General features: G+C 40.8%; 12 protein-coding genes and 2 long non-coding RNA genes across 16 annotated transcripts in view; 7 read left to right on the forward strand and 7 right to left on the reverse strand.

Moving 5' to 3' along the window:
• The window catches only part of LOC120441215, an 11,276-nt gene extending 10,272 nt beyond the window's left edge, over nt 1–1,004 (reverse strand). The window contains exons 1-2 of the long non-coding RNA XR_005613888.1: nt 936–1,004; nt 725–857 (exon numbers count right to left, since the gene is read on the reverse strand). This is a non-coding gene — a long non-coding RNA (uncharacterized LOC120441215). The remainder of the gene's footprint in view (nt 1–724; nt 858–935) is intronic.
• otud7a (OTU deubiquitinase 7A) overlaps nt 1–12,274 on the forward strand; it is a 22,556-nt gene extending 10,282 nt beyond the window's left edge. Inside the window, exons 9-12 of the mRNA XM_031747439.2 lie at nt 1–27; nt 7,379–7,493; nt 8,087–8,171; nt 8,944–12,274. The exon at nt 1–27 is cut by the window's left edge and continues 123 nt beyond it. Coding sequence (XP_031603299.1) covers nt 1–27; nt 7,379–7,493; nt 8,087–8,171; nt 8,944–10,509 — 1,793 coding nt within the window. The 3' untranslated portion in view covers nt 10,510–12,274. The remainder of the gene's footprint in view (nt 28–7,378; nt 7,494–8,086; nt 8,172–8,943) is intronic.
• A 7,000-nt stretch (nt 12,275–19,274) lies between these two features.
• On the reverse strand, nt 19,275–37,640 carry klf13 (Kruppel-like factor 13). Its single transcript, XM_031747400.2, has 2 exons — nt 36,797–37,640; nt 19,275–25,786 (listed from the first exon to the last, which is right to left on the reverse strand). The coding sequence occupies exons 1-2, from the start codon at nt 37,272–37,274 to the stop codon at nt 25,491–25,493; spliced, it is 774 nt and encodes a 257-aa protein (XP_031603260.1). The 5' UTR covers nt 37,275–37,640; the 3' UTR covers nt 19,275–25,490.
• Nucleotides 37,641–61,097: 23,457 nt separating this feature from the next.
• Nucleotides 61,098–63,519, forward strand: LOC120441200. Its single transcript, XR_005613875.1, has 3 exons — nt 61,098–61,422; nt 62,686–62,762; nt 63,455–63,519. It is a non-coding gene; the product is annotated as an uncharacterized LOC120441200 (long non-coding RNA).
• On the forward strand, nt 63,515–65,586 carry trpm1b (transient receptor potential cation channel, subfamily M, member 1b). The gene is made up of 5 exons (XM_039615385.1): nt 63,515–63,650; nt 63,952–64,165; nt 64,474–64,598; nt 64,682–64,853; nt 65,119–65,586. Exons 1-5 carry the CDS (start codon nt 63,648–63,650, stop codon nt 65,355–65,357), a joined length of 753 nt encoding a protein of 250 aa, XP_039471319.1. The 5' UTR covers nt 63,515–63,647; the 3' UTR covers nt 65,358–65,586.
• A 1,440-nt stretch (nt 65,587–67,026) lies between these two features.
• On the forward strand, nt 67,027–74,157 carry LOC116326262 (transient receptor potential cation channel subfamily M member 1). The gene is made up of 19 exons (XM_031747460.2): nt 67,027–67,157; nt 67,289–67,389; nt 67,892–68,068; nt 68,165–68,299; nt 68,419–68,469; nt 68,587–68,727; nt 68,823–68,852; nt 68,956–69,248; nt 69,367–69,595; nt 69,682–69,813; nt 69,901–70,032; nt 70,123–70,251; nt 70,346–70,597; nt 70,692–70,866; nt 71,503–71,523; nt 71,604–71,748; nt 71,845–72,050; nt 72,555–72,687; nt 72,779–74,157. Exons 1-19 carry the CDS (start codon nt 67,100–67,102, stop codon nt 74,121–74,123), a joined length of 3,885 nt encoding a protein of 1,294 aa, XP_031603320.2. The 5' UTR covers nt 67,027–67,099; the 3' UTR covers nt 74,124–74,157.
• Nucleotides 74,158–74,280: 123 nt separating this feature from the next.
• On the reverse strand, nt 74,281–77,369 carry LOC116326245 (ras-related protein Rab-8B-like). Its single transcript, XM_031747442.2, has 8 exons — nt 77,122–77,369; nt 76,521–76,581; nt 76,357–76,417; nt 76,181–76,258; nt 75,942–76,031; nt 75,763–75,828; nt 75,619–75,669; nt 74,281–75,523 (listed from the first exon to the last, which is right to left on the reverse strand). Exons 1-8 carry the CDS (start codon nt 77,243–77,245, stop codon nt 75,431–75,433), a joined length of 624 nt encoding a protein of 207 aa, XP_031603302.1. The 5' UTR covers nt 77,246–77,369; the 3' UTR covers nt 74,281–75,430.
• A 1,217-nt stretch (nt 77,370–78,586) lies between these two features.
• On the forward strand, nt 78,587–80,884 carry rps27l (ribosomal protein S27 like). Its single transcript, XM_031747345.2, has 4 exons — nt 78,587–78,692; nt 79,155–79,263; nt 80,009–80,119; nt 80,684–80,884. The coding sequence occupies exons 1-4, from the start codon at nt 78,687–78,689 to the stop codon at nt 80,710–80,712; spliced, it is 255 nt and encodes an 84-aa protein (XP_031603205.1). The 5' UTR covers nt 78,587–78,686; the 3' UTR covers nt 80,713–80,884.
• A 68-nt stretch (nt 80,885–80,952) lies between these two features.
• Nucleotides 80,953–83,950, reverse strand: dnaja (DnaJ heat shock protein family (Hsp40) member A). Its single transcript, XM_031747343.2, has 8 exons — nt 83,814–83,950; nt 83,344–83,485; nt 82,712–82,886; nt 82,499–82,603; nt 82,184–82,411; nt 81,857–82,087; nt 81,635–81,735; nt 80,953–81,530 (listed from the first exon to the last, which is right to left on the reverse strand). The coding sequence occupies exons 2-8, from the start codon at nt 83,473–83,475 to the stop codon at nt 81,315–81,317; spliced, it is 1,188 nt and encodes a 395-aa protein (XP_031603203.1). The 5' UTR covers nt 83,476–83,485; nt 83,814–83,950; the 3' UTR covers nt 80,953–81,314.
• Nucleotides 83,951–84,008: 58 nt separating this feature from the next.
• Nucleotides 84,009–90,723, forward strand: acsbg1 (acyl-CoA synthetase bubblegum family member 1). The gene is made up of 15 exons (XM_031747402.2): nt 84,009–84,109; nt 84,648–84,714; nt 85,352–85,419; nt 85,509–85,777; nt 85,884–85,972; nt 86,144–86,264; nt 86,350–86,430; nt 86,520–86,669; nt 86,856–87,032; nt 87,300–87,481; nt 87,596–87,829; nt 87,955–88,172; nt 88,343–88,482; nt 88,644–88,890; nt 89,056–90,723. Exons 2-15 carry the CDS (start codon nt 84,680–84,682, stop codon nt 89,130–89,132), a joined length of 2,088 nt encoding a protein of 695 aa, XP_031603262.1. The 5' UTR covers nt 84,009–84,109; nt 84,648–84,679; the 3' UTR covers nt 89,133–90,723.
• Nucleotides 90,056–96,211, reverse strand: idh3a (isocitrate dehydrogenase (NAD(+)) 3 catalytic subunit alpha). Of its 2 annotated transcripts, XM_031747365.2 has the most exons (12): nt 96,114–96,207; nt 95,722–95,787; nt 95,191–95,253; nt 94,977–95,060; nt 94,672–94,786; nt 94,192–94,379; nt 92,417–92,550; nt 92,226–92,328; nt 92,060–92,124; nt 91,196–91,280; nt 90,923–91,075; nt 90,056–90,831 (listed from the first exon to the last, which is right to left on the reverse strand). In XM_031747365.2, the coding sequence occupies exons 1-12, from the start codon at nt 96,138–96,140 to the stop codon at nt 90,748–90,750; spliced, it is 1,167 nt and encodes a 388-aa protein (XP_031603225.1). In that variant the 5' UTR covers nt 96,141–96,207; the 3' UTR covers nt 90,056–90,747. The 2 variants fall into 2 exon arrangements, with proteins under 2 accessions (XP_031603225.1, XP_031603226.1); XM_031747366.2 differs by lacking the exon at nt 95,722–95,787 and having other exon boundaries at nt 96,114–96,211.
• A 950-nt stretch (nt 96,212–97,161) lies between these two features.
• On the reverse strand, nt 97,162–100,704 carry lrrc61 (leucine rich repeat containing 61). Its single transcript, XM_031747367.2, has 9 exons — nt 100,242–100,704; nt 99,186–99,281; nt 98,960–99,106; nt 98,788–98,848; nt 98,537–98,622; nt 98,391–98,456; nt 98,223–98,291; nt 97,949–98,074; nt 97,162–97,844 (listed from the first exon to the last, which is right to left on the reverse strand). Exons 1-9 carry the CDS (start codon nt 100,267–100,269, stop codon nt 97,738–97,740), a joined length of 786 nt encoding a protein of 261 aa, XP_031603227.1. The 5' UTR covers nt 100,270–100,704; the 3' UTR covers nt 97,162–97,737.
• On the forward strand, nt 99,928–112,646 carry cib2 (calcium and integrin binding family member 2). 2 transcript variants are annotated; one of them, XM_031747369.2, is made up of 6 exons: nt 99,928–100,050; nt 102,842–102,876; nt 104,556–104,667; nt 109,671–109,818; nt 109,899–110,094; nt 111,919–112,646. In XM_031747369.2, the coding sequence occupies exons 3-6, from the start codon at nt 104,599–104,601 to the stop codon at nt 111,938–111,940; spliced, it is 435 nt and encodes a 144-aa protein (XP_031603229.1). In that variant the 5' UTR covers nt 99,928–100,050; nt 102,842–102,876; nt 104,556–104,598; the 3' UTR covers nt 111,941–112,646. The 2 variants fall into 2 exon arrangements, with proteins under 2 accessions (XP_031603229.1, XP_031603228.1); XM_031747368.2 differs by lacking the exon at nt 99,928–100,050 and adding an exon at nt 101,351–101,571.
• A 2,748-nt stretch (nt 112,647–115,394) lies between these two features.
• LOC116326205 (SH2 domain-containing protein 7) lies at nt 115,395–119,188 on the reverse strand. The gene is made up of 8 exons (XM_031747379.2): nt 118,937–119,188; nt 118,690–118,832; nt 118,119–118,285; nt 117,481–117,570; nt 117,022–117,187; nt 116,782–116,937; nt 115,983–116,672; nt 115,395–115,891 (listed from the first exon to the last, which is right to left on the reverse strand). Exons 1-8 carry the CDS (start codon nt 118,989–118,991, stop codon nt 115,844–115,846), a joined length of 1,515 nt encoding a protein of 504 aa, XP_031603239.2. The 5' UTR covers nt 118,992–119,188; the 3' UTR covers nt 115,395–115,843.
• Between the last annotated feature and the right edge of the window lie 2,122 nt (nt 119,189–121,310).

Raw genomic sequence — 121,310 nt, forward strand, 5'->3', positions numbered from 1 at the left:
AGCAGAGAGACCAGCAGCGCGAGCAAGGTAAGAAGATGTCCAGCATCTCAAAAACCCCTTCTATACCCTGACAGAAAGAGCCAACGGCATCCTCAGGTGGGAATCTTTAATGCAAAACCTTTTCTTGACCCTCCTGTTCATGAAAATTCAAAGTTTTTGCTGACAACATCTGCAGTAGTTTGACAGCCATTGCTTTTAACTTGGTGGGTGGAGGACTGCGAGAGGGAAGGCGAGTGATCTGCCTGTCCTGCTAGAGGTGAATAATGTATGAGACAGCAGTCTAATTACTCGTGATCCATTATTTAAACAGGCCAGTTGGCAGCAGGAACCAGAAAGTGGCCAACATGCAGGAAAGTGGACAGCACGCTTCTTCTTCTTATTAGGAGCTGACCAAATAATTCAAAGCTCACCTGCAGTCGCTGTTGTGAGTTTAATTTGTCACAGTAGGGGTGTGTGTTTATATGCGTGCCTCTTTCACAGGAATTTGTGACACGGTGCTGTGCAGAGCATATTGATTGTGTTATGTTGTGGTAAGGAAGTGTGGATTGTCCCTTGTGTTGAGCAAGGCTTGGTTTGTTCATTCAGATGCCAGCGTTGCTCGCTCTTGAGGTCAGAGCATTTCTCACACAGACATCTTTAATTGATAAACAGAGTGGATCTCCCTGACAACCAGTTTTAGTAGTCACGGCACTCGTCTGTATCTGACTCAGTGGGTGGAACTCACGTGTCATTTGCGGGGGCAGCTGGCTGACTCCGTCTCTGTCTCTTTTTCTCACTCGCAAGCGAACAAGCAGTTTCATTCTTCCTCTTTCCTCTTCTCTCTCTCTCGTGCTTTTTTGAATATTCAAGGTCCTAATCTGGGTCATCAAACACCAACCTAGTTATTAAGTCCGTCTATGACCACTGCAGGCTAGCAGACAGACATGATTACTAACCTGCCGTTCCTGCCCTGCAGTCATTCCCTTTAATGCCCCAGCAGCACATCAAAGCCAGTCCACCCCACAGCCGAGAACTACTGAATACTTACACTAGTGTTTGGGGATTTAGCGGGCTGATGGATTCTCTTCTTGTCCACCAGATGGTGCATATGCCCAAAAAACGCACAGCAGCCTGATCACAACACCACTGCGTGGCTGTACTTTTTCCTTCTGGTACACAGTGTACTGCGATAGGATCAGAAAGTGTTTCGTCTGCAGTCTTTCCCCAGTATGCCATGTGATAACTCGTACTGCATGGCTCTTATACAATTCTGGACTGCTTTCATTATGAGTGTCAGCATCTGCAAATGTATTATATATATTTCCCTTTTATGCGCACATTTTTATAATGTGCGTCTGCATTTTAATAGAATTTGTAAATTTCTCAATGCAGTACTGTGCGGCCGTGCTGGTTCATATCTCTGTACGGCTGCCAGACAGACATGCGGTCAGTCTGACTGACAGACCTAATCTTCCACTGCCAATTAGGGCAGAGCCAGACCCAGCCAGCCCCGAAGACCTCACCACATCACCACATATGGGCAGGGTCCCGGGATGCTTGGGGCCCCAACAAACCAACCCGCTCTCCTGACAGTAAGGCCACTGTGTGGACGTCTCAGGTGGATGCTTACTCTCAATTTCCCCCTTCCACAGCGAAGAGCATCCGAGGGGCTCTTGGCCTTGTGTGTGTTCAGGTGTCAGGGACTGGGTTAGAATAGTGGCTCTTTATTCCGCCCTCTGTATGGAAGATTATAGTGGAGTCCTTCCTAGTAACCTGACTCTAAATCACCCTGACAGATCATGCTTCTGCTCCTTTTATAGCATGCCTGCATGACTTCTGGGGTTGCACTGATGGCGGATGAAAAAACAACACGTGAGGAGTGACTGAAGCCAGAGGTTATTGCAGTTTTGTTTAGCTTTTTTTTCCTTTTTTTTCCTCAGGAGTCAAGTGGTTTGCTTGGGTGAGGAAGTCAGGTGAACCTAGAGACCTGTGCACATTTCTATGATCACCAGCTGTGTAATAATGACTAGCTCCTCAGTAGATGCCACTTGCTGTCTTTCATCATTTTGTTTGTGCTTCTGTGGCTAAAAATCTATGAGAGGAACTGACCCTCTGGAAAACTCTGGAGCTATTTCAAGCTCTACTCCTAAAACCAAAACACTTCCAGGTTTTCTTTGGCATCACAACATCACACTTCTAACACTCTCTTGAATGAAAAGTAAATGGACAACTTTTATGCAAAGACCACCTACAAAACAGTGTCATTTAACTATACAGCTTCTCTCCAGATTCACATCTATTAAAAAAGGACAGTATACACTACTGTGAAAATGTCTTGAGGCACCCCTCATTTCTTTGTATTTGCTAGGAAAATGGGAAAAAGGTGCAGTGACTTATTGAAATGTGTGAAAACATACATGGAAATACAGTATAGCTATAAAGGTGTGACCACCTTTATTCTTCAGCACAGCCTGAACTCTCTTAGGCAAGCTTTCTTGTAATTTCTTTAAGTAGACTTCAGGAATAGTTCTCCAGGCACTCAAAGCTGGTCTTTGGATGTTTCCTTTCTTCTGTTCTGTCAAGATGATCCCACACTGCTTCAATAATGTTGAAGTCCGGGCTCTGGTGAGGTCAGTCCATGACACATTAATTTCCACTGTGTGTTTCTCTATGCATATATGTTTTTACTGCACTGGCAGTAACACCACCAACACCACTGGCTCCAAACCATGACAGAACCTCCACCTGACCTCCTCCGTGCAGATTTTTACATTTCAGATTCGTCACATTGTAAGACCTGTTGCCTGGATTTGTTTCCTGTCTCTTAAGGACTTGACTATTCAGAAACCATTCATTGGGTTTTTTTTAAGCCTGTCACTTCTTGTTTTTGTCCTCCACTTGTCCAGTTTCTGAGAGTTTTTTAAGGACACGCTGCATACTATGCCAAGATACATCAAGTTTTCCCCTAATAGCTCTTTTGTACTTTGTTGGTGCAAAATTACTATTTTATGGTACTCAAACTGCGTTATCTTTGGCATTTTGGTAAGAAATGGGAACAAATTACATGTTTTTTGTGACAGGCTGCTAGCAACAAAGTGCCTAAAAATACAATTTAAAATAGGTTCTTTGCTAAGTCGTCTGTTATGTGTAGACACAAAACTGGTTCATCCCTTGTGTTTGATGCCTTTTTTTATGCTTGAGTGATTCACAGGTCAGTGTTAAGTGGCGTAACAAAGGAAAAAAACATTCCTCTGAAAATGGTCAGATATAAGGATTTGATTAAAAAAGAGTAAACAAACAGCTAGTGTCTAACAAAAAAGGGAAAGACCTTCAGAAAGCCTGGAGAACTATTGCTCAAGACCACTTTTAAAAAATACAAGAAGCTCTGGCTCCTTGAAAGCAACATGTGAACATGGGTTTTTGACATTGTGCCTACAGTATAAAGTATAACAATATGGAAATGGCCATTAAAATTGTATTTAATCTAGTTTTCTGTGTTGCTTCAGATGTGATTCACTTCTATTATCCACCATGATTTTCCGGGGAAAAGGCTCCGACTTGTTTATATGCATGACTGCTGTTTACTCTGGTGAATTGAGCCCTTTAAATCTGCAGCTGTGCAGAGTGACCAAAGTCAGGAATTTCAAATTTGTGCATTTTCCAGACAGTACAAATTGTTCTTGAATCTCAAAACAGAGGGAAACATTGGCTCAGTGTTTCTGCTGCCAATCAAACCTTGTAAAAGGTGACTTTGTCTAAGTGAGGGGGAAAAAAGAAGTTGGAGAAGCCACACTGACATCTTATTCTGCTGTTTTGCAAAGACATACAGTTATATGTTTTGTTTGACTAACAAAAAAGAAGGACAAATAGGTTTATGACAAATCAAGTGATTTTCATTTGACTTTACACTTCCAGCAGCTGTTTCCTTACATGTCACACCCAAGTTTTGTATGTTCGTATCTCCCCGAATCAAACTGCAAACTTAGCAAAGCGAGGCAGGCCATGAGCTACGCTGCTGAGTGCACAGCTTGCATACCACGCAGCGCTGTGATGTCATCCATCCATAAGGTATGGAAATCGGTCATTCAAGGACAACAAAACAAGGCTGCCAACAGGGAGAGTAAATACATTACAGCACACTTTAGTCCCCCAGAGCTCACTGGCAATGTTGAATCTCTAAATCTGGACCAGGCCCAAATGGGAACAACAGCACACGCAGCTCTTTGGAAAGGCGAGAAAGAAGGACAGCTGCATCGTGGGAGCCCGGACGGCACCTCGCAGACCTCCGCTGCCTGCTGTATGACCCGAGTGGGAACTGAGTGGGAGCTGGTTCACTGTCCTCTGCCTGGCTGTGTGTGTGTGTGTTTGCGATTATGACTGAAATTTTCTGGGCAAGACATTCTAGGAAAAAACATCTATGAAGAAAACCACTTTTCCTCTCAGCTTACAGCGCTGCCATGCCAGTGCTCATTACCGCCTGACGGTGTGGCTGCAGGCATAGGTCATGCATTTATTTATTTATTTTAAATGTGTGTTTAATATGTTGTGATTTGCAAGCAGTCAAAGGCAGCGGTGACCTCTAAGGACAAATGTCTGTCATCAGTGCTCTTATTAATATATTTACTCAGCAGGCATTTATTTGTGACTAATGGTGCCAGATATATATGAGTAATCAGGTTAACGCTGGCGTGGGTGTGGCTGGACTAATTGTGTCTCAAGAGCTTCAAGCGTCACGAGGATGCATGTCCCACCAGTATTTTGACACCTGGCATGATTAATCGCGTACATTTCATTATGCATATGAACTTAAAAAAAGACACGCAAGAGGGCACAGAGTGAGGATTTGACGTGCAGGGACGCAGGAGGGGCAGTTGCTGCTGGTATCTGTGTCTCCGTGAAGCCTGGAGAGCAGAGCAGCCTATTGGCAGTGGAAGAATTGATGAAGCAGGGAGGAGACTGCGTCTTCCATCTGGGTCTGACAGTGAAGGCTGGAATGTCCCCAGCCCGAACAGCCTGCCTCTCTCTGCTGTCATGTGGACAACAACCCCCACACTAGGTAGCCTGAGGAGAGCTGTCATGTGGGCCAGCGAAGTCTAGTTAGTCCTCCTTATGTACGGTTGTTTTAAAAGGCACCCACACACTCAGACCAAAACAAGTACTGTACATGCCTGCACTGTGTACACACTGTAAGCACATTTTCCACAAGAGGAGGCCGGGTAGGTGTCTGTTTTATGTTCTGTGTCCAGTGATTACTGTTGAAAACCTCTTCCTGCTTCTAAGTAGTTGATCATATCAGATAAGCATGAATGGAATTATTTCAGCACTCCGGCTCTTATCCTCTGCTGCTGTGTCTGATTGCGGTCTATTACTGAACCAAATTTAGCTCATGCAGCTTCAGTCAAATGTAGAACAATCAAGCTCTGAAATTGTTTGGATTGTGTGTAGATAAAACCAGAATGCAACGATTTGAAAATCTCGAAAACTAGAAATAGGATGTAGAAAACAGGCCAGCTGTTTAAACTGAGAAACTTTACTGTTTTAAAACAAAATTTAGCTCATTTTGAATTTGATGGCAGCCACACGCTTCCAAAAAATCAGCTTCTCACTGTTTAACATCCGGTCTGGGAACTGAGGGGACCAGCTGCTGGACTTCTGGGAGAGGAATGCTGTATGATACAGGATTCTCAATACTCCTGGGTCATCTTTGTCATATTTTTGTTTCATGATGCGTCAGATGTGTTTTCAGTTGGTGAATGGTCTGGACTGCAGGCTGGCCAGTTTAGCGCTGGGATTCGTGCTGTTGTAACAGATGCAGTATGCATTTTTAAAGGCCTTCGCTGAAAACGATGTCATCTGGATTGGAGCGTATGTTCTAAAAGCTGTAAATACCTTTCAGCACTGACGGTGCCTTAAATGTGCAAGCTGGCAGTTCCATAGACACTAATGCAATCCTATACAATCAAACCTGAGGGTTCTCTTTAGTCCAGAGGATGTTGCGTGTGTGTTTTCCAAAAAAACAGAATTTCACATTTCAAAACCCGTCTGACCACAGAACAGTCTTCCACTTTGCCTCAGTCCATTTTAAATGAGTTTCAGCCCAGGCTTCTTGTTTGCGTGATAGAGCTTCAACCTCCATTTGTGGAGACAAAGATTTCTGGAAGTGTTCCTGAACCCATATAGTGATTTCCATGTCTGTTTTTAATGCAGTGGTAACTGAGAGTCCAAAGATCACAGGCATCCAGTGATGCTTCTTTTTAATATATCATGTAGTGTAGATAATGCGATATTTGTAGTCTTTACAATTTCACATTGAGGAACATTATTCTGAAATCATTCCACAATTTGTTGACGACTCTTTTTTCCCCCAGATTGTGAAGCTCTGCTTATCTTTACTTCTGAGAAACTGTCTCTTTAAGATCCTCTTTTTATACTAAATCATGCTGCTGACCTGTTGCTAATTAACCTAATTATATGCAAAAAGTTCCTCCAGCTGTTTCTTCTTAGTACCACTTGGCTTTCCACCCTTGCGTTGCCCCCGTTCCTGCTATTTTGAGACGTGTTGCTGCCATCAAATTAAAAAAGTTCTTAAAATAGTGCATTTTCTCAGTTTAAACATTTGATATGTTTTCTTTGTTGTGTTATGAATACAATATGGGTTTCTGAGATGCTTTTCCAGAGTGGTTGGTCCTATTTTAGTCATTTTGGGCTGTTATTCATTTTGGTAATGTTAACACTATGCCACGTAAATGTAAGTGAAAGAATGGGAGAGCACAGAACAGAGCTAGTAAGAGCAGTCTGACCAGAGTTTGTTCAGTGTTGCAGACACGTAAGCACATCTGTATTTCAGCATATAGGCTGGGACTGCACGTTCAGTCATGATTTTGGAAGCAGTAATTGATAAAACAGTCTCACCATAATGTCTGTTTGGTCACTGTTTTTAGAACTTTCAGTTGTATTATATGATAAAACACTTGGGGCCTCCAGACCAGCTTCAACCAAAGTTATAATAAAGAAATTCTTTCCTTTCATTTTCTTCGTGGAAAAGATAAAAGTCTGTTTAGACTAGACTAAACACGCCAGTCTGCGTTACATCATAAACAATCAAGTTTGACTGAGGCCCTTCTGTGTTTGAATGAGTCATGTTGAATGACAGTCACAGGTCATGGTCACTTCTCTGCCTGAAAAATAAATGACAGCGTGAATACACGTCCAGTATACTTTACCCCACACTGACAGGCATCTGGGATCATTAACGTGGTATTATTCTAGTGTGTCATTACGGTGTCGCTTGCTTTCGCTCTGACAGTGCGATGGCCTTGAGAGAAGTGGTAGCATGCTATTTTGTCTCCAGTGGTAAAGCTGGACCAAACTAATGTTCTGATAATCTCATGTCTTCCAGCTGTTATCCCTCTGACCGACTCGGAGCACAAGCTGCTGGCACTCCATTTTGCCGTGGACCCCGGCAGGGATTGGGAGTGGGGGAGGGACGACAATGATAATGCCAAGCTAGCCAAGTAAGTCCTGTACAGTGTATCACTCGGCGATCCTTATCAAGAAGGCGCACAGCGTCACAAGGCGTGAGAGAGTAAAACTTGCAGGCCAGGAGAGTCCTGCCTGTTCACCTACAAGGTGCTATGTGGAGGATTTAATTCAGATTATTTACTTCAGGATCAAGTCACTTTAAAAGAATGAGAGCACTGAGAAACAAACTGTGAGGTTCCCATAGGTAGAGCCTCACTGAAACTACGAAAGCCTGAGCTAAAGAAAGAGTTTCTGCAAGAAGTTTCTGTTTCACATTCCTGTCAGTCAGGGTGTCATTTTATCCTCCCAACAAGCTGTAGTATGAACAAAGCAGAAAAGACTTTATATTGCCCTCAATACGTTGTGGGCGTTGTTTGCGCCGGGGTTCCACTTCTGCATTTGAACAATGAAACACGTTCGTGCAAGATGGCTCAAAGAGTTTGTCAGTATTCTCTACAAATGCTATAGCACACCCACATGTGCCACAAAAGTTTGGTAAACATTCGTCATAAATGTCACACACGTGTTGTAGCCGCTGCTTGTTGTTAATCGAGGATTCATGTTTGGTTTTTTTCCCCCTCTCCAGTCTCATCTTGTCTCTGGAGGCCAAACTAAACCTGCTGCACAACTACATGAATGTAACATGGATCCGAATTCCATCTGAAACAAGGGTAACCCTTTTTTCCTTCTTCACACAAGTGTGTCTTGTTTGTCATGGTTAATTTAGCGCTATGCAGGGACTCTTCCATTCCAGATGTTCTGGAAACCCCAGAGTCCAATCAGTCGGCTTTATTTACTCTCAGAAAGCAATAATCTTAGACATTTATGTGTTTACTGGCTATAAAAAATAGAAAACAGGCAATTATACTTGTTTGATTTCTTCCTCTTTTTTTTTTAAAAATTCATTAGGAATACATGAAAGGGAAAGTTTACCTCAAAATTAAAAATGCATATTTGGTCTGTAGTGCTGTTTATCCTTCCATGATTTGCTTAATTTTTGGAAAATCATCTGTATACAAGTCTTTCTTCTCTTTAATAGAATGGAAGTAGAAGGCGCTTGCTTTGTGGTGCTCAAAGTACCTAAAATAGAAGTGAAAAATTCAGCAGCAGTGTTTCTTATCAGAAAACATGACCCAGATACAGCAGGTGTAGTCTGGTTGAAGAAAAAGTAGTTACTACATGAAGGTGCTCACTACGAGCTACAAGGTCGATCAAGCGACGCTGATATGTTTTCGTATGTTTTGAGCACTACAAGGCGAGTGCGGTCTAGGTGTTGTTCTGTTAGGCAAAAACTAGTCAACCCAACAATAATTCAGATGGAGTCACTGAAAATATGTAGGTAAAGTTTTGCGGCAAGCTTTCCCCTTAAATCTTCATGGTGCTAATCCACACGTGAATTTTGAACAACTCTTCAGTCGTGTGTGTTTGCGTGTCTTTGTGCAGGCTCCCCTGGCTCAGCCAGAGTCTCCCACAGCCTCCGCAGGTGAGGATGTCCAGTCTCTGGCCGAGTCCATGGACTCTGACCGCGAGTCTGTCGGCAGCTACTCTAACGTCAACACTGGCAAGCCAAGCAAGGAGAAGGATAAAGACAAGCAGCGAAAAGACAAAGACAAGAGCCGGGCCGACTCTGTAGCCAACAAACTAGGTAGCTTCAGCAAAACCCTTGGAATCAAGCTGAAGAAGAACATGGGAGGTCTGGGTGGCCTTGTTCATGGCAAAATGAACAAATCTAACTCTGGCTCAGGTCGCAGTGGGGAGAACGGAGGGGAAAAGACAAAGAAAAAGGAGTCTAAGTCAACCAAGGGAAGCAAGGAGGACTCGGGCCAGTCTGCAAGCTCCACTTCTTCTGAGAAGGCCACTAGTCCTTCCCCTACGGACAGAGACAGACCCTCCAGCTCCTCGCCCACTGAGAGACAGGACAGTGCAGGTAAAGGCTCAGGGGACAAGACCCTGGAAAACTGGAAATACAGCACCGATGTCAAGCTCAGCCTCAACATCCTACGGGCTGCCATGCAGGGGGAGCGTAAGTTCATTTTTGCAGGACTCCTGCTCACCAGCCATCGACACCAGTTCCACGAAGAGATGATCAGCTACTACTTGACAAACGCCCAGGAGCGCTTCAGCCAGGAGCAGGACCAGAAGAGGAAGGAGGCCGAAAAGAAGCCCGCTGTCACCAATGAGGTAGCTGTCAAGAAGCCTGAGCATGAGAGTGTCTTCCAGAGGGAGAGATCAGACAGCTCACCTCCGGAGAGCTGCTCTCCCATCTTGCCTCACCACACACACACCTATAACAACTCCCAGCCCCCACTGGGTCTCAAGATGCAGGGCAGGAACAGTCCCACTCCCGCGGCGCCTCTTGCCTCTGTCCCGGCCCCTCCTCTCACCCCACCTCCAGCCTTGCACCATGTCTCTCACCCGGCCCCAACCCCTGCGCCTTACTCCTCCCCCAGTATTGGTGCTAAGAGACCTGGGCCTGTTCCTGTGTCTGCCCACTACAGCCATACACCGCCCATCCAGAGGCACAGCGTGATCCACTTACAAGATGTCAACATGCAATCCTCCATCTTCCAAGATGACCCCTACAAGCCTGTGGTAGGCACTCTAAAGACATGCGCCACTTACCCCCAGCAGAACCGCACACTTTCATCCCAGAGTTACAGCCCTGCTCGCCTGTCAGGGGTCCGCACTGTTAACACCATAGATTCGCTGTCCTACAATATGCCTGGCGAACACAAGTCCCACACCTACACCAATGGATTCGATGCGGGAGACATTCAGGACTGCCTTGAGTTTGCCGATGAGGACAACTCATCTCACACCTGGCTCAACCAAGATAAAACCAAAGGGCGGAGCTCTGGAAGCCCTTTGTACTGCTTTCAGCAGCGCCGCTGCAAGAGGGAGAACTGCTCCTTCTACGGTAGGCCAGAGACAGACAACTACTGCTCCTACTGCTACAGAGAGGAGGTGAAACGCAGGGAGAGGGAGAGCAAAATGCAGAGGCCTGTATAGCCATCACCGCTACTTCAGCCGCTTGTCAACAAGTCTGCAGGAGACCTGAGGGAACAACACCATCTGCACTCTGCATTTAGAATAACATGATGGCAAACATTATCCTGTTTTGTTGAAGAATGCTTGTGTATTCCTGTCGCCCTTCCCTTGTTAGTAAAGGTTATTACTTTATGATGGGGGAAGCAGAACTTGAAACAGTGAGCAGCTTTGGCCAGATATCGTAGTTTTGTTTGACTTCTGTCTCATTCAATTTAGTCTTTTACTTGTTTTAGAGTAAAAGTCATCTCTGTGATGTAACTTTCTGTATGTGGAAAGGAAATTTCTTTATTTTTCAAAGTGCAGAACATTTGCATCTCGTCAGGAAGGAACATTTTATCTCTTTTAATCAGTTTGAATGCAATACCTCTGCTCGGTTCTTCAAAATCTCTGTGGAAAAAACAATTTGTAGTTGTTTTGCAATCAATATAAATCTAATGAGGGAATAATATTAGAATTTCAAGCAATAAATTGGTGATTCTTTTGCTACACCCTCTCTCAATTTTGTCTATGCACCAATAATATAGTTACTGTAGGTTAACTGTGTCTTGTACATTGTAAAAGATCGTCAGTGTGCTTTTGTAAACCAATTTGAACTACAGGAATTGAAATGTGTAAGCATTATAGATTGCAATGTCGGATTAGGATGAAATGTAAAACTCTCATATGTGAAGTGTACCTTTGTTCTAGCCAAGTTGCAAAGGTTTGCCGTTTCGGAATTGGACTCAAACTATTGTGTAAGACATTGTTTCACATTTTTGCCCGTAGTCAACCTCCTAAAAGTCCACAAGCACTGCCAAACCGGCTTCTTAAAAGAAAAAAAAAAGTACAGTTCAGATTTTCAAAATGTTTCTTTTTTGTGCCAAACACTGAACAATGTGCATAGGATGATTTGCTTCTCAAATATGCAGTGCTTATGGTGTGTTTCTCTGAGTTGCCTGTTGACTGCGCTACTTGGTAAATGTGTTAGATGAGAAGAACTGCGGGTAGTGAGAGCAGGTCGATGTGTGTTTGTCTGAAGTGTTTTTACGTGTCTGTTGCCCCCGACACACACACACAACACAACACAATGTGCAATCATGCTACTAGCACTATGTGGTGACATGCAGTATAGATGTGTCACCGGTCCAGTGTGAGATTGTTCTTCTTCCATATCTAGAGGCCGTTAAAAAGAAGCACCTGCTGCTATGAGCACCACAAGCCTTTGTGATCATCAGTGCTTTAACCAATCAGAGGGGCTTTTCCAAAAAAAACAACAAAAAAACACACAAAAAAGAAACCCCAGGCCTCCAAGTGCTTTCTGCTCATTTGACATGACTACTGTAAAGACGCAGTGTTTGTGTTGCTGTTTGTTCTGGTGATGCTTGGATAATGTACCATGCTGTCCTTAACTTAGTGTGTCCTGGCCAAGGATGTCCACTGCTCTCTCAGTTTGCTTCTGTCTCTCTCCTGTACACACTGCAGTGTTGCTCCTCTTTGTTTCTATGTGACGACTAGTTCATGGACTCTCCACCATGTTTAGGACTGTAAGATATGATTTTGTATTTCTTTAAGAGTTTTACACTACTTTAAATTATTGATTTGCACATTAGGTACGAATGTAAATATGAAAAAAAAAAGAATAGTTTATTGTTACAAATGTGCCGTGTCTGTGTTATTTTTGTTTAGCTCCAAAGAGTGATCGGGAGAAATCTGGATAGATAAATTACATTTTTAGACTTAAGAATATTTTTATTCACTGCTGCGTTCTCAGAGTTTGGAGTCATGTATGAGAATCTGCTCTACATGCAGTTTCTGTTTGCTTTTTTTTTTTTTTTTTTACCTTTTGGTCCTCTTTCTAGAGGCATAAAAGCAGGGGATGTTTGGTTTGGTTCCCTTTTATCATTTAAACTGTTCCAGATTTATCCTGCAGTAATCAGTGCTTATAATTACCAAACATCCCTAAACTGGTAGATCAGCATATTAGGGCCACACTCCTAAGAAAAACTTAGCCTATGATTCACTTTTAGCAGCAAGAATTTCTGTGTGACTTTATCAGTCTGTCACATCACTGTGGAGGAATTCTTTTCCAACTCTTCATTTCAAGGTTCAGTTCATTGACATTTGCATTTGTCAGGTTGAGTTTTTTCTTCAGCCATCCTGTTGCAGATTTACTGCTGTGCTTTGGGATCTTGCAAGTATTATGCTGGGGCATGCAACATCCTGTTGCACGATCCAGTTCCAGCCACCCTTTGGCTGTCAGACAGAAGGCCTTACACACAACTCTTGAATACTTTGGTACATAGAGGAGTTTGTGGTCAACTTAGTGACCGTCCGAGTCCTGTGACTGCAAAAACGAGTTCAAACCATCACCCATCCTCCACCGTGCTTGACAGATGATGTGAGGTTTTTGTGCTAATACGCTGTCTTTGCCAAACGTCACTGCTTTGGTCTCCTCTCTCTAAAGCGTAACTTTCCAGAAGGTCTTTTTAAATCTCTTTAGCAACTACTCCATACAGGTCATACTTGTTCAGTCTTTTTCTAATTATACTGTTTAACATGCTAATGAAGGCCTGTAGAGTCAGAGGTGTATTTTGTTGTTTTTCTGAGCATTGCACTGTCTGAATTTCTTGGGACATCCACTCCCAGGACGCCATGCAACTGTCTTGAATGTTTTCCACTTGTGAATACTCTTTCTCAGTGAAAAATGATGGACTTCAGCTAGTTTGGAAATGCTCTTATAACCTTTCCCAGACTGATGGGCAGAAACGATTACTTCTTTGAGATCGTTGTTCTTTCCTCCTCTGCATTGCGTTAACTCGCACCTAAATGCTCCCGACCAACAAACTGCCAAAACTTTAGGGCTTATAGAGGCGCTCACACTTACTGATGATCAGTTAATCAAATGCATTTGTTTAGCAGCACATGACTTCTACTTTTACCCTCTGAATTCCTATGGAAGCAGCAAGGATGCACTTAGTTTTTCAAAAAAAAAAATTCACATAAGAATTGCACTTGACTGACTGAAGACATGATATATCAGTTTTCAAAATAAAGGTGAGTTAATCTGTAATTGAGAAACTGTTTAACTGATGAGAGAGAGAGATACAGGAAACAAAGTATCCCAGACTGAACAGTTCAGTTCACTTTTGTCAGAGCTGACCAGTGATATTTTATGTGGGTTTTATGTCTCAGTATTAGATATAATTTAGATAATACTTTGTGAGCAGAATTTGTGTCCAGAGGTTTCACTGTAGCAAGTCGGGAGACTTGATTTCTACAAGAACAAGAATAAAATTTCATGTAGCTCAAGATGAGAACCAACGGAATTTCATCAGGTTTATCTTTAATAAGCTACTCATAGTTTATAAATGTGGGGCACTGACTTATTAAATAAGTATGCTTGTTGCCTTATCGGCACTAAAATCCAAATTTGTCAGCATCCACTTCACCAATAAAGTCTTTACCTGACATGAGAATGTGCCCTTTAACTTTATGAACTTTATGATGACAAATAAATACCAGCAAAAACATTTTAAAAGAATTCTCATAACATTTGCACTGAAATATCCTTACTGTTAGTTGCTAATGTGGGTCAGACTCATCAGTCATATCTGACATTTTCCACAATACAACTCAGCAGTCTCGCCTATTTTTAAACAAAGACATCTTTTTTTTCCATAAACAGGTCGTGAATCATGAGTCAGCGTTTTTTGAATGAGTCAAACCAAACACAACGAGGGGAAAATTCCCACCAAAATCAGGGTTACGGAGTTGGGATTCTTGAGTGAACTCTAAAATAGGTCAGCATTCGAGGCTCGGAGCTGTAATTGCCCCCCGGAGACATGCCTGCACTGGCAAGAGGATTGACACCCAGCAACTGAAGAGGATGGCACAAAGCAGCGAAAAAATCTCCAAGCGCATTCTTGAGAAGTCCCCGCCCGCCTTCAGTGTTTAAATCCAATGAGGGCTTTCTGCACGTGAGCCATAAGTCATATATCAAGACGAGCGACATCAAACACCACACACACAAAATGACTCAAAGGATATTCAAAGAGATTTACTTGTCATCACAGCAATGTAGGGATGAAGTTAATTACAGCTCAATTTAATCTTTAAATGCACGGAGCAGGAGGTGCTTGTGAGAATAGTGAAGTAAGAAAGGCTTCATTCCAGTGTATTAAGAAGCTGTTACCAATTAACAAGAGCTCATTTCACACAGAGAGCCAGTGTTTGAGTTCAGTTTCTTCCACTTCTGTCCACCGCTTGTGTCAGAAAAACCTCAAAGCAACAAGTATGACCTTAGAGCTTCACTCTTAGTCTTTAAAATTAAACCATAATGCAACCGCGAGACAGCGGAGAAACAAATGCCTGTCAGAGTGACTTGAAGTGCAAACAAATCAGTGCCTGCAGTTTCTCACAGACTTTTGAAATACACTAAAAATGTTAAATATAAACCCTTGTTTTCCCATAACGAGGCGAAACCGGGCTTTTAAAATGTGCACAGTCTGTACAGTAGCAGCAGGCTGGAGTTGGTGGTGAGGGTGGGCAGCAGTCCTCTAATGTGTGGGATGAGCTGCATACTTCTGAGTGTATAGTCTCGTGACTGAGTCGATGATGAAGAGGGATGGATTTACCTCTCCAGCTTTTGCTCTGTGGTTTTGGACTGTGGCTGCTAATGATGTGAAATGAATATGAATATAAAATGACATTTTCAGGTCTTTAAGATGAATTACATCTCCACGTGACGTCCAGTGTTAGTCACACAATGACACACAAGGGCCTCTGTCATCACAGCAGTTATACCCCAAGCTCTTGAATTATGAACAAGTACTGAATAAGACAGAGGGCATTGTCTTCTTTCTTGGGTAATATCTTCTCAGAATGTCCTTGGAGAGACCCCCCTGTTGGTTTTCAAAAGTGACAAAGAGCTCTATCAGGCATACAGCAGGATTTTGGCAGGCCTGCTTTCTCTCTCAAAACTGCACAGCCTCCATGTTGTCAAATTCACTCAGCTCATTTCTAACTGCGATTCCTGCTAAAAACACCCCGACACATCTGTTTCTTTCCTCAGCATAATTAGAGCCTATTACAGGCCTTAAAGGAACACAATAGTCCATAAATATTGATTTTTTGGGGATAAGCAGTTGTCTCATTATGATGGTGAAATGAAAATGTGGGACAAATATGCATATGCATGGGTGTGTAATTTGAGTGTTTAAATCCTCTCTGCACACTTCTCTTCAAGTTTGGAAGCACCTCGCAGTATTTTCAGGTCTGTTTCAAAGAGGGGCTGCTGCCTTTGATGTCTCTGCTGCAGTGAGTTGTATGCCCCACACAGCACCACCCCCTCCCCAAAGCTAAGCCTTGTTCTCAGCCAGTGCCAGCCTCCAATATCTGAGCTCATCCCACCCGCTCTCCGCAAGAACTAGCATCAGCCCTGCCATGCACTGCACTTGAGAGTGGGTGGCATCACATGGCCCTTCAGGCTGCCTTCTGGGGTTTGGCATGTAGGAAGGCACACACACACACATGGCTACTATGTGATTAGGCCCGCTGCTGCTGCTGCTGCTGACTGCATCTCTTCCTCTTTTTTTTTTTCTGTGGAGTAATTTTATAGATTCTCAAAGTCAGTGATGCCCACACACCTCAGTGGAGCATAGACCCTTTTCCAGCCTGCAGTGCCTCCCACGCCGTAGACTTTGAGTGTTTCTAAGCGCCAATCAGCGCTGGGTAGCACCACCAAAACCGCCCCCTCATCCCTGTGTTCCTTCTCTCTCACACACTGTCCTGCACTTTCACTGAGCAACCGCGGTGAAAATAACTCGCGGATGGCACGAAAGCAAAGTTTGCTCAGCATGCAGGATTTCATCTGGAAACCTGATGCTCTGGAGCAGATAATCCAAAGAAAAGGTGCGACTAAAATGATAAATCAGTCAAAGTGAAACCAACTCCTCCACCCCCACATCCTGTCTGCAGGGTAACAGCAGCAGATATGTGCTCCTGCTACTCATTTAGCTGTCTGTACTTTGCTCTGCATCTGTAGCAATATAACACACTAAGGAGACAACGTTTCATCTTGAGAGCAAACACGTGATTGAGTGATACGAAATCCGTGCCTTACCCAAGCAGTCACCTGAGATGTTCTTGTAACACAGAGATATATGTGTGAATTAACTCAGTTACTAGTTTCCATTGCGTCTTCAACTCTTGCATTAGCAGGACTTTTGCAACCATGTGGAAAGATGCAGGATTTGTGTAGGAGCTCAGTTTTCCTTGACAGTAGTTCCCTGCCTTTATTCAATGCTTAAAACAATCCAAAGAAGAAAAAAAGAGAAAGTTTAATATAAACACATGATGTTGAACTATGCAGAAGTCCTTCATGTTGCCAGACAAACAGGCTTTGAAAAAAAAAGAAGCTCTGGGAACATGCCGGCTGTGATGGCCCATCACTGTGCGGTGGTGCCAGGGGTGGCAGCTTGTCTGCTGGCGTAGCGTGGTGTGCTGGTAGCTCCAACCTGCTCGGAGACGGGAGGTGTACAGCATGAGCAGGGAGAACACCATGCTCCTCATCAAGAATTTTAATGTCTGCGTTCTTCCTCTTCCTTCCTGTCTCACTCAGCACCGCATGATTCAGTATGAGCAGGAAAGGCCACGCCTGTGATCTCTGCTGATGTTGTTTGGCAAACTTAGCTTAAGAGTGGGATAAAGAGATATTGGCAGGGTTTTTGCAGAACAGTAAAATGCAGAAGGTTGGAGGCAGTCTGCTTTCTCTGTGTCATGTGGTGTTTAATCTACACAAGGAAGATCGCCCTTTCTTGTAAGCGCACTGTGTGAATGCGTGTGTGCAGGAAACTTCACACGGTTCACAGTCTATTTGGTCTGAAACACAATAAGGAAGGAAGGAGTCCCCAGCTTTCGATGCCCCACCCACTGCTGATACCCCAGCAGTTACAGTAAATATTTGCATGGGTGAAATGAGGGAACAAGGTGTACTTCCTGTTATAAGAATAATACTGAAGCGCATGACAGGCTGGTGAGAAAAAATGCTTTCTGCAGTTCTGTGCCGTTAGCAGTACTTTACAATTTTAAATAAGGAATTTTGCCAATATGAAAATGAGGAATATTTTTCTGAAAAAGAAAAAGACATTCTCCCTTCAGTAAATAAAATTGAGTTCAACTTATAAGCAGTGAAGCGATCACTTCAGCTTGTGGCTAATCTTGGATAATAGTTGCTTATCTAGTTCCCTGATCTATCTATACCTAGACTAGGAATGACAAGGATATAAATTAGCTGGAGGGGTGCATTAAATTACCTTTACACAATGCTAGACTTCCTAGTATAGCATTGTGTAGGTGTGAAAAACAAAGAAAATACAGAGGTGCCAAAAACTGCACTTTCTGAAATGTCCACTTGAGTCTGGCACCAAAACCAATACAATCACCGAGTAAGAAGACTCATCTTTCCAGTAGAAAACTTTATTATTACAACCTGGTTAAAAACAACTCTTCTAGTTTGTACAGTAGCTAATTTACCCTTTCATCACTATAGTGAGAGTTGAATGTTTATATAATTCACCTATATAAACTGGGCTAAGGTGTACATTTTTAGAGGCTGCTTTGACTAGCAGGTGACATGTAGCCTCTAGCTACATGTCACCTGAGCTCATTTGAAGCCACTAAACCAGACCTTTTGATTGTGTCTGTGGTGTTAATGTAATTACCTGACTGATAAAAAAGGGTTTTTCTGTAGTTATTTGCCCTAACTATGTTCCATCCATTTCTTCCACCTATCCAATTCAGGGTTCTGAGGAGATTTAAAGCCTTTCCCTGCTGTCTAATGTTTGTTTTATGGGACTGCATTTGGGTAGGTATTTCCCTACGCAGAGTCTACGCAAAGTGGTATGCAACCAACACAAATGCGCTTGTGTGCAGTCCTTCAAGGTACCAACAGCCTGTTGAACGAGCTGGATGACGCTATGCGTAGGTTGAACGCTGGTTGGTTGAAAGAAATTGAAGACACACGAAGAAAAGCTCAAAGAGATTTTAAAAATCTGGCATGAAAAACACATTTCAGCTCTTTTCATTTAACAACTTTGCTCTTTTCTGTGGCTAACCACAACTAACAACAGCCCAAGCAGTAGTCACCCACAGGCTAACTGTTTGTGACGCAGCCCACTGGAGTGCTGTGCGATACTGCAAATTTTGGTATCAATCTGATACCTAATAAATAACGGTCCAGTATTTTTTATATTTTTAAATTTTATATTTAGATTTTTTCATTTCCAAAAAAAAAGATGGACTGCATACTGAACTAAGAAAAACAAAGAATTGATCCAATCACGCTAGTAGCTACTAGCTACTAGCTGTCATTTCGTTTTACCAGCAACATGTTACTACTTAGCATTCCACCCTCGTGTCTAAATATGGTTACTTCTTTCTCCAAAACATCCAAGACACTGGTGGCTAAAAAGCTACCACCATAAGGTGGCTACGTCCATCTTTTTTAAATACGATCAGTGTTTCTTGCCTTTATGCTAAGCTAACTGTTTGCAGGGAATAGCTTCATAGAGACCTGACAGTGCTGTCGTCTTTTGGGGCACTAACAGTAGACTATTTCCTGAAATTTTAAGCTATTCCTTTAATTAATATCTCTACTAGTAAAAATGTTACACAATCGCTTGTTTTAATATCCTATTATTGTGGTCACCATGACAAAAAGTCACACACTGAAAGTATGCCGAAACAAATTATGGCTGCTTATTTTATGAATTTATTTCCAAATGTAAACTTCACTATTTCATGCATACAAGTTATGACAACATACATTATTCAACAATCTGTTAATTTTCATATTTGCATAGGACATGGTCACAATATATTGTCTAACATGTAAAAAATAATGCCATAAAAAGGTACAGCAGAGCAGCTAAGACCAGCACATTAGATGTGTGTAGAATCCAAGTAAATGTACAACTGTAATACTCGAATGTAGTGATTTTGGTTTGCTGTGAGAGAAAAAAAAGTGACACCTGAAGGTTAGAATGAGGTCATTGAAGAATGTACTGGCCATAGCTGAGTCGAGAGTTATTTACAATATAGATTATACTGGTGCTTAGAGGGGAAGCAGCACCATGGAGTCACTACAACAGGCAACTGATGGTGAGGGGCAGAGAGGGACACACAGAGGTATCAAGAGAGCAACGTTACACTGAGGAGGTACACTGAGGACAAACAGGTACAGGAAACAGAACCAAAAGGCTGGTGAGAGGCTCCCTCTTTGTATTCAAGGTGAGGTCACTGACAGCACTGTGAGCTGTATAACCTAGAACAGATTAATCTTTTAAGGGCAAAAATATCAGCTTAGCTTAGACCACCAACAAATATGGTCTGCAATTTTTCATAACATACCACTCTTTTTTGTCACTCACAAATTCTGAATTATCTTTTACTTTTATGAATAAATTGGATTTGATTCATCAAGTTATTTTACGCTGTAAAAAAAACAAAAACAAAATAAAGTCGCTTACTTGAGCGAAAGGAGGTCCATATCGAGCACAACATCCACTGATCGACAATTACAGCACGTAAAACTGAACCCAGAAGTACAAATGGTGTTGGATTCACAATTACTGCAACATTCATCTTTTCCTTCAAAGCCTTTGGTAACAACAATCAAGAACCACTTTATACTTTTATGGCTGCTTCTTGAAAAGAAAAGAAAAAAAAGCCTAAGACGGACTTTATTCATCCTTAACTTTTAAACATTTCCGAGCACAAAGAGCCCAAAAAGAAGAAAGAAGGGGTTAGATTTGGGACAACAGGAAACGTACCTTGTGCACAACTCACAACGTGTAAAACCTCACAGTCGAGACAGACTTCTAGTCATAACCGAAGAAAAAAATGCATTGGGTTGATGCAAGCAGCACATTTATAGTAAATGCAGTGCGTCAATCCTTTGGAATGGTTGGGGCGTCTGTCTTCATTAAGACTGATTTTGTCAAAGAAAATACCTGCATTAAGCCATTATACACTGCTTGAGTACTGAACAGCAAGAAAAGGGGAAAACATTTAAATAAGAACCAAACAAAAACAAAGCTAAACACTCAAAATGTTTACATAAAGCGGAAAAGAAATATTTAACTTAGAACACCTACATATCAAATACGCAGCGTTGCTTTATTAAATCCTGTACATTACATAACGACGTGTCACACTTTATAAAACTGTACATGTTTGTTTAATGTCTGATAGTAGCTATTTTATTTTTTTGTTTGTTTTTCTTTTTTACCCTTAACATTTGTATCCTCTTTATGAAGTTATCGTTATAGTTTTGGCACACAATTGCATCGCGTCATGCTCGAGATCAGTGACGAAGAGTTCTGTGAGATATACTGATGTCTTTAATATGAACTCCTTAAATAAAATTGTTAGTTGTTCACACACTAGGCAACACTTAATTCACTTTTTTATATATGTTACAATCAAGAGGAAAATGTTAACTGGTAAACAGTTAGTATCTTGTTGAGGCTGCAAGTCCTTCTGCTCTCACGGGTGTTGAAATCTCGATTCTTACTGGGATAACAATCATAAAGTTGGATTAAGAAATGCTAAAATAAGGTTTCCTAGTAATTTACAGATGACATCACCCCCATTACACGAGCAAAAGTTGAAAATGAGACTGAGAAGGGATGTTTTAAGATTTTTGTAACAGAAAATTAGCTTTTAAGTGCCTTGAAATATTACTTTTATTTTTATTTTTTTTGCATCTACAAGGATCTATGTGCAGGACTTGGCGTTATGGAATGATTATATAAAATGTAGCCCAGTGTTTTCTTTATTTATTTTTTTGTTTCTTTATTTATTTTTTTACAAAAAAAAGTCTCTCCGTCTTTACTTTTTCATTCAAGTAGGAACAAATGAAACCAACAAATATTTGTGCTACTCGTCAAGAAAATGCAAGCTACATGATGGATGTTTTGAAAAGATATTAAAGTACAACAAAAGTATTTCAAGAGGTATGAGTTTTGAAAAATATACAACCTTAAATATTTCATGAGACAAAAAAAAAAAAGCAAAAGACCACGAAAAAAAAAGAAAGACTACATTGCTAACTCACAATGCGGTGGTCTCTATTCTTATGGAAAGCTCTGAAAATAATAAAGAAAAATAGCCACTCGAAATCTGAAACCAACTTACACAGAGGTCACTAAGTTTCTTTACTTATAATCACCCCAAACAAACCTAAAACTTTCATTTTCTTTCTTCTTTTTTTGGACGACAGGCTAACTGCGATAACCTGCATCCTGACATCAACAAAGTATTAGTTGTTCCTGATTAAAGGGATGAACCCCATGAATGGAGCTAAAATTGAGATTTCCGCATCAACGGTGCTTTGAACTGCTCTGCGAAAACCGCCAAATTCAAAAGCTGAAATGACCTGAAGACAATGCAAAATCTCGGAAAACGAAAAGGAAAAAACCCGAAAAGCACGGACTATACATCTTTCTACAGAGAGGTTAATAATTATTTGACAACAAACACAAGTACAGTAAAAAAATGGACATGTACAAAACTGTGTTCAATGGCCTTTTCTTTTGAATTATTCAAGTACATTTGGTACAGTGAGAAGAAAAAGTTTTGAGAAACTGCCTGTGGACGCCTTTATGTCACCGGTGCTGTCTGGATGGATTGATATACTGGGATGATTACACTGTCACAGTCGCTTTAATTCAGATGGTAGGAGCTCTGTTTGCCTTACACAGTCCACTGACACTAAGGGGTCAAAGGTGTTTAAAGGGACATTTCACTCCAGAGTGCTCGATAGCGGGACTGTAGGTTTATGACGACATAATAGGCAGGAGCCGAGCCTGTGCCGAGGCATTCCTGTGTTTCCAGTGTGGTCGGACACTGACCAGCAGTGAACACTAAGCACCCAGGACCACCAGAGGAGGCTGGCAGACTTTATCTGTGTGGTAACTGATGTTACAACAAAATCCACAAACTGTGTCATATCTGCTTGGCAGATGTCAACCCTGAGGAAAATGTGCAGATTATGGATTAAGAGCTGATTACTGAAACCTACTTGAGGGTGAGCAACTGAGAAAATATTTGCTTTTTGCAAGAGAAATTTACTCTGCAAACCAGGTCAAACCTAAAACATAAAGGAAAATGGACACAAAAAAGCCGTTCAACAGCAATTTCAAGAATTAGTTTGTGAAAATCAGCATTTTTTTTCTTCTTTTCTGTGAAATCCTCTCGCTTCTTCTGTCACTCAGAGCTGCTGATCAGTGGCATTCAAAGTGTCATCTTGCAGTCTGGAAACCCATTGAAACATCTGGCAGAGAAATTATGCTGCACGTGGCGTCGCGAGAGAAAACTACTGCATTCGATCGAAATAATGGCTGTTTTCTTTCTCGAGAATGTGACAGAGCTGATTCATCACAACTTTAAAGAGCGATGGCTGCTGTGAGGAACGAGGGGGACAAGGTCTGCCATTCATGGACTTCCACCTGCCAGACTGCCTCAAAGGCAAAAAAAAAAGAAAAAAGAAAGAAAGATCCACGCTTTCAAGGCAAAGTTAGCATGCACATAGTGTCAAGCACGGGACTGCGGGGCAGGACGATGAAGCTAGCGCATGCGATTCGCAATGACAGCGGCCTGGAAGGGTCTGACGGGACAGAGCTAAAAGGCTGACCATATTTCCAATTGTAGTGCTGAAGCATTAAAGGAAAATGTAGGCATAACACAGACTGGCGGCGCAGCAGCAGCAGTTTTGATAGCCGTGCCTGTTTCCGTGGAAGGTTTACTGTGCCTTTCGCCTGACCTATTGAGGCATGTCTGTCTAGAAACACAAGTCAGCTTTCTCACGGGACATCTGAGCTTCACAGGCAGGACGACGTGAGGCTGGTGAGCACTGGACTTTTGCTGATATGTTCGTTTTGGTTCAGATGTTTTGACAACAAGTTTTTAAAAAGCCCCCCTCGTTGTGAGAAAGAAGTTTGAAAGCAGCTGTTTGAGACCTCCGATTTATGAATTTTGGAGCTGTTACGTCCTCCTTGGAATTGTGAAATCTGACTCCTCAGCAGCAGGGGTTTCTGTCTGTGCTCGGGATGGAGCTGGATACATCCCACCCACACTGCTAGAACTGTTGTTCATAGACTTTTTAGTCTTATCCTATAGTTTGGATCAGCCCACTAATTACAGCCATTTTTCTGCTGGCTGTTTCTACAGTTGGTGGGAGGAGGGGAGTTGGGGAAAGAGAAGGAAATGGGGGTTGTCTGCGACTGGGTGTCTCCTCTTTTGTGCTGTTCAGCTCATGATAAACCTCTCCTTTTTTTTTTTTTTTTTGTTATCAGGGCCTGCCCTCTCTTGCCTGTTTACTGCAGATAGCTGCTTTCTTCCTTCTGTACTCAATGTTGCAATGTCACAGCAGAGCCCAGCTCAGGCCTGCCTAACACGGTGGCCTACATTTGACCCACAAGTCGGGCAACCTTACGCAATTTAGCAGGCTCGGAGCTTTACCGGTTTTTGACAAGACAGGTAGAGCTAGATGAGTAAGGATTCCCTGGGGAATGGCATGCGAGCACCCCTCCTGCAGGCTGTGAATTGCTTCTTTTGGGTGCAGCTGTTTCCTCCAGGGAAGCCACAAAAGGTAGAGCCAGGAGGAGGGAAGTGAGCCGGCATCTGGCTCTACCTGCGATACTGCCAACCACCAGCTCGAGGCCTCAGTGAAAGGTGGCTTACAGGACTGAATAAAAAGCTTTCATTCATTCTTGTCTTTGGTACTTTTTCCGATGTGCTTGAGAGATGGCTAAACCTTGTTTCAACTTAAGTCCCTTTGTGTCCATTTTGAGTGAAATGTAGGCTGATGAGGCAGCTTTTTCTCTTTTTTTTTCTCTCTTCCTTTTCAAGCATGAACAGCTGCTTTGAAACTTGACTGTCTCTGTGGTTGGAACGTTTCTCTAACTTCATAAATACAAAGAAAACTCTTAACCCAATCCTTCTACAGTGCAGATTCACACAGTTTACACTGCACACAACCATTTCATGCAGTACATATTTAACCCAGTGTAATGTCAATAGATATTAACATTGCAGAAAAGAAACAGATTTGCGTTTTGTTTTCTGTGGCGGGGCCTTTCTGATTGTTCCATTAATACACAGCAATCACATTAAATATGAAACCCCTCCCCAAACACGAGGGAGAAAACAAATGTTTGTGTATGCGTTACACATGACAGTGGGGCTAGTTTTTTCAAATATGAGAGCCAAAGAAAAGAAGAAAAAAAGAAAACAAAGAGTGCAAATTGTGTTGAGTGTAAGGCTGCTATATATGTACTGTATGTTTCTCTTCACCGTGTTCATTCTTTCAAGCTAACAAGGCCATCCCTGAGCAGGGCGTAAAATTCAACCCCTGTTGAATTTCAGAATAAAGTGATGAGTATATTGTGCAGTCAATGTGAGTACTGTTAAGTACTGTGGTCTTACAGAAATCACAACTGTCTTCAATCCTGAGGTGTGTGTGTGTGTGTGTACCCCTTCTCCTAACCCTTTCAAAAAATCAAAAATAAATTGAATAAAATCAAAGCAAAAATAAACAAACAAACAAAACAAAAATGTTTCAAAGATCTGTCAGGGTGTCTGTTTTTTTTTCTTCTTCTAGACCTTGTTTAGCTGACTGCGACCGTACATTTAACAAGTAGCCGTGATCAGAAGCCCAAAAAAAAACACACAGACTGAATGCAGATATTGCCATCTGGGAAAGGCATTATCTTCTTTTAGGATCACGCAAGTAATTGCACTACAATAAGCAGTTATGTACATTATGGTACACCACAGCAAGCGCAGAAATAGCAAAGGGGAGGGTGGGGAAGGGGGGTAGCTGACAACTGTGCAACAAAAGTGTTATGATGAAAACACGGGCCTCACAGTCTCGAGGCAGAAAAGTGCGACCGGGTTTCAGTTTAAGGCGAGTTGGCTGGGCTGAGGGTGGGGCTGGAGGCATCTGAGCGGCTGTAGTCGCTGAGGGAGCTGGGACGTGTGGCGCTGCCGCCGTGGGGTCTTTTCAGCATTCCTGGCTGGAAATCTGAGTGTCGCCGGGCGTGCTTCATCAGGTGGTCGCTGCGCATGAAGCGCTTTTCGCAAAGGGGGCAACCGAACTTCTTCTCCCCCGTGTGGGTGCGGTAGTGGCGGGCCAGCTCATCAGAGCGAGCGAACTTCTTAATGCAGTCGGGCCAGGTGCATGGGAAAGGCCGTTCTCCTGCAAAAACAGAGGCAGAGCGTCAGACGAACCATATCCACATTTGTGCTTTTTTTTTTTTTTTAAAGACAATTTCAGTTGATCATTTTTCCAGTTTTCATGTAAGCACCAGCCACTGGAACTTAGAAAATGAAATCAACGATACATTTAAAAGCCACCAAATAATCACAAGACAGTCAATGCTCATAGACTTTCATGGCAAAAATACCCAACCTCAGAGTTGAAATGATCATTTTAATGCACCTTTTTGGATTTTATTAAGGCTTAAAGCTAGGTCTGTAGCTGCTTTGACAGTAGTGTTGATACTGGCAGGAGTAGCACACAGCAGCCTGCTAGGTCTTATTTATGCTAATTTCAGACATGAACTGGACTGGCTGACCTTGATTGCAGTTTTGGTGCCTTTTGCAGGAATAAGCTGACATATAATACGGCTTGCTTTTCCAAGAATTTCAGGTGAGTGAAATGACAGGATTTTTTTACGTGCTGCATCTATATAGTCTATATCTGCAGTATGCTGATCAAGCTTGCTAAGAACTTATGGCTCCAGGAAAATCAAGATGGCGATGGTCATAAACCTAATGTTTTGGCCATAAATCAAGAAACCAGAAACCAGTGAGTGACTTCAAGGTGGTTGCATTCATCCTTTAGACCGAGTCCATGGTTTTATGCCCATACACATCACCCTGCCAGCAGCCTAGTTGCTGTTTTACATGATTGCATGTTTTCAAACCCATTTGTGGTTTCCAGCGTCTTTAAAATTCAACACAAACTTTGTAACTGGGGCCAAAGCATAACTTGATGGGATCACTGCGTTATGATGGAGTTGCTATTTCGAGCACATTTCAAGTCTCCGCATGCTGATTTTACCACTGTAGTGAAATAAACGGGAACCAGCGGTCGCCGTAAAGGTCGACACAAAAGAATCGAAATGAAAATACTTTTAAAAACTAATGGGCGAACAGTGGGTCAGGCTTTTACAGGATATGTGATTTGTAGTAAATGAGTCGAAACATGCCGAAGCCGCTCCAATGCTTATGTTGTTAGCCTTTTACATACAGTTTAATGTTAATGCAACGGGGTTTTTCACATGTACCTGAGGCTTTGGTGAGTCTCACTCAAATCAAATGAAACTAACTGATGATGAAGTGTGCATATTTCGGCACTCTGGTGACACAAATGGTGCTCGCCACATAATAAACAGCTCACCACAGTGCTAGTACTGACTCATCCTGGAACAACAGTCATAAGGTTATTCCATAATATATTAAAAGCCACAGAGATAACTTCAAACCGTTAAGAAACATGCAACAAACAAAAAAAAAAGAGGTTTGAGCGATAAGACCTGGATGTAAATCACCTACAAATTGGCAGAGTACTGGAGGAGCAGACACAGTTTAATTATCTAAGCTCCAGATGCTAATCACACTCACAATGGTTACCCAGCCCATTTTCTAGCATGCAACTATCTGTGACTCGGCACATGGGAAATTACAACCCTCCCCCTCCTCCAACAGCCAATAAAAGTGGGCTCTGACAGAAATATACTCAAGGCCATATGGTACAGTATACTGCAATATATCCTGCATTTTCCTACCATGCTAATATGGAAACAGTATGCAGTGAACCTAAATGCAGCATCCTGCATTTACTGGTCAATACTATATTCCATTTAGCCCCATTTTACTGAGCTCCTGCCCAACAATAGTGAAATCCAGCAGTCTAATTTTACCAGCTTGGCTTCACAGAGCGAAAGGAAACCGCAGGATGTGTTCTTCTAATGGTTAGGCTCTTTCTAGTGAATAAGAATAATCAATCATAATGTGCACGCCCATGGCAGGGATTTGAAGTATGAAAGGGAAAAGATGGAAGGAGATGCGTGGATGTTTATAGGTGGCACATCAGAACACGGCTGCCAAATGATTTCTTTGTTCTGTGGTTTCCCTCTGGGCCACAATGGAAAGAGTGCTGTTAAGCATCAAACACTCAAATGCTACCTGATGCCAGAGAGTCTCAACAACAAGAACTCGGTGCACAAGTCTCAGTCCCTTCCCCCCACCTCCCCACCTCCCCATACACTGCATGGTTACAAAACACGCCGACAGACAGCGCAAGTCTAGACAGTCCGGTCTGTGCTCCTGCCTCTGACGCCTCACCTCAGCTCCAGACAAACTCAGTCAGCCCTGCCCACTATAGTTCCTGCAGGCTCACACAAAGCTCAGTATATTTAAACACTGTAACTGACATGTATACATTTGCATACGCGCACCACAACACAGCGCTGTCCCCTTGTCATAGCAACTATTTATAGTTTTTAGCAAAGCTAACAAAGACACACATCCTTTCGTGCGTGATGTAGCGTTGCAATGTATAAAGAATGACGCGACTGTGTTTGTTTGAGCTCCTGGAGAAAAAGTAAGCAGTGAGACGCTCATCTGGTTGACATGGCTCATAATGGAGTGATTTCATTCAATGCTTTATTACCAAAAGAAGAGAGCAGTGCTGCCACCTGGCACTGCAAAATTAGTTATTGGCCTAAAAGCACAGCTAGGTTTTGCAGGCTGCTTAAAGCTAAATAAGCAGTGTAACAGATCTGGCAACATTAATATTTAACCAGACACAAGAGAGCTAGACTGAGATATCCAGTCTATCTGCCCTGATACAGTAATGCGTAGTGGAAGCATCAGGTATCCAGCAGCAACTTGCTGAGATGGGTCAAATTATTTGCAGCTCCGTGACTTCTTGGAAAGGGCAGAAAGAAAGACAGGGTGCCCATTTTCACCTCTCGCTGAGCAGCTTGGAGTTTTAAAGCCAACAATATGAATATTAATATAAAAGAAAAACCTGCTGCTTTAATGCCAGCCTTGAAATATCAACTCCCATAGAGGAAAAGCATGCAACGTCCCAATTAAGTGTTGTTTCGTAACACCGGGATCGGGATTTCCATGAAGCTGGTAAACATATTCTGCTAACATTGAGATGGTTTAGGGAACAAAACGCTTTCATCATGAGTGGAAATAATGATAGGGCCTATCAGCCTGTGTGGTATGAGGATGTCGCTTTCCAGAATTTTTCAATAGACTGCAGCTATTACTCAGCATTTCTGTAGAAAGGAGAATGCGGTAAGCTACTCCGCTTACCCAGCTTTTCTTCCTATCTACTTCCAGTGTTGTCACAGCACGGCACCATAGTGACTGTGACGCCAGGACCCACCGATTGGTTATCCCATCTCTGGCATCATGCCATGCCAAGGGTGTGGTTTGTCTTTCTCCGAATGTGCAGAGGGCGAGCAGAGCGGGGGGTGGGTGGGTAATGAGGGAAGCTTTTCCCTAACGAACACAGTGACCCAGTTACCCATAAAATGAGTTACATCATACATCATGCACGCAAACTGTACCTCTACTAAGCACAAGTGTCCCCCCTCCAAGGCAATGAGATTATGTCACAGGTACTCTTGTTATATAACTGTTCTCTGCGAGTCCACTGGGTCAGTAAATAAACAGCTCATCTCTGCTCCTCTCCCTCCATCTTCCTCTCATTCATATCTGAGAAGTTGGGCTCCTCGGTTTCTAGAGAAATGTTTAAGAGAAATGAAATCTGACTTCCCGGTGTAAGGGATGCTGCCTGCAAAAGAAAAGATCAAATCTCTTCTTGACGCGCACCGCAGTGGAGAAACTGAGCTCAGTCGCCGACCGAGAGCAGATAACATTCCTGGTGTGTCCTCAGGCATGGTCCAAACTCACACGGCATACATGTGCAAACTTCATTTGAACTTGCTATAAGAGAACTAGATTAAATACCTGTGCAGGGTGAGAGGAGGGGGAAAAATACATCAGAGATCACCTTGAAGTTAACTGTGCCTGCACAGCGAGAACCAGAGCAGGAAATATCTTTCTCAGGGAGCTTACAAGAAAAACAAGGTGCACCTTACACCTACACAGAGGCAAACAATTCACAAAGAGAAAGTACGGAGCCTTGCTGTAGATCACGGCTCATTACAGTTGGAGCCACCTCACTTCAAGGCTGGTTTTGGTGGCACAGCCAGCTTGGCAACATGAAATGGGACACCACTAACTCCAATGGTAGGGCTCAGCACAATCCTATAATTTGGATCCATGTTTACAACAGACTATGACCTGAAAACAACCAGAAGCCATCTTTGCTGCCAGCAGACAGCCCTTGATGGAGTACTAAAATGACTGCTAGGGCCCTCATCAGCATAAACCACTGGAGCAGACAGGGTTAACCCAAGTGTGCCCAGCCTCTCTCGCCACACACACCATCATGTGCCAGGGCGATATAAACACTAACATGCGCGCACAGAACAAGAAATATACATTAAGGCTTCTGCAGCTCCTTTCTTTTGTTCGTGAAGCGGTATATGCAGGCAACGCTTTAGCAAAAATAACAACAAAGGCTTACAAATTTCTGTGGTCTGCACTAAGACTCTTCTTGATCTGATACACACTTGAGATCAAACCAACTGTTTCTGTGAATGTTAGTCTATGAAAAATAACAGCCGTACCCGAGTGAGAGAACAGACAAATTACCAGAAAATCAAAACATGTTTTCTCAGACGACTCCATTCAGAGTTTGCTGCAGACGAGAATAAGTCACCAGGAGTAACAAAGGACCTCTGGGTGTGTCAGGTGCTTGTGACGAGAATCAGCTTAAGCTTGTCAGGAGAAGCTCAAAAACAAGAGTATTTAACGTATTATCATCTTTTGTCGTCATTGAGAGGGACCTTGCTCGCGGTTGAATAGCCTGCCTATCCTTGTGGGGCCTATAGCTGTCAGGCTGTGAACAATAGCAGCAGACTCTCTTCCAGCAGGAGAAGCACTCCTGTAATGCATTTCAATCAGACAGGCTGCAAGAACTAACCGTAACTCACTCCACTCGGTCCACACTGCGCCGGGCTACAGACGTTCACGCGGAGACATGTAGCAGGGGTCGAGTGCAAGCATCTGATTCCTGCGCGCACTTTGCTATACATTACTTCATCCTCTTAACTGTTTAAGAGAAAAGCGGGGAGGGGTTGCCTGCATTCAGCAGCTCATCAGATTTGCCTCAATTAGCTGGAATGGGCACTCTCGTTCAGCCTTGAGTGCATGCTAAAACAACCTGCAGCCTTGATATGTTGCAGGCAACCTACTTATCTTTAAAGAAAGAAAAAACAACAACAACAACGGTTAAACTGACGACATGCAAACAGCTGCCGCCATTAAAGGGTGTTTATAGTTGGTCCACAGAAGCAGGTGGGAGCATAGACGCGGTACAGTGCCAGCTCATTCTGCTGATAGAGCCTCACACTATAGCTCATTTGAGACAAACATCCTTAACCACCATCAAACAAAGAGCTACAACCCTGCTAGATCCTGAGAGGCCCCACCACACTGAGATAAGAGGACAGACAGATAATACCAACTGTCCCAGTATAATGCCTGATGCTCTTATGGTGAGCGGGACAGAAATATTTTCATGTCTTACAGTGACTGAGGGCATCCTTCTCAAAAGACTCCATGAAATGCTTCTCATTTTGCACCCAGGGACCACACCCCATGATGATATGGTCTGCCACAAGTCTGATTTATCATGCAGAGAAAGGGGACACACCTTATGTACTGTAGCGAGAAGCACAGCCAGAAACAAAACACTTCCTCTGACATTAGCTCACAGCCATTCCTCTCTTATTCAAGCTCCGATTAATATAACGCAGCGGACGCAGTCAGAGTCTAACTCTCATACAGAACACTGCAAGTGCCAGGCTGACAGGAGCAGGTTCTGCCGCTGAGGTCGCAGCCCTTCAGACGTTAATCAGATTAGATGCAGATGCAGCTGAATAAATGACCTACATCAATGGAGGGCATTGACAGTGAATATCCTGGTAACTGACCCCGCCCCCACCATGCCGCACTGTATATTCTGTCTTTGTACTAAAGATCCCTCCCTCGCATGTGAGATGCAGTGGAGGTGGGAGAAAAATGAAGAATGCACAGCGTTCCACAGGTCTGTATCCCTCTCTTCCTGCCTCTGGTAATCAACACCACACCACAAGACGTGGCCGGGCTCGGCCTCGCAACACAGCAGGCTTCAGCACCTATTTTGCTTTTCAGGCTGGAAAAGGGCGGGAGGGGCTGCTGGGGGAAACACACAGAGCAGCTTTTATAGAGCTACTCCAGAGCTAACTAAAGAATACACAAGCCCTGTGGGCCACTGAAAGCAGCACAGCTCAGGGTACTGCCTGACAGCGACCCTTTCAGTATTATGATTGTCCTCTATGCATGCTTGGGTGCTTAATCACAGTGAAATCAGGTTTATATGTCAACACTGAGGAAGTATCCTACTATCAGCTATACATGTGCATATACAGGATAGCATATGGACAGCACGTGCGCCAGCGCATGCCTTGGAAATGTCTTCCATGGAGCAGTAACACTGCACCAGCAGAATAACAGGGAAAATGGTGGCTCCACTTTGGTTTTATTTACACCCTACTGGACAGGATACCTTATTTCTACTGGGCACATACCGTCCTACATGTGACCTTTATAAGGCAACAGCATTTGTGCAGGAGAGATGCCATTCTGAAATCTTACAACAGAAAAAACAAACACTTGAATGTTTGCATCCGTAAATTCCTGTCAAACTGACAGTGCTAACATGCTAATCATTAGAAAACAAGGTGTACACTGTTACAGCAGTACTACATTGTCATGGTTTAGAATATTGGCGCTGAACATTTGCTACTTACTATGAAAAATAAAGCAGTAAAGCTGACCAAACAGTGGAGAAACGATACTTTCAACCTGTTTATGGTGCTAAATGAAAAGAGGACCCTCAAAGTTGAAACAAAGAGTAGCTAAAATGTACAAATCTCCCAAATCGAATCTAATAGCAAACAGTTAAGTTGTGATAGTAAATTCAAAAACAAAGATTTAAACCTGCTGCTAACACGACAGGAAAAGCCACAGCTTTTTTAGGCTTTACCATAAGGGAATCATAACATCAAGGCAATCCATCCCATAGCAATTTGAACCTGAAGTAGCTTGTTACACCACGTCCCTCGAACAAAATTTGGATGGAGACAAATGGAAACTTGTCACAAGACTGAAGCATGAGCTTTTTATTACATGTCAGAATTAGAGCTCAAATGGGAGCAATGGTGGAAATCCTGCCGTGTGGCAGGTAGACAGACAGACCTGCCCCAGTAGAGCTTTTACCGATTTCTGTGCCAAGGTTAAGGCCCAAGCAAGAGCAGGAAAACCCCATCTCCGCCCTGCTACCTCATCAATGCCACCAGCCACACAGGAACATTGTGCACTCTGTGCAAAAGTGCAGCCAAATATAAAACCACTGGCAGTGAAGTTGTATATATAATCAGAGAGTCCTGTTGCTTTTTCCATGCGGAACTTGGGATAATTTTACATTTAAAAAGCGTAATTAACCACAGTTATTTGACTGAAAATAGACAGCATGCATGAATAACTGGGTCTACCAGGTGCTCCCACTAATTTTTAGGGCATGCTTTGCAGCCATCTCGCAGTATTAGAGATACTCCAGCAGAGCACAAAAGAGGTTCAGACAAAACATCAACCCAAGTGTAAAATATGGCATTAGCCTCTTTGTCTTTGAGGAATATTGACGCTGTTCCTCCCTGTGATTCCGATAGATTCTGAATAGGTCTTCTACACTGACAAGATGGCCTTTTGTACGACCTAGCTGTGGAGGGCACAGAAAGTCTGAGCTGTTATTGCAGAAGAATAGTCAAGGCCCATCTCTCCTTTGACGATGGCAGTCTGGGTGACATGACCAGAACAGAGTAATAAGGCTTCAGAAAGAACATCATGTACTCTCTATGGAAGCAAGACACACTATTAGACACACTATTTAGAAAATAGAGCATCACTCTTAAAAAAGGTGCTAAAAAGCCAGAAAGAACATGAAAATAAGAGGAAAAGGAACGCAAGAAATAATTTGAATGAATTCAAATGTTACACCGGAAATAGTTTATATGTACATCAGTGTTACATGACTTCATTTTCCATATTGCAGGGCTAATGTATGTGTCACAGAAAAGGCCCACCTCCTGCACCAGGAGTTCAGACAAAAAGCTGTCTGGTGACCTTTGACCCTTAAACTCCTGTGCATTCCTCACCATACAACTCAATGCAGCATAATGAGCAATTTAAATTCAGTGTGTACCTCGATGTCTGCTGCATTAGACAGTGCGTCTCAAAAGAAACCTGCAATGAACCCTTCATAATCTCCGCTGAAGGGATCAAGAACATCTTTGCTCTCCCTGAGTGGCAAATTTTTCTGCTGCCAGCAGTAACCACATAATCAACTGACAAACAATTACACAAAGACAGTAAACGAAAAACCAAACATCACACTGAGTAACACGGGCCTTGTTGTGGACAGTTTTCATTAATGAAACCAATCACAGTTATTTCAGGGATGCTCAGTATACTGTTTATGAGTGTAACTGGAGTGGACGCAAAAGGCTCGTCTAAAGAGCCCTAAAAACTTACAGGTTGGAGGAAAAACAGGCTCCATAGCTAATGTAGCTTGTTTAAGACACATAAAGACATTACATTTACAGTACACTAAACTCTAATTAAATTTACTATAAACTGGATAAGTAAGCGAATGTAAAGGACATTCATAAAATAACACATAAAACATGTAAATATATGATAAAAAATGATTGTGACTCAAGGGGAAGATTTGTTTTGACCTATTTATGGAATTGTGCTGAAGACACTGCTTTACAAAAACAACCTACAGGTTTCATCTTCTCTTAAGATGCTAACGAACAAAACTTATAAGATATGCAAAAGCTGGGATGATGAGGCTTTGGGCGTTACAGGAGTCAAGTAAGGACGCCTTGTCCCCGGTTCTTTGTTTGGTGTCTATTACAGTGTTTTCCTCCTCAATTAGATAGTGGTGTTTGGCAGGAACTGACTGGGCTGGGATCCATTCTCTCTTGACTCTGCTAGTAGGGGCTGAAGGGAAGCACGCTGCCAGATTTTGGCTCTATGAAAGCACTGCAAGATTGGCTGAGGCATCCCGGCTGAACTCAAATGACCCACATTCTGGGCCTATCCAATCAGACAGGCAGAAACAGTCATTATTTTCACAATTTATGGGACACAAACCAATCGTGAAGCCAGACGCCGGAGTGTATCCAAACAGAAAGGCAGGCAAAAAAGGAAACGCTTAATAGGCACAGAGACAAGGGCAGGGTTAATACGGAGCAATGAAACTGCACTAAACTCACATGGTTTGGGCTCAGGAGAAGCACCGCTGAGTGCTAAAGGCTGGCTCTTTGAGAGAGCTGCTGCAACTTTGGCTGAGAAAAAAGGCAGCTTAACTGAGATGACTCATGCTCTCTAACTATCCAGCAAAATAAGCAGAAACCATCCCAATTATAAGAAATTATAGACTGCAAACCAAACACAAAGCCATAGGGGAGTGAATCCCAAAAGAAAGGAAATGGCTAATAGGCAAAAGGACAAGGACAGGGCTGAGTGACAGCAATAGAACTGCATCAGTAGAGAGACCTTTCATTTCCTTTAGGATGCAACTGAAGAAAAAGCTAGAGCCCTCTTTTATGCATATGCATGCACCAAATCCATGTTTCACTCTCTTAACTTCCCTTGGCAAACACTGATTGCATACTGCTACTACAACAGTTGCCACCACCTGCAGCTGATAAATAAAAACTATTATTTTCAGTAACAATTTTAGAAAACTTGTTTGCAACATGACAACAGCAAATGATTTTATAAATCTTCACAACCTGTGCCTATTTTAGCCTGATTTTCAGATGTACAGTTCTTCCCACACCCTGTAAATCTAGTGAGAAGGGGGTGGGGGGGGTAATGTATTCCACATAGTTTCAATTTTCTGGTTTAATTTCTTTCTCTATTCATAACGATTATTGAGATGAGTCAAGTTCACACAATTAATTTGTATGCGATTCCTGTGATAAAGGTTTTGTTTTGTTTCTGGTCTGTCAGCTCGACGTGTGTGTAGAAGATGATGAACTGCAGTATACGGAGCAGGAGGGGAAAAGCAAAGGCTCCTCAGTCGAGGCTCAACTAGCTGAGTCTGTTGCTGGCCAGATCAGCTGGCAGTCTGTCTAGCGGGGGTGTGGCACATCACAACAAAGGGCTTTGGGCAGACAAGCGACTGCACAGCTCTTATCAACCCCCCAATTTGAGTCCATCTACATCCTTTACTATCTCAGTAGCCTATTCTGCGGAATGCAAAGCGCAGATGTGGAGGTATCCTTTGGGAAGGTCACAGGTAGCAAACTGCCGATCCGGAGCGCATTTGCAAGCGTTTCTCTCAGCGGTGTGACGGCGCACTTGCTGGACTGCAAACTTTCAGCATGCCCACATTTACTTATTGCACACTTGGCTTATTCTCTAATGGGGACATTAGGCTGTATTTTGTAGGATTTCGCCTCTCGTGTTGCCGTGGCACAACCCAAAGTTTATTTTAATTAAAGCGAACAGAAGAACGCCCGAAATCTGATCTGTGTAATTTTGTTCTGCATTTGCGCTGCAGTTTGAACACAGTGTTCCATGCGGTGGGGTTTGTTTGTGAGTATGTGTGTGCGTGAGTGAGGTGGGGGGTTAAAGGAAAGCCGTCACAAAGCTCTGAGACTTGAGTGGGAGTGGCACTGTTTTCTAACCCCCGCAACCGAAATTAAAAGGACATAAAGTTCGCACAACTTAAAGGAGTGACTGCATTATGAAACTATACAGGCCACTGCTGAACTGAATGTGCTCATAGTATCCATTCAGGGTGGATCCGTGGGTGAATATTTATGAGTCACTGACTCGAAACACAGCAATCACCTCCTCTGTACACATAGCGCTATGAATGTACGAGAATCCACACTTTTGGTATCTCAGTGTTTAAAATCATCCCATCCGTTCTCAGATACGTAAGGGAAACACACGTTCACAGCAACAAACATCCAATGCACCCAATGAAACTGACCTGTGTGTGTCCTTAGGTGGGCTTTGAGGTGGGATGATTTGCCATAAACTTTTTCACAACCTGAATAGTGGCATTTGTGCTTTTTCTGAGGCGGCTCTTGCTCAGTTCGACCTCTCGGTTTTTTGCCTCTTTGTTTGAGCGAAGGATCGGAGATGGTGGAAGGTGTGGCAGATTTTCCATCATCTCTAAGGTTCGGCATGCTCTCATCCTTTATTTTTGCCTGCTCGGCAACACTGTTGGGAGTCTGCTGGTTAAAATCCGCCAGAATCCGCGCCACCACAAAAAGAGAGGAGTTATCCTTCACCAAAGGCTCCTTAATTTCCTCCCCGTTCTTGGAGGAGGATGGGATTTCTGGTTTAATCTCCCTATTCCCTTTAGGAGCATGAACAATTGCACGACTGGACATTGAAACAAGGCACTCTGCTGCAAAGTGATCCATTTTGTCTTTGAAAGAGCCCCCTCTGCTTCTTAATGACATTCACAAAAATCAAATAAAAATGATGCCGTGAGAGGGAAAGAAAAAGTACTTGTTCCGTGGTTCCCTTTGTGTAGTGGTGGTGGTGGTGGTGGTGGAGAGGAGGAGGTCGTTCTCATCAGAGAGAACTGACTTTATGATCTTACCCGGCTTTCCAATATCATCAACATCCTGTGCAAGAAACGCCTAGGACAGAAATGCAGACAACCTCCCCTTAGAGAGAGCGAGCGAGCGAGAGAGAAAACAACAGAAACCCAAAGTCTTTGTTTAGTGCAACGACGCTGGTAAGAACAAGAAGTCTAGAAACTTGGATGCGTTAACTCCCATCGCGGCTTCAAACAGTCTCCAGCATAGTGCGTGTCTCCCGAGCGCCTGTTCCTGCTCGGTGTATCCATGCTGGGGGCGTGTCGACCGGCGACGATCGGGCAGCATCGTCAGAGTAGCCGCTCATTCATTGGGCGCTGCCTGTCCCTAAATGCACCAAACTTGAAAGTTTCACCACAGGTTGCCTCCACGCATTTCACATGATGTATATCTCGCAGGCTGCAAAGTTAACAGTTCTTAAAACATACAACAGAATCGTGCGGAGTGGCGCCCAAAAGCTTCCAGGCGCTTTGGAGTTTTGTCCACCGATGATATCGGTAAGGAGATATCTTTAGATCCGAGAGGCATTCTGCAGCAAATATAGCCTGAATATACAGCTAGAGTGGTAATATACTCGGCTATAAGAGGAATACGTCCAACATGTGGTATGCGGCCCACAGACATGGGCGTGTCCACAGCGCCACCAACACCACTGGTGTGGAGCAGCGTTACAGTGCCCAGCACCATTGGAAGAGAGCATAGAAGTACAGGTTTAATGGACTTTCACTTTATTTAAGGTGTTGTTGTTCTACTTTCTGCTTTTGATCTACTATAGTTTAAAGGTTAATCTATAAATCCCTTTTTACACTTTGAAAAAGAATTATACAAAACACAAAATGACTGTTTTAAACTCTTGCATGTCATCATTTTCCATGTAATAAATCTGTAATAGGACACAGGGCTGCACATGAGTGTTTTTGGAACACTGAGTACCCTATCTTGTTTTCAGTTCCCTCCTGTACCACCCCATTAAGAAACACCTTGGAAGTGCCCCTGTCCACAGAGCCCTTATATCCACAGAAGATGACACCCAGATACCCTGAGTGTAAAAAGAAGAAGAAGAAGAATTGCAGCTGCTGGAGCGACCTACCTGCCAAGTACTTCCTGAGATAAACTAGTATTAAAGGTCTTTTTCTTCCTGTTGCCTTGGTTCTGTTTATGAAGTTTATTCATAAATAAAATCTATTCATGTCACTTGTTTTGGGATATTGTGTATACTTTTGGTTACATTGCTGTACAGATTGATTTGATTTGCAGTGCAGCAGGATCACTCATCCTGTATGCAAAAGAACTGACACTTGATGCAGTATTTGTCAAAAATCTACCGAATACTGTTGGTTTGCAAGTAATTTTTTTTATTGTTTTTTTTTATTTCCCCTTCTCCAAACTGGACTGAAATTAGTTGTTGAGCACCAGGAGTCCAAACCCCCAATATACTTCCCTCTCAGTGATGTAAGACGGAAAAGACCTACTTATTAGCTAATTCATTTTTAACTGATTTTCTGCGAAGGAAAAAAAATACAAGCAGCTTTATTTGATGAGAACTAACTGTTGAAATACAGAGTTTGAGCAATTTCCCCCTTATGCTCTGAATGTGCAATTTTTGTCATGAAGAAAACTGATGAGGTGACTATTTGAAAACGTGATTGCACCGATTTCCTCTGTTACACATTATCTGATCACAAAAACGAGGAAAACAACCAACTAAAAGCGCATAAATCATCTGAACACAGACATTTCAGCACAGAGGCAGTTATTCAGTCTGAAATGGGAGCAACAAGATTCAACATGATTTTTTAATATTATTTAGTCCCCTTCTTATGACTATCTCTAGCAGGCCTCTGGCCAGCAACACAGTGCATCGGCAGAGAGTTCAGTGAAGAAATTACTGGTTTAACCAGCTGATGTTAGACAGAGAAAATAAGTTGTTTTCAAAACCGCTTTTTAAACTTTCATTCAAAGACAGAAGAGTGGCATAACAACACTAGCAGTAAGTTGTTTAAATCCTACTCGACCCTGCTGATAACTTCTATCCTATTCTCCTCTCAGTCTTGCAGGTTTGATGACAAAAGTTTCATCAGACTTGACTTGACTCAAAAATGACTTTCAGCAGTTGACAGTCTTTATGATTATAATCTATTTTATAGTGCAGTATTTTTTTTAAATGAACAGCTTGTGTTTTTTGTTGTTGTTCTTGTTTTTTTTTTGTTTTTTTTTTCTGGAAGATGGTGGTTTCTCTCAGCAAACTAGCAATTTACCTCAAAACCTTCCTCTGAGCAACTCTGAGTCTCTGCCAACTGTAATCCAGCCAGCCCCCACAGGCACTGTCTTCTTTGGTTTATTCTCCAGTAAGAGACAAGTTGACACCATTATGGTGGAAAAAAAGGGAGTCAAGATACAAAGTTTTTGTCAGTGTTGGACAATTTAATGGCGTTAGCATTACAGCTGGATCAATCTGATCATTTTTCCAGACACCTGGAAATAAATCCATAAACAGTTATCAAATCCAGGCATGCTGGAAACTATCATGTCACTAGCTACAAAGTCCTGGCAGAAAACAAACCCGCTAATGCTATTGATTATAAGCACAAGGACATACTTGAATGTCCCTGTTAACCTCCTGTGGACCCACATGAACTCCAGTGTTTAATCAAAAAAAGTTTCAAGGATCTGTTTAGCTCAGATTTTGAATGTACCAGAATATGTGTCGGATATTGTGTGGCATGCTTTAAGAGCAACAGACAAAGGGCACAAAACGTCTTTTTTTTTTAAGAAAAGGAGTAAAGTTGCACTCCACCAGTACAGGATTAGACCTGCTTTCCTGCAGCAGCTGATGCTCTCCTGTGAGAATGAATGCACACTTTCAGCATTGTGCACAAAAGCCCACACTAGAAAGTTCCCAGTGTTCACGGCAATGTGGCATTCAGAAGGCCATCTGGCTGTATTATTTTACATATTCTTTCACCACAAAAACGTGGTGTTCTTGTGTTTCATGTGGTGCTTTGGCCATCTTTTCTAATGAGAGCACAGCAAAAGGGGATAGTTCCTCTTTCACAGGGTTATTTCCCAGAGCTGCGTAGAAACTGCAAGTGTTTATCAACTCCTATTTGGGTGTCAAGTGCTCGAAAGCCAAAAGAGACAGTGAGGAAATCAGCTGCAGCTCAAACAACTGAACCCCTCCAAAGGTGACAAGCAGCTGTGGAAGTGATCATATCTTTCACAATCTCACTCAGAGGGGAACGGTGGAGTATCTCTGTCTGTGGCTGCTGCAATGTGATGATTCAAGAGACCTTTTGTACATTCCCAAATCCCAGCACCAACCCCCAGTGCACTGTGTCCAAACAGCACACTGTCTGGCACTGACATAATGTTCTCAGGCAGGAACAGCAATTTGATTGGCCTCTTCACTTTTGTTTGCAATGGGAGATATCCTCTTCGAGCACAGCGCAGCCTGAACACTGTAACATTCTGGCTCGGCTGTCATGTCAAGGCAAGACCCCGCCCTCTGAAGACTTTGAAAGACTTACAAAAGTATCAAATTCCACCTGGTTCTTAAACCAGGGTGGGCAGCATGGCTAAAATAGTCACTCTTATGTTGCTTATCATTAAAATGCTGGCTACTCATAAACCTCAGTCATTTATTAACTAAGACCTTTTGCCTTTCTTTCCTTTAATCCAGCTGTGAGTTTCGAAGGGCAGTCCAACTGCTTGGTAAACGTCCCTGAAATGGAAAGAGACTCTTATCAGAACAGAAGAAGCAGTAAAACACTTAAGGCTGTTATAGTTCCGAGATATCGCCAAACCAGTATTTCTGGTAATGTCACGTTTTTTTTTATCAACTCCTAAGAAAATAATCAAGATTTCATTTGTGGTTTCGGAAATATGAGAGACTCAGTCACGATATATAATTTACAATGTATTTTATAAAAAATATTGGTTTGAATGATAAAGACTGATAAGGAGCTGAAGGTGCCATAGTGTGGACACTGCACTATAATATATCCCTCTTCTTATTGTTCTCCAAGCCCTTTGTGACAGACAAGCAGCCCCGTGACTAATGATGACAAAAACAGGCTGGGTTTTACCTGTGTAGAAAAAAAAGAGGATTAGTCATACAGACGACACACAGGTGTTAAACAGTAAAGATGTAAGTGTAACACGTGCGAGTCAGCAGGGTGTACACGCACCACGTGAACCTCTCTGTAACAGCCAACCACTTGCGCTTGTGTTTCGACAGGGCACAAGTGAAATGTTGGTCTTTGTTCCCTTTGCTGAGGAGAGAAAAGAACACCCGATTATGTAAAGCGCGTATGCGTACAGTAATAACACCAGGTCCAATGAGTCAGCCAGGCGTCGATGAGATGGGTAAACAAGTCCAAACTACATGCTATCATAACAAAGTGCAGCCTTCCTGCTGTCTAGCAGGATATACAAGTTACAGAGTTATTGGGTCCTTATCAACACTTTACTGTCATAACATTACCATTAGGAACACAAGTGCAAACATCAGATTGAGCAAAGACTACCGGGAACAATAAATGGCAAATAACCACTTGGCACACGAACAAATATAAGATCGCATCCCTCCTCTTTAGGTATTCAAAAATCTTGATGTTTTCTGAGAACAGGGTTTCCTTTTTTTAAGGTAACTTGTAGCATCTCTCACAGATAAGATACAGAATACACTCTCTTGGACAACATCCAAAAAAGTGTACTTTGGTGATTAATTTATTCCAGGGTGTTGAACTTTAAGTCTGACAAGTTAAGCCACATTTCTAAATTAAAGGCTCACCAGTAACACAGAGATGATTTATTAACTTCATTGCCAAATGTTATCCAATACAATGAACACCTCTCCTGTGTCCAAACTGGATATTTGCTTTAGGAAGCTCCTGATTAGCTTAGCTTAGCACAAACCCTGCGGTATTGTGCGAAGGAGTCAGGAGTGGCAGAGAAGCATGTGAGGGTGGTGCAGGACATGTGTGAGGATAGTGAGACAGTGGTAGATTGTGTGATAGGATTCGAGGTGAGATTACATCAGTGATTGGCTCTGAGCCCATTCTTGTTTGAATTGGTGATGAACAGGCTGACAGATGAGGTCAAGCAGGACTATGATGTACGGAGACGATACATGTGATCTGTAGTGAGAGCAGGGAACAGGTGGAAGATCGTCTGGAGAGGTGGAGGTATGCTCTGACAGAAGAGGAATGAAAGACAGTAGAAGCAAGATAGAATACGTGTGTATGAATGAGATGGAGACAGGTGGAAACATGCACAGAGTAAGAGTGAAAGGGATGGTTTACAAGATAGCAGTTAGACATTTGGTATGGTTTGGAGAGAGGGGTACTGACAAGAAGACAGAAGGCCAAGCTGAAGATGTTAAAGTGAAAGAACAATGTTAACAGGATAAGGCAATGCTGATATTTTTTGGACATGTGGAGAGGGGATAGTGGATATACTGGGCAAAGGGTGTTGAATATGGAGCTGCCAGGTAGGAGACAAAGATGAAGACCACAGAGAAGATTCATGAATGTAGTGAAGAAGGACATAGCGGAGAGTTGGTGTGACAGATAGGGGTTAGATGGAGGCAGATTATCCACTGTGGTGATCCCTAAAGGGAGAAGCCAAAAGAAGAAGAAAAAGAAGCGGTATAAATCCTGGACACTGGCTCTATCCAAAGATATGTGCCAAGTCCCACAAATGACCCTATTTAAGCTCTTTTTTCCCCACAGTTGAATTCATAGTCATCACACAAAGCTAAGCCAACTCCTAGCAAGAGCATATTTTAATTGTCAGAATAAGAGGCAAATGCTCAATCTTATATTACTACCAGTAATTGCAAATTATTCATACAAAAGAAACTGTAATGTGCAGTTTACACATGTGCTCAAAACGCCCCGTGCAAACACCTGTCATATGGAGAAATCTTATCTAAAGACAGGGCTTTGTGCACATAAACAACAAACAAATTAACTCATAAAAGCTGCCCATGACAGCTGCCCAAGATAGCGTCATTCAGGTGCTGCTTTTCAACAACAACAAGACCAGAACAGTGCTCAACTCCCTTCCTAGCACCTTGCAGAAAGGGGGCTGAGGCTGAGAAGAGGTCACTGCACGAGCTCTCAGAAGGGTGGGAGGTGTTGTTTAGAAAGGAGTCCCATTTGGTTGTCATCCTCCCTCTGTCTTTTTGCCTCCAGGCCGTCAATGTTCAGCCACACAAGAGGCAACCTTCTTTACCACTATGTTAATCCTGCTTTCCTCCCCCGCCTCGGTGCCGCCTCCCCGGCACTCTACTACAAAGAACAGAGAGCTGTCCAGCATCACTGGCAGAACATGATAATTTTTTTCTGTTGCATAATTTGAAAGCAGTAGACAAGTGCTCTGACGTGAGAGTGACGACTGTCTTGCATGCAGACTTGAGTTCATAATCACAAGCTGATTTGTACGTCACTCGCTTGACCCTAGGCCCATGCTTAGCCATGAGTATGCACTGCCATCATTGTTCCTTTGGCATGGTGGCTTTGTCTGCTCAACACAATACAGCTCAAAAGAGCAATGTGAAGCGGACAGAGTTTTGTTTTTGCACCCATTTGCTGGTCAGTGCTGGTGCTATTCAAAATGCATTGATTGGTGCGACGGCTGGAGAGGGACGTGCCTCGCGGGCACCGGTGAGGGGACAACACTCTGAAATGCACTATTCATCTGGGCGGTGAGTCTGCAGGGGGCCTGCATTAGCTCACTGCGCTGATGCTTTTGAGATGACCGTCTCTTTTGGTGGGACATTCAACAGAGGCACTTAAATGGCATGCAGTCCATTATTAATGGTCAGTGTTTGAGTGTGTGCAAGATGTAAAGGTCATTACAGCACAGTCATTTTCTACTGACACCGATCGAGATTAAAATTAGAGGAAAAAACTAAATAAATGAGTGTAGAAGCAAATCAAGCATGCTTCCAAGCTGGTGCACTGCATAGTATTAAGGAGTTAAACTCAAACCAAAAAACTTGCTGTTTCTTATGATGGTGAAAAAGGATTCACTGTTGGGATAAATTACAGGAGCTTCAGTGACAGAGTTCTCAGTCTGACAAGTTTTCATTTTGAAAAAATGGCTACAAGTTACATTTAAATCTGTGGAAACTGTCATGAGCAGTGCAGCTTTGATGCCTGTGATGCTGCATTGGTGCATGCAATGCAAGGCTAAAGAGTAGCTCTTCCTCAGGTGAGTGAGGCTGTTTATGCAGGATGTGAAAAGACTTGTCTGCAAGAACAATGCACCCATAATTATATAGGGTTATTACAGTAATGGCCAGTGGACTGGTACTTACAGTGCTTTTCTGCTCTAAGTGAGTACTAAGCACTTTTTATTACAAGCCACAATCAGGCAAACTTTTTTGTTTAAATCGGCATTCTGTTTGTTGAATTATTATTATTTATTTATTTAAAAACTTTTTTATTTTATTGTGTGCTATTAATTCTTTTTATTGGCTATTCTGGAATTTCATGTTCTTATTTGTTTTAGTATTTTTGTGTACAGCCCTTGACTGAGGGGTTTAATATCTGACCCACGGACACTTCAAACATATGTACTGGAGGACGTGAGGGTCAAACCACCAACCTTACAATCAGCAAGTGATGTGAACATGTTATGTACATCCAGATATGAGGGCAGGCCTAAATACTTGATGCCAGCAATAAGGGTTACATGGTTCACTGAGAGGGGAGGATCACTGCAGTACAGTTACTATGATCACTGGTATCCAGTGAAAGAACATTTTCATCCTGATGGAGTATTCACTTCCAGCATGGCACTCTCCCCATCCACAGGGCTCAAGGGGTCACTGATTGGGTTGATTAGCACGGTAAACAATATACTGTGGTGTCTGTAGCCATATGATCTTAACACAGTTGGACACCTGTGGGAGATTTTGGACTGAAGTGAAAGACAGCACTCTCTACCACATGGTAAATGAGGGAATATCCAGTATCGTTTCAGACAATAAGAGAAACAGTGCCACGCTGCACTGGAGCTTTTCTCATGGCTTGTGGTGGCCCAGTGCCTTACTAATAAAGGTCATGATGTTTGTTTTTTTCTGTCACTTCTCTTTATATGGGCTGTAAGCTGAAATAAAACATTAGAATTAAATTACCATTTAGAAAAAATCTCAGAATATAGTGACAGATCTCACTATCATTTCCCGGAGCTTATGTCTTTGAAATTGTTTTATCTACTCAACAGTTAGAAAAAGCAAAGATCAATAAAAATCTACATGGAAAACAAAACTGAAAGTATATAAACTTACAAAATCCACTTATGGCATAAATCTTATACAGTTGGAAAGCCTGTTTATTTCCCCTTAAATATTGCCATATTTGTGAGGAATCCACAAATGCATTTGTGGGTTGAGCAGCAGAGTTGTCCTTGTAGGCTTGACCTATGAGAAACTTGCCAAATTTTCTCTGCCAATGTCAAGCTGTTAATTCTGCTATTGATTCTTGTTTGGTGTTGTTTGTTGGATTGGTTGATTTAAGTCTGAAGAAACAAGATGTGCTGGTAATTAAACATTTTATTCATTTAACAAACAGAGGCCTCAGTAGCATGTGGCAGACCAATACACAGCTACAAGAGCCTGGCACATCCTCCTCATGCTGGTCACCAGTTTGGTTACACACTGCTGTGGGATGGCATCTTCAACCAAGATTAATCTAGCCACCATGGTTGTGTTGGTCACTCTGGCACAAAGAGGACTTCCGAGCTGATCTAACAAGGTTTCAGTGGGGTTGAGATCAGGACTGCAGGCACGCCATTCCATCCTCTCAACACCCAAATTCTGGATGAACCCACTCTGTGTAGAAGACTTCCTAATAAGTGCTGACACAGTAAGAAAACTGTCTTCCTGTTGTGTCCCTGACATCCCCCTTATATTAAAATTTGGTCTTTTTGACTTTCTATTTTACTGCTTATCTCAAAATAATTCATTTTTAAAAGCCAATAAATAAATAAAATAAAAATGTATTCTGATAATAATGATAAACAACCAGTTGCTGGTGCAAGTTCCCCCCCGACTTGTGCACTACATGACAATTCTCCATCTTGCCTATAACTAATGCAGGTTTCCATTTTAATTGCAGTACCAAACTTTTGTTTGCAGTCGTGCGCCGTTATGATGCTTTACAGGCCTGTAATCTGAACGGAATGCGCACATAAGCTTCCCTTTTATATTCCATTTGGCGCAGAGAAAGTTCAAAGTGAAAACAAAAAAACACAGCGAGGCAGAATTTCAAAACATACGATTTCCAAAGAGGCACTGTTACATCACATGACTGTTTCCACCACTTCGACCAGAGTGCGCTCAGAAGTCAGCGGGTTCACAAGTGGGCGAGGCTCAAAACGGACTGAAGTGCACAACCCCGGCACGGAGCGTGAACCAGCCTGACCGCGGGGATGCGCCCGGTGCAAGGGACAAAGAAAAGGAAAGAGGGAAACTTCGGCGTGTCCCCCTTTAAAACTCTCAGACGATCGTTCTGTCGCACTCTCCACAACCACACCGTCAACACGTTGTTTATCCTCGAGTGACCCCGATGCCGAAGCGAGAACATCCCGTTCCCGAGATATTAATAGTTCCCCTTGCGTCACCAAACTGTGGCCGACCGCTTTGCTTGACACGCAACTGAACCACAAATTATGCCAGCACCACACTCTCCTCCAAAGCAAACATGGTTATAAAACAGGTAGTCATCGTTCTCCAGCAGCTGTCTGCGGGTGTTACAGCCGAGGTGATTACCATTTTTAAGTGTTACACACGTGGCTATTAAGGTGATGATAGACGAGTCTGGGAGACAATAACTCTGCACGGGAGTTTTGGTGACAAACCGGCTGGGTTTATGGCATTCTGAGTGGGTATTTCACCAAACAAATATCGCGAGAGAAAAAAAGAAGAAAAGATTCAGCTGCTGAACACAAGTGCAATTTTCCAGCTCGTGCCAGTGTTGACGAGCTGAAAGCCATAGCCTACAATGCACAATAAGCCATATGTTAACTCACTCCCCTTCCCCCAATCCTGAAGCCAAGTGAGGCTGTAGCTACAGAGCCTGGCCCGCATCGCTCCAGTGGGAGGCAGGGAGGGTGGGGAGAGAGGTGGGAGGAGAGTTTCTGTTGCTATGTTCACTGGGAGTCTCCTGTCTGGAGGATCTAGCTCAGGCTGATTTTTTGGGGGGGGGGCTGACATGGCAAGTTGTATGTAGGTCAGCAACAGTAAAACAGCATCGGCAGCTCAAAGGCACACTGGTAGTACTGTCTTTGGGAAAAATGGGCATTTTTACTCATTGCTGGTAAAAGAAAAAGAAACGTGACAGGCGAGTGCCTTCTTCCAGTCATTTTTTTCTCCTGTATTCAGTCCATACTGAGACTGCATAGTACCTCCACACCTGCACCCACAAGCTCTGCAGCTGAGGCTTTCAGCACAGGTCGATGCCAAATAAAATGTCCTGCAGAAACGGAAATAATGCTGATGCATGAAGCAGTAGAGGGACAAGCTATGCAAAAAGGCATATAAAGTAGTACTAGACTCTAATTCCCATCTTCTGTAGCTTGACGCTGGATCGTATGTCCTCATACGTTTATTCAAACTACCTAACTTTGACAGTTTGTCATGCATAATGAGTTGATGCTTATGCCTGACTATGGAAAGCAGGAGAAACTCATCATCTGTTGTTTTCAAAGTTAAAAATAAACAATGCTTGAAAAAAAAATCAAGTGGCGAGAGCTTGGGAAATCATACATTCTTTATTAGTGAGTTCAGCTCATTCATGCCAGATCATGAAGGTACGTGCTTTGCTGCACTGGGTTTCTGTATTCTTTCAGATCCAGTGTGATTAAAACGGCTTGTTTGCCATAAGTGAAATAATTTCGTTTTTCCAAGACAGCGAAATTATAGAGATTAAGAGGCTCGCGTGAAACGTACTGGATGGGCGTCAGCAGAACTTGCGCTTGCATTCAAAACCAGGAATAACTTTGGGGTCCAACTAAAATTCCTTTGGCTTTGAATGGTGGCTAGATGCACAACATATGCGTGGTGAGGTTGAAAAGGTTAATGAACACCACAAGGACATGACTTCATGCCATTTAGTCATCAGCGGTTTCATTTGATTAACTGCACTTCACTTTCCTGAGTTTCATACGAGGATCATCAGGCAGCGTCCAACAAATCTGCGGAGGCCTTCTTGAAAACATGTCTCCGAAATGAAAAACTCTGCCGGCTAGTCCTGACACGACTGAATGAGCGTTTAGGCTCTCACTTCAGGTCTTTAAAGATTTGTCTGCTCCCACAACCCCGACTGATTACCTTAGTGCTATTTGCTTAGCCTCCCACCACCATCTGTGTTTCAGATCATCCAAGGCAGCTCTAATTACAGTCATAGGCTAGGGCACATAGATAATGACAATGCTGCTATGATCAGCAGGATTAGACAGGTGCTTGTCGACTTGCTTTGACTTGGACTTTTTATGGTCTGTAACGCAACCTGAACAGTCAGCAAGCAGGGGAGAATTTCTCTCACTCTTTGTCTTCTAACAGATAACAATGGAGATTATTTTAACAAACAGGTGTTTGTCACGTTTATAAAGCTGTGTGTTGTCATTTATGGCATGAATGCAGTAATGTAATTCTATTTAGTAAATGTAATGGCCTGCCATGTGGTCCTCCAAGAGACTCATAGTAGAGTCTGGTCAAGATAATGGATTCATCTTTTAATGCTCGAGGATTTATATATCTAGGATTTTTATCCAAGAACAATACTCATCTACTTAAGTGTTTTAACTACTCTGATATGCAAAGAGGTGAAGTCAGCGACCCCTCTTACAGATGGATGACACTGTCTGATAAACCGCAGCCACCTGAGTCATGAGATTGATGGCGATAGTTTGTCTAAAATCACAGTTCTCAAAGTGTGGTTCATGGGTCATTAGCAGTCCTTGGTAACATTTAGCGTGGCCTGCAAGTGCAACAACTCCAGGGTGGAAATGGAATAAAGACACTGCACTTCTTTTAAAAAACAAACAAACAGTCAAGACTCACCATTCTCTGAATGGACACTAACTAAATGTGTTCCTGACTCTCATCAGTCACCAAAACGTTACGAACCCATAGCCTTAAACTGTATCCCAAACGTATTTTTGCCTAACACTTCTGTAAATAACTTGTTGGGATTTCCACAAGTTGAACTTTCACCCTTTACTCCTCATTTAGTGGCAGAATCTACATTTTAAATCACGACTTGAAAACACTAAAATCTAAATGCCAGGAAACCCGTAATGTGAACATTTATCTCTTCCATTTTCTGACAGTTTTATTCTTTTTTGCATCACACTTGAAGGTAGAAATTATCAATCAAGCCCAAAAAAACCAAAAGTGAGGCCCTCGAGCCAGAAATAAAATGTTTATTGCAAAAGAGGTGGTTACATATGCAGATTTCAACTTTTAAATTACTATTCAAGCATTGCCTGAAACCACATTAATGTGTGGTTATGTTGATTAGCAATCTACTGTTGGTTTGGAGCCATGAAAGACAAGCTTTATTTACTGCTGTTTATTCTGATTTTTAAAAACATTTTTTTTACACGAATTCATCGCTCCAATCAACATCCATAAGTGTCCCTTACATAAATGGCCTCACTGTTCTAGATCTTAATGTTTAGTCCATTGAGATTGGAAAAACGTAGTCAGAGCTCATGGTTTTCTCATGCCAAACAATAGTGTTTATGCATGATCCAACAATAGAAGCATTTCTGCAGATTACAGAAAGTTGCACTGGCCTTAACAGCAGCCTGTGGCTCAGATGGAGCACTGTAAACACTGACCGTGCTCGGCGTGTGATGTTCAGCAATGCTCGCAGCAGCTGTTTGGTTGACAAGGTAATCAAACAAAAGAGGCAGTGAGCTTTGATTTTGCTTGTTTTTGTGCAATTCTGAAAATCATCTACGTCTATTAAGCTGTGGTCGTGGTCTGACGCAAAGACAGCTGCCTCATGTGGCTTCAGTTCCTGGTGCAAAAGTGCTGATCAGCAGTTGTGCTCTTTTTTTTGTCTGTCTGGCTGTCTGTTCCCATCTTGCATCCCTAGAATGTTATTGTAGGGCAGTCAGATCTTCTTTGATCCCAACCATGTCAGTCATTCAAAAGGTCAGGGGAAATGTGAGAAAATTCAGGGTTTCTTTTTTTTTAGTGTGAATTCCACATCTGGTTGTTTGGATGTTGGCTGGTGAGCTGGTTCTGGAAGTTTATGCAGCTGAGCCCAGGACGCAAAACACCCGCTCTTTCAGTGAGAAAGAGCTGTTTCGATGCACCCTGGGAAAGCGCAGATATGCAGTCACGTCGCAAACATGGAGGTTTATGAAACACCTCTGATCAAAGGAAGGAGCCACTGTTCACTTCAGTTTGACAGATTGTGAAATAAAGTCAGTGGTTGGAGTAACTTCCTGCAGGTTAAGAGAGCTGCTGTTTTACAGCCCCGCTGCTGCATATGGATTCCTTGTTAACCTCTGTGTGGGCCCCAGGTCAACCACGAAAATTCTTTATACCAGTGTGATCTCAGAGTAGCACAATAGAGATATGCACACTAGCTATACATTAAAGCTGAAGACAGTTTTACTCTAGCAGAGTGCCCTTAGCTACATGTGCACAGCAACAGATGACTGGGCGTTTGCTAGTGAAGCTGCTAGCCACAAGCAGACCTATAAGTGTGCCACGCCTCCTCCCCGACTACTTCCCTAAAATCCATTTTATGGTGACAACAGAGAACAGAGGGGCCAAATACCACAGGATTGGATGATTAGATTTAATTTTATTGTGATTCCACATATTAGTACAAAATGCACTTCAGACCTTAACCAGATTATGTTTTTTTACGACGACCGAGAGCACGTCTGCGCTTCTTCAGCTCAGCAGGGAGTATAGCTACAAGCAGGAATTAGTGGAAAGAGTAGTAACGGTATTAACTGCTGCTAATACACCACACCAAGTGAGGCAGAATAGAACAAGGAAAATATCAATTCAGCTTTATAAGAATTGCTCATTTTCTACCAAAAAGTAATTTTTTAAAGAAGTAACAAACCATTGTCAACATCTTTTAAACTAAGCGGAGCTCAAGGTGCTTCTCATGTACAAGCAAAGCACACAGGGAACATGTCCTAACATGACCTACTGGTACAAAACCACTTAAGACCATTTCCTGGCCTGAACTTCGGCCAGAGAGAAACAAAACCTCAGAACAGGTACATGTTATCTCTTTCTACACACGTAATCTAGAGCTCTTTATTTAATTATTTTGTATCCAACTGTGTGCATCAGCCGACTGTGTTTGTCCTCCTCTGCAGTGCTGAGAGACTGAACACACCTGCAGCAAAAAGGTCTCAGGTGAGGGTGTAGTCTATTGCCTGGGCAACCGGGGAAAACACTGGCTGTTTGGAGACTCAGAAACACTCAACTTTTATCGCCTTGTTTGTGCAGGCCGCCAAACATTACACAGAAACGGCAACAAAAACACAGAAAAGCAGACACAAGAGGAAGGAGAGGCAGGTTGCCTTTGTTTAGTGTTTTAAACCCACAGGTTTCTGCAGAACTCTTCTTCCGCGCATGACAATGTTTGGGTTTCCTTGCTGGGGGTAGTAAGCACGTCTCAGGAAGAAAGAGGGACTTCCACAGCTGAAGTCTTCAAAGTGAAACCTCTCTTCTTCTTTAAGTGGTGTCTCCTTCCAGAAAGTCACATGTGGAAGCAGTTTCACCCTAACCTTCTTTACCGCTGCTGGCCTCATGCCATCTGGCTGAAGTGATGAGATTAGTCACATGAGACATTTACAAATGATCAAGTAAAACAACTGAAGGCACATTGAGCCTGATCTGAGGCAGGAGGCACGCGAAACGTCAAATGTGTAGCATACTGTTTTTACCCCTCACGTGACACTTAATGGGAAGTGAGGACAGGTTTTACACGATCAACTGGGATTATACAACACACACTAGAAACTGGACATGCATGCTGTATGTATACTTATATGTATTCAGCATCTTTGTATTACAAAATCAGGGTATATCTCTTTTTTACTGATTTGATAGTCTTAGAAATAAGGCAAAAGTTTCCTGTATATGTTTTGTGAGATGAAATTTAATCAGAAGCTCAGCACATAATGAGCTTGTGTCTTAAATATAACTATGCCACTTTTTTAACTTATTGTAATAAGTCTTTGGACACAGCTTTTTTTTTTGACACAGAAATATAATTACCCCAGAAAATAAAAGAAAAATGTCAAATATTTCAAATATACACGGTACTTTAAGCAGACTTCAGCATCCTTTCTTTACCATAAGAGCCAAGTTTACATGGGTCATACTGTCAGTGAGTGTCTTTATAACAATAGCATTTGTGTTAGATTCAAACACAGTTCCCAAATATTTTACACCCTTTCACTCATTATGTGTTTTCTGAGAGGGGCGTCTGGGGAGAATGTTCGCTCTCGCATAGATGGAACTAATGCTTCCTTTCGTCCCATGATTTTGGTTGTATTGATGGGTCTGATATATAAAATATACAAAGAAACAAACAAAAACATCTGACCCAATTAAGGTGATAACCACCTTGACCACTTTGAACTCTGTCGCTGTGCCTATACGAGGGATCAGAGTGCCCTCTTGTGGCTAAAGCTGGCACCTGGCTGCTGCAGAGAAATGTAATACATAGTGAGATACTGTTGCTTGTTAGATTAAAATGATCAGAGAATGTATTGAAATTTCATCACATTTTTTGTTTTCTTCTCAAGTTGGATTTACTTTGAATAGTATCAGCATCTTGTTGACACTCTTCTAGGGTCCTGCAGGGGAAACCCATGAGGTCCATAGTAATCTAATTGTGATGCAACTGAGTAATCATCAAATGCAACATTAACAAGTTCTCAAAAAGCATATATGGGTCTTTAAATTAGATAGTGATTGACTCTAGAATCTATATATTTTTTCAACACACACTTTTAAGTTGTACTGTGCAAGAGAATATCTATTTTTATTTTCCTTTTTTCATCCAATCAAAGCAGTGAAAGAGTAGAGTCTTAGGAAAGATTAAAGATTATATTTTTCTGTTACGTTTTGCAAAAGCTTGCATGTATGTTGAGGGAATCTCTGATTTAAAGAAACTAATACATTAAAAAAAAAAATCAATTTAAAGAATCCCAGATATCAAAATTTGTTGTTTATTTGGAGTTCTGTCTGACTTAAGTGTCATGTCTAAGTAATATATCTGGTTTGGGGTCTTTCATCATTCCTTCTTTCTTCTGCTCCATTCAGTGCTATAACTTCTCTCGGAGACAAATAATCTCCCCACACTGGCCAATACAAAGCCACCAGGAGATGATAAAGCTCATTTGTGTCTGCTTACAAGGAGAAATTACACATAATCCATTCTAAGAGGCAGACAGCACCTAGACACATGGCTGGAGTCGAGCAGAGAAAAAGTAACCATTCATTCAAGGTTCATGTTTATTGTTTGAGATTATGACCTGATGAAGTCATCCAGCTGTCTTCACTGACACCGCAAGGTACAGTTGTTTCCCAAAGCTCATAGTTGTAAGAGTAAAGCAGATGCTTGGTGAGTGCATACTTTGGATTAGCTGATTAGGTAGCCCATTACTTCACTTGTACACTTGTTGTAGTTTCCTGTGTTGCAATGTGTTTCTGTGGGAGGCCACTTCAGAGTGACGGGGCGGTTTGTTTGTGACATTAACAGCTCATTTCACTGTAAGGGGAACATTGAGTTACACAGGCTGTTACATCCAGCCTGTGTGCATCATTTCTTGCCAGTTTGAAATCTTGGTGAGCTTGGTAATCCTTTACTTATTTGTCTCCCTTAAAACTGTTCCATTTAGTGTCCAGCAGAGGGAGGTGCTGGACATGAAATTCATGCTCCTAAACTGGTTTCTCTTGGGTTTGACTTTCAGACCGTCTATAACAAAGTCGACTTTTTTGTTTCTTGATTTACAAGATTTGCTGAACAAAAAAAGTTCAGACAACAAACATTACAAGTCATCATCACATTACAGCAGCAGAGGAGGTGTTGAAGTGTTGGATTCTGTATAAGACCTAAAGACTTTTGATTTTTTCGTCCATATTTTGAGCCATTTTAATGAATACCAAAAGAATATTTGCTCAGGGTAAGCTAAATGCAGTGTGTTTTTTTTTATAGTGCTGACAAGTGATAGTTTGAATTTCCATTAATTTTTAAAGTCTTATATAAGAGGTCAAACTCTTACTAATACTATGAAACAAGCTGCTCCACATGTGTTGCACAACTACTTAATGTGGTGGGAAAACCTAAATGTAAGATGCTGAGAGATTAAATGTTTTGTTTTATTCAGATCCCCAAATATAAAAACCACTCAAGAATTTTTATCCTTCCTTCTGTTTATTATTTCTTAATGAGTCTAAGTACTCTCTGCCTATGCATACCTATGTTTTTGCACCCTTATGGGACCCTCTTGTCTCTCCTGTCAGATCTCATCTGGTGGGATATCTTTTGGCTTTCTCTTGGCTAACTTTAGCTTCACAGCTTGCACGATCTCTCTCTAAGCCTTTTTGGGGGGTTGTGGTGTGCCAAAGTAGATTTACCTTCAATAACCATTTATTAAATCTCTATCCATTAGACTCTGAGGCTTCGTAAGAGCTGGCTGCATTAAGCCTGATTATGGGATGTTCGGCAGTGGAAAAGGGTCTATGTGTCAAGTGTGTCATCGAGTGATTTATATCCCTGGCAGGGATCTCTGTCTTGTCAGTCGGGAGTAAGCCGCATAGAGGAGAGAGAAGCATTGAAACCTTTACTGAAGGTGAAGCAAAATAGTTTTAAAGTGTAAATCCAGGGCTTGGTGCCATTACGTGGTGCTGTAGTGGCTCTTGAGTGTTTCTGTCTGTCTCTAATGTCGATGTTGCTGGCGTCCCCTGACCTGTCGCCACTCTCGAAGGGTTCCTCTCTTGAATTAAGTCTTCAGCATGGACACTGGCACCTTTAAAAGGTCCTCCCTCAAACGCAGCACATCTGGCTCGCAGAAGGTAAGATGAAGCGTGCAGGCAACAATGTCACATTCAACAGCTATTAGTTTTTATTACCTTTCAGACTTTTTTCCACTCTGGGATTTTAATTAGGATTAAAACAAAGTTTTAAAAGATTTTTTAAAATTGAATTGTAATCTATTATTAGTGGAACTTTTATAAATGATGTTGTTCTCAAGAAAAGTAAGTTTATCTTAGCTTTTCAAACACAAACTGTATGATTACTCAAGTCATCACTTTAAGGACATACAACATGATGCCAACACTGTCATCTAGCTTCAGCCCTTCTCATCCAATCATTTTAGAGGTTTTCTCTTTAGCATAAAGTCTCTAAGAACTGCTGCTCATATACCCAGCCTTTAAAAGTTGAGTGCTATTTAAAACTGCAGTCACATTCTCCAGTACAGTGCTCAATCCTAATGACCAAACTTTGATAACCACTGACTTTTATATCTTAAAAAGTATACAAAAGACGCTGAAAGCAAAAATATGTAATTATTCATACATTTCTCTTCCTTATATTTGAGCAACGTATCCCAGAAGAAGAGCATGTGAACTGCAAATTAAGAGAGTTTGCACTATTTTTGTGGAGGCTTATGAGCACAGAATTTTTAAGGACAAATATAATTCAATTTAAATTTAAATGAAGAAGAAAGTCGGATTAAATAACTACATTGAATGTGGCATTGTTGTGCCAGACAGGCTGGTCTAAGTATTTCAGAAACTGCTGATTCATGGGGATTTTTCCCACACAACCATCATTAGGGTTCACAGAGAATGATCCTAAAAAGGGAAATTATCCATTGAGCTGCTTTTCTCTGGGTAACAATGTGTTGTTGATGCCACAGGTCAGAGGAGAATAGCCAGACTGCCTCGAACTGACGGGAAGGGAAAACTAACTCCAATAACAATTTTTTACAATGGAGATATGAAGAAGACTATTGTTGAGTGCTCAACACATCAAACCTTGAAGTAGATTCTTAAAGACCCATGAAAACACATTAGGTGCCACTCCTGTCAGCTAAGAATAGAAAAAGAGGCTACAATTCTCACAATCTGACCACAGAAGATTGAAAAAATGTTGCCTAGTCCAATGAGTCGCGATTTCTGTTTTAACATTCAGATGGCAGGATCAGAGTCTGGTCTAAACAACATAAAAGCATGATGTTCAGGCTGCTGCGGCTGGTGGTGGTGGTGTAATAGTGTGGGGGATAATTTCTGTGCACACTTAGTAGCAAAATGTGCATCACTTTAATGCCAGAGCCTACCCGAGTATCGCTGCTGATCATATCATAAAGCTCAAATCATGGTAAACGGTGGCCCCCAGTCACCAGAGAGCACCTTTGGGATGTGGTGGAACATCATGGATGTTCAGTCAAGAAGTCTGTGTGATGGTAATGCCCATAGGGACCAAAATCTCTGAGAAATGTTCCATGAAAAACTAAACGCACTTCTAAAGGCACAAAGGGGTTGAATGTGGACATTTGGATTATTGTCATGTCTTTGGTCATCATGGATTTGTTTTCTTCATCATTTACAGTGCTCCATGGTATGGAGAAGGATTTTTAAAAATGTTTATCCAATGTAGCTTATTTTATATCATCTGAAAAAAAAAACAGAAATATGAAAATTCCAAAAAACAAAACAAAAAAACAATCAGGATAAAAGTAAAGTGTGTTGAAAACCTCCAACAGAGAACACATTTAGTTTGATGTGTTCACAAAATATTACCTGATAGCTTCAATGAAATTAGCAAAGTATTCATCTGCATCTATGTCTGTTTAAATAAAAAAACAGTAATTACTGGAAAATACTGAAAAGAAATATTTACGAATTCTCCGCAGGTTGACGGGGGTGACTAATTTTTGATGAGTTTGTACTCAGACACTTAACATTAGTAATAAAAACTGCAAAAACCAGTAAAAATCTGAATCTGTATATCCCACCAGATTCACTCTGGGTTTGCACCTCATATGAGATTGTGACGTAAGAGTCACCCAACCACCCTCCACATTCAGTTGTCCTTCTGTGATGAAATTAAATGGCATTTATTTAAGTGCACACCAAAAGACTGTTACAAAAGATATGGTCAAAGCAAAAAGGAAGTTCTTTGAATACATCCCTCTCAAGGCAAAAACATGTAGAAACATCTGCAGCACTCACATAAAAACAAAGTTTTTAATTCATATGGAAGTTGATAAATTCAGAATAATTCTAAGATAAATTTTAATGACAAAATCATTCTATAATGGCTACAAAATAATGTCAATTTTAGTGATGGAAAGCATTTGATCTCCTTGAAGCACAAGATTTAGTACTTGGTGGAATAACCGTTGTTGGCATGCACAGTCTCTGTAGATATATTCGACCACTCTTCTCTTCAGATCTTTTCCTAATGTTCGAGTATATGAGGTTGCTTGGATACACAAAAGTGTGGCTGTCTCTATAAGTTTTTGGATTTAAGGTCCAGAAACTGTTTAAACCACTCCGAAGTCTTAATGTGCTTCTTCTTGAGCCACTCCTTGGCTGTATGCTTTGTCTCATTTTGCCTGACACTAAACTCATGATGGATAAGGTTAAAAGGTTCTAGTTTAGCGCTTTCACTGCAATAAAGTTATCTTGTACCACTGACGGGAAAACACCACCAAAGTTTAATGCTTCCACTGCCACGTGGGACAGTAGGGATGATGCTCTTGGTGTCAAAGTCAGTATTCTTCTCCCTTAAAACGCTCTGGATGAAGTTATTCCAAAAAGTTTTATTTTCTAACAAAGGTGGTGACTGTGGTCCCGTCTGCATTTTCCCATGCAGTGTTGGGAGTCATGCCTTGCCCTTCTCGTGATCATCAATTCCGCATGAGACAAGATCGTGGGTGGAGCACCAGACTGAGAGTGACTGACCGTAATTTTGTGTGTCTTAAATTTGAGAATAATCACACCAACAGTTGTCGATGTGTCACCAAGATGCTTACTGGTGATCCATTAGCCCATTGCAGCTTTTGTACTGGTCAACCCAGAGCTCTTTGGCCTTGGTGATGAGGTTAGGGACTGCTTAGGGGCCCAGGTATACTTTTAATCCACACAATAGTGCAATCCACTGTGGATACTGGCTTGGTGACTGTTAATCCCTAAATTGTTGCCAATGAAAAACTTGGTGAATGGTATACTTGACCCAAATAAACAGAAATGCACATTTATTTCAAACGACAACAATTTTCTTTCTTTTTTTTTTTGTTTAGTTGAAAGGTTATCATTTACTGTTAACATACATCAGCTCATTTCTTTGTAAGTAGTTCAAATCATGAATTCAGCAGGGTGTCGAATACCTTTAATATCTGTTGAGGCTGCTATGTATATAGAGTAAAGCTTATAAATGTTCACATGTAATCCTTAAAATTGTTGGGTAACCTGGTTATTTTTTAGTTGCATGATTGATAATTATTCTGTTACTTAAACTGTTGTAGCCATAATAAGTACCTTCCTTCACCTTCACAACAGAAAGATTTCAGATGTCACTAGTTTTCCAGGATGCCCTAACTTTATTCCGATTCCTTGATTTTTGGTCTCTATTTCAGTCAGACTGCTTTAGGGAAAAAGTGAAAAACAGCAGCCTTAAAACATGTCTTATGACTCCCTCAACTCTCGGGGATAATCAGGGACATGTTGAACTCGTGATGGCTAACTGGATTTTTCAACTCAGGAGGACAAAGAGTGCATTTACAAACAGGGCTGACTGAAAACAGTTCGCTGCACAGTTAATGCAAATTTGCCCATCCAGACCCTGGAAGTGGAGTGTGCCACTTTGACGAAATATTTTTTTCTCCTCGAGTAAAAACAAGTAAAAGGCAGCTTTATATCCAGCCCATGTGGTTTACCGTGAGTCTGAAACGCTTTTTTTTAGACAGTTAACAGAGCCTACATGGGTTTTCTTCCTGTCACAATGCATCAAGCTCTAACCAGCATGGCTATTCAGTACCAATGAGGAGCAATTAGTTGCTTTGATCTTCAACCCGGGTGACATCACATTCCTTATAGGAACCCCAAATCCTTTCTTTCACTTGTGCTCACAAGGTTTTTGTTGTATGAATTCCATTGTTACTGCAATATTGTGAATATCTGACATATTGATTTTCAACTGATATAGCTGATATAAACATGTCCTGCCAGTCAGATATCCACATACAGATATAAAGTCATAATTATACCTTCTCTATATGACCTTTTGGGACTGCATAGTGTAATTAAAGCTTTACTGGAACAAATTAGCTGTGGTCTAGTTGTTGCTAAGCTGTGGGTCAGGAGACCAGGACCATGTGATTCCAGTATAACAAGGAATGAATGTATGGTATACTGTGAATGTGACCTTTGTATATACATTGTTGCTCTGATATGCGTCTACATTCAGAGTAATGTATTAAAGTGCTAAGCATGGTCAAAGTTTGAGAGGAAAACCCTGCATCAGTACGGCTAATAAAAATACTTTTTTTTAAAATTTCCGTCTCATATAGCTGTCTTTTGTTTTCAGCACTAATTTTTCCAAAGTCTGCATGTTGGAATGAATGTTGTTGATTGTTCTGAGGCTTGTCTTAAGTCTTGTTAATTTGCTTGGTGTGACACAATCGGATCCTGCATTATCTCATTCTTCAAGGGTTTTTTTTTTTTAAATTGTTGTTTTTTTTCTTTGTTAAGTGCTCAAAGGCAGCTCTTAACGAGCCAGCTGGTTGCTGACTGGATTTTGGTTTTAATTGCTGTGGTTAATGAGTTTAAGTAAGCTGAAATAACTGCGTCACACTGGCCAAACCCTTCTGGAAATGCGCTTTGTTTTGCCCGGCTATAATTAACATTGGCCCACGTGCGTTTTTTACTGGAGCACGAAGACAAGTGGGAAACTGGAGGGGGATGTGAGGATTCTCTCTTTGTCTTTCTGTCATCTACCACCAGCCTCTGCTGTGTTTTTTTTTTTTTACTGGAGCTAAAACTGCTCGCTTCAACCATAAAAGGATTGCTTATCAAATCATTCACATGAGAAAGGCTTTCAGCAGACGTCTGCTACTTAGTGCCAGTTCGCTCCATCTCTAGTTATTAAGAATGCATCTGCAATCCCTTTATAACTTGACAACTGTTTTTATTAAATACCCAAACAGGAGGATAAATATGATTACAAAAGGCTGCTGGGAGTCTCTTTTTTAGGAAAAAAGTGTGTTTTTATATGCAGATCAAGTTAACATACCTGACATTAAACAGGAAGATTAAGGGAATACTGAATATCTGGACTGCTGCCTTTTCTTTCTTTCCACAAAAACATAGTGGGTGGAAATAAAGATTAACTGCAATTAGCACTGACTGACCCCCAACTGGAGACCAGTCATGTCTTAACAAGGCGCCTTCCAAAAGAATGCCTGCATCCAATTCTCTCAATTATGCAAATTGGGTTGAAATCAAAGTACTTGGAGGGGGTGAAAATTTTCAAATGAGAAGTTGGGGACCCTCTGAACGAGACTGCAGTACTTTTAGGTTAGTCACTCTTCTCCATCGTCTCACACTGGCGAAGTTCTTCCAAACTGTGAAGCGAGCACAAAGAAAGGAGTTTTACACAAATTGGGAGATTAGGAGCCAGTTATCAAAGTAGATTTATTGTGCCTTGTTCAAGCGAAGGATGAAAATACCCTCTGGGCATGGAGAAAGGGTCATGGGACTCCCAAAAGGATTACCTTGAACTGGAGTCATGAGACTTGGGCGAACAAAGACCCTGCTCACATGCTCATCATATTAACTGGCCCTCATAAAGTGAAGAAGTTTCATGTCCTGTGGGATTCAATGAGGCCACTTCACTGGGAGTGCAGCACCAGGAGAAAGCTCTGGCTCCCCTGCACTCCCTAGCCTTAATCTCCAGCAGCACTAGGACCTCAAAGCTCCGTCAAGAGGATTGTACGTGAGTCCAAACCCTTTAAAAACTTTATTTAGTTGCATTTCTGATAGAATTATTAGGATTTTACCAAACAGCAGCTGATGTTGTATTAATTGTAGACCGTGGAAAGTGAGTTCAGATGAGGTAAATGTGAGCAGGCAGCACTGCAGGACATCTACTGTAGGTGCTTATTGATGCATGATAACACTGAGAAATAAAGATGGGAATATTTTTTTACAAAAACTCTAGCTAAATAAAAAGTAGTTGTTTTGAAGCTGCGACAAAACATCATTCTTGAAAGAGCACCGTAGTAACAGCAGATAATATATGTAAGGCTGATGTGTTTGTATAGTTTAAAATAATTTATACCAAATTTATACAGTAGTAGTGTTGAACTGAAAAACAAGCGTTAAAAAAACACAAAAAATTACCGGTGGGAAATAGTTATAATAGAAAATAGTATACATGCAATAAAAACAGATGAAAAGTATATACAAAGAACATGCATCTATTTGCATTTGTGTATATTTTTGGTTTGGATGGACTATATGACATCTGCAGGCACAAAAAAAAAAAAAAAATGCAGAGGTTTCCCTTTTTCTTAAAGCGGAGGCGAGTAGACACTCTGGGAAAGTCTGTGGTTTTGCGGTCCAGCTGCTCTCAAATGGGGTCATTTGAGCAGAAAAACAGGGCGAGAACAGTAACTGTTCTGTGTTATGGCTACTTGTGATTATCACAAGACTTCAGTGAGGTTTATATAAGGTCTTTGATCCTTACTCATCTGACTTCAGGCTTACTGGTAAAGTCTACACAGATTTTTAATATGTTTTTACATAATAATGCTGTCAAGGGTTCAAATTCTGTTTTCTACCCCACTTCCTGGTGATTTCTTGGAAAGCTTTGCTTCCACTGATTCGGTGTTAATTGGGCTTCCACCGTCAACAATAGCCCTCTGAGAACCTTCGCTTTGAACTCGGGTTATTTTTGATCGGCAACTGGAAAAAGATCAGAAAGCAATCAGAACAGGATTTGACAAAGTGTGGGGGAATAGTACTTTTGTGCTTTTCACTGGCTGCTTATGAAACTTGAACAAACAATGGAGGCAATTTTACCAGCATCAGCTGTGGCGCAATAACATGAGAAATGACAGAGCATGCATGATTTTAGTGCCACAGCTCCTTCACCATGCTCATGTCTTTGTGCATATGCAGTACGACTTCTGGTTTCTTCGGAGAAACGGCTTTTGCATAACACTTTTGTTATGTTTCTTTTTGTCTTCCCAGGCACAGAAAGCGTGGATTGAGAGGACCTTTCTTAAAAGAGAATGTATACACATATTTCCCAGCAAAGACCCAACCAGGTAATTACTTCAATTCTTCAAATTTACCTTCAAGTCAGAAATTCCTTAGATTGTAAGTCATAAAGTGCAGGTATGCTGTTATTATCCACATCATTATTCCAGAATAACAACAGCTTTTTTTTCTAGCTTGAAGCAAATTCATGCAATGTTCATTTTGCTTAAAGTGTATTTTAGCATATTTTTATAAAATGTTTTGTTGTTTGTTTTGTTTTTTTAAAAAAAGCTTTCCATATGCAAATTAATATCCATTAAATTATGTTAAAAAGTAAAAAAGCTGAAAACATTAAGAATAAAATGAGATCACATGCATCGGTGTACATTTTTCTTGTTAAATGTTATGACAGTGGTGGTTATATAAATAATGTCCTGTAAATAATATAAAACCATTTGAAGCTGGCATTCGGGTCTATATTAACTGACAATATTAAATATTAAATATTTTCCTTATTAATTAATTTATTTCTGAAATCATGACACCTATGACTTCAGGCTATCCCGCATTCATCAGGATTTAAACAACGTGTCTGTAAGTCAAGGCGAAAACTCCAGGGCTGCCAGAGCAGCCAGGCAGTGAGCCCTTTGTCTGCCAAGGCACATATTTGCCAGAAATGGGTAGAGCAATGAACGTGTATGTGCAAGGTGTGTCTTACTGGCTTCTTCAAGTTGCAGTTCATACCCTCTGATCTGTCTAGATGTGCCTGTGGTCAGCTGACAACACAGCACGTGGCCATCCCTCCTGGTGCCAACTCCTTAGAGGAAACCCACCAGCTGGTGCAGATTGATACCCCAAAGGATAAATGGAGTGTGATCAAGCACACCAGGACGTACCCGACGGACGCCTTTGGCATCATTGAGTTCCAGGGAGGAGGATTCATCAACAAAGCCATGGTGAGTCTCAGTCAAAAAGGTTCTCCTTCAATCTTCGATCCTGTGGATACAAGCAGTGCCTTAAAAACAGATTGTAATCATTAAAGCAGAATCTTAAAGTGTGGGGACCTTTCCTTTATAAAGGAGTATTATTTACTCACATTTAATACTGTTAGTCCTCTCACATCAGAGAAGTGAGTGGATACGATGCAGTGTTAAGGAGCTTTTCCACATCTGAACTACAGTTTTAAAACTGTACTTAACACCAACGACGCAGCTAGAAAAAAAGTGATAATTAACCTCCTAACTTTGTTTTTTCTAGTATATCCGGGTTTCATACGACACCAAGCCTGACAACCTACTGCATTTGATGGTAAAGGACTGGCAGTTGGAGCTGCCCACCTTGCTCATCTCCGTACACGGGGGTCTCCAGAACTTTGACCTCCAGCCCAAACTCAAACAAGTGTTTGGCAAAGGCCTGATTAAAGCGGCCGTCACGACTGGAGCCTGGATCTTCACGGGTGGAGTTAACACAGGTAGGATGCTGATGGTTTAGTATAATGCTTTTAATGTTCACTTAATAACAATCAGCTTGTGACATTAGAAGATTACCTTTGCCCCAAATTGTTATTACATAACACTACTCTGCAATTTCCTGGGGGAGATTTGACTTACCCATTGTCACAGGTTTAGGCATTATAATTAGAGCTTTAGTGGAAAATTCATTGCAAATGATGGATATTGCGTGAGGTTACCGCAATATTACCACAGTATGCTCCATAATTCAGCCCCATCACGAAAGAGCTTTTATTTGTATTGGTCTATTTTGCCAATTTTAACTTAGGGGTCATCCGCCATGTTGGAGATGCCTTAAAGGACCATTCCTCTAAGTCACGTGGAAAGGTCTGTGCTATAGGGATTGCTCCATGGGGGATCCTTGAAAACAAAGAAGACCTAATTGGAAAAGATGTAAGGACATTTACACCAGCATGTGGTCTCCTTAAAAAAAGAAGACCTTTCAAAGTAATGTCTCTTCTTATAACTTTTTCCAGGTAACAAGACCCTATCAGACGATGGCAAACCCACTGAGCAAGCTGGCTGTGCTCAACAATAGCCATTCCCACTTCATCCTCACAGACAACGGAACCTGCGGGAAGTACGGCTCTGAGGTCAAACTCCGTAGACTGCTGGAGAAGCACATCTCTCTGCAGAAGATCAATACTCGTAAGTTGTTTAGTGCGCTGCATTTTAAATAATCTGTCCACTGTGATGTGTATATGTGAGTTAAAATCTTGTTGGACACATGGATGGAGAGCTCCTCTGTGACATGTGGGCTTCCCTTTGTCATCCTATGCCTGGAACTTGGATAAGGCAGGGACAGCAAAGGGATGCTCAGCTATCACCATTGACGTCACTCCCTCCTTCCTCTGGTTTGTCTGTTCACACATCGCATCGTAGCACAACATAAGCTTCATCGTTTCACTCTCAGACTGTTTTACAGAGAAAAGAAAGGATGGAACAAATGATTATTTCTCTCTATGCATTCCAGGTTTGGGTCAGGGGGTTCCTCTGGTGTGTTTAATAGTAGAGGGAGGTCCCAATGTTATCTCCATTGCCCTGGAGAGTCTAAGAGATGAGCCCCCCATCCCTGTGGTGGTGTGCGATGGCAGCGGCCGTGCTTCTGACATCATTTCCTTTGCGCACAAATTCTCAGAGGATGGAGGGTGAGGTTTCAGTTGATTTGCCTTTTACACTGATATCAATCCTTTAACACCCCCCCCCCCAAAAAATATGTGCTTTTTTATCCTGTCATGCAGCCTGGTTAATGATGATGTCAGAGACCAACTTTTAGTGACTATTCAGAAGACATTCAATTATAGCAAAAGCCAGTCGCAGCAGATCCTGCTCATGGTAATGGAGTGCATGAAAAAAAGGGAATTGGTAAGTAGAGGAAGAAAGTGAGTAAAACCATTGTAGGAGTGAAGCCACGTATTTTTAAAACAACATGTCTGTGTCTATCAATAAATATTTTTGAGTTGTGAAGCATCTGGTCTCCATCGTCATTCATCGCCACTCCACTCATTTGTGTATGTCCATTAACATACCGAATAAACATAACGCTACCTGCTTGTCATTTCACCTTCTTTTGTGGTCATGTGCGTTATATCGTAATCCGGGACTTTTACAGCTTTACTGTAGGATATCATTAATCGTTAAGGACGCATGCAAGTGTATAGCTGTCAAATGGTGGCATATACTCCAACTCAGTTCAGCACACACCTGGTAAAAGTTTTCAGCAGAAAAAAAGAAAAAAAAAAACAGAGCTGAGAGTAATTCTTCAAGATGAATGCCTAAGTAGTAGCAGCATTTGTGCATCTCTTGCAGATTCCCGAAGGCATAATTGATGTGATAAACAGTTTGTAACACTGTATAATCTCTATAATCTATACATTTGAGAGGAAAAGATCAACACACAACATCAACTGCTTAGCTCGTGCTTCATCTACTCACAGGAAGCATACAGCACACAGATGGAGGAGAGGATCCAGCTCCCTAATCCTCAGCCAGGTTGCTCTATCCACTCCGCAGGCTTTCAGTCCCCAGAGTGCTATCAGTTTACCACTTCACTCTGAAACTCTCTATCCCAGATGTATTAGACTGCCTAATGCTCCAAAACACTCACATAAGCAACTTAAACTGCTCTTTGAAAGATCATACAGAATTGGACTGTTTTTTATTAAACACTATTTAGTTTTCCTTGATTCTCAATCAAGACAAAGTGGCAGAACAAGTTGTCTGAGCTCTTTATGTATAACTCTTAAACTAAAGTGCGGTAACTAATCTACAGGTGAATCAGTGTCACTGTCTAGTCCACACATAATCCTTTCATCCTAAGTGCATCCAATGTGAACATCTGGCCTGGGCAGATAAAAACACTGATTTAGAGGGCTACATTTTGCTGTGATGTAACACCAGGATGCAACATTTAACCGAATTATAAAATTACTATCATAAAAGTGTCCACACGCAGACAAACAAGGCAGCCTGCAACTTCCTGAAAGAGAAACAAAAGTGTTCAGTGTTCATACTGATGCAGGCTGGTCATTATTAACGCATCCTGAGGCCGGCGCTGGAAAAACTCTGGCACCGTGCCACATATTCATGCCAATCTAATCCCATTCACCATGGCTGCGCATGTGACAGACCAGTCAGCGTAATTTCATTTGATATAGTCAAGTCTGTAACAAGGCAAGCGCTATCGTTGTGTCTGACGATTAAATTGGCTGTTTGCGCTCGAAAGGTCAGCCACAGAGCGCTGGAGAAAGAAGCCCTGCTGAAAATCAGCGGCAAAAATTCATCTTTCATCAATCATTTCATCTGTGTAGTTTTTTATCAGCAACTTAAATTATTACAGTGTAATATTCCCTCGCTTCCTTTTTTATTCTCACATTTAGATTACAGTTTTTCGAATGGGGTCTGAGGGACAACAGGATATAGAAATGGCCATCCTTACTGCTTTGTTAAAAGGTATTATCAGACACCAACACCAGTGGTTATCCCACTCGAAGCTTGCCTTCTTGTATATTTCCAATAGTTTCTCTTACGGCGTGCTACACATGCCAGCTCTCGTCATGTCTCCGTCTTTTTTCTTGCATCAGGAACAAACGCATCAGCAGCAGACCAGCTCAGTTTGGCTCTGGCCTGGAACAGAGTGGATATCGCACGAAATCACATCTTTGTTTACGGACACAATTTGCCAGTGAGTGGTCCTCACTTTTGAACAGTGTAAATTATTCATTTCACATCAGTGCTTTGTGACTGCAAAGATGCCCCTACATGGATTCAAGACTGAAGGAAATAATTTGTTTTTGAAAATCCAATAAAAAAAAAGAAAAAAGTGTGAAACAGAGTTGATGAAAGTGTAGAATGACGCATTTGCCAATGTTTCAAATTCATCTGCTGAGAGAAGCAGCCTACACAAGTGTGATGTGAAACCCCAAAGCAATCAGCAGGTATCCATGGAGAGTGAAGTTTATGAGATGAAGAAATTGTGAAAAGAACTGACTGAAGACCAAAGGAGTGTTTTCAGCTTGGTGATATCAGTTCTTGTTGGAAAAAAACACACCTCACATGCAAATATATATATGCGCACATAAATTGTGTCATATCACTCAAACACAAAAACTGGCAACTGATACGATCAAGTTAGAGGCATAGTAGAAATTGATGTTTGATATTTTTTTCTATTATTACTCGGTCAGCCTGCTGGTGCTATTGCCAACACTACAACCACTGCAGCCCCGTCTCAGGAGAAACAGAAGAGTCCTGCGAGCGCTCCTCGCAGCAAGACCCGGGCCAAAAAGGGGAAAGGGAAGGGAAAGGCAAAACCTGAACCACCAGAGGAAACAGATCCAAGGAAGTTGGAGTTGATTCGCTGGGTAGGAATAATGAAGTTTATGTAAATGTTACATGTGGAAATATGAGACAACAGAGTGAACATAGAGAAAATAATTATATTGTATATATTCTATCAGGTGAACTCACTGGAGCAGGCTATGATGGATGCTCTGGTGCTGGACAGAGTGGACTTTGTCAAACTGCTCCTCGAGAATGGAGTCAACATTCACCACTTCCTCACCATTCCCAGGCTGGAGGAGTTATACAACACGGTGAGAGTTCTACAATGCTGAGTAACACCAGCAAAAGGGGAAAAAATATTAATTGACAGAGTTTTGATGGATGAAAATATACAGAACCTACTTCTCCTTCTTCTCCTCACATCTTTCAGAAACTTGGCCCTGCAAATACACTGCATGCTGTGGTTAGGGATGTCAAAAAGGTAAGACAGTCTTTGCTTATAACAATAAACATTCAGCAGAATCATTTCAGTCTATTTCAGGTTCAATATTGTTTTAAAGCAGTTAAGGTCGTGCTTTTTTATATATGACTTCTGCAGGGAAACCTTCCTCCAGATTATCAAATTACTTTAATTGATATTGGTCTGGTGCTGGAATACCTCATGGGCGGAGCTTACAGAAGCAATTACACCAGGAAAGCTTTCCGTAACCTCTACAATAATCTATATGGACTAAAAAGGGTATGCATGGATGGAAGGAAATAAATGACAATGGTTTGTTCATCATATTAAGTAACATTTTACATTAATTGCAATGCTTTGTTCTCTTCTTGCAGCCCAAAGCTCTGAAGCTTCTAGGAATGGAGGTCAGGTTTTCTTTCACAACAACTAAAATAGTTTAACTAATCAAACCCACACAGAAGCACAATCTATCTGGCTGTTGTTGTTTTGTTTTTTTCTTTTTGTTAGGATGATGAACCTAGGCCAAAAGGCAAGAAAAAGGCAAAAAAGAAGAAAGAGGAGGAGGTGGAAATTGATGTGGATGACCCTGAAGTCTGTCGTTTCAAGTATCCCTTCCACGAGCTGATGCTGTGGGGGGTGCTGATGAAGCGCCAGAAGATGGCACTATTTCTCTGGCAGCGTGGCGAAGAGGCTATGGCAAAGGCTTTAGTGGCTTGTAAACTGTATAAGGCCATGGCTCATGAGTGCTCTGAGAGTGAACTGGTGGATGATATCTCCCAAGATCTGGAAAACAACTCCAAGTGAGTGATGCAGAATGCTTTTTATACTTTCTGTAACGATGTATGTCTTTTTCTACTTGCTTTAAACTACTTTGATAAGTGCTATATAGAAATAATTGTTGTTGTGTCCCTCTCACAGAGAATTTGGACAACTGGCCTACGAATTATTGGACCAGTCCTACAAGCACGATGAACAGGTGGCCATGAAACTCCTAACATATGAGCTGGTTAACTGGAGTAACTCCACCTGTCTGAAGCTGGCTGTGGCTGCTAAGCAACGTGACTTCATCGCTCACACCTGCAGCCAGATGTTGCTCACTGATATGTGGATGGGCTGCTTGAGGATTGGAAAAAGCCCGGGCCTGAAGGTTAACTTCAAAAAATTCTAAAACAATAATATTTACAAGAAGAATGTTATTAGCGGAAATACTTGAAAAATTATTATCTCACTCAGGTTATTTTGGGAATCATCTTCCCTCCTCTGATTCTGCTGTTGGACTTCCGCCTTGGAGACGATGCCTCTTATCAGGCACCTGCACGCAAAGAAGAGGGAAAGGACAAAGATGATGACACAAAATCCAGCAAGGTCCTTGTTCATACTTTTTTTTTATTAGACATATGCCTAATTTAAGGGTGAATGATTGTAAGCTTGCTGTTTGCTGTGATGCTGCAGGATGCCAACACTGATGCAACTTCCCGAAAAGGAGACGAAGAAGAGGATAGCACCAAAATCCATAAAATCCCAGTTGGCAAAAGATTCTTTGAGTTTTATAATGCACCTTTCACCAAATTCTGGTTTAACACAGTAAGTTCCCTTCTGATGCGTGAAGCATGTATTTCATTTATTGACTGTCAACAACAACAAACAGCTTTATGACCTTATTGTTTTTGACAGATCTCCTATCTGGGCTATCTGATGCTGTACAACTACATTATCCTGGTGAAAATGGAGCGATGGCCATCTATACAAGAGTGGACCGTCATAGCTTACATCCTCACACTTGGCACTGAAAAAGTCCGACAGGTATGAGTCTTTACAGAGTTGAAATATCTTAAATTCCAAACGGTTTTATGGGCTTGTAATGAATACTGTGTGATCTCCTAATCTTGGTGTCTAGATTCTGATGTCAGAACCAGGGAAGCTGAAACAAAAGATAAGTGTGTGGATGGAGGAGTACTGGAACATCACAGACCTGGTTGCCATATCCACGTTCCTTCTGGGGCTAATGCTACGGCTACAGCCTGAACCGTACATGGGCTATGGCAGGGTTATCTACTGTATAGACATCATCTTCTGGTACATTCGTGTATTGGACATCTTTGGTGTCAACAAATACTTGGGACCTTATGTGATGATGATAGGGAAAATGGTAATAGTTCAACGAATCACAGATGGCATGCACACACAAAAAAAGAAAGAGAACACACTGAGCTTGCATGTTCTCTTTGTTTGATTCCTTTCAGATGATTGATATGATGTACTTTGTGGTAATCATGCTGGTGGTGCTTATGAGCTTTGGAGTGGCTCGACAAGCCATACTTCATCCAGATGAGGAGCCAACATGGCGCCTGGCCAGAAACATTTTCTACATGCCTTATTGGATGATCTATGGGGAGGTTTTTGCAGACTCGATAGACCGTAAGACTAGAATTCATAGTAAGATTCTGTTTCCTGATTCTGGGCAGATGATCAGTGTCGCATTATTTCTCTGTTTTAAAGTCTATCTTAGTAATGTCACACACTTTGACATACTTTGTCTCCCTCTGCTGGCACATTTGGAATAGCACTTACTTTAATACATATATTCAGTACAACACAATGTTTCACTGCTTAAGAGCAGAATAGATGCCTGTATGTCATCTCCTCTGTCATGATCATCTGCCTCCAAGTTTTTCTTCTCCTGTTAATGTTTCTTCTGTCAAGGTGAAGGCAACAAGCAACTATTTAAAAAGCCTAAAATAGAAATGGTATTGAAGATGGTATTGAACTTTTTCTGGAAGGTGCTGTTAAACACGTGTTCTAATGCATACTGAAATTTGGATGTTTGTCTTCATTCACTTTTGATTTTATGAACAAGGTTATACAAAATATTAAAAGATGTAAAACATGTCAAGTCAACTAGGTATGTTTGAGTACTTTTAAAAGTGTGAGTTCACCCTTTCATGCAAAACAGCTTGACCTTGACAGAAATATGACATAAAAGTCTTATGTCTATTGATTTTAACGCTTTCTCCATTTCCCTGCGGAACTGTGGTTTTCGGGGATTTTTCCAAGTCTATGCAATGGAAATCAACCGTAAGTAATCATGAATGTTATTCTAATTATTTACATTAAAGTCTATATAAATGTATAACTTTAACCTCCCATCCTTGCAGCTCCATGCGGTGAACATTTATATGATGAGGATGGGAAGAAACTCCCCCCATGTATCCCTGGTGCCTGGCTCACACCTGCTATTATGGCCTGTTACCTTCTCGTAGCAAACATTCTTCTGGTCAATTTGCTCATTGCGGTCTTCAAGTAACTATACTTCCAATGTCTACTTGTTCTATTGTTTCCAAGAAAATATCTCCTCTTACAGTTTTTACTCACTGGTCTGCATGTCCTGTCCCACAGCAACACCTTCTTTGAAGTCAAGTCAATTTCCAACCAAGTGTGGAAGTTTCAGAGATATCAGCTGATCATGACTTTCCATGACCGTCCCATTCTACCGCCACCTCTCATCATCCTCAGCCACCTCTATATCCTCTTCAACAGGATGTTCAAGCGATGTGCCAGGAAGAAACAGGAAGGAGAGCTAGATGAGAAAGACCGTGGCCTCAGTTAGTCTCCTTTTTTAAACCAAAACAATTTTATCATTATACTTAATACTTAAGTGGAATTAACTCTTTACCCCTTGAAAGCCTCCTAGGAGTATCCTTTGAAACTGCTTTCTAAATTGAGCAGTTTCTATCAAATTTCAGGCATGCTTGTAGAACAAAATGTATCACTGTATCACTATAATGTAATGTGTGTGTGCATCAGAAGTTAGTGGGGATGGTCTCTGTCTATGCAAATACCTATAAAAAACAGAAACTATTCTAATGGTCGTTGAACCACATCTATACTGAGGTGTCAGAGTTCATCACTAAGGATACAGGTGAGGTTTTCAAATGCCATCTTTATGAGGGTAAAGAGTTAATGCAGTTTTTCAGTGGTTAATAATACACATTAAGCGTTTAAACCAGATCAAAATATTAATTTCATGATTCTGTAGCCTATAAACATGCAGAAACTGCTGGAACTCATTTCTTTTTACAAAAAGTGCTGTCATGTGTTTTCTTCAGAGCTCAGGTTGAATCCAGAGGAGCTAAAATTTCTATACGAGTTTGAAGAACAGTGTGTCGAGGAATATTTTAGAGAGAAAGAGGACGAGCAACAGTCTTCCAGTGACGAACGCATCAAGGTTACTTCAGAGAGGTACATCACTATCCCTTTAAAAGTAGTTCAAATATTTTAAATTGGTTCCTGTTTCCATAAACGCTCTTTTTGTCTCAACTCTTCTTGGCAGAGTTGAGAATATGTCAATGCGTCTGGAGGAGGTAAATGAGAGGGAGAACACGATGAAGGCCTCCCTGCAGACGGTGGATCTGCGTCTGGCCCAGCTGGAGGAGCTCCATGGACGTATGGCAACCGCCCTTGAAAAGCTTGCAGGTGTGGACAGGTTAGAGCTGACTCGAACCTATTCGCGAAACTCATCGGTGTGCGATCCTTCCAATCTCCTTCGCCAAGGCAGCATTAACAGTGCTGACGGTTACAGTCTTTACCGCTTCCACATGGATATGGAAGAGTTTGCATCCAGGCAGAAGGACACAGAAGACACAACAAAAACCGGCCTAGAAAGACAGCGGAGTCTGCGGCAAGCCTCAAGTATGTGCACTCTCAACACCAAGGAAGGTGGTCAGAGCTCAGAGTCCGGAGGTTTCGAGAGACCTCCGCCAAGCTCATTTGTAGATATTCTCATATCTCCGTGTGAACAAAGGCCCTCTTCTGCAACATCAAGTCAAGAAGCAATAACAAACATAAAACAAGGCAGCACGATGTTTCTAGACAGACTACCAGACAAAAACAGACTGAGGCCTTTGTCCCCTCCGAAAAGGACAAAATCGTTGAAACACTATCCAGTTGAAGACCAATTCATTTCTCCTTTGACAAAGAGGAGGTCTATGAGCACCATCATTATGAACCCCCCTGATGAACCACAGAAAGCTCCTGAGCCCATAGACAAAGTCCAGCTGCTGCTAGGAAACTCCTCTTCGCCAAAGAGGACTAAATCTCTGAGGTACATCCCTACTGAAAACCAAAGCCAGACTTCTCCCATCACTAAGAAGAGGGCCATGAGCAGCATCCTCTACAATCCAGCTGAGGCTGGTGATGATATGATGCAAACTGCAGAGTACAGGTCACTGGTAGAGCACATTAATCAAACTCCAAATCAGTGGCCATCAAATTTAGCGTATCAGGTGCATCCTACCACTTTGGGTCAAATGCCTAAAGTATCAACAGTCAGAACACTCACCCAGCAATATCAAACTCAGACTGAGGCAATTCCTACAGAAAGTACGAGGACTCTTCCAGGAACAGAAACTCCTGAGGATCCAAAAACAATCAAGAGAAACCTCTCGGACACCACAGAGTATCTGACAGCTGCTGATGAAAAATATTTACCCTCTCACAGGTCACAGACCTGGAACGCTAGCGACAGGAGAGCCAAGTCCATGATGGTTAGCAAGCAGCTAGCTGCATCTAGCAGCGAGAGAGTCCTTAACGAAAGCAGAAAGGTGTCAACTTTCGGACAGGCAGATGAGGAAACAAAATCAGATGCAGGAAAGACAGAAGACGATGTCCAGAAGTAAAAATGAGAGCCTTAAAAAGAGAAAATAAACCAGTATGAAGTGAAAAAATAGGAAGAAGATAAGCAGAAAGCTATGATTAAAGTAGTGGACATGAAGCCTGCCATCAGAAATCATTACTAAGTGAGTTTCTGACACAAAGATACAAACCAAATGACAATGATGGGGCAAAAGCTTTACCAGAGTTTTTTTTTTAACATTTTCAACCATGCAGTGTAGTTGTGTAAAAAAAAAAAAAAAAAATCAACATTCCCGTAAAGATCCACTTTCTTTTCCATTTTTACTCTTCATTGATGTAACATACAGTAGTTTACAAAGACTATCATTCACATTACAGCTTTCTCCAGTCGTTGTGTTTTCATATTGGACGTGTGAAGGGAAGGTGCTCTGTGTCTACAGTCTCGAGAGGAAATAAAAGCAAGAACACAACTGCTACTTGTGATGACACACAAAATATGTGAACAGCAAAAACTTTCACTTCCTATATATGCTCAACATTTTTCAAATACTGTCTGTAAACGTTTTCTATTTCAGATACTGTGTGCTTAATAGTCTGAGGTCTCCCTACAGCTTTCATGCAAATACTGACAACTGCGTAACAATATGTATTAAATACAAGCTTCCAAGAAACAAACTCTTTCACAGCTTTGTTTTGACACAGAACCCTGTACAAATAAAGGTTCTATTAAAAATAACATGTAAAAAAACAGTAGGTTGGTTTTTCTTTTGTTGTTGCTATTTTTTCTTTACATATTTTTGTCTTTCTATTGCAATACTGTGACTTTAAATAGGCACACATGTACAATTAGAAATGATGGCATTAACACTGGATACCACAATCTTAATATATATGAATTCACACAGACAATTACAACCAATTCTGAAACTCTGATTATCTTACAGCATCGTCATAGTAAATGTAACAATAGGTAGTGCATATAAAATGATGCTACATTGTATGAAATACTCTATTTTTCTTCATTTCCCATTTATGAGACCAATATTTGTAACAGATATTTTTAAGAGATCCTACAGACATGTCCACAGTCAGCAGGCACTGCAGGGTGAGCTACAAACCACTGCTGATATTCATGCATCAGTCTTTTTGCATGAACACATATAAAGCCTCGTTCCTCATTGATCCTCGTCTGGTCAGCAGATCAGGGTAGCATCTCAGCCTCCCATGAACCTGTAAGTCCAGCTGGCAATAAGGCCCCATGATTATATGACCACGGCCGCCTCCGCAGCGAGGAAGGCCAAAAGGCGGAAACCCTCCAAAACACCAATGTCACGCCACACACGTGAGCAGCTCAGAGGAGCGAGCACTTGAAGAATTTAATTCTCTTCGACTTTTTCTCTGTGATCTTGACCGGTTTGCCTGATCCTCCAGCACTGTTGTCAGTCTACAAGAAAAAAGTTGATGGTGAAGAAATGTAAATACAGACCGTGACACAAAGTACGGGATAGCGACTAATTAATGAAACCTTTATCAACTTACCGACTTTGAGCTCAAATTATGCAGTATGTCTCTTCCCATGGTATAAAAAGCCTTGTGTGACATAAAAGACAAAAAGAAATATTACACATACATATACTGTGTGTAAGTCATGCTTTATGGTAAAGGGTAAAACATCCAGCTTACCTCTTCAACATTCAAGCCAGACTTTGCACTGGTTTCCAAGAATTTAACTCCATAATCAATGGCCAGCTAGGTGAAATAAAAACATAGATTTATATTTATGCCAAACGCTGAAAATTGGAATAACTGCAACAGAATTAGCTTGATGCTTGCTTTTTGGTAACGACTAGCTTCAGACTCACTTTTTCACCTCTGTCTTTAGACACCTGTCTCCTGTCAGTCATGTCGCATTTGTTGCCCAGGATCATCTTCTCCACATCAGATGAGGCATGCTGGCAGAATTAAATAAGACTCATTATTTATGGTTATTTAAAGTATGATACCATGAGTATTAAAAACAACTATAATTTACTTATAATTAGCAATCACAGAATTTAAATTACAAAAAAATACTAATAATATTACTAAATTTGAAACTCACTTCTTCAATATTTCTAATCCAGTTTTTTATGTTCTCAAAGGACTTCTCATTGCAGATGTCATAGACCAGCATAATACCCTGGGAAGGAAAATAATAATAATACTAACAATTTATGAACCCCGATGTGCAAGGGTAAGGTAGATATATAGCAACATAGTGAGAATTAAAAAGCTAACCATTGCTCCTCTATAGTATGCTGTAGTGATGGTGCGAAACCTCTCCTGGCCCGCAGTATCCCTAATTACACATCAAATCAACAACACAGGGAGCAGATTAAAGTGCAGGTCAGTCAGACTTTCCCATAAAAAAAAGGGAAAAACCTCAGTCAAATTACACATACCATATCTGAAGTTTGACTCTCTTTCCATCCAGCTCTATTGTCCTGATTTTGAAGTCTATTCCTGTATTAAAGCAAGTAAGAGCCACGTAAGCTTAATTAGTTACCTTACACCATCCAATCTGTCACATGCCTCACATACACAGGAAACCAGGCATTTCTGCAATTAATGGTAAAATGTGATCTCGTGTCACGTTTTAGAGGAACATATTTTGAGGAATAAGCAGAAATAGCTGCAGTGTAAATTTGCAGCGCCTATCAGATTTATAACATAATTATCACAATACTGTTTTCAGCATAAAAGCTACAGTGTAACAGAAGTCAAAAGTCTTGACTGTGGCTTTGATTTCATTCTGTATTTAACCCTGCTAGGGCATACGAGTCTTCAAGGACAGAATAGCATTATTCATTAGTCTCACACTCCCATTGTCTGGTTCATATGCAGTTATTTCCCTTTTAGGTCGTTTGTCCTTCTCCTTACTTTCATGAAAAAATTCACTAGCTACTATTACTGACAGATCAATGCAGTAAAACGCTGGACTATGTGGATGCCGGCATTCATTTTATTAGATTTATCCTTGGGGGGCGTCAGCAGAATACTCACCTATTGTAGATATGAAGGTGGTATTGAAGGAGTCCTCGCTGAATCTGAACAGCAGACATGTCTTGCCGACTCCGCTGTCTCCGATAAGCAAGAGTTTAAAGAGATAATCGTACGTTTTCGCCATTGAAATAAACTTCACACTTCTGCGTTTCGATATTATAAGGCCGCAATGAAGCTGGGATCCCCCGTCTGGAAACCCCTCAGCTGTCTGTTGCAGACCGGGCAGACTAGCGACAGCCCGGTGCCGAGAAATGTGACGTCAGTTCCCGCTTGGCATTGTGGGGCTTTGTAGTTTAAAGGGACAATGAGATTTTAACCATCACTTCTGGACACAGACTTCCTGTTTTGGGAATGCTCCTAATGCCCCTGGTACTTCTCTGATTTCTTGTGCTCCTTCTTCCTGATATTGCTGTCCGCTGGGCTTACATGTATCACAACTGAGGTCTTCTGCTAATTAGCAGCCATCACTATGTGTGGTTGGTTGGCCAAGAGCTGCTTTGTCTGCACGGGTGACAGGACCTCAGCTGGGTTGTTCTCAACCACTTTTGGTGGTGTCTCCTATCAGGATTTGAGATCCAAATTTGAGAACTTTAGTTCCACCCGCCGTGTCTTTGTGCGTCGCAGAAAAGGTGAACTGATGGCCTCTACATGCATGATTCCCACTGTGAAGCACAGAGGAAGAGGTGTGATGGTGTGGGGGTGCTTTGCAGGTGACACTGTTGGGTATTTATTCAAAACTGAAGGCACACTGAACTGGCATGGCTACCACAGCATCCTGCAGTGACACGCTATCCCATCCGGTTTGCATTTAGTTGGACTATCATTTATTTTTCAACACGACAATGACCCCAAACACACCCCCAGGCTGTGTAAGGGCTATTTGACCAAGGAGCGTGATGGAGTGCTGGGCCACATGTCCTGGCCTCCACAGTCACCTGACCTAAACCCAACTGAGATGGTTTGGGATGAGATGGACCGCAGAGTGAAGGCAAAAGGGCCAACAAGTGCTCAGCATCTCGTTGGACAACCATTTCAGGTGACTACCTCATGAACCTCATTGAGAGAATGCAGATAGTATGCAAAGGCTATTTTAAACAATCTAAAATATAAAAATATGTTATGAATTATTTCACACTTTTTGTTCACTACATAATTGTTCAATACATTTATAGTTTTGATGCCTTCAGTGAGAATCTACAATCTTCATAGTCATGAAAATAAATTTAAAAATAATTAAATGGGAAGGTGTGCCCAAACCTTTGACTAGTGTATATATAATTTTTTTTTTTTTAAAGTGATAACCCTAATACGAAGATATTATAAATGTTTAGTATACTAAAATATTCTATATTTTGGGGGAAATAAAATATATATAGTATATTTGGAAACCTAAAATCAAGTTTTATTTTTTCTATTTTTTATTTTATTTTATTTTATTTTATTTTATTTTTATGGTCTTCACCATTTTCAGCACACTGTAAGATTCGAGTCATTCCCCGCTGCTCTGCTCTGAGATGCTATCTGTTTAATCGGCACACGTATGCGCAGAGATTTGCACAGCGAAAATGCCTGTAAGTTACAAAGTTTCGTATTAATTTGTATGCTTTTTTCAACATGGTAGGTCCATACGTGCATTTCAGAAACGATGTCTACCGTGTTTACACCGTGAAGCCTCGCAGTTGTGTTGTTGACATTGTTGCAGCAGCAACACATGGAGTGGGGCTTAGCTAGCTAACGATAGCTGACGGCGGGTGGCGACTATTTGCTGAAACACCGTGGTATGAAACTAGTAGTTGTGTGATGTAACTTATAACGTAGTCATGTCGGACCAAAAAGTAGTCATCGCCTGCAAACTTTCACGACTGCATTTTTTGCGTTTAACGAATCACCTCTAGTACACAAGAATAACTGTGGTGCTTACTTAAGATGTAAATGCAATAGTTAATGTTTAAAAGAAGGTTTACCAAAGTGAGCTAAAAAGTTAAAACACGGTTTATCCCACTTATTTGTCTGGACCTTTCTTTTCATTTCAGTTGGCCAGAGACCTTCTCCACCCGTCACTTGACCATGAGAGACGACAACATAAAAAGAAAAGACTTGTTCAGAGTCCCAACTCCTACTTTATGGACGTGAAATGCCCAGGTATACAATAAATTTTATACAATACTATATGGTCACCAGATGTCCCTCTTTATGTGGGTCTTAACAGCATTTTATTATTTCCTTTGATCCTACATATGGACATAGTGTTTCACATTTTGATTGGATCTAGTTTTCAAAAGGCAGTTCTATAAAGATAGCTATTTCTGTAAAGCAATTGAGAAGAAAAGTTGCACACTCCTGCAGGTTTATATGCTCCAGTCTTTTGCTGCCTACTACGGCCATGGTAGAAAATTGCAAGTCACCAAAGAAACACAAGTTAAGCAGATTTTGTTCAAATTGGCAGAGATAAAAGGAAAGGCTCGTAAACCTCTAAAAACTCTCAACTCTCAGTATTTGTTTTTTGTTTTTGACTATAGCTTAAAATGTCATGAGCCAGTTGACGATTCATTTGCACTGAAAGGCAATTGATAACTATGCAGAGCAGCAACTGAAATAATAGTTTTAAAAGTTATTGGGGTGAGTTTCAAGGGAGTTGGGAAGATCACATAAAATCTGCTTTACAGTTAGCAATGTGTCCCACACAAATACAGTATTTGATTGGATCTAGTTTGGTTCAAATTACACATGCGCTGCAAGTCCTCATAAAAGAGTAATAAGTTATGCAGCTGCTGTGATTTTAAGCCATTTCTTATTCACATGTTCCATGGCTCTCTTTTAATCATGTTTTACATATATGGCAAGCACAGAAAGGTAACAGTAAATGTTTAACACCATTTCTTTGCAGGCTGCTACAAGATCACCACCGTGTTCAGTCATGCACAGACAGTGGTACTTTGTGTGGGATGCTCAACAGTGCTGTGCCAGCCCAAAGGAGGAAAGGCCAGACTAACAGAGGGTAAAACATCCAGAACAGTCTGTACCGATAGAGACGTAAATACTTGATCGTAAGTGTATGGGCACCATTATACCTGCTGTGTGGCACCTGGCAAAACGTACTGTACAACAAAGCCACCATTTCTACCAGTGGTACTTTATGTAAGCTGGAATATTGTCATCACCCCTGCAGCCGGGTTGAAGACTAGTGCACAAATGTGGTTTTTACTGCTGTTTTAATAACAGTAAAGGAGCTCAGATTCAGAGATGTTGCAACAATTTGAAAAACATGATTATGGGGAAAAAAAAATAAAAAAAAATGAACCTTTGAAAGAAGACAAGTCTTATATGTCATGCTTTTTTGGCTTCCATATCAGCTCTGATGTGGAGGTATTATCAGGTAGTTATACTGTGGGCTCAGTATACTGCAGCAGATACCTGCTGCCACGGTAAGCATAATTAGATGCAACAGTAATGCATTACCATTGCCGTGCAACGCAACCAGTGGCGGGTATACTGGGGCCTTTGAACTGTGCATAATTGAGATGTGAAAACAGATCAAGTAATTATGTTTTTTGTTCCACAGGTTGCTCTTTTAGGAGGAAGCAACATTAGATGGACATCGGAAACGTAATGTCTGAATTTAAGCAGTGCCTTTTTATTAATCTTCCCATTGATTAAATGGTGTTCAATGGCTAGTAATCATACAAATTTTAACTTGTAGACAAGTTACTGGCAGAATTTAATACGCAAATCTCAGTAAATAAAGACAGCAATAAAAGTTTAAGCATTCTGGGTATTTATTGTAAAAAAAAAAAAAAAAAAAAAAAAAAAAAGCATTTGACTTGAATTTCACCTTCACAGAAAGCATACAAGTCATCATTTAGGTTCATATGAAGACATTTGTGCTGTTAATTTCAGAAAACAAACAAAATACACACTTAAATAGAACATAACATGCACAAAACAAACAAACAAAAAACCCAAACAAACCACTGACAACTTTAGGTGCACCCTACTCCACTTACATGTTTGTGTCCCGAGTTTAATTTATAAAAAAAAAAAAAAAAAAAAAAAAAAAAGGATTGGCAACAGTTTTAAATGTGATGTCACAAATTTACAGTGTATTACTTAATGAAAGGGACCGGAGGCATGGGTTAAACCTTTCCATTTACAAAACAAAACACACATGCTCTACATATAGACTTGGACTACAATCACTGTGTCTGACATTGGACGCCACCTCTGGGATTGTCATCGTCTTCCTCGTAAGCTTCGCCACTGTAGCGTTTCTGTTGTGACTGCAAATCGGCCTCGCAAAGTTCTACCTCCTCCATGTCATCTGTGACCATCACATCATCTCTGGGCGGAAGAAGTCTTTCCAGCTGGAACATCAGATGTTCTGGGAGCCAGTTTTTCTCTGGGAACTCCACCTGCAGGATAAAATGAATTTAAGTCAGCTGAAAATGTTTCCCACCCTGTGGCTTCAGTTTAAATCCAGAATTGTGTTACACTGTTGAAATGATGTTCAACTTACCTGGAACTGAATAATAAGCTGTCCCCTTTCATAGGGATCTCTGTGAAGTGGCATGCCCTCATTCATAACACATTTGACATCATTGTGCTTAATGACTTCACCTGTTGATTTGAAGAAAAAAAAAAAAAAATAATAATTCAATATTGTAATCTATATTACCATTGTTCACAATCGTTCACCAGACGAGCCAGCACTCAAGGCCAGCTGAATTCAAACACTTACCTGGTTGTGAGCTGATAACAAGCGTTCTGTTGTCTAGAGTCTGAATGGTCTTCTGGAATCCACACAGTGCCTCGGCGAGTTTGATGTTCATCCTCATTATTAGGTTATTGTCCTGTCTCTGGAAAACTGGGTGATCCTTCTGATCTAACACAATGATGACATCCCCAGGTTCCAGGCCAGGCTCCTGGTCACCTTCTCCATGGAATGTAATTTTCTGACCGTCTTTCATACCTGCACAACAGACGCATCATTAGCTAAACCTGCTTTTGAAAACAACAAGAAAAGCATTTTTATAATACAGATGTCTCAGATAGGTGAGGGCTTTACCTTTGTCAATATGAACTTCAAGGATTTTCTTCTTGCGTTCTACTTTCTGCCCATTGCAGTTCTTGCAGCGATCCTTTGAGTTAAATTTCTCACCCTGTCCCTGGCAGTCTGGACACATGCTTTGGATCTGCTGAATCATGCCTGGTCCCACCTGCTGTACCCTGATTTGCACTCCTCTTCCTTTGCAGTTTGTGCACTTCTCCAAAGCACCCATCTTGCCACCATAGCCTATGATGAGAAGGAAAAAAGGAATTAAATATTCTGTATTACTCCAAACACTGGTATTTTTGTTTCTCCAATTAAGTTGGTACTCACCTTCACATTTCTCACAAATGACATTCTTCTGGAGTCCGAGCTTTCTTGTTGAACCATTGTACATCTCCTCTAGTGAGACACCAAGCTGATGAACCACATTCTTCCCTAAAGGACAAAAAAAAAAGAAAAAAGCACAACATTCATGTTATAAATGCCAGGAATACACAACACTTCAAACTTAATCTAGCTTGAGAACTCAATGAGCCAACTTGCCTTTTCTCTCCCTCTGCATTCGTCCTCCACCTCCAAAGAACATATTGAAAATATCCATCGGAGAACCTCCGCCACCCATCCCTCCTTCTTTGATGGCTTGTTCCCCTCCTTGGTCATACAAGTCTCTCTTCTTTGGATCTGACAGCACCTCATATGCTTGAGAAATGTGCTTGAACTGCAGATATAAAACAAATAATTGAATTACTTTTAAAAGCCAGAATGAGTGACTCCACTACAGCTATAACTTGAGTTTGTGTAGATTTTCAGTCATCCAGGTCATAGTAAGTCGATTATAACTTGTGCTAGTTTCTTTGCTTCGATCCTTTATTAGGCTTACTTAACGTACGACTTGTGTTGTGACAATGCTACTTAAAAAAGTCACATAAATGATGAATAAAATAGAATACAATAACAGCACATTTAATTTTAAATATTACTTTCGCACAGTAGCCAAAAACGTCAAGTCAGTTCAAGCGTGCAGGTCTTCCTGTAGCCACACACAGTCAGCTGCGCATAGATCATTCCAGAAAGTTCCCACTGGTCTTTAAAGTAGCCGGTTTAAAATTAGAAGCGGCTTTAACAGTAGCACGTAAACGGCTGAACTGCTACAATAAAACACCTTTAAAACTCACCTTCTCTCCTTCGTTTGGATTCTTGTCAGGATGATATTTCAAGGCAAGTTTTCGGTAGGCTTTTTTGATTTCATCCTGTGAAGCACTGGGTTTGACACCCAGAAGATCGTAGTAGCCGGTTTCGTGAACCATGGTGACTGTCCTAAAGAGAAAATAACACACACCACGAACACGTTACACACAAGGTTACAGCTTGAAACACACTGACAGCTAATATTAAACAAAGAGCAAACCTCACGCTAGCTGCAAAACAGCGGCTAACCTCTGTTTTATCTCGTTAAACCCAGCGTTAACGGACTGCTAAATTTCAGTATGCCTCACACATTACGGGAAAGCTATACAACCGGCATTAAAAGACATGTGCATGTCGCCCATATTCACCTTGGCTATAGTCAACCTTAAATGAAACTGCTGGTATTTCTTCCTGAGAAAGATAATTATTATTTGAAATTGAAGTCTTAATGCCTTACTTGCCAGTTGCTGCCTCCCAAGCTTTGAGTCGCCTTTGCTGTGAGAGTGCGGAGGGAAAGTGGGAGGTACTTATAGCCGTGTTGCAGTGCAGAACTTTCTGGAGAGCTTCGAGAAGCGGGACCGGATGTTTCGTTGGCGGAGAGAGAGGAGTCTAGAAAGGACCCAAGCAGGGGGACGAGGGAGGGGTGGAGGTTACTAGATCTCCTTCTTATAGCGTGACCTACTTTTTCGAATGGATACATATGAGGCCAGTGGGGCAAGGGCTTTCGCAGAAAAAAAGGAACAAATATAGCATGTATGATCTCTAATAAGATACAGCCTGCTTTGTAAATGTCATCTAACCTTCTCTAGAATATTCTTTAATCACACCCACACGTCTGGCAAAACAGAAACAATACTCCGTCCCATATAATTGCAATATTTGTTATGTAAGCTACAAATGTGTGTACTTGTTGTTTATTATTGACAGATTTATTGCAGATTAGGTGCTCTGAAATTCCACATTTTATTACATTTTCAGGAATGCTAAAGCCTGTTTCACCCTGTAACTCATGTGCATTAAACCTGATTAAAATTAAATGCAGAGTGGTGTGATTAAGTTTTTAACGTGTCATTGTGTGAATTGGGAAAGGCTGTTTTACATGTGAAAAGCGAAGGTGATTTGAATTCGGGACATGTTCTTGAGCAACTGATTCCAATGCACTACCCACATGGTCTTTCCTGTTTGTTTCACAACCTTTAGCGACTTGGGAAGGCTTGCTGAATTAGAGTTTGTTTGAGGTTTTTTTTGTTTTCTTAATCCAGTATATTCCCATAAATCACGTTTGTCCTAGTTTTGAAAGGAGGATTTTTGAGCAAGATCAGAATGGAAAAGAAGGTCGATCATCAACTTGAGGATAGGTAAGCAATTTAAGATAAACTGTTTTTTGGTTTCTTTTACCTGCCTTCACCTTTTTTCTAACAGCTTAACTGTGGGATAGCTTCTAATACTTTCACCAGTATGCATGCATATTCACCACAGTGCAAAAATGTGGTGATGGCTTAACCACTTAGTCACTTCTGCCAGAGTTATTGAATGAATGTTCCTCATATTATAATATAGTTTTGCACCCAGCCTTGGCACTGAGTCCACAAGTCCCAATTCCTCACAAAGATTTTACTCATGTGTGTTTTTATTATGGTGATCAAGGATGCGCTGTTCCAGAATCATCCAGATGTGTTAATTTGAGTTGATTTTGATTATTTTTGTTCTTTGGATACATTGTCATCATCATTAGGACAGAAATGTGATCAATGTTTGGATCAGTCTTTATATTGATTTGCAATGGCTCCTCCCCATCTACCATGACAACAATATTGACGAGTGGGAGCAGACAGTTGTTGTTGTTGTTTTTGACAAACAAAGCAAGGGGGCTTTTCCTGTGGCAAAACCCCGACATTGTGTTGGGTCAACAAAGCTAAAATGAAACCCTGCCAGAATTTGAGGTGGAGTGCGTGCGAGTGTGCTTGTAGCCCGTGTTTCCTCTGTGTGTTTCAGTGTGATGTCGCCAGCTCAGAAGACCACGGAACACACGCAGACAGATAGTGAAGAGCTCACCTTTATAGGTGAGTTATGAGCACTGAATAAGAAGACTTTTAGTTAGTGCCCTGTGATTGCATTTGCATTTCAGATTTGATTTTTTTTCTTATCGCAGGACAAACAGATGTAAGTCAGGCATTTGCCAGCACACCTCTTGCTTCAGCCCATTCTCTTTGGACCACTGATGCTAGAGGTTCAGTCAAGCTGAGAATAGAAGAAGGATGTGCAGAGGAACCCAACACAGTTCACCAGTTGTTTAAAGCCTCAGTTGAAAAATATGGAAACAAGCATGCACTTGCCAGCAAGAAGAACAACAAATGGGAAAAGATAACTTTCCTAGAGTATTACCAGTTGTGCCGGAGAACAGCCAAGAGCTTTCTAAAGGTATATTAATCAAAAGAACTAATTACATTTTAGGTATGTGCTAGATTACACTGTCAATGATCAGACTTTTACAAAGAAAAGTCCAAAATTTTGTTGATGTGTGCAGCTGGGTTTAGAGCGATTCCATGGAGTGGGAATACTAGGATTCAATTCAGCAGAATGGTTCTTCTCTGCAGTCGGTGCAATCATGGCAGGGTGAGAAGTGCACATCACACATCAACAACCGGACCTGGATTAAGCACTAATTGGACTCAGCCAATCACTGCACATAAATACCGTATAGGTGTATTTCTCCTGTTGCAGTGAGACATTCAATAACTTCTTTGTTTTTCCTACATCTGTAACAGCCTGTTTTGTTTCTTACAGAGGAATAATGACAGGAATTTATGCCACAAACTCACCAGACGCGTGCCATTATGTGGCTAGTGACTCTAAAGCCAACATTATTGTGGTAGAAAATCAGAAGCAACTGGAGAAGATATTGCAGGTACTATACAATTATATGCACATGCAGTGGGTTTAATTCCACCGCGAAAACATCTGTGGAAAATTTTTCTCCCTTGCTATTACAGATATGTGACAGACTACCCAATTTAAAAGCCATAGTGCAGTACAGTGGACAGGTCCAGCAGAAGATCTCAAATCTCTACTCTGTAAGTCCTCAGGACAGCACATAAAATGATACAGACCACTATGACTGTTGAGCCTGTGTTCCAAATGGTATATTTCTGCTTTTGGGTAGTGGGAGGAGTTCATGGAGCTGGGCCTGGATGTTTCTGAAAAACAATTGGATGACATTATCAGCAGTCAGAGAGCTAACCAGTGCTGTGTTCTGATCTACACATCTGGCACCACAGGCAAGCCGAAAGGAGTCATGCTCAGTCATGACAATGTAAGCTTTCATGTGGCTATCAATGTGTGCTTGTATGCATAATGTCTATTAACAAATCTTATTATTGTAACTATGACATGCTACTTGAAAGCAAAGAAGATCAAATGCAAAAACATAAAAATACCTCAGAAATGTGTTGTTGTTTGAGGTACAACAAACAATTTTCTGCACTGACTGAATTTACAGATCACATGGACGGCCATTCATGCCAGCAGGGCTGGAGAAATGCAGCCAGCCGACACTAAACAAGAGTCACTAGTGAGTTACCTGCCTCTCAGCCACATTGCTGCTCAGATCTATGATCTCTGGACAGGCATCCACTGGGGTGAGCTGGTATACTTTGCACAGCCAGATGCCTTAAAGGTAAGTAGTTACAAATATTTGATCATCTGATTCTAACATGTGTCACAAGAATATGCATTTTGACAACAATCATTACTACAAGATGTTTAACATGAAAATAGGTGCACTTTCATGGCTCAGATAAAAATAAAAATTTTAGTAATTGTGGAGGTAATAATTTGAATAAGATATTGTAAAAATGCAGTATTGTGCAGACTGAATTCCCACACCCACAATGATGTTCTCCTCCCCCCTTCATTCTTTTTCACATTCACATTTGCTCTATAGGGAAGCTTGATAACTACACTTCGGGAGGCTCGCCCAACATCCCACATGGGTGTCCCTCGGGTATGGGAGAAAATGATGGAGAAGATAAAACAGGAGATTAGTCAGTGTGGATATTTGAAAAAGAAACTGGTTACATGGGCAATGTCAGTCAGCCAGGAAACAAATCAAAAGTGTACGCATGAGTGAGTAGTTTTGATTCTCAATAATTATTTATAAAATGTGCATATACGTGTAAATAGTTGAATTTTCCCAGAAGAGATGATTTCATTCAAAAGTTTCATTTGCAATTTTATTAGGGATGATGAAAAACCGTTCCTTTTTTACGTGGCTGACAGCCTTGTGCTGCAGAAGCTTCGGAATGAGCTGGGCCTGTCGTGCTGTCAGAAGTTCTTTTCAGGAGCAGCACCGATCAGTAGTGAAACAGTGCAGTTTTTCCTGGGCCTGAACATCCGCTTGTATGAAGCCTATGGCATGAGCGAGAGCACAGGACCTCACTTCATGTCAGGTCCAAAAGCTTATAAACTGCCAAGGTAAAAAAAAGAAAGAAGTTTTTTTCAAAATCAAGAATTGTAAAAAATTACTTGTGATGTTTGTGGTCCTTATGTTTAATTGTAATAAAGTCTAAGACACAGAAAACTCCTTTTTTGACCTATAGCTGTGGAAAAGTGGTGCCTGGCTGTCGATACAAATTGGCCAATGTAGACTGTGAAGGGACAGGAGAAATTTGCTTTTGGGGACGCAACATTTTCATGGGTTTCCTCAACATGGAAGACAAAACAAGAGAAGCTTTGGATGAAGATGGATGGCTGCATTCTGGGGACTTGGGGAAGGTTGATGAAGAGGGTTTCTTGTACATCACAGGAAGGATAAAAGGTAGCATAATCTCATCAAACAAGACTATTGTGAGAGTGCAATTGGACATTTCAGGTCACTGACTCACATTGTAGAAAGAGCATGATGTTCTGGGCAAAAATAAGACTTCTTTCTCTGTGAAGTGAGTCACAAACAGCTGAAATGTCAGGTTGTCTACTCCTTGCATTTAGAGTTGATCATCACTGCTGGAGGAGAGAATGTTCCACCTGTTCCCATAGAAGAAGCAGTAAAGAAGGAGCTACCCATCATCAGCAACGCCATGCTGATTGGAGACAAAAAGAAGTTTTTGTCCATGCTTTTAACCTTAAAGGTAATGTGCTGTAATTGTTCTAATTTTTTCAGCAACAAAGCATGAATAATGACAAGAGAACTGTTAAATGCCTTTCTCACTTACAGGTATGACAATTATCAATTTAAACCTATAGTCATAATTTCTATGTATATGATTTGGGGATTTATCCCTTTTTTCAGTGTTGTAGCAATAGCGAAACCATGGAGCCAACAGAGGAACTCAGTATGGAAGCTGTGGAGTTTTGCAGACAGCTGGGCAGCCAAGCAACCAAAATGTCTGACATAACTGGTGGTAAAGACAAAGAAGTGTACCAGGCAATTCAAAAGGGGATTGACAAAGTCAACTCTGCAGCCACCTCCAACGCCCAACGCATACAAAAATGGACCATTCTGAGGAAGGACTTCTCTGTTTCTGGAGGAGAGCTGGGTAAATTCAGCAGAACACTGTTAAAAAAGACTAATACTATACAATAAAGGTTTATGCTGATATACCATAACATCAAGACCATGTAACACAATACAGTTGCAAGTTATATTGAATCAGTTGCACATTGCAGAGATCTATAAATGATTTACTTTTTTCTTGTTCCAGGTCCTACAATGAAGCTTCGCCGTCCAGTTGTCTTAGAGATGTACCGCAAAGTTATAGAGAGCCTTTATCAAGGATAAAGTCACTTTCTACTGTGTAACTGTTAGTATGAAATCAATCATGTGTCATTTTCCTTCATCTCATCCCCTGTGAACACGCATAAAATGTAATTACAGTACGGCACAAAAGTCTTGAGCCAACTCTCATTTCTTTTTATTTTGGTTCCAATGAGTCAGACTTTCTTGTAATTTTTTGAAGTGTTCTTGAGTGGTCAGATTACTGAAAATTTGTGGTTACAGATGTTATGGTATGATGAATCCAAATTTGACACTTGTGGTTCAAATCATCACTATGTAGAATGAAGGTCAGGAGAGAGGTGCAACAGTGAGTGTCTGTAGCCACCTGAAAAACACGATGGAGGCTCTGTCATGTTTTGGGACTGCATTTCAGCCGTTGGTGTTGGAGGATCTTTCCAAAATTCATGGAAATATGAATGCAGAAGTGTACTATTGGAGTCTGATTCACAGTCCAAGAGCATCTGGAAAGTATTTGGCAATGGCTTCATTTTTCAGCATGACAATGATCCAATGTAGTAAAAGCATTCCTAGACAGAAAAAACAAAATACAAAAAACACCTTTCAATTGGGTTTGGCCTCCCAAGGGTGCGGTCCTAACCGTTCTTGAAGCAGTGTGATATCATCTTGACACAGAATGAAACAAAGAGATCAAATCTGAAGAGATTTGAGATATCCTTCAAGAAGGCTGGAGAAATATTCCTGAAGACTATTTAAATAAATTACAAGAACACTTGCCTAAGAGAGTTGCGGCCATACCAATTTGAGCTGTATAGTTTTTGCCTTATATCCTGTATTTCCATGTAAGTTTGCACATTTCAATAAATAATTGAACCTATTTCCCATTTTCACTGCATACTATAAAGAAATGAGGGGTGGCTCAAAACTATTGCATCTGTTCTGCAGAATGAAAAAAAGAGAACCACACATAGTGTTTAAAGGACATTTTATTTAATAAGTTTAAAGTTACACCATTTTAATGCAACTTTTACCTTGCCAACACTGATTTTGACTTCTTTAAAATGATACCAGTCATCTTGCCTGACAGGAAAATTGGTGGAAGTGCTTTATAACATTGATGAGAAAGACATGCTTCTACCCAGAAATCAGTTATAACAACTATCAGAGTCATTTGAATAACACTGAATAAAAATTATGGCATTTCTGATGTCAGTGTAATATCAATTTTACAATAATTACATAAGAAAACAGTAAGTTTTCAAAAAAATATTTAGTGAAAAAATCTCTAATGCGTTTACAGATGGATTATCTAAGCAACTAAATGTGAAGCAGAGTTTGACTTCTTAGCATATGGTTTGTTTGTCAAGTGGAATTTGTGGCCGTGTCTTCAAATACCATTGTCAAATACATTGAATACATTTCACCAATAAACAGATAATATTCACCACTGATTACACAGGAAAATCACATATGCATATTACATATACACAAACCGCTGTTAACACAGTCGTTTGGATTGTGCAGAGAGAAAAATAAAACATTCAGGATCTCAAACTCCTGAGTAGTTCTTTCTTTTTTGGTTGAAATGTGCAGATACAGCATGATATGATCAAGTGGCCAAAACCCTAACAATTAACAAACAGATCTCACTAATGTCCTTTTAGTCCATATCCTTCATTCTTTGACATATTGCTTCTGTGAATTCTGAGCACTTTGAGTTCCCTCCCAGGTCTTTGGTCAGAACCTTGAAGATGAATAACATAAGCATTATAAATTAGAAAACAGGTGTGCAACATATAACCCAAACTGCAATTCTCCAGAAAAGAAGTAATTACCTTTCTGTCTCGAATTGTGTCAAAACAGGCAGTTTCAATCTTCTTGGCATGCCCATGAAGACCCATGTGCCGCAGCATCATGACTGCACTGAGCAGCAGGGCGGTGGGGTTAGCCAAGTCTTTTCCTGCTATATCTGGAGCAGTTCCATGAACCTGATTTTACAGAAGAAGTTGATATTTTTTAAAGAACAACAAACACAAATAGACTGTGGATTTTCTGTGCAACTTGTATGTTGATCATGTATCTGAAACTTTACAAAAATGACCCCATACCGACTCAAATATGGCCACACCATTTGCACCAATGTTTCCACTAGGAGTCACTCCAAGACCTCCAATTAATCCGGCACAAAGATCACTGTAATGGTAAACACATTGGGTTACCTTTAGATTTCATAAAGCATATACTGGATTTAACATAAATTCATAACATGAATGAGCAATCATATTTTTAATATTGTGTCAATATTTTTGTTGCTTTGTTACAACTCCAAACAATTGTGCTGTCGCCCATGTGTGTTTCAGCTCTCTGTTTTGTATGCTAACTAGTGTGTGCAGGGGTATTCTTGTTCACAATGAGTACCTCCATGGATTGCTCTTGCTCCACCTAACCACTGTTGATACAGGCTGGACAAATGTCTGATCTTATGCACCACCAAGCTGCATCACAAAACATCACAGCTGTTTAAAGGGATATCCAATTTTCATTCAAGCAGGCTGTGACTTAGAGTAACTCCTCACTGTTTTGTTTGGTGTTGGCTACAAGAATAGGGTTTACTATATTTACTATACTGCCTCTGTAACCTTCTTTTGACCATTGGAAAGACCAGTTAGGAGTCAGTTTAACACAGTTATGTTGTAAGTTTTTTGTTAGAGACACTAGGTTTAGAGGTGCTACTACTACTGTATTTTTGGTATGAAAACATAGGATTTAATTACACTTTTTTCTTCATTTAGAACAGTCAGGATCCACCTCCTCAGCACTCTCCTGTTCATTCTGTTACCTCCCTTTTTCCTAGTGAGCCACAGTTGAAAAATGTCGTCTTTGATTGATAAAGTGCAAAAGAAAAGACTCATAATTTGTCTTGTTCTTATGAGTATTTTAACATAAGCGATTTACTGGTGACAGCTATGTACCTTAAGATATCTCCATACAAATTTGGCATCACTAGTACATCAAACTGTGTGGGATCCTGCACCATCTGTAAGTTTGGATGAATAAGGAATTTAAAACAAGAATACAGCAAAGCATTCTTTTATAGCCATCTAAAACATATTTACCACAAAAGCTATTGGGACATACATTAAGGCACACGGTATCCAAGTACATCTCAGTGAATTTCACATCTTTGTACTTTTCAGCGGCCTCTCTACATTTTCGTAGGAAAAGTCCATCTGACATGCGCCTAAATGAAAAAAATAGAAGCAAAAATGTAGTTTCACCAAGCAGCTTCACAATGGCAAATGACTTACCTTGTGCTAAAATATACTTACATGATATTCGCCTTATGAACAGCTGTAACACTGGCTCTCTGATTGTTTCTTGCATATTCAAAAGCGTACTCTGCAATGCGTTTGCTGGCTTGTTCGGTGATGAGCTTAATACTCTGTACAACACCATCAACAATCTGAAATAAAAAGAATGAACAGTGAACACGACTACAGTGCTGTGCAAATGTCTTGAGCCACTCCCCATTACTTGGAGATAATTTATCCAAATTTCAGGAGTGGGACCACACCTCATATATGAACCGCCTGCACTGCAAGCTGTTTGTTATTGTTTTCGTGCCCTATCCTGCCTCCTGTTTCCAAATTAATTCACCTCTCATTAGTACATGGGGATCTGACTGGCTTGGGACCCACCACCAATCCCTTCTGAGGCCTTCCCCAGTCTCAATTCACGCTTACGCCATCTGCTGTTATCTTAAAGAAATGCTGTCAAACCTAAATGAAGATGTGGTCCCTGCTAGGTAATTTATATTTTACTTCAGATGTTTAAAGTGGTCTTGACCAGTAGTTCTCTAAGTTTTCTGAATATCTTTCAAAGTGTATCTTTGGACTGAAAATGTGTGAAAAAGCAGCCAATGTTCAGTCTTTTTCCTTGACCATTTTCAGAGGAGTGTTTTGTTGTCTTTAAACTTTGTTAAGAAGCAGGAGTACCCAGAGAGAGCCCACACGTGAAATTAGTGAAGTTAGGTTAAGTGGTGATTCTAAATTGCCCTTGGGTATGAATTTGATTGTGAATGGTTGTCGGTCTCTTTGTGTTTGCCCTGTGACACACTTGGGACCCATCCAGAGTATATATCACCTCTCGGCCTATGACAGCCGGGATAGCCTCCAGCCCACCTGTGACCCTGAGACAAATTAAATATGAGCACAAAAGTAACCCATGGAGTGTTTTCCCTGGAAATGTAAAGTATAAATAACTGCTTAACACTTTAGTTTAACAACAACTAATGTACCAGTAACTAAACCTTGTAACTCATGAGTAGCTGCACAATACTGTCAAATAATAAAACTGATCAATATTTTCTACCTGGGGTGACGTAGCTGGGCTCGAGTTTTTTAACCACTTCCATGTTTGGATTGGCATCATAACTGCTGCCTATTAACAGGTAATTTCAGTCATTTCTCTTTCTGTCATATGGAGTGTAACTAGCAAGCAATGTTCAGTTGAGACATTTGTTTACTTTTGGGTTGCAAAAGTTACTATTTCCTCATTTGTATTCAGGGTGTACTCAAGTGGTGAAATGTGTTTGTTGCGTCCAACGTAAGTAGAAACAATTTTCAGAAAAGTTGGTTTTTTTAAGAAGCACTGTTTTTTTCTGTAGGAAATTATAATCAGAGGCTGAAACTGACTCTTTCTCTAACGTGCCCAAGCGTGTCTCGCAGATGCCCACACCAGGGATGTTATACAACTGTCACTGCTTTAGCAACGATATCATGATATAACATTTTTATATGATGTAAAAATTTTATATCGGTATGATTGCAAATGATATGATATGGGAAAAATCTACTCTAACACACCGCCAATGCAGTAAATGTATACTGGATAGGAAAAAACATACAGTGGAACACTATCGGTCATGGACTGGCTTCCTCAGAGCCTGGACCTCAACATTTCTGAAGCATTGTAGGATCATCTCAACCAGCATCCAAAGAAAAGGTTTGAATGTTCTTCCAGAAGCCTAGAGAACTATTCCTGAAAACTGTTTAAAGAAATTACAAGAAAGCTTGTGAAAAGGTAATGTTAATAAAGGTCTTACAACATGTTCAATTCCACTGTATTCTCCCTCGGTGTTCTCCCTGATTGTGACCAGGTTCACATCAGTGTAGGGGGTCTGGTAGCCCTCAATGGACACGCAGGGCCGCACATTAGCATAGAGGTCGAAGGTTTTCCTCAACAACAAGTTCATGGAGGGATGGCCAGCAGCTATTGGTGTCTTCAAAGGGCCTTTAGATTGTTAAAGAATTCAAAAATATTTCATGTCAAACCAAAAGAATATATCCAAAAACCCGATAAATGGTTTGGAAGTTTTGCTCTCTTAAGAATGCCAAATTTAATTAATGCCCCTAATAAAATTTCATTTCCAAGCTGCTGATGTGGGAACACATGAGGGTGAAGTTCCCAGAATAAAGAGATTCGTACATATTCCCAATATACACATCATTATCTAGAACTGTCCTACTGTTCAACTTTCTCTTTAAACCCCCAGCCACACATATAGATAAATCAATCAGGTTACCTTTCAGGCCAATTTTGTTCTTGTCCATTGATTCTTTGGCATCTGGAGGTATCATCCACTTTCCACCAGGTCCCCGAATGGCTGTAACATTTCTCTCTTCCCATCGAATAGGTGCCTTTATCAAAAGTACATTCAATTCATTCTTTTTTTCCAGAAACTTTGTTATCTACAATTATACTAATTATATTTCTATTGTTATATGATTTATGTGGTATCAGTGCTCAAGCATTATATTATTCTCTGATAAAATCTGAAAAATAAATATGCATGTTAATGATTTTTTTTAACTGTTTTTCAGTACTAACTTTAGCTGCTTCAAATATCTTCATGACAGCATTGGAGATCTCTGGACCAATCCCATCACCGGGGATTAAAGTGACAGTCTGGATCTGTGAGGCAGGACAAACACACAAGTTTTATTGCACACTGATGAGGTCGTTCAAATTTAATGTAACCTCGAAGTTACAGCAAAAACCATGACACAAAAAAGGCTGTAGTTTTACAAGGAAAAATAAATACCCCACGGATGAAAGTCCTGGATTGTGGAGTCTCATTCTTTGCAGCCCCAACTACCCGTGACAACTGAGAAAAAAACAAAACACAAATCAATTTTTTTCCTCCCAACACTATTCTGCTGTTTATTTATGGAAATAAGAAAAAGCACTGAAAACATGTCTGTGTATAGTGTGAGGTGAACTGAACAGATGATGATGACCAAATTTGTGCACTGCTGTGTTTAACAGTACAACATATTTGACTGGTATAGCTGTTCGGCAAGTTTGTATTGGTTTTGCAAACGATTACATTGTCAGTGTAATCTGAATATGTAAAACAATGCAACTGCATGAAACTCCTATGTGAACAGGCAGAGAGACAGGCAGACGGGCAGACAGACAAACAGCCGAAGGCAACCCTGACTAGGGAAAAGATCGCAAAACAGAGTCCCTATTCCAGATGTGGTCACATCAGAAGCGAGAGGAACTGCCTGCGAGCTCTTTTTCCAGTGCAGCAAGGATATACAGTATTTTAAGTTAGGTACACTTAACTTACTTCCTGTGGTTTGAGTTTTTCCTTGCCATTGATCGATAAACCCAACTTTGTTAGCAGATTAACAATCTGTAGATGATAGACATGTGTTTCCATAACGCAACCTTAATAAAAACATGTTCAACTAGAGCAACGAAGCCATAAAGTGCTTCTACATTGCATTACAAGAGACTAAACATACACTTGGCTAAATAGCTGCTAGCTAAACGTGTCGGGTTGCTATAGCAACTACAGGCATATAGCCTGTGCGTTAGCGGTCAGCTAAGCAGTTAGCAGTGGATGTTCTACCTCTGGTATGCTGTCAGCGGGACAGACAATAAGTGTTCGCTAATGAACTGAAACAAAATTAATCTAGTGCAATTATGACACATTTCCATAAGTTTCAGCGTACATACCGCTGACCTCCACGCCTTCCCTGCCATTCTGAACGAACCAAGGTCGACACAGCAGCTGTAGAGCTTCTTGTTATTTTTGTTGGCGGTATTTTACACCCCGAAATGGTACATTACCGCCACCAACTGGTGTGGAGTGTGAACAACCTCGAATCATACCAGTTTGTCTTCATCTCTCTCTATATATATACCATTTAAACCAGTGTGCCCACGTGGAAGTGGTGATACGACTCTCTCCTCTCGCTTGTTCCCACTTGAGCTTCTCATTTCTCCTGCCTTCATTCAGATTTTGTAAAAACAGCTTCCTTTACATTCTTACTCCCATTACTTTTTATCCCCCTTCCTTCATTTCTGCCGCATTATACCCCTTATTTCTGTCCTACTGACATGAAAGACGTTTTCTGGCATTTGTCATATGTGCCATTTCATTTCCTTTAACTTCATAATGTGCTGATACCCATAAAGTGTTTGCTGACTCTCTATCAAAAAGTCCGAATAACTGTGCTGTAAAGCGGCCAATGATAAAGGTGAATCTGAACTTACTGTTGTTTTTAATTGTCTTATGATTGCATCGACTGAACTACTAAAAGTATTGAAAGCATTTCTCCTGTGTATGCTGGTCACATCTTTACGTCAAATGGAATGTAAAACACAAAGACAGGACCTCTCTTGGGTCTTACTTTTCTAACTTCTGGATAAAGATAATGAAAAAAGACTTAATTAAACTAAACCTAAATGCAAGCTTCTCATATGGGCTATATTTTAAATAGCATAGTAATAATAGTGAATGAATCCGGATGGGTGCTTAGCGTTGCATCACTATTACCGCCTGCAGGTGGCGCCAGTGGACCGCTTCTTACATGCAAATCTACCAAGGAGCAACTTCTGCAGGCTACAGCCTTCTGCTTTATCTTTTAAAATCATGTTCATCGGTCAAGAGTGAGCAAACATGGGTCTGTATGAATATATGTATGAGTTGTATACATATCACACACATGTTTTGTATAATATATACAGATATATTAGTAAAAATAAAAGATGTGGTACACCATTAAAGCTTCATACGCACTGTATTTTCCACATTTTGATTACACATATAATAAACTTTATGGTATAAAACAAGTAGAAACAGCTGAAGCAATCATTAAATCACCTTTTTCTTTTTGCAGAAATTGAACTTACAAAGAAAGCACACAGCATGGGACACAATAACTTCCCGAATTCTCCAGCAATGCAAAATGGAAAAAAGCTATAAATTACTGAGAACCAATAGAAAATCTTAAGCAGCATAAAGCAGCCCTCAGCATAAATGGAGGCTACAATATGGTACAAAATGCACACTGTGCAAGTAAAGACATCTTTGAACCAAACTGAGGGCTGTCGGTACGGGTAAAGGTTTTCACACCACCTACATGTTTTGTCCAATACCCAATGCATAGGATGAGTACAAGGTCAGCAAATGCCACACACTGCAAGACAGCGCATGTGTGTCAGGCAATGGTAAATGTCAAGCATTTGGATACAGAGTGGTTAATCTGCAAAAACCTACAGTACATTAGCCATGGTATATCATACAAGCAGAGAAGTTGATAAATGTTGCCCACGAATGTGTTCGAAATAGGCCGGCTCAGATGGCATATTGTTTTGGTTGCTTCTTCAGGCTCATGGATCTTTCAGTTTGTGAAATCACATGAGTGGCTCTGTTGTTGAGGAGTCTGCATTCATGAAGAACATCTGTACAGAGAAAAATACATAAAAAGTCAAGGAATACACTATGCATCTAACACTGTTAGCAACCGGCTAGATCTCTAGGAATAGGTCTGCAGATATTCTCTTACCATTAAATTGCTTATAGGCTTCTTCAATAATGGCATTATTAGATCTCTTTATCTCCCAGTAACTATCTTCCACCCATGGCTTGCAATCAGGATGTTCAACAAGCTGTCCATTCTTGTACAGACCAGCTAATCATCATTCAAAAGAGGTAAATATCAGTCTCGGTATATTATACAAGCAAAGGCAAACACAAGTGCATCACAACTATCAGCAGTGCCATAATCACCAAATTGATCCAGCAAACAAAGTGTGACAACAAGCTCATTAAAAATATACCTTTTATGGTATCATCAATGTCCTTGCATAACTGATACAGATCGCTTCCACGCCCGACAACTCTTTCACCTGCAATTTAAGCAGATTAATTCACTAAAATACGAAACTCTTACAAGTTAATGTTGAACAGTTAAATGTCCAAAGAATGAATGGGGGAAAAAAACTTACCATCCAGCACTTTGATATTGGGGAACATCTCGAGAACTACTGCTCTATATGAAGAGTTTCTGCACACTGGCATAAAGAAACTTAACATGAGTTCATTAATAGAGAATTTTCATCCACTGGAATATGTTCAAAGTCACCAAAATTACCTGGATTAGTGTAATTATAGGTGTTGTCTTTCAGACGTATATTTTCTAGCTTTCTCAAAGAAACAAGGCAGTGTAGGTTCTCAATACTGTTGAAAAGCAAAACAGACATGCTCTTAAAATGCCTAACAACATAGTAACTTATGCATAAAGCTTTTATCCTTTTACGTCAGTAACACAGCCGCTTGTGACATATTCACATTTTTAATCACCTGCAGGGAAAAAAAAGACATTCAGTGGTTATTTAGTCTTACCTGGATATAATATTACCAGCCACATTTAAGTTCTGTAAACCGTCACAAGTGCGCAGGGGCTCTGGAAATACAAAAGCAGTGACCAATTTATGAGAAATTTTAAAGCCTTTTCATGACAGTAATCATCTTAATAATGCAAGAAAAAAATAATGTTTTTCTTCTGAAATTGTACCTAAATTGGAGACCCTGTTGTTAGACAAATTGAGTACTGAAAGAAGCCGTAGAGATGCTAAAGGAGCCAAATTTGTGATATTATTTCCAGAGAGGTCCAGTCTCTCCAGGTTTATACATTCCCCAATGCATCCAAGATCATGTATACCTACAAGACATACAATTTAAATCATAAATGAAATGAAAATTTTGCAGAATGAAATGCTAATATATTATTTCCATCTTACCGAGGTTTCTTAATTTGAGAAACAATATCGACTCCAGATCAAATTCCCCCGTACGTGACTTGAGCAGCACGGCAGTTATCCTTTCATGGTCTGCATCTGAAAGAATATGAGTCACAAGACTTCAGCAGAGCAAAGCATATTTATTTTTCTTTTCGCATGCACCCACTGTGTCATTGTTCGTGAGTCAGCACTGCAAAAGAAAACGCTGGAAGCACGGTGTCTGTTCTGCTTACGGTATAAGCAAATAATCCAGGCAATCATCTCTAATAGGAAACAAAAAAAAATCAGACAAGCAGTTTCTGAATTTCATATCTGGCTGCACGCTGGGATGTCCTCTTGAGGATAGGGTCACAAACAGATGTGCTGCTGGGTGGTATTATCTTGCCAGTTGTATGCATAAATAAAAGAAACCCAGGGAGTTATATTTGGCTTGATTCCCTGAGGCAGTGTCAGCCAGCTCTTATTAAGAGAGGTAAAAGGAAATCATGGTTGACCAGAGATGATGATGATAATGATGCTGATGTAGGGCTCTGTTATTTTCTTGGTCATCCTCTTATTACATTTTCAGATATGCAGCACGATTTTTATTTACTTATTTACAAACTAAATGAGCACTGACAGACATGGATTTATATCCTTAAATATGACAGAGAATGGATTGGGTGTAAGCAGGGACTAATGTTTTGGACTGCACCTGCAGAAAGAAAGGTCATGATGTTTAGATTACCGCACAGTCGGCCAGCAATAACGTTACAACTTGTTAGCAGAGGCATTAAAGGGACTTTGTTAGCCCATGTTAGCTATATTCGTGGGACAGCGGCTGCGTGAATTAAATCATGAGGATGATTCAGCCGGATGAAAGTGGGTGGGTTCTTGAATATAATTAAAAACGTTCCCCGTCTGTTTTATTTTTTTATTTTCTCATGAGATGATATAAGCAAAATGTTGTGTAACAAACAAAGAGGGGTTATGTTGTAGCTGAAAGCACAGCTACCTAGCATAAGCAGCTAGTGGCTAGCATAGCGACGTAGCAACAAGCTACCCATCACAACTTACCTTGGTCCTTTTCTCGCTTGGAGTCCATCCTGGGCAACTTTGCTGCCTTCAAAGCTGCCTAACCCGGTAAAGAGCTACACTTTTAACCAGTGTGATGGTTAGGAGAGGTAGTGGCTCTGTGGGGTGAATGTGAAATTATCATCTGTCCTGGTGTGCAGTCAGGACACGCTCACTGTACTGCCGTGCTGTAAATAGCACGCAGGTGGATGAGACGGACCTCAGTCTCCGCAGCCGGCAGAGGGATGGGGGGAGGCGATCATCTGCGGTGCAGACTGCTGAAAGAAGCTGTACACCTGCTAAATTAAATATATAAATAAGAAATGCATATTAAATGCCGCTTCCGTGCAACAGGTTCTCGGGTCAATTAAAAGTTGTGGTCTTGCTACTGTGCCGTCGATAATAACTATGCTGGGCTTTCTGTATCTGTGGTATGCTACTACTATATATTAAATAGCAGAATAGTTATGCGTTGTACCAAATGGTAATTAGCAGCAGTGCATAAAAACAAGTTTTTCTCCTCGTAATTACTCTACGTATAAATATAATATTGGGCTTGTACTGTATTAAATCTCAGGTGGACATATTGTAATATTAAATATCATTGGCATAGCCACCTGTAAGATTACTTTTATCACTGTATTTACTGTGCATACTGCAGGTTAATAATGTATATATTTTTTTTAAAAAACGAGCAAAAAAGTGCCCAAATTTTACAATTTAGCAAGTGGACTGGTTGCAATATTAAAGCACAGATTACATCTTATCAGTGATATCAGTCATAGCCTGTTCGTAATACTATATAACACAGAATAAGAAAAAAAATGTTTAATTAGTGTGTAATTAAGTGGCCCCAAGGTGAGGTTACATCATCCCTGTTGCTAGCAGTTTCTAGTTCACAAGTAGGCCTTTTTATTTATTCATTTCTTAGCTCCGGTCCCATTGGTTTGTCTGGACTCCGGTGGACACCATTTGGGTACTTAAGGAGGAGAAACAGATCACTTTGCACTCCTTGGGGTCAGCAGACAACATCCACTGGCTCCGACTTAACTGAAAATCTTTATTGTTAATATATATTCTTGACGCACCTCATCTACTTTTGCAGTCATGGAGGACATCGACTAGAAGGACACCAGTACCCTTTTTTAGGAGTTTGCAACGATATAAATTTATCTTGTGCGGAGACTTTGTCTCTGCGGACCTTCTAAATGCCTTTCATTGAGAAAAGGCTTCGGACATTCAGTGCTGTGAATGTGTACAAGCAACAAATTACTTGATCAAGATGGGTAATAAACAAACGATATTTACCGACGAGCAGCTTGATGCTTATCAGGTAAGCTTGTACGTCAGTTTGTGTCCATACCTGTGTTTGGAATCTGGATTTCAAGCAATTCATTCAAGTGAATAATGTTTTAATGTCTTAATTATGTGCAGCCAGTTAAACACATTACTGGACAACTTTGAAGGCTAAGTGAAGTAAAAATCTCGGTAAAATTAAACATCTTTTTTTGTGATTATTGCACTCCTGTTGTTAGACTGATATAACACAAATCATCATTTTATTTATCTTTTTATTTTCTCACTTATTTAAAAGGGGGAAAGTCACTCTAACCCCGATCTAGGAGCTATTCGGTGGTCCTAGTTCCCCCATCAATGTAATTCATGACAGACAAAAAAGAATTTCCTACCACAGTGTCCTCAGCTATGGCCACATTTTTATTTAAATATTGATAAGCAGATAGCAAAAGGTTTTGATTTCATTCCAAACTGGAGGACATCATATAAACTGATCATCTGAGAAGATCTGACCTTTTGTTCCCTGTAACAAAAATCCAGGTTTTCCCAGGGAGAAAGACATCTTCATATGCACAGGTTTATCATGTGATTCGCCGTGGACTTAATAATTGATGCCAAAGCCAGCGATGATGTGCCGTGAAACTCTACTCTCAGGACACAGTTTCTCAAGAGCTTCTCTGGTTACTTCAACTACTCCTAGAGTACCGTTTCTGTTTGTCTAACAGTTGTTATCTCTAGAGTATCACTTGAATTTAAATCTCTCTTCGGCTCAAATAGATCATTGGATACTGCATCAGCTTGCTTCATTCACCAGGGAATTTAGAACTCAACAGCTATAATTTAACCAGCATGACTGTATTGCCATTTCTAAGTGTCAGCACATTGTTATCTCGTGTTATGGAGCATAGCAGGTAAGGTTGACTTTAGTAGGTGTATCAGTGAAAGCAAAAGGTGCTGTCCCTGCACTCTGCTTCTAAGACCCAGGGGAGTAGCTCAGACAGAATTCATACAAAAGACAAATGTAAACTGAGGTGCCCCCGGTAGAGCCGTTGGATAATGCGTGTGCCAGCACATGCATGTCAGACAACAGCAGATTATGTTCTCATGTACTTAAACGCATCATCGTTTAGGAGAAACCAGACACCTCACTCAGCGTTTTACAGTAATGATTCTTCACAGATGTGTCATTGTGAGCATTTTATGCAAATTTCGATTACACCTTAAAGGATTTGTCATCATGAGCAGCGCTATAAAAACCTTCAATTCAAAGTATTTGTTTTTCACATGTTGTTTTTCTCTCACTGCAGGATTGCACGTTTTTTACTCGGAAAGAAATTCTGCGGTAAGAGTTTGATGAGGTTTTTTTTTTTCCTTTTTATTCTAAAAAATCGCTCGCAGATATATGTTGCACTGTCATTCATTTAAACCACATAAATTCACCACTTACACCGACCATAAGAAGATGCAAATATGTTGTTATAAGACTTTCTTTTATTTTCCTGGGGTATGTCTTTGCTCTTTGAAATGTGTGTGCTTTAACTGGGTCAGGATTTGGCATTTAATAGTGTATGTTAAGTTGCATGCCATTCTTTCATCACGTGGCTTTGTATAAAATAGATCACTACACTACAGGTCGCATACATGACCAAGATTACCTTGGTATTCCTGGAGTTGGTTGGGTTGTTTGCTTCTGATTTGCTGAATTACAGTAAATCAAAAGCTGAGTTTTGGCCTAGAGACACAAGTAACTTACCAAGCGGCATGCATATATTTGTGTGTGCGGTTGTGTTGTTTTATATCATAAAATTGTTTCCAACTATGAGTTTGAGTGTTAATGGTATAGTGCTGTGACGTATGACCCCAATTATATATACATATTTGTTAACATTGTAACCTTTCACTATACTGTAAGTTTTCACTTGTGACCATTTTGTTGTAATATTTTGGTTTGAATCATAGATAACAGACCTAGAACAAGATTCAGAGATTTGCTGAAATACATGCAGTTTGACAGCTGAGCAGCCAGAACAGACATACAATGGATATACAGATGTTTCACTCAGTAAACGTAATGTGCATTATGATTCATTTCATATACAAAATGCATATAAATCTGCATAGTGTAGTACAGTGCTGCTATTTATAGTGTAATGGCTCCATTCCCTCCTTCATTCAATATCCAACCCAGTCGAATGTTGGTCTCTTTCAGTATGAAACCGAATACAGGCAAATATACCATTTAGTCTATGAATGGAAAAGTATGTGGATTTAGGATTTGTGGACATTGCTGTTACATGCAGGTGTTTGTTAGTGCCGATCTGCAAGGTTCTGTCCGGTAGCTGTATCTGTAGTATGTGAGGTAAACCTTTTGAAAGTCATGTTGACCTTTTGACTGCCGTATCGTTTTCAGAGCCATCCAAAAAGATTGTCACATTTCTACTTTAACATTAAAAAAACTAAATCAAATAAATATAATTCCATCTAGTGATAGCACTAGTTGTCACGACTCACTGGACGGCTTAATTTCTCCCCTGTTGTCGCTTATCCACTTGATGACAGGCACAAATGACTCGCTTTTCTCGTTAACGGAAGTGAGCAGTTATCTTGGTCCTCCTCATTGATATCAATTTGACCAAGGCTAGTAGTGCTGGATAGTAAAGAGAGGTCATAATAGGGTGCTAAAAAACACTTGTTTCTTTCTTTGGATTTAACTTTATTGACATTGCACAAAAGTATTCAGAAAACAAAATGCAATTTGGAAAAGAAGATACATTGTTCATTTTTATTAGAGGAAGTATGTGACATATATGAAAAAACAGTTAAATTTAAACAGGTTTACTTGTTTCAGTAAACCTCACTTGTTCCTAGCAGTCTACCAGTGAAACTCAGTCACTTTGACAGGTTTATGTAGTTTAATTGTAGTAAGTTTGTTCTCAAAGACTAGTGTCCCTGTTGATGAATATCTCAGATATGCCCTGAAAGTACTGACTTAAAAGTCAAAGGTTTGTTTTCTTTTTCTAGGTTGCATGGCAGATACCATGAGCTGGCTCCACATCTTGTACCAATGGACTACACCAATGAACCTGATTGTAAACTTCCATTAGCCTTAATAGTCAACATGCCAGAATTAAAGGTACCCCCATCGCTGTTTTAAAGCTCTGTTTTGTCAGTGTGAGCAGTATGCTTGTGTGTGTAGAACTGATTGTTAATATCACCATCTGACTGTACTCCACTACATTGTGTGAGCTTTTGAAAGTTTATGTGCCGTGAATTGCTCTAACTGATTCTAAAAGTAAATCAAAAATAAATTTCAAATGCCATTTTGCATACTGTGACATCTCAGCCACATTTACCTCAGCTTTTCTCTGAAACAAGCATGAATGCCATGCCCTTTAATATGAAGCCCCTATTCCCCGCAGAGTATTACCACAGAGACTCATGATGCACCCTTCCTCTCGGCATGATTGGCCCTTGTCTGTAAAACTGTCACATTGAAGCTGGGTTATAAGGATAGCAGAAAAAAGATGAAGAAGACTAAAGACACAATTGGTCCTCTACAACTTCATGACCATAAATATGTCATCATATATTTTATATTTCTATTTAGCTGATTATTTATTGACCTCAAACTTTACCCCAGGCAATAACACTTTCTTATTTGGACTCACTGAACTACAAACTCTGATTTAATAGCGTTGTCTTGAATATCGTGAATATGCACTACCAGTCAAAAGTTTTAGAACACCACAATTTTTCCAGTTTTTTATTGAAAACTATGCAGTTTAATGTCTCATTGCACTCTGAAATGAAAGCATTGTAAAAATAAGCAGTTGAAGTTAAAGGGAAATCATCAATCAATCAATTTATAGACCAAAATGTATTCTACACTTTTGACTCATCAAAGTAGCCACCTTTGGCAGCTGAACACACCCGTGGCATTCTTTCTACAATAAAAGTCAAATATCCTTCAGAAAGTTCTTCCCCATATCTGTTGCAGAAGTTCCCATAAATGTGTGGCACTTGTGGGTTGCTTTGCTTTCACTCTTCTGTCCGGTTCATCACAAACCAGCTCAATGGGATTTAAGTCTTTAGACTGTGCTGGCCACTCCATGTTTTCAAGCTTACCATCTTGTTCTTTTTCCTTATGTAGTTCTGGCATAGCTCAGACTTATGTTTTGAGTCATTATCTTGCTGTAGGTTGAACCCTTGACCAACTAGGCACATACCAGAGGTATTGGACACTCATTCCCCCACCTCTTCCCCCTCCATTGAGCCATCACCACCATCAAACACTTCACCTACAACACCTCCCTCCACACCCCACACCAAGGAGTATTTCACACCACCTTCTCCCACTACAACTCTTCATATTCATGAAGCAGATGTGAGGAAGCAGTTTAAGAGTCTGAATGCTCGAAAAGCTCCTGGCCCAGACGGTGTGTCTCCTGCCACCCTCAGACACTGTGCAAACGAGCTGGCCCCAGTGTTTTCTGGCATTTTCAACTCCTCACTGCAGGCATGTCATGTGCCTGCCTGCTTCAAGTCCTCTACCATAATCTCAGTCCCCAAGAAACCAAGGATCACTGGACTAAATGACTACAGACCTGTGGCTCTGACATCTGTGGTCATGAAGTCATTTGAGTGCCTGGTTCTCTCCTACCTCAAGACCCTCACGGCCCCCCTCCTAGACCCCCTGCAGTTTGCATACAGAGCCAACAGGTCTGTAGACGACGCTATCAACATGGCTCTACACTTCATCCTGCAGCATCTGGACTCCCCAGGAACCTACGCCAGGATCCTGTTTGTGGACTTCAGCTCTGCCTTCAACACCATCCTTCCAGACCATCTCCAAGGCAAGCTTTCCCAGATGAATGTGCCTGATCCCATCTGCCGGTGGATCACTGACTTCCTGACGGACAGGAAGCAGCATGTGAGGCTGGGAAAGAATGTCTCGGACTCCTGGATCATCAGCACCGGCTCCCCTCAGGGCTGTGTTCTTTCTCCTCTGCTCTTCTCCCTGTACACTAACTGCTGCACCTCCACCCACCAGTCTGTCAAGCTAATCAAGTTTGCAGATGACACCACCGTTATTGGACTCATCTCCGACGGGGATGAGTCTGCCTACAGGAGGGAGGTTGAACGTCTGGTGTCCTGGTGCAGCCACAACAACCTGGTGCTGAATGCCCAGGAGACAGTGGAGATTATTGTGGACTTCAGGAAGCACACAGCCCCACTCCCCCCCATCATCCTGACTGACACCCTCATCACCTCTGTGGACTCATTCCGCTTCCTGGGTACCACCATCACCCAGGACCTGAAGTGGGAGCCCACCATCACCTCCGTCATAAAGAAAGCCCAGCAGAGGATGTACTTCCTGAGGCAGCTGAAGAAATTCAACCTGCCAACACGGACGATGATGCAATTCTACACCGCAATCATCGAGTCCATCCTCACCTCCTCCATCACCGTGTGGTACGTTGGAGCCACCATCAGGGACAAACAGAGACTGCAGCGTGTTGTGTGCTCTGCTGAGAATGTGATTGGCTGCAGACTCTCATCTCTGCAGGACCTGTACACCTCCAGGACACTGGGGCGTGCAGCTCGGATCACAGCTGACCCTTCTCACCCTGGACACAGTCTGTTTGACCTGCTCCCCTCAGGCAGGAGGCTCCGGTCCATTCGCACCAGAAACCTCTCGCCATAAGAACAGTTTCTTCCCTCTGCTGTTGGACTCATGAACAATAACCATATGACTGTTCCCACCACTAACACATGACCCTACACTGTGTTCACTGCATCATTCCATGTTTGGCACTGATCACCACCTGCACTCATGTATATATCTATCTACTTAGCACTTTTAATTCTTATTTTTATGTCTATTTAAGCGTTATCCAACAGTATGTTTGCACTAAGTACCACAGCAATTTCCTAATGTTGTAAACCTGCTCAACATTTGGCAATAAAACCCTTTCTGATTCTGATTCTGTTCTATTTGTTTCATCCCCCAATCATAAGCTGCTACTCCCTTTATTCTATTGCACAATACTCAGTGTTGGGAAGGTTACTTTTAAAATGTATTCCACTACAGAATACTGAATACATGCCCCAAAATGTATTCTGTAACGTATTCCGTTACGTTACTCAATGAGAGTAACGTATTCTGAATACTTTGGAATACTTAATATATTATCATGCTGTTTACAACTACGTGAATGTCCTATTGCTGTGATTTATTACTGTTACTGAAGGTCCGCGGCTCCGAAACGTAGTAAAGGGACCTCTGGCTAATACATCGGGTTCGTGTCGGGCTGGTAGCCGAAAACTAGCTTTACTTTGTTGTCTGGGTCAACTTTGCTTGCGGGAGACAGAGAGGCGTTGAAAGGCTGCTCCAACGGAACTTATTTTTTCCGGAGGAAAACACGAACACAGTGTACAGTTGAGTCTTAATAGCTTACTTACAGCTGGGCTCCTCAGGCACTCTTCTTGGCTGCAGTGGTTATTATTATATTTACATGCTTCCAGCTCCCGTTTTTGCTCCGTGACAGCTCGGACTTTTCCTTTCTCTCCCTCCCTCGCTCACAGACACATAACGGGTATGGTAGTCCATTCTCCCTGCAGCACGGACTACACTGCCCATGAGGCTACATGCTTTAGAGCTATGCCTGTAGCATTCTGCCTTTTAGCTTAGCACAACAACAACAACAAAAAAGCGCTCTCTCACCCAGGAAACACGCAGAGAGAGAGCGTCAACCTGTAACCATGGCAACCGTAACGCTGCCGCCTGGAACAACAGAACGTAGCTGTCAAACAAACCCAAACAATCCTGACCCGCGACAATATGAAACAGGGAAGTACCGCCGTGTATTCCATTTATTTCAACAAAGTAACTGTATTCTGAATACCACCTTTTTAAACGGTAACTGTAACGGAATACAGTTACTCATATTTTGTATTCTGAATACGTAACGGCGGTACATGTATTCCGTTACTCCCCAACACTGACAATACTATGTTACTTTCTAGAATCGCCTGCACTGATAGTTAAGTTATTTATTCTCCAGGACACAGTCATATATATATTACTTCGTTAGAGTTATTTGATACTATGTCTTGCACTATCCTACTACTGTATATTACTGTATACTACTATTCTTATTGTATGTATTGTATATCTTATTCATCTGTTCCTCTGTCTCTCCTGCTGCTTTGAGCATGTACATGACAAAAGAATTTCCCTCAGGATAAATAAAGTTATTCTTATTCTTATTCCATGGTGGAGCTGTTGCTCTCAGTCTCCAAATCACGGCTGAAACTGAGAGGAGACCGAGCGTTCTTTATTGTGGCTCCAAAGCTTTGGAATAATCTTCCTCTTCACATTAGGCAATCGACATCAAATTTTGATTCATCACTCCATAATGGCTGTGTTTCATTGGCCCAGGCAAGCCTCTTTGTCTTATACTGACGTCTTAGCAATGGCTTTCATGTTGCAACTCGTCCTGTCAAACCTGCAGCTCGAAGTCTTCTCTTCACAGTTGAAACTGAGGCTTGCTTACTACGACCACTTAAAAATGTTGTCGTGTGAGCCACCTATCACGGAAGCAGTTAACTCTGAGAAACTTGTCCTCTGATTTAGTTGTGGCTTTGGGTCTGCCAGACCTCTTCCTGTCAGATTTTGCCCCAGTTTCTGAGTGCCTTTTGATGGTGAAGGAAACTCTACTCACTGACACCTTGACTTTCTTTGCAATTTCTCTGTAAAAAGACCTACATTTTTAAGTGTTATCAACCCTCTTCCACTGTTAATCGTCTTTTTCTCGCCATTTTTGTTAACCCATTTTGTGTTCCCTTAAAAAGGACTTTTCGTATAATTCTGAAACATACATTATTTTTCAGTTTTGGGTTACCTACCTTTTTTTTTAAAACCTCTGGCAGTTCACCTATTCATTGGACTTGAACGACCTGAATTGCAATAAATAACTGGAAAAATTGGGGTGCTCTAAAGCTTTAGAAAATTTTTTCTTATTAAAATATCTTATGTACGACATTGTAAATGTGTAGGGCTTTTTTGATGATTGATTTTTATGTTTAGATGTATACAAAATTCTGCAGTTAAACACAATCATGTTTTCTCTCCAGGAAAATCCATTCCGCAACAGGATCGTGGAGTCATTCTCAGAGGACGGGATGGGAAATCTTAGCTTCAATGAGTTTGTGGACATGTTTTCAGTCCTGAGTGAAATGGCTCCTAGAGAACTCAAGGCCATATATGCCTTTAAAATATACGGTAACATTTCAAAGCATCTGTACGTTATAGAACTTCATGAATTAAAATGTTCTAATTCTAACTTCTGTTGCTGATGATAGATTTCAATGTGGATAATTACCTGTGCAAAGAGGACCTGGAAAAGACTCTGAATAAGCTGACAAAGGAGGAGCTGACTCCTGAAGAAGTTGAGCTGGTGTGTGAGAAAACCATTGAGGAGGCAGATTTGGACGGAGACCACAAACTTTCTTTTGCTGACTTTGAAAATATGATATCCAGGGCCCCGGATTTTTTAAGGTAAATAAATTCATGTTATTGCAACAACATTTTAGGATTATGATGAATGAAAAACAGAATTGCACTCTGGATTCCTCCCACAGTCCAAAGACATGTTTGTTAGGTTAACATAAAACAACTGGGTGGCATGTCATTACTTAAACCATGTCATGCAGACATGTCTTAAAAAGAAGAAGGCCTAGATTTCAATCAAAATTGAGGTAATTATAATTGGCCCTAGAAATCTTACAAACATTGTGCCTAATCAGGTACTTATTCTGGATGGCATTACTTTGGCCTCAAGTAACACTGTGATGAATATTAGAGCCATTGTTTGACCAGGATTGTCATGATCGGCTGGCGCAGACCGCACTTTGAACAGAGGACTGAACTGCAGACGCTTAGAGACAGGACTGGGCTTAACAAAAAGTGAGCCGTTAATTTAGGCTGGGTGAAAACCAAACAAAAACACAAAACAAAAGGCAAAATGAGACTCAGACTAACAACAATCTAAACTCTGAAGTACATGGAGCAAGGAGGGAGATAAACTGACGTTCCGGCAAGGGACAACAGGGAACTGACACAACGAATACACAGGTGATTAGAAGAGCGGAGACAGCAAGGAAACATAGCTGAAACAAATAAGACACAGAAACAGGAAGCAAAACTAAACACAAGCACTTGAGACAACGACTATCAAAATAAGACAGGAAACTCATTTAGGCGCAGGCTAAGATACACAACTTGACATGGGAAAACAACAGCACACACGGCAGACAGAGCGAGCCAGGGAGCTAGAGATGAGAGAGAGAGCGACAGAGGCAGACAGGAGCAGAACGAAAACAAACATGACACAGAGAGAGAATAAACAGAGACATAACCGGGGAAACGGATAAATAAACACAGGACAAGAGGGACGAGACAAAGACTAAAGGAACAGACAAGAAACCATAAATAAACCTTAGAAGCAAAAAAAGGAACTAAACTGAAGACTAAACTGTACAAAACTTGAACTTAAAACAATCTTCATCATGCAAAAGAAAGAATCATGAATCCAAAATAAACTCAAAACGCTGGGTCAAAAACAGGACCATAAAAAGGATATGACTGCTTTCTTTTATTTGTGCAGTATCCCTTTACAGAGAAATGATGAAAAACCAGTTCATGTATTCATTACTGCTGTAATTCAGTCATGCTGGTCTAAAACTTCTGTAAAAAGCCTTCAGTTTATCCAAATTCTGCAGCAAAAGTAGAAACAGGAACTAGAAACAGAGAGATCACATTTCTTCCATATTGGCTTTTCTTCACTGGCTTTTTGTTAAGTAGGGAATTGAATTTGAAATCCTTCTCACTCCTAAGCAGAGTTTTGAATAATCAGGCTCTATCATACCCTCCCAGCTGATCACAGCAGATTGCTGCCCCTTACTGAGCCTTATTCTGCTGGAGGTTTCTTCCCATTAAAAGGGAGTTTTTCCTTTCCACTGTCACCAAGTGCATGGTCATAGGAGATTGTTTGAATGTCGGGGCTTTCTCCAGAATACTTTAAGGTCTTTATCTTACTTGTTGTTGTAATTTGGTGCTCTAATAACTAAACCTGAATTGAATTGAATCTTATGTATATGCTTAAACTTATTTTGTGTATTTTACATTGTGTTTAATTATGTGTCTATTAATCTATGTCACCACTGTTGATTAAACTGTTATCTTGTCTATCTTGGCCGGGACACTCTCGCAAATGACATTTTAAAAATGAAGAATCTTATTTCTCAGGTTGAGTAAAGGTTAAAAATGTTTCATGTACAGCAATTGTTACTTTTCTAATAATCAACTTTATTATTTTTTCAGTACCTTTCATATAAGAATCTGAGAGGGTTGGATGGACAGTTTCTAAGTTGGCTGGACCTCAAGATTTTACCTGAGCCATGTCCTGATCACAGCACAGTGGTTGTCTGTCACTCTCCATCGTTCCTCTCTGACCTTTACTTCAGTTGGAACTTGAGAAGATGGATTCTGATGATAGCAAATTTTCTAAACTTTGTAATTGTTTAGAAACCATGAAAAGGCAGCATATCAAATGTTTGAATTTGATGCTAAAAACAAGAAGAAGGGATAAAAAAATGAAAAGCGAAATGCATTTGCTATTAATTGTACTACATAATCTAATTAAAAGTTCAGAGAAGATGTTGTCTTCTCAAAGAGATGTCTCTCTATGCAAGGACAAAACTACAAACTGATACTGAATGGCACACTGTGTTAAAATATTCAGCAGTGAATATCATTGCTTGGGCTCAGGAACACTTTCAAAACCATTATCAGTGAAACTACATTGCACATGATTCCCTGTGAAGTCTTTCTGCAGTAGCACCTCCAGAGACATCCAGTATTTATAGAGCTACAGATAAAACTTGAAACACAACAGCAGGATTAAGGGATATTCTATAGCTATGCAATAAATTAAGTATTTATGTTGTTATTTTGCTCGTACTTTGCTTGAATATAATGACAGTCATGTTGTACTGTTCTCCAGTTAGATGAAGGGCTTTGTCATCCAAACTCTTTGTGGTAGCTTTCATCATCTGCCATTTACACAAGATGTCAGTTACTGCCATGTTTTGGATATGTATTTTATAGTACTTCATGTAATGTCTTGTATTTGTCTTCCTTTGAATAAATGTTGTTTTCCAGTGTGCTCTGACTTAATGTACTTGTAATTTACTCATATCAAAATATGAAGATGTGTGCACATTAAAAATCAGGAAGCATGCGCTTCAGCTTAGCCTCTCATGTGAGCTATAATACATTTTTAAGGAGGATGTGATTATTAAGACAGAGCTGCCTTGTGTTCACCAGCCTGTGAACATCCTGCACATTCGGCTAATTTCAGCAGAAAGCTGGAGGAAATGGTTTTGGCTATGTTGGTTGATGATTAACATGTGGTGGTTTCTTGGCTGGAGGATACAGATTTGCATCAGTAACACATGGTGTATTGTGTTTTAGATTTCATGTTTAGCTCGGTAGTTCTTATGAGTCATACTGCAGAATTGGTTGATAGGTATAGCCATAGATGCAGACCTTCACAGTCACTAAGCAGCTCGGGTCGGCTGAGGCTTAAATCTGATTTTTCTTTCTTTTTTGGCAAGTGCAATGATTGCAAAATGGTCTTGACAAGTTGAAAGACGGCCTTGGCGAAGTGCTGAGGTGCTCAAATACAGAAAAGTCACACGTAGAGATACCGTTTGATGTTGTGTGTTTTGTGGAAAGCATTTTGGTATTGGTAACACAAACTGTAAAGTGTTGTGAGCTCCTATGCCACCACAGGCCCAGACAACAGGCAGAAAAGGTATGCATGGTGCATCTGAGCAAACTCCATGTTTATGTGCAATACCTCATCTGGATAAAACACAAGTGCAGCAGTAAATGGAATGAATTCTCCTCAACTGTAATCTGAAAAATGAAGAGAGGGGATACTGAGGGCCTTATTTTAACTCACAGTTAAAATCTGCTCAGTTGTTGTGTTCAGTTTAATAAGCAATCATCAGAGCAGCTAGTTAATTCTTCGGTGTCTTATCTGAAGATTCATTTATGAGGACAGCATCAAATATTCAGGGCAGTAGAGTGCTGATTGCAGAGCTTCATTAATGACGAGTGTCACAGGGAACATCTGTTAGTTATGATCTCGGCAGAGCCACTTTCTGCTGCAGTGTGATTATGATGCTGTAAAACAGCCATTACTTTAAGCAACTGTTACTGAGGGTGAGAGCGGCCCAACAGAGTGTGAAACCCACGCTGGTTTCACTGTTTGAGAGCTCAATTTGATCTGATTTAAGCTGTCTCGTTTTGCTTTGACAGCATAGCAGTGAAGATTTCTCGCTTTTCTTTAAAAATGAAATAACTTGTGAACAATTTCAAACACTTCACTTGAGCCAAATATACATTCAAAAGTGTACATAAACCATAACAAATAATCAGTGACAGTGTTAAGTGAGTAAGCTGTGTGTTTGTTAGTGATTGTTTTGAATATTCTTTATGGCAACTGAGAAAACTTTATCGAGATAAAGACATTAATGACATGTGGGTGAAAGCTCTCACACTAATAGGCAGACCTTCGGGTATTTTTTTTATTATACGATCAACAATAAACCTTCAAGCTTCAACAATTTCATGAGCTTTAAACACAATAACAATTTGTTTACACTGTGCTGTTAGTAACGGTGTAATATGAAATGCCTGCCAAACACATCAGTTACCCTTAAGTGTTTCTAAATGCTACATAGGGTAGTTATTTATATAATTGTAAGAATGTACTGCTTAATCGCTATCAACCTTGCACATTTTGTTATGTCAGTGTGCAGAAATACAGTCAGGCCGTTATGAGTCTTGTCTTTGATAAGTTTTTAAAATCATTACCCCATTTTTTCCAGTGACGCGTTATCATGTAGATCTCAATTGTGAAACAGAAGGCGACAGAAATGCCACAAAGTTAATGATCTACCAAGCTGAATGTTTGATTATCAAGAGCTTTAGCATATCCTAGTCTGCACTGCCTGACTTAAAGCAGGAACTGCTTATTTCCTAACATCTGTCACTGTGTCCTACATGAAATGACACAGTAGCTCTACTTTTCTCAGCTTTTTTTTTCTTTTTACTGCTTCAGAGGATAACCATGAAAGATATACACCAAGTATTCCCTTTATTGTAGTTTTACTGGCCCCAGGAAAAGTATAATTAACAAAGTAAGAGCAAATGATAGAAGATAATAAACCTTTAACCCACTTCCCCATTGGTGTCACAAACAGACGTTTGAAAACTGTATGCAAATAAAGTTTCCTGTGAATGTGCAAAACTGACGGAAGCAGCATGTAACATTTTTAAAGATCAGCTGTAAACACGGTGCCATGAGATGAATTTCCACATACGATAATTTTCTGTGACAACATGATTTAGTGTTTTAAGGGAATGTTCTTTGAGTGAGCGATGGGAAACCATAATCAGAGTGCATTACATGGCCAGGGCACGCTAAAGGTGGTAGCATTTTCATAGCAGTGATAATAGTTGTACGTTGTTGTATCCTGATTTATTTTTATTTATTATTTGCTTCTCAAGCTCCACATGTGGAAATGCTGTCATCACTCCACAGCAGCTCTAAACCACACATCCCCATTTCTTCACAGTGTTATCCTCTTCTCCGTCACCTATAGCCCGTAGACATATCTGCATACATATATATGTATGTACATGATACATGTTGACAGGAAAGTGTAGCATATACGCCCAGGTTTGTGTGCACTGATGAGAAGTAGATGAAAACAGTTCTCCTCAACATAAGCTGCAGTTCAAGGTGAATCACATGCTGTGGACTGAACAGCAGGTTTTTCCCCCTTTACAGTCATACTTTCATTGGGGCCCCTGAAACCTGCGTAGGGCACTGCTGTACATTTTCTCCACCCTAATGATCACCCCGAAAGTAATTATTTAGTAATATTCTAATAACAGTAATGGCATAATAATGATCTTAGAGCCTCTTATATAGTAGATTGCTTTTAATATGACATGCACGTTACACAGTTTTTACCACGTGTAAAAACCTGTTCGTGGAAAGGAAACGACACACGTTATATTTTTAAATAAATACGTTAAAAAACAAACATACATAAGTTCTCATTAAATCATTAATACATAACAGTGGTTTTCCAGAGTGTATTATGTAGTAGTAGTGTGAAATCATCAAAACAAGTAAATGTTTTCCTCAGTACGTTGTACAGTAGCCTCTTTACCATTTCTTCTTGTTCTCAGGGAAGAGCCACTTCCATTTGTCGTTCTGTAAGAGGTAAATAAATTCATTATAATACAAGTATGACACACAAAAGGAATATTTATTTTAATTAAAGTGCTTTGAAAACATTACAAACCTTAAATCCCCAGGATGAGTTGGTCTGTTTGCGTCTCATGTCCTCCAGAGGCTCGTAAGTGTTGCTGCTGGCTTTAGGGTTGATTGGTTCCTTGTGACCACGAATCGGCTCATATGTGAAGTCAGCGGGGGCTTCGCCAGGGACTTCGGCATACACAGAATCTGTGCGCTCCTCTGGTATTGACAATCTAGTGTCAAAGGACGTAGTGTGTGGACTCCCGGGCCTGCCAGCCAGGTGATAAACTGCATTATCACTCAAGTAGTCCAGGCTGTGGCTGCTGCTTGGTCTGCTGCCCAAGTCTGTCCTCTCTGACTGGGAGCTGCTGCCGTTACCTTGTCTGACTGGCCTGGGGGAAAGTCTCGGAGGGGTGTCGGGAGGTGCGTTCAGTCTGTAAGACTGCTCCCCATCAGAACTGCTGTCCAGGAGTGGCAGAGACCTGCTTTTGCTGTCTAGGATGCTGAGCTCCGAGTAAACGGATTCTGGATGTGACGGAGGACTACATCTGCCATTGATTTGATCCTTGGAAGTCGAACTCGAATTAGGTCTGGGTAAACTGTCCTGATGCATGTGTTGGTCTCTGGGTGTAACCCTTGGCGACTGCTTCCTGAGCTGGGCGTACAAAACCCCCTCATGCTCGTTGTTGGTGGCACTATCGAGGTGCCTGCTCCTTCGAGGCAAGGGCGGACCTTCCTGTTTTACAAAACAAGTTTCTTAAAGTCAGTGAGGTGAAATAAATAATGTAACTATTTTCAGCACATTAGTTTGGATAGCAGCTCTATAATTTATTGACGGTATTCACCTCGTGCGTCCTGTTGCCCTTTGGTGGCCGTTTAGGCTGCTCATCTAAACTCGAGTTAATCTGTTTTCGTTGCCTGTTCTTCACAGCGCTGACAGCAGCAACAGGTTTTTCTTTGGGGCTAATCTGGATAACATCATATAGGTCTTCATCCAGGGCCTGAAAGAACAAAACATATCTTAGACCTCTATCTTTCACCTTTGGCATTTAAAGAAAGAACTCAAAAGAAGAGTTTTGTCTCACCTCAAAACACGAATTTGTCAGGTACTCTCCATATGGTTCAATGGGGCTTGTTTTGTAGTAATCTACCAGACTGGGCACTGTGTCGTGTACCTCGGTGTCTCCATAGACTACAAACTGCCCCATTTCATTTTGGTTTATCACAAAGTGTCGACAACGATCCCTGCCTCTGCAACAACAACAACAACAAAAGTTTGTTAAAGCATAGCTGGAGTGAACTAAAATAACATATATTCACACAACTTTCTGACTTTTGAAACATGAATATCCTCCAATAAAATAAGCCACCAAACAAAAGCTTAGAAGTAGCGTTAGAAAATAGATAGATTTGATAGATCTGACACACATTATCTTTAAGACACTTTATATGTACATAAGTAACAATTTCTGGAAGCAAAGCAGTTTACCTTCAACACTACACAACTCCTACTTTAGTGTACTTTAGACTAAACCACCACTCACCTATAGGACAGGATGTACCCGATGGCCTTTTCACTAAGACGGATCAGGAAACAGCCAAGCTCCCTTTCTTTAAGAATTTCTTCAGCATCCCTGTAGACAGACCAACAACAGCTTTAAATTCTCCAAATCCTAACTTTAAAAAGTGTTTCAAAGACATTTGGAGAACATTTACAGGAACAGCCTGGTAGATTATGGGCATAGCGAGGCGGATTGTGTGCTGCACCGTGGAAATTCTATTTTGTTACAGTACCTTTCCATAAACTTGCCACTGCCAATCACGTAAGTGTGCACTGAATGTGGGTGTGTGCTGGAGGAAAGGCCAGTAGGTGCCAGTGGGTGTGTTACCAAGTGGACACTTTCCATCAGAGGAAAGGTTTATTTTTATTTTTATTTTTTTGGATGTATTTTCTCAACATGAAATAAAAATAAAAATAAATACATGAACAAAAAGCCTCGTGTCTTTTTACATTACTACATTACATGTTTTAAATTATATGTAAAGAAAAATATATATATATATTTTTAATGTGGCTTTAGCAGCTTAGAGGATGTTATTTGATTTTAGAAAAAAACTGGGTGTAAAAAATGATTCTTTCTCAGTTTGTTATTTCCATTTTTTTCCGTTTATGAATCCCTACCTTCTTGTGATGAAGCCCAGGAACCAAGCTGGAAGGAGTCCGTTGTTGACCATGAGTGGCACTTGAGTCTCTATGAACCACTTTGATGTCAGCTCCCTGAGTCTGACTTCAGTCCCGTCTGCATTAGGATCCCCTGTTGTGTCCTTTTGCTCCATCCTTGTCCGATCCTGATCAAAAACACACCGTCATCCGCTGAAGACAACCAGCATTTATTCCCCAATGTTTGCTGTGTGGCAGCATTTTAACAGTCTAATTTGCTTATTTTCCAGGAGGCGTCAACCAGCATGAAAGCAGCTCAATGTTCTCATAGCTTTAAATGAAAGTCATTGGCTGCTGGAAAAGTCCGGTTACACCTGTCTGTGTAAAGCGAGCTTCTAGTTTAGTACACAGCATTTATTTGCTGTTACATGATTTAGAGCAAAAAATATTCAAAATCCACATGGTCCTTGTTTTACTCAAATAATACTTTTAGTTTTTATAATCTATCTCTAAGTCAAACATCACATAAAAGCAAGTTAGTCATTAAAACAGTCGGCAACTAGTTCTAATTAGATTTGTAAGCAGTTCTTACCTTGAAGCAAAATTTTAAATAGGTCCTAATGCAGGGGGATTTTGTCTGTTTTTGATCCTTTGGTCTCGACTGTGAAACGCGGCACACCTTTTCAATTCTGGGATACTGTTGTCTGTAAAGTAAACAGCAATTCCTTTCAATCCCTGGAAAAAAAAATATCAGAAAAATTAATTTAATTATGAATAATTTAATTATAAAGTTCATACAATATTCCTATAAAGTATTTAACAGTGGCGAGAGTACATACCTTTCCTTGAGATTGTCACTGTGTGGTTTGAACCTGGTGTCATTTCAGCAAACATTAAAATACTTCTCTTAACTTCTGAACCGTCTCTAATCTCCAACTGAAAGTGTCTTGAGGGAGTATGACACTACATGGGAGATATAGACAGATGACATTTACAATTACACATATTTTTCCACTGGTCTGGAAAGTAGAGGTACATGGCAACGGGCACGGCGCAGTTCAAACAGTTCATTTGCATCAAAAAGACAGCTGAAGGCTGCTGAACAATGTGAGAGCTTCCTGAAGAGAAACGGAAAGTAAGCTTTACAGAAACTGTGGTTTGTGTGCACACGAGTGCATTGGTTTGCAAGAGGAGATGTTTAACCCACGGAGTGTCTGATTACCAGAGTAATGGGAGATAAGTTGCGTCAGCAGTTGATCTTTTGTGTTTTCTGATCTGGGTTTGAAGTAAGTTCAGATCATTGTTGCTAAAGCTGGACCAAATATGTGTAGGAATGGAAATGTTTGGAAAGACTGTATGTTTGAACAGATTTGGAAGGTAGAGGGCGGGACAATAAACAAAGCCCCAGTAAGATGAAGTATTTCCAAGCTTGTTTTTCAGGCTCACATACAGTAAATACCTGCTAACTCATTCCCCCCATTGGTTGGGACAGGCGTCATGAATCACTTCCAGCAGTTTTTGCTCTGTGGGGAGCAGTAGGAACTCCCACTGGGGGAGATGCAGTAACGAGAAAGAGTCTGTGTCATAGCGAGCGGGATGAGATGGGATTTCACAACTGGATTTTAACATCACTTGCAATTTGGAAACATGTTTCCTGTTTATACACAACTGATCAAACACTTGGGTATTGTGTACATCAATGTAATTTAGTGTAATTTAATTTAATTTAGATGGTTGATCGCAGAGCCAATAACTGAACTGTTATGTTCCACAAATGAGTAAGAGCTGCTGTACAGTACCATGGCCTAGAATTTCAACACTCTCTTAAGGCGGCTCTTGTTGTTCTTTATGAGTCATTATGTGCTCCTCTGTGGGAGTAGTAAGGTTTGGGGTTAAATGTTATCACCGGTCCGTGTTTGTAAAGAATCCCATGAACATTATATTCGACCAATCGTGCCCTGTGTTGTACGTAAACAGATCAGCAGAAATTTATTTTATCTACAGCACATTTAAAAAAAAAGGTGCCAGACACGAGGCTGTTTGAGTTGATATTTTTTTAGCCTAACACACCTATGAGGGGGATGTGGGCCTTATAAAAGGTCACAAGTCAGTTTAGCAAAAGCAAAATGTCATTGCAACGGAAGCACATCACCTTTGTTTACAGTGTCCTTTGAAACCTCAGGGTAAAACAAGGATCCTAACCTCACAAACAGACTAATGCATCTAATTGTAAGAAAACTAGCAGGTTACTGTTATTACAGTATTACAGTATTGCATTTTGTTTTTTTAAGCTGCAGTTTTATCTTTAACATCTCAAGTGGGGAAACAACAGGTGCATTTCCCAGCATAAGACAAATCATCCACTGTTTACCCACAGCACTGGGGCAAAACTAAATCATATTCACATCTGCAACCATTAGTCACCAAAACATCCTGAACATATGAAACTTCTGCCAGCTCTGAATCCAGGAGACAAAAGTTCCAGTAATAACTTCAATATCTCCTCTTTCACACTCTAGTTAAACGAGCTATGGATTCGACTTAGTCACATATATGCGGTAGGTTTTATGAAAAGTAGGAAGGTAAGTAATTTCAGGTGATGATATTTTATTGGAACATTCCTTAACTTCTTTTTGACTTATCGCTTAAAATGTAAATAATGCCACTACTTATGTATTTATTTTCATCCATTATTAGAACAGATTGAGAAAAGTGACAGTGAGATAGAAGAAAGTTAAAGTAGGCTCACTGTGGTTACATGCAGTTTAGCACTAACCCAACACCCTGACACACTTTATGGCATCTGTGGCTTTATACTTACTGCTTATTTTGGAGGTGAAAAAAAAAAAATCAACAAAGTATGGCGAGGGTTGTTTGTTGTATCTTGTATCTCCAAAAATGTTAATTTTTAATGCTCTTCAGCTCAAAATCTCTGTGCATTTTTAACATTAGATAACTCCAAACACCTCTCTTAGTCTTAATGGGGCTTTGACTGTCATGTAAGCATGGAAATGCTAAAAACTGGAGGAAGATATACTGATATCATTTGTCATCTTTTTAACCGTCAGCTAGGCAATACAGGCAGCTACTCTGAGGTGACAAAAAGCTCCCAGTGGTTTGGATTTCCAGTATGCTCACTGTTTATAACCCAGTCAGACATCTCAGGCCTTTAGGTGGAGATCTGGTAAATGTTTGTCATTGCCCTAAGGCATT

The sequence above is a fragment of the Oreochromis aureus genome, linkage group 7, assembly GCF_013358895.1.
Source record: "Oreochromis aureus strain Israel breed Guangdong linkage group 7, ZZ_aureus, whole genome shotgun sequence".
NCBI lineage: Eukaryota > Metazoa > Chordata > Actinopteri > Cichliformes > Cichlidae > Oreochromis > Oreochromis aureus.

Bases quoted from the DNA above. Each gene is read 5' to 3' on its own strand.
- idh3a (XM_031747365.2), bottom strand. From the start codon at position 96,140: ATGGCAGGGAAGGCGTGGAGGTCAGCG. The intron at 94,787-94,976 runs GTTAGTACTGAA...CTTTTGATAAAG, and splicing joins AGATATTTGAAGCAGCTAAA to GCACCTATTCGATGGGAAGA. The intron at 92,329-92,416 runs GTAAGTATATTT...TTTTTCATTTAG, and splicing joins GTTCATAAGGCGAATATCAT to GCGCATGTCAGATGGACTTT.
- trpm1b (XM_039615385.1), top strand. The intron at 64,599-64,681 runs GTAAGGACATTT...AACTTTTTCCAG, and splicing joins AAGACCTAATTGGAAAAGAT to GTAACAAGACCCTATCAGAC. The intron at 64,854-65,118 runs GTAAGTTGTTTA...TTTCACTCTCAG, and splicing joins TCTGCAGAAGATCAATACTC to ACTGTTTTACAGAGAAAAGA.
- cib2 (XM_031747368.2), top strand. From the start codon at position 101,521: ATGGGTAATAAACAAACGATATTTACCGACGAGCAGCTTGATGCTTAT. The intron at 101,572-102,841 runs GTAAGCTTGTAC...CTCTCACTGCAG, and splicing joins AGCAGCTTGATGCTTATCAG to GATTGCACGTTTTTTACTCG. The intron at 109,819-109,898 runs GTAACATTTCAA...TGCTGATGATAG, and splicing joins ATATGCCTTTAAAATATACG to ATTTCAATGTGGATAATTAC.
- klf13 (XM_031747400.2), bottom strand. From the start codon at position 37,274: ATGTCATTAAGAAGCAGAGGGGGCTCTTTCAAAGACAAAATGGATCAC. The intron at 25,787-36,796 runs GTCAGTTTCATT...CTGTTTTTGCAG, and splicing joins CCACCTAAGGACACACACAG to GAGAACGGCCTTTCCCATGC.
- acsbg1 (XM_031747402.2), top strand. From the start codon at position 84,680: ATGGAAAAGAAGGTCGATCATCAACTTGAGGATAG. The intron at 87,830-87,954 runs GTAAAAAAAAGA...TTTGACCTATAG, and splicing joins AAAGCTTATAAACTGCCAAG to CTGTGGAAAAGTGGTGCCTG. The intron at 88,483-88,643 runs GTAATGTGCTGT...CCCTTTTTTCAG, and splicing joins CCATGCTTTTAACCTTAAAG to TGTTGTAGCAATAGCGAAAC.
- LOC116326245 (XM_031747442.2), bottom strand. From the start codon at position 77,245: ATGGCGAAAACGTACGATTATCTCTTTAAACTCTTGCTTATCGGAGAC. The intron at 76,582-77,121 runs GTGAGTATTCTG...GCTTTAATACAG, and splicing joins CACCTTCATATCTACAATAG to GAATAGACTTCAAAATCAGG. The intron at 76,032-76,180 runs GTGAGTTTCAAA...TAATTCTGCCAG, and splicing joins GGATTAGAAATATTGAAGAA to CATGCCTCATCTGATGTGGA.
- LOC116326262 (XM_031747460.2), top strand. From the start codon at position 67,100: ATGGGGTCTGAGGGACAACAGGATATAGAAATGGCCATCCTTACTGCT. The intron at 70,252-70,345 runs GTATGAGTCTTT...CTTGGTGTCTAG, and splicing joins GCACTGAAAAAGTCCGACAG to ATTCTGATGTCAGAACCAGG. The intron at 70,867-71,502 runs GTAAGACTAGAA...GATTTTTCCAAG, and splicing joins TTTTGCAGACTCGATAGACC to TCTATGCAATGGAAATCAAC.
- rps27l (XM_031747345.2), top strand. The intron at 79,264-80,008 runs GTATACAATAAA...ATTTCTTTGCAG, and splicing joins TATGGACGTGAAATGCCCAG to GCTGCTACAAGATCACCACC. The intron at 80,120-80,683 runs GTAAAACATCCA...TTTGTTCCACAG, and splicing joins AAAGGCCAGACTAACAGAGG to GTTGCTCTTTTAGGAGGAAG.
- lrrc61 (XM_031747367.2), bottom strand. From the start codon at position 100,269: ATGGACTCCAAGCGAGAAAAGGACCAAG. The intron at 99,282-100,241 runs GTAAGTTGTGAT...ATATTCTTTCAG, and splicing joins CAAGCGAGAAAAGGACCAAG to ATGCAGACCATGAAAGGATA. The intron at 99,107-99,185 runs GTAAGATGGAAA...TATGTCTTGTAG, and splicing joins TCTCAAATTAAGAAACCTCG to GTATACATGATCTTGGATGC.
- dnaja (XM_031747343.2), bottom strand. From the start codon at position 83,475: ATGGTTCACGAAACCGGCTACTACGATCTTCTGGGTGTCAAACCCAGT. The intron at 82,088-82,183 runs GTAAAGCCCTCA...TCTGTTGTGCAG, and splicing joins TGAAGTTCATATTGACAAAG to GTATGAAAGACGGTCAGAAA. The intron at 81,736-81,856 runs GTAAGTGTTTGA...TCAAATCAACAG, and splicing joins TGTTATCAGCTCACAACCAG to GTGAAGTCATTAAGCACAAT.
- LOC116326205 (XM_031747379.2), bottom strand. From the start codon at position 118,991: ATGTTTGCTGAAATGACACCAGGTTCAAACCACACAGTGACAATCTCA. The intron at 118,286-118,689 runs GTAAGAACTGCT...GTTTTTGATCAG, and splicing joins ATTTAAAATTTTGCTTCAAG to GATCGGACAAGGATGGAGCA. The intron at 116,938-117,021 runs GTGAGACAAAAC...TTGTTCTTTCAG, and splicing joins TGACAAATTCGTGTTTTGAG to GCCCTGGATGAAGACCTATA.